This window comes from Channa argus, chromosome 8 (assembly GCF_033026475.1).
Source record: "Channa argus isolate prfri chromosome 8, Channa argus male v1.0, whole genome shotgun sequence".
Taxonomy (NCBI): domain Eukaryota; kingdom Metazoa; phylum Chordata; class Actinopteri; order Anabantiformes; family Channidae; genus Channa; species Channa argus.
The window spans coordinates 22388387-22532565 of NC_090204.1; the positions used below are offsets into that span (position 1 = coordinate 22388387).

General features: G+C 41.5%; 1 protein-coding gene across 4 annotated transcripts; it reads left to right on the forward strand.

Annotated features, from left to right (window-relative positions):
• Positions 1–30284: 30284 nt before the first annotated feature.
• LOC137131884 (BMP/retinoic acid-inducible neural-specific protein 3-like) lies at positions 30285–81458 on the forward strand. 4 transcript variants are annotated; one of them, XM_067513721.1, is made up of 8 exons: positions 30285–30888; positions 31168–31478; positions 48910–49100; positions 52129–52313; positions 68589–68694; positions 69106–69342; positions 75024–75207; positions 79553–81458. In XM_067513721.1, exons 2-8 carry the CDS (start codon positions 31225–31227, stop codon positions 80667–80669), a joined length of 2274 nt encoding a protein of 757 aa, XP_067369822.1. In that variant the 5' UTR covers positions 30285–30888; positions 31168–31224; the 3' UTR covers positions 80670–81458. The 4 variants fall into 4 exon arrangements, with proteins under 4 accessions (XP_067369822.1, XP_067369821.1, XP_067369823.1 ...); XM_067513720.1 differs by having other exon boundaries at positions 30286–30888; positions 75024–75246; positions 79553–81453; XM_067513722.1 differs by lacking the exon at positions 31168–31478 and having other exon boundaries at positions 30287–30888; positions 75024–75246; positions 79553–81451.
• The last annotated feature ends 62721 nt before the right edge of the window (positions 81459–144179 follow it).

Here is a 144179-nt window from a genome sequence, read left to right on the forward strand (position 1 = left end):
CTTCTCCTCCAGTCCTCAGCATCCTCTCACTCTCCAAATCTTGTTAAACAAACTAGTCAGAAACTCTATTGCTACCTCTCCTAGACACTTCCATACCTCCACAGGTTTGTCATCAGGACCAACTGCCTTTCCACTCTTCATCTTCTACAACGTCCTCCTCACTTCACTCTTACTAATCTCTGTGCTACATCTCCATGATCCTGAGCAAACGCTATCTTCGGAAACCTACTAATTAGGTCAAAAGCTAGGCCACTTTCCACTTAATTTAGACTGCTATGTCCAATGTGGTCTAGTTCTTTCTCTTTTGACACAATTCCAGTCCATCCTCTCCTCTGTATACTCTCAAATTGAAAATATTCACAAGCTACTATATTTAAAAAAAGGGTACTGTATATTGCAAATCACAACTGATCAAACCAACCTTGGGATGGGGCTATAATAGCACTGATAGCTATCCCTTTATAGTAGTATTGTCCATCTCTTTGACACTCGATCCTTCTATCTGTCCTGGACATCTGCAAAGACACTGTTTGCTACTAGAACCCAGCCATGCTCTCACATGTGTGAAGCCCTCTGTGCTTTAGAGACTTCACAGGCTAAGCCAAAGTCAATTACTTTTACCTTCAATGGCTCCGTAAATGGTCGGCAATCATTATATTCTCAGCTTTCAGATCTGCATGCATGGTTCCATTGCTCTTCAGAAATCACTGAGTCCCACCTTAATCTGAAATCCTGACAACAACATCCCAAAGTCACCTATGTGGTGCAGTCAACATTTTTTGCTGGGTTTTACCAGAGGCAATGCCTTAACCCAACTTATTGACTTTCAGGTAAAAAAAGAAATAAAAACCTAAAGTTGTAGACAGGTTGCCTTGTCTCTTTCAGCTTAAATAGCTCTAAGAAAATAAATAACAATGGCACCGGTAAAGCTCAGTGCATGTCTTCTTTTGATATGTCTACAAATTTGCATGGGTGATGGATTAATACTGATACTTCTTTTTTTTATTTGGCATTTAGTTCGCTTGTGGATCCTGTTGATCAAACCTATTCCCATTTCTTGTTTATGTATTAAAATAAAGAAATCCAACTTTCCTTTCCTGTCTATGATGTCACGCAATATTTATTCAGTAAATCGTTCGACAAATGGCAGTTTTTGTGCTGTCTCACTGCTGCTGCTGGCTGGAGACACAAGGCACTTCCTTCCACCAGTGCACAGGCTAATGACATTAATCATAAACAGCTGCCTGCGTGTGCCACGTCCTCAATGAGTGTCAAAGAGTTTGCCCTGAATACGGTACAGTAAGTAATATTTCCATCTGCTGACAAAAACTGTGCAAATTTGTGCTTAATCCCAAAGCCTTGGATGCACAATTGGATGTAATGCATCTCTGTATATCTAATGTTATAGCCTACGTTGCACATGCAAATTCAGAGGCATTTTGTAAAGTGGGCAGATGCATTAATCTAAACGCCACATCCAACCTCCCTCATTCTCTCTCTGCACACAAAACAATCTACAATCTGTTTCCCCCATGGTGGCGCCTCTTGACTTATGCAGAACTCAAATCTTGCCAGAGTAATTTATTACTTTCCTTCGCGCGTGTTGGGCAAATCTCCGCTCTGCAGAGATGCTCACACATCATTATGCAGTACAGAGATAGTGTAACCTGGGTGACAAGTCCTGTTAGGAGTTTTATTCATGCAGTTAAGAAACTAATTCAGGAGGAATCTAAACAGATCTTTCAGCGTGTGAGCATTATAGCTCTCACCAGTGTATGGGTCAGTGGATTCACAGACATTCAGTACATCCAGAGGACTGGAAAGTCATCACCCGCTGAATCACAAGGACACAGTGAATCATGATGTGGTGTGATATTCACAGTTGTGCCTGTAGGTGCAGTAAAAAATGTACAGTGAGTTGGAAACTGGCAGTTATATATGTGCCAGTGAGTAACAAAACAAGTATGAATTTAAATGTGAATAGTATTTGCATATCGTTGAATGCATTGGAGGACACTGGCTCCCTTATTTCGCCGGTGTGCAAATTCTGTTTGTGCACGATGAGCTATTGTCTCGCATCATCTGAACAAAGATTTGGGAGCGTGCAGCTTGAATGCAGTTTTGAAATGATTGTGGGGTTGTTTTGTCTGCACTGTTCTGCAGCATAACTGGCATGAGGGGCACTAATGGCCAAAAGTTTGAATTTGCATCATTTTCCAAGTCAATTGCTGTGGCTTCTGTGCTCAAGGCTCAAGGCTCAAATATGAGCTAACAGTTTTTGTTTTACTGGGTGGATACCTTGTTGCAAGTGTGTGTGTGTGTGTGTGTGTGTGTGTTTAGGAAGGGAGGGGGGACATTTAGACTTCTTTTAAAAAGTGGTCCTTTTATCATGTGTTATTTCTTTTTACTGAATGGTCACGAAAGATGACAAACTATTCCGCCACCTTCAGAAATGAACAGAAACAGCCCAGTTGGCTGAATTTCGCTTCAGAAAACTGCCCTACTTACGGTACTTTGATAAAGTTTAGGGCCCACAGCATGTCGTTTTCTACATTTTTCAAAAGGGAAACCAATACCAGTGTGATTGCAATAAGGACTGTTGTCTATTTGATTGATTATCAGCCCAAGTTCAATGCCTCACCAGAGGTCTGGAGGTGAAACACATTTCCGGTGTGTAGTCATTTTGAAATCCTTATCCATCATACTTGTTGGCATAGTCACAAAAACATCTGCCCCACACAGTGTTCATTCAGAGGAAGAAAAAAATTGTGAAATTCACAGTCTTTGCATGAGGTAAAATTGACATTTTCTCTAGATAAGCCCACCCTGCCGCTAAGAGCTGCACTACATTTTCTGTTAGATCATGTGAAAGAGGTTTGTTGCTGCCAGCAAGTGTCATGCTGCAAATGGAGGCACCTGGATTAAGAGGTCATTCTGTCCCATTGCAATTTCGCCATTCCCTGCTGAGAGACAAGAGAGGACCTTAAGGTTTGTCTTCAGGTGTTTCGAACAAAGACGCTGAGAAAAAGGGGACAGCCATATTTGTTGTTGTTGTTGTTGCGATCACTGATTGATTTCAGAGACTAAAAGAGAGAAAATTCAGTAGAACAGATCAGCTTTTTAATAATAGCTGCAAAGCAATATGGATCCTCTTGGCTGAAGTATTATTGTTAATATCAGGCACAAAGGATTTGGAGAATGGGGAGTAAGGATGATAAAATGTGAGCGAACATGGGGGGAAATGCCTCCTGCCCATTCTCCTCGAAGGAGTTTACTCAAATTACATTTCTTTTTGCACAATAAGCAAGTTTTGCCACGTCGATAAAAGACGCCACTACAGTGAATTGTTTACTTACCCTTGCAGGTAAATCATTTCCAAATTGGTGTGGTACTAAGGCATATCCCTAGGAGCACGTACACTCTTGATCTGGCTGATTACAAAGCAAACCTTTCTGGACTGGACACGAGGTAAGAAATTTGAAGGTGGATAATTTAAAATTTGTTTTGTTGGTTTTTGCCCCGGGTATATGTCGGATGCTGTACGTGTTAAAAAAGCTTTGGAGTCAAGTGGGAGTTAGTCGACTCATTAAAGCAGAATCGCGATAGGGTCCCATTGGCTCTGAGGGCCGAGAGAAATGCGCCCGTCACTATTCCATTGCAGTTAGTAATTCTATTATAGTTATATAGTTAATACACTGCACTGTTTTGAGCCGGGTTTGCACTTTTAACTACTGCTTTGTCGGGAATTTTTACGGCATTCACATTTGTTGTATCCTCATAACGACGACTACCTGAAGCTCGGAGTGTAGCAGAGCAAGGAGAGGCAGGGTTGGGCGTAGCAGGGAGGGGTGATTGGTGCTAGCTGACTTTGCACGTCGTAGCTCTAAGTATTAAATATTTGGGAATTTGATTTTTCTTTTTTTTTTTCCTGCTCTATACCTTTTTCTGTCCAACATCTTTTTTACCAAAGGTTACAGTATCTGACTCCTTCTGTGCAGCTGTTTAAATATTACTTCCACGAGAACTTAGTGTCATGGTGACCCTGCTCATTCTCGCTCCACAGCCTCGGACGCAGACACACTCGGCCTCAGGCTGTCTACACATGATTACCAGCAGAATCACTTTGCTCCGGCATGAACCGCTGCTTTCCCACAGAGAGAGTAATAATACTCAGCCTCACTGCAGCGCTACCTTGAGTGTTGAATACTGTTTCCATTTTACATTTTTAGTGATTCTAAATTTAACCCTGTTCCGATTACAAAGATGGAGAATATCTGCGGATCTCAGGAGATCTTAGATTTGCACAGTTTCAAGGATGTTTTTTCATGGGAGTGAATCCAACACTTTAATTATATGAGTGTAAATCATTGATCTCCACACAAAAAACATGGTTAGTGTTGTGTTGCCATCTGAGCATCAGTCTTTTTCATTCTTGCGGCTGAAAACTTTTAGCATCTGTGTTGCCCTCACTGCTACGTGTCGATCACAGCCCACCTGCAGTCAAACGTGGGCATATTTTCAGCAGTTTTTTTAGCGTTTTGAACCGCAAATGACTCCCAGACGGTTCAGTCATTTCAGGATTTATTTATTTCAGTCACTTTAAGGCTGGGGCCACACTACAGAATAATCGGGCCAGATATCGAGGCTGGTCAAAACTGAGAGGGGGGCTTACAAGACCTTAACATTCCTGTCTTCCCGACTCTGAATCCTGTGGTGTGAAAGAAACAAAGGTCTGAATTATCTAGTGTTTGTTCCTAACATTAAAATTTAAATTATCTGATACCTTATGCTTGCGGTCTCCCGCTGTTTTACTTTTGGTTAAGCCTGGAAAATCAACCTACCCAGCTGCATCTCATCAGTAATGCAAAGATACAGTGTTAGGTTGCTGATGTCTTGGCTGTACATATATAGAGGCTGTTGCCATGTAATGAGTGTTTGAGAAAATCAGTCTGCAGCAGCTTACTGTGTCTGCCTAGATTTGCTTGGCCGCTGTTGGATTTCGAGAGGCTTTCCATTCACACTACCTGCATCGTACACTTGAAATGTATATTTTACAGCAGGCTGGGCTAACCGTGAGAGGATGTTTCCAAAAATGTTTAATTATTGTCCATCAGAAGGCTTAAGGGATTCTTCCAAAGCATTCTCCAATAAATCAGCGGTTACAGGAACAGCCAAAGAATGAGCCGTTTTATCACACGAGGTTGCTGCCACACATTGCTGCTCTATTTACTTCCTTACAAAAGAATTCGTCTCCCACAACACATTCTGTATTTCTTGGTAGCCCTCTGCATAACACCGCCGCTGTACTGAAGCCTTTCGGAGATCATTCTTACTTAAGGATTGGTCTTGCTAAAGGATGTTTTTCACAATAAAGCATGGTGCATTACCATGGCTGGCCTCGGTTTACAGCCCGCAGAATAAATACTTCCCACTGTCAATAAACTACCAGGTGAATGAGGAACCCCGGGAAGATTTAGAGAGAGTGGAGGGAAGTCCTGGATTATTGAGGTGTACATTTTCACTCGTACTGTGCATTTGTCTTGTTAGCCGTTCATTAATAACAAACAGGGCTTGGGAAGTAGTTTGTCAGCCCTATTGTGCTGGTCTTTTTTCATACGCCATCATTCCAACCCTTGGTGAAGTATGAGCTCTCCTCGATGACCCATAACTTCCGACTGAATCAACCTTGTGTGGGCAACACGACGAGTGCACGAATCGTAGCAATACATCAGCAGGGCTCACGTAGATATACACAGTAAACAAACACCACAGCACGACAACATATTAATTTTGTGAATTATTCATTTCCAAGCACAAACATGCAGGCTCACACATATGAAAAAGTGCAATATGTATTATGGCTTTACAACACTCTAATGGATAAAGCACAGGCTCTGCCAGAATTATTGCTTCAGTGTGTTCAACACTGCAGGGACCTCTAAAAATAAATGAGCAGGCAGACTGTAGGAAGTGTTGTTGTGTGGTTATTTAATCAGCATGCCTGTATAATACTGTAGGTTTCAGTGTTTGTCAGTGTCTGTGTTTTTTGCTATGTAAACGTGATTGGCACTTTAATGTTGTTTGAAGTAAATGCATTTGGTAGCTGCTGGCATTTATTGCATGCTTTTGTCACATTTAATTGTTAGGCTACGCATGGAGATATGAGTGGAAGCCGACGATCGTTGATATTCTGGGCCAATATTCAATCTGCCGCTTTTTGACCATCGAATTAGTATTTGCTTGCCAAAAACGAAGGGAAAAGAAAAAAAGCGAGACATGTTTTTGTACCCATTTGATACCTAATACACATAATGAAGTAAAATAAATATTGTTAAGAAAAAAAAGAAAATGTAGGAATCAAAAACGGAACGAGGGAAAAGGAGAAAGGAAACATAAGAGGAAGTGGATGAAAGAAAAGATAAAGGAAGAGAAAGAGATTAGGAGAAGCAAAAAGAGAAAAAGGAGGAGAACACGATACAGAGGAAATAACATAATTGGGAGGAAAGGAACTGAAATAGGAATAAGAGGGAACAGGAGGCAAAAGGTGACAGCAGAGGCGATATAGTGGAAAGAAAAGGAAATGAATAAAAAGACAGATAAGAAGGAAAAAGAGAAACTGACAAATGAAATAAGGAAAAGAAAATAGAATAGGGGCAGAAAAAAAAGGAGAGAGACAAAGCATAAAGGATGGGGAAGCATAGAAGAAGAAAACAAAGAAGAAGAGAGGAGGGTTACAAGGCAAGAAGGAGAAAGGACAGAGGGAAAAAAACGAAGAGAGAAGGGAAGAAGACACATAGACGCAGAGATGTGAGACAAAAACAAATCCCAGCAAATGTTGTAGATATTGACTGATTATACTTTTAATTAAACCTTAGATCTAAAATCTAAATCTATTATTATATTTTGCAGATTACAAGACAAGTCCAGACAAAGTTTTTATGTGTGCGTGCGTGCGTGTGCACGTGTGTGTGTGTGTGTGTGTGTGTGTGTGTGTGTGTGTGTGTGTGTGTGTGTGTGTGTGTGTGTGTGTGTGTGTGTGTGTGTGTGTGTGTGTGTGTGTGTGTGTGTGTGTGTGTGCGCCTGCCTGTGTGAAAGGATACATTAATAGTCTTTTTTCCCAAATCCTTTCATCTGCAGTAATAGTCTAAGCCTGGAAGTGTGGATTATATTTATGTCAGGCTGGTCTCCTAAACGTTAGCTTCACATGCAACTAAACTACAAACAGGATTCAGTTTCTGAGTAAAACATAATGGACTGGATGCTTGTTATTTATTTATTTAATAGATAACCACTATTAACCACTGCAAACCACTGAGAATTGATTTGAGTTCATTTGTATTTTCAGAAATCTGACTTTTAAATCAGAATTCTGAAAACTAAATCTAGGAATATGTTGCTTTTATGTCAAATCTGTTGTTTTAATTGCGGCCTTACACTTTTCCCAACAGTGTGTAGAGTAGAAACATATTTCAGGCTTTTACATTAACAGTCATCGTTTTTCAGGAAACGAACAATAATCCAAGCTATTACAGCTTTTTCAAAGCATATTTGCATTTGCATTTTAGTTGCAACTGTCGTTTCTTGAAGGCGGTATTGTCCGCGTACAGTGGACCGGAGTCTTCATCTATACAGAAAGACGATAATCCTTCACTTTCACCTTTATAATCACCCAGCAACAAAACTCGGGGCAGCCTGCTGTGAAGATGAGAATGTTTATCTTGGTTTGTCGCAAGCAGACAGACGGTGTCATTACATATGCTGCTGCCATCACTGCCAGCAGCTTGCCAGCACAGCCAGGCAACACTGTTGTTTTCCGTGGAAGTAATCCTCGATGGCAGAGGAAGGCAAGATTATGGAAAAGGAGATGAGGCTGTGGGCCGGCCGCGGGCACCCCCCCGAGCTTTTGTGTACCACACTGTTTTAAGTGAAGCACAGGGCTCCTCTTTAGGGGATGAAAGAATCAGTGTGTCTGTTCCTGAGCTCGCACAGAGGATGAAATGGATTTGGCTGGTTATATGGGATGGGCTGAGATGGGGACGCATTAAAAACATCTCGAATCAATGCGAGTCGAAAAGCAGATACACAGAGCATTGCCACTTGACTCCTAACAGGTACCCAAAGCAATCATCTAATGAAAGGCCCTTGAGCTCTGACAGAGGAACCTTTGCATACACAAAAACCACATGGAATAATGTTCTACAGTCATTGTCAACCCTCGCCGCCTCCCACAATGGAGTAAAAGTTGTGTCTAGCGTAGAAAAGAAAATTGTTTTCGGACAGAAAAACATAATTGACCTCCTCCACCGATTTAACGTTGCCTCACCAAAGCACGATTCGAATTTCTACTTCAAATGTATTTCTGTCCTTAAATAATTTCACTTTCTTGAGTCAATCTTAGTGGTTTCACAGACCTTGAAATGATGAAGCCACTTACAAGCAGTAGGAAATACAGTATATGTGAGCGACGGCAAGGGCATGAATCCAAGAGAGCTGCTAGTGGAAATGAAAAGAAAAGAAAAAAAAGAAAATATGAGAGGTATAAATGCTGCTGAGAGATACTTTATTTACTTTGGAAGTCCAAAAGTTTACAAAGTAATGACTGCGGCAAAAGGCATGACATTTTAATTTAATAGGAAGAGAAAAGACAGTGAAGGGAAGTACTGGAGGAACCCAAATAAAATGTATTGTCTGAAGGCACAGAGCAGTGCAATAAAAAATACTGGAAAAAAACAAAACACAAAAACTACCATGCTCCATCTACAACAATATAATTTCATTGAATGTTCAGGAAAGAGGATTACAGTTTCATCAAGCTGCGTTTCATGAGGTGTATATAATGAAAAACAGTATCAGCGTTTCATAAACCCAACGTCTTATGCAGCACTGAAGACTGTCCGAGCCGAGACAGAGGACAAAGTCTTTATCTTACATGGGTCCAGTATGGAAGACGTCGAACCACTGGAGGATAGAGTGTCAGAGGTGGGATGCATTAGGCAGGATCTCGCCCTTGGTGGAAGCAAACAAGGTCAGGAAAAGCATTTGAGTTGGAGAAACTCGTGAACGGATTGTGTTGATGTCCCTAACCCAACAAACCAAACTGCATCGCAGTCAAGGATGTGGAAACACAATCTCCACGGGGCCTAAACATGGGGATATTTTTTAATAAATTGCAGCCATGGACTCTAAGATTGTCGTCTGACTTAACGGAGAAAACCCCTGATTTCAGACATAACATTTGTCTTTAGCGGAGAAGATTGACATGGATCATCTGTCGATCAGCATAATAATTCTTTCCCAACTGTGGATGAAACAACATAGATGAACGACAAAATATTGATGGTACAAACCCCAATTCTGACAAATGTGAGACTCGAAATAATTTGAAGCTGCATTATGATTCTAAATGGTGCAGAGACAACATATTCTACCCAGTCTCCTAAAAATAATTTTCTTACAAAACTAAGCTGCAAAAACCATTATGTTTGCCGAGGGCAATTACAACCACATTACGTTTCCTGTGAACATAATGAGATTATGTTTACATGTAACGTAAATGGCGAGTTGAAACAGGCGAGGCGTCAAAAAGTGCCGCTTCGTCCGGTGCCTTTGCGTTACGTGCGGACGCTGAAGGGACACGTTCCCGTCGGTGACTGACGCTCGGAGCTTTCGGTGAAGTCAATAATTCGACGCATAAATAAATGTTGTGGAACATAAAGTGAAAAGGTCTCAAAGGACAGGACACAGGACTTTTCCACGGGAGACCGAGGTTTGACTCTAGGGCAACATGTTGTTGGCTTTATTGATGATTGTCTCTCAACGTAGCGCACGTGGTTGCTATAGTAAGGAAGTACACGTGTGCCATTGTCACTGTTTTTTGTTTGGATGTAATTTGTCCTCTAACTGAACCTTGTCCTTAAGTTAACACTCAGCGCTGTTATTTCTTAACGTAACGTAATCCCGAAGCTGTTTTCTGGAACCGTAATGTAGGTTTTTTTGTGTATATACAGTTTTTCCTGTAGAGTCAAAAGGTGACGCTGAAAACCTGACGCCCACCACCCTCCCCCAACCACCTGTAACTCCCTTTTCATTAAGAAAAGTACCATTTCATTCATTCACAAAATACGTTGCAATGAAACATAAGGTTTAACTCATTACACTTACACTACTGAAATGTTGAAATGTTTTATGTAAAGCTCCTAATGTTTGATGGCTCCTTCCCAGAACTCGGCCCTTTCAACAAGTCAGATAGTCTCTCTCCTTTTTAGTGTGATGAAAGCCATCATTTCCAAACAAATATATAGAACTTTGATTTTATTAAAACCACAGGAGATGTTTTTAAATGAGACCGGGTTCAGAACAGGTGGTGAAGTTTGTGGGTCTTCTTTGCATTTGGTTGTTTCTTTGCATCGTGAAGTTTTAACTTGAACTTGTGGATACAGAGACAAACTGCCTAAAGTGATTTTCATTACAGATTCACGTCAGTTTTTAGTGCAGCGCTGCTTGAAAGCCCAAAGATCACAAACATTCAGGTGTTTTCTTTTTGTCTCGCCCCTCAAACAACCTTATGGGGGCCTGGTGGATCAAGCATCAGGTTGGGATGCAGAAGGCAGCAGGTTCGAGTCTCACCCCACCAGGTGTGGCCCCGCCCAGCCACCATGCGCAACCTTGGGCAACCCGTCCTGAGCCCGGACAAAGTGGGACGCTTGCAGCATGGAGGGCATCTGCTTTAAAAAAACAAAACAAAATCGATGTTCGAAGCACATTTGTCCCCTGAAGGGACAATGTGACAGCTGTTGTCAATCAACCTCTTTAGATATTAAATGATCCACCTGGTGTTTTTTTAGTTTTTTCTGAAACATATTGCGAGCATAAAATTAAAAAAGGAAAGCAATCAAGTTCCCAATTTAAACTTATTTTGTCTTTTTATTACTTAAAATCAAATGATTTGCTAATGATTGCTCACTTTTTATTTGCACTTTACACACACAATGTCCCATCTTTTCTGGAAAATGGGGTTTGTTTTTTATTATTATTCAAACCCCATCACTTAAATTAAATGAGAACTGGGTCTTAAAGGAAAAAACAAACAAACAATTCCTGGATAAAAGAACTAATCTTTGCTCATACTTGTGGTATTTTTGTCCTGTGATGATTATAATTTACCCATAATTATTTACCACTACACCACCGGTATCAAGCGATAAGAGCGTAGAACAAATAAACAACAGAATAAATAATGAGTAAGGGCTCTTCCGAAAACAAACACAGCTCATTGTCCTGGGGGGATTGTGCAGTATTTATTTGATTATTTGTAGAAATAGGAAGCAAAAAAGCAGAACTACTTCACAGTACAACAAATAGGAAACTTGGAGGCGAAAAAAAAGGTCCATATATAAGTCTTGAAAATTGAGTAAGACAAAGAATTCATTCCCTTGAGCTTTTAAGCCACTTCCCTCCACGGCTGTTTCTCCGATGCACAGTGTAGAAACTAATGGTAAAACTACCTGGACAAAACACATATCAAGGTGACAAGAACAGGAAGCTATTTATTTATTGTCACAGCAAAGGACTCTTTCCTCTTTCCGTGTCTCTCTAGGGTGCTTTACTGTTGCCTTATGAATTACAGCGAGGGGAGGCATTGGTACACAGTCAGAATTGCCAGATGAAACTTGGCTCAGGTCTCAAATCATCAGCGAGACACTGAATTTGTAGCTTTTTCACGGCTTGTGAAACAAATAAGGGGGCGACAGCATCTAGAGGTGCGTCGCCCGCCATTCTTCTCACCGTGCAACTGGCATTTTGTGCTGTTCTACAGACATTATGCAGAGACTTTAGCTCTGTCCCTCACTACGAGAGGTGCACAGCTTCCCCTCCCTCGCTCTCCAGGAGCCTTCGAAGGTGATGGAAGTGTTGGCACGTGGCTCTTCTGCCGGGCCAAGGAGGCGTCTTCTGATGGGAAATGGTGATAGAAACCTTGTGGTGGTGTTGCCTGTTAGCCTGTTGTGCTCTGCTGGACAGTCATTTTCTGAGCAATTTGACATGCATGGCATTTTGTTATCTAGCAAGGACACCCTGTTCAGGAAGAGTAGATTATTCACTGAATGTCAAGGAGGGATATTGTCCTACCTCCTTTCCTTAAGGGATCCAAAAATCTCAGTGACAATGATTTATTTCTGAACCCCTATGGTTTTTAGCAAATTAACACTTGAAGGTAATGACATTACAGTTATATCCACATGTCTCCATGCAGGCAAAGCTGGATTACCGATGAATTAGAGACGTGAAGTGAAGAAGTTGAGACGGATTTAAAAGGAACTAGTAGAGACAATTCGTGAAATATAGGAAAAATGATTTCACTAATTTTCCTGAGCGAATAACAAAAACATTTTTAGGGCCCTGAGATTTATTTTGTTCTTAAATAAAGATGCCGCTTGTTCAGAAAAAGTTCTTTTCCCAAACGTTTAAACTGTCTGTACAGGACCTTAAAAATGCTAAAATATGGGCCAAAGCAAAACAAAGAAGGAAAGAAATCTGGCTAACTGTGTCTGTAAGGCTGGGACCCACATGGGAGGCCTGCCCTGAAGGTTGGAAACCTTTTGGCTTTGTATGTTAGCACTGACAACTTTGGAACAGATCCAGGGAAGCAGAAACCTTTGCAGTCACTAAGCTGCTGCTGTGCGCTAACAAATGCTCGTGTAATGGCACCAGCCAGAGCTCAGGCATTCAGCACCGAAGGCAGTGACATTTCAGAGACCTCGTGGAAACTGAAGCCACAGCTTGAGTTTGGACAGGAAGCAGAATTTACTCATTTTGCCACAAATCTAACTAATATCAGACGGATGTTAAGTGGCTTTGGTTCACGATTGTGTCAAACACTGATTTCAGTGTTATCATAATATAAAAATCTTCTACTTTTTAATAATTGATAACGTAGAATATAATACATTTTTGAGAAAAATCTGATTCATTACGTCTTTCTTACTGGACCTTCTGAAGAGGAAATAGCATTACATTTTGTTAGGGCTGCAAAAGGTTCATGGTGACATTTTTTTTTTTTTTAATGTCTTTGTAGCTGCACGGTATCTAAGAGTTATGCCAGTTTTGCACCTTAACATATTTCCACTTTGACAGTGGTACAACATCATGAGCATTTTGGGAGAATTTAGAAAAATTTGATGTGTCTTATTCGGTGTAACTTGCGTAGAAACTAAACTGTAATATCCAGGAAAACCTGTGCTGGGAGAAAATAGCTGTGCCAGTATTGATGCTAAAAGAAGACACCTCTGGGTTGGAAGCATTGTGCACACAAAACAGGTTCCATTAATGGCTTCATTGTGGCACAATCTGCAGCAAAATGCAAAGCCTTTTTCCTCCCTGTCCATTTTCTATCTTAGAGAAAAATCTAGCTGTGATGTTTGTTTGGTGGCTCTTCCTGCCAAGTCCATAAAAGGTGCACGTGTCTGGGATAGAAAACAAGATTCATTAGTACCTTTTCTGGAACAGAACCAGCAGCTATATGGAACCAGAAAAAAAAAAAAATGTTAATGAGGCTCACAGTGCCACAAGCTCTAATAATGTAGGGAGAGAAATTAAATTAGCTAATAGTGTTTCCTTTGTAAACGCAATCACAATAAAACACACTTATGGAATCACAACTGCACAGATGAACATAATGTCCTCATAATGCTCAAAAACTACAACCCATGTAAACATGTTTGCTGCTATGACTAATACAGGAAAGTAAATTAAATAAATGCATCATCTCCATCCAACATCTGCCACCCGCCAGATTATTGCTCTACTGTTCTTACAGTTACTTGATTTGCTTTAGTTCAAACTGATTAACAAAAATCTTGACAACTCTGTTGATTATGGTATTTCTGACTCCCTGAGTGTTCAACAGTTTTAGGCACCATATTGGAAATACACTGGACTGGTGTGTGTGTGTGTGTGTGTGTGTGTGTGTGTGTGTGTGTGTGTGTCAGCTAACTTTGCAGTCTGCTCACACCCGCACAGCTCTCTCCTTTGGACAAACACAGCAGTCTCCTCTGTGATGGATGTGGATTAAGTGCCACCACTGTTTTTAGCCTTCTAAATATTTCTGCTCTTGCACAAATGCCTCCATGTGCTTGACTCTGGCTCTTCTGTTTGGGCCCTTTGTGTGCAATATTTGCACCTGTTCCGTCTGTCTCTTCGCCCAGCGTGTCTCTTTCCTTTCTCCGTTTTTTCGCCACAGCGATTTGTTTCTTTTCTCTGAGAGAAAACCCACTGGATACGTTCTGTGGGTGCTATGCAAATTTCCCCGACAATAGTGTGGGTGAGGGAAACATATTGCCTGTTATAGAGAAGCTGTGTATGCACACTTGTGTGGGCATCCATACGTGAGTGCAAGTTTCCCCAACTTTCCTCTTTGTAAATCTGATCTGCATGCTACATCAAAATCAGCTGCGTTTGACTTGATTATGGCTCATATAAGACGGCATTGTAGCAAGCCCATCGCACCGGGGATGCCAGAAACAATGTTCTTGGCATTTGTTTTTTTTTTTTTTCCTTTAGATTTGTTGGAATAAAGACTGGGATCTACTGCAGAGAGCAGGCTGGCCGACATCTCGCAGACAATAAGAGAAAAAGGTGGGTTGAAGTAATAAAACAAGGTTTTATGAAGATTTTTATTTTCAACCGAAGAAAATGTACATTTTTGAGCCAAAGCTTTAGTTATGGTATTTGCAACACAATTTGAAGGTGCTCTGTAAAACCGATGACATTTATACTGAATGTAGAATTTCACACAGTAGTGAAGCTAATTTTGTTGCATTAATAAAAAGTTATGGAACCTGCATAAAACTGATCTGTGGTAATCTGTAGCAACACTCTGTCCGGCACAATGAATCCAATCTAATAACTAGTGAATATGCACAGAAACACTTAGTAGTAGTACTTAGTACACATAGTAGCACCTTACAGTATTTAGAAAAATGTTTTAGTAACAGGTAGATTAAGAAGTTAAAATGTGTACATCAGTAATGACATCGGTCCAGTCAGTCTCATTCCTTTTTTTTAATCTTGTTTAATCATATACTGCTGTAGATACATTTTATATGTTTGGGATTAAAAGTAATGTTTCTTTACAACCCAATAAATCATGTTGTGCTTCTCACACCAGCTACTATCCAAAAAACACACAAAATGGCTGAACTAGCCCTTACAGCAATGTGGTGGTCACGGGACCGTGTGTCCTAACCAGAAGTCTGCATATGGATTTCCATGGTAGTTCTACAGTAAATCATTCTCCCCCAGGAAGCATATTGGAAAACATCAGGAAAGTCACAGAAATGTCCTGTAGCAAGTGACCAATACACAGCTTCAGCCGGGACGTGGCTGATGTTGACACTTTTACCGGCTCTGTTCCTTTAAGGAATACTGGATTCAGGACAGAAGCTTGGAGAATCGGCCTCCAGCCTCAGACTGCAGCAGTTACAAGCCGACCATGAAGGGAAGACATCAGTGCTGAGCTGTTTCCTGCCTCTTTAGGGAGGGGAGAGTAATGCTGGGAGACAGGCTAAGAGTCAGAGATGCACTGAAGGGTGTCAATATAGTACAAAATTGAATTAAAGTGTAATTAGGGAAATCATTACCTGACACTTCTGCAGTGGGGGATTTGGTTAATTTACTGAACAATCCTTCAGCGAATGGACTGTGTCTTAGAAGATTTCTATGTCAAGGGTGACTGAGCGCCTGCAAGTGGTAGAGGATGAATTCATAATGCACCCCTTAATAATGGAACGCAGATTCAATCAAACCTGCTTTAAAAGTGTTTATGCAGTGTAAAAGATGGAAAAGTTAGTGCTGACGGAGGTATATCTTATCCTGCATTGAGGCGTAAGCAATAACTGTGAGGGGCAATCCTTGGCTCTCCGTATGCTTTAAAAAGTACTATAAGCCACCCCAGTTCACACTTCATCACATTCAAATTTCCTGAGAGCTTATGACTTGATGCATTGAATGACACAAAATCTTATTCCCCCTCTCATTTTCTTTTCATTTCCTTCATGTCTTGTTGGGGTTAAAATCTTTTTCGACATAGATCACGACAAGAGGTGGCATGAAAACCATAGAACACTAAGAAATGTGACAAGCATTCAATTGACACACTGACAAACCATGAGTGGTGGTATCTGGCCACCCCCCACAATCTGATTGGCCAGCCCCGCACTTTTCTCCATCATTGTTCACAGTAGCATTGAAGTCCCCCAGCAGATCTATAGAGTCCCCAGGTGGTAACCTTGCAACAACCCCACCCAAGGTCTCCCAGAAGGCTGTATACTCTGAACCACTGTTTGGCAGTGCAAACCGTTAGAGCCGTCGTCTTAGAGACGACCTTCTTGTTCCCCGGGGGAGAACTCCAACTCAGCTAGAGACTTGTAAGTATCCCCACCATTGACACCACACTCGACACTTCTCACTCTGGGAAACTGCAGTAAAGAAAGTCCAACACCTCTTTCGGAGTTTGGTTCCAGAACCAGTGATATGCATAGAGCTCGGCCATATCTAGTTGGTACCTCTCAATCTCTTGCACTAGCTTTCGCTCCTTCCATGACAGGTGAGAGGTGACAGTCCACATTACTAAAACAAGCTTATGAAGTCTGGGATCAGCACGCCTAGGTCCCAGATATTGCCCGCAGCTCAACCCAACCCTGATTCCTGTCCGTTCAGGTAGTAGACCCACATGGTGGCATATAAATGTTATTTTTTATGGGCTGTACACAACTGAGCCCCATTGATGAATGTGTAGCTACCAGATTCTCTATGATGAGCTCCCCTTCCAGGTCTGGCTCCAGTAGGGTGCTCTAGTCTCCCTGCTCCTGGCGAGGTAACGCATTCCCGAATTGCCATATTCATCGAGCCCCCCCCCCCTCCGGGACCACTTTACTCTGGGAGACTGTACCAGGCAGACAGCTCCCAGGATCACGGGGACACACATACCTCTCTGCAACTTTAGCATGGCGAGTCTCAGAGGGGACTTGAAGGAATCCAGTGGTGTCATCTGCAAAACGATGGTTCATGGACACTTTGGGCCTTAGCTGACACAGGGCTGAAAAAAAGTGATTTGCACCTTTCCTAAATGAGTTTCTGGGGAGTATATTAACCAAGGTGAATTAATCAAGGAAGGTGAAATTTTGAAATTAATAAAAACAAACCTTGGCCCTTAAACTAGCATGTAAGTTTTGAAAGTACAGTACCGTAGTTGATGCCTTTGGAAATAAATCTGCAAGCCGAGCTGGTGACATTGCTGTTCACTCCACACTGATCATTTTCAGGCTAAACAACATAGCTACACACAAGTTACATGACCGCAATTAGCTACAGTCGTCCCTCTGGGAGAGAGATTTATGAGCAGGTGCATGTTTCCGTGTGTGTGTGTGTGTGTGTGTGTGTGTGTGTGTGTGTGTGTGATCTTGAAAGTGCTGCACTGGGGCAACACAGTATGGTGTGTAATGCTATTATTTTCACAGAGGAGCTTCATTTGTTGCTCCTTCTCAAGTAATTAATTTATTCATGCTAGTTAAAAATAAAACCAGGAGAGGACCCTTGTGAGAATATTAAGGCAGGGGAAGGAGTTGGAAGGGTGTCAACACATCTGCCGGTCGCGCCGCATAGCCGCATTGCCTAACAAACAAAACCGCAGGAAATGCTGCTTTAAGATGCTCATACTGTTGTGATTTTGTACTGTTTTATCCTTTACACGTTATTTGGCAACATTTACTTGCTAGGAGGAAAAAAAAACAAACAAAAAAAAACACGGGGGGCATGAATCCTGAATCTTGATGCTTGGGTGAAACCGTCAGGATTTTCAAGCCCAGCTCTGCAGACATTCCCATGAAGGCCAAAGTGAAAAAAAGCAATAAAGCGAGGGAGAGAAGTGGGCACTTTCAATCTCCAGAAAGAACATTTTCTTCTTCTTTCTTTTTACCCTTCTCCCCTAAATCTTAGTAAATAAAGCCTAATGCAGGGAAAGGTGAGTGTGGTTAAAAAAACAAAACTGTTTTAAGTGCAATTTGTTATGCATTTTTAAACATGGCTAATCACCCAGTGCAAGGATACAGCCAGAGCTCTGTGGGTAATGATGCAGCGTAAAATAAAAAGGTGGTGAAAATATGACCTTCAGTCACTGCATGTTGTTAGATAAACAAGCACCTTAAGGGGAAGAAAAATCTATATTTAAAAAAAAAACTATTTCCCTCCTTAAATTGCCTTTGTTTTTACACTATGCATTCAACTGATTCATATTTTAAAAATCACCTAATTCCTGACCTAATTAGATTCACTTTTTTCTAATGGCTTCCATGGTTTTCCTCATTTCTGATGGCTCTCTGGCCCGAGTTGTGGTGTGTGTCAGTCATTTTTCAGCGACACCCTAAGATCACAACATTCCATTTCTGTGTTGTCTGTGGTCACATATAATTTGGTTTTCTCGCCACTGTCCCAGTATTGATGGCACCTGATGAGGTCTCAGAGAGCCAAGCTTTTTATTCTCTCGAGAGCATGTCCCAAAACAGCATCTGGCCATAGCTCACAGCCAATCACAGACACAGACGCACACATGCCGAATTTACTATATTTAACCAGTTCGGTCACTGCTGCATTAGCTCTAACCATTCATCCATCTGCAGTTATTCCATTAAATCTCACTGCAGTCTGTTGTCTGCTGTTTAAAATCTCACTGCTGTGTAATTTCAATATTGTGGGGACATATGGTCTCTTATAAAATTACGTTATTATGTCGAGCCATATGAAAAGCAGAAGTCAAATCATTTCATAAATCTCACACTGAGTGGAATTAGTCTTTTTGTTTTATTTGTCTGCTGCACGCGACATGAAAACGGCAAAGCACACAATGCTCCCAATGATAAGAAAATGTTTTTTTGAATTATGCACAGCTTTAGGATGTACAGTAGTGCTATAAGAAAAACCCAGTCCGTCCCCGTTCTGTTAGCACTGCGATACATTTCCAACATCCTCCGTATTTTTTCACCCATAGCCTGCAGCAAATGTATGAGCAATACCCGTAATTTGTTAAGGTAATAGTCTCTGGACTTTTTAAATGATTATTTCATTTATCTGGGGTGACTACAGAGAAGAGGAGAAGAGAAGAGAAATTAGTTTGCCTAAATAAAATGAAAATACTCCAGTCTGTGCAGATGAACTTTGCATGTCATTATAACACAACGAGTTAGCTGCTGCAGCTCTTTCCCACCCCCCCCCAAAAAAACAGCATTGACCCATAATGAGTTCATTTGAGATCGAATGGGAACAAACAATGACCATAAAATTACTGCAAACATCTTGTGCAGCACAATCCAATGATTCAAAAGTCCAATATTTACCTCATTATCTCCAAGGCTTTCCCCACTCGCGATGCTCTAATGGTCAGGCAGCATGTGGAAACAGGGCGGCTGCCATCTTCATGCTCCGCTCAGATTTTTGAGGCTAAAAATACGACATACTTTGTCAGAAATAAAAACGCTCAGAGAGCTCAGTTGGCATTTATTTATTATAAGCAACTGTGCTGTCTGCTGAACTGGCAGAATTAGAAAGTGGATTTATCATAAGCAATATTGTGAAGTTTTTGTTTGTGTAGTGATTCGTTGGTGTCACAGTTAATTCGCACTAACACATTAATTCATTCATTCACCACCTGGCCTGCAGCGGCTCCATCCCTTCCTGCCATTTCTGTTCACCTGTTCCTCATTCCCTCATTAGCTCCCCACTGCTTCACCTCCAGTTGCACTCTGCCAGATTGGAAAGCTACAGCTGAGACAGCACAATAGACAGTCTTCCTGTGCTCGCGTCGGTCTGTTTATTGACCTCAGGCATTGTTTGCCTGCTGTTTCAACCGGTCACAGGCCACTGGCAGAGCCCTTACCTGCTCTCACCTGTAAATAAAGGTGAATAGTTTGAGCTGTGGTTCCGTCTCCCTGATTACGTTATATGTGTCATGTGTTTCTCCGCCATAATAACATTTATCAGCTGATCTACAGTTACAGACAGATTTGAAGCAGCAAAAGTCCGTCTACAGCCAGGTTTGTGCAGTTTCATAAGCATGGTGATGCTTATCCTGTTGTTATTGTTACGATCTTAAATTGAGGCTGATGGACATGTATTTTTATACGTAAAGCATTGGACAAATAAAAATTTAGAAATGATGATGACGCTAATAAACAAACAAAAACAAAAAAGAAAGAAAACCTACTTTGGAAGTATGAATGTCTGTACAACACCAGTTTCCTCCCACCATCCACAGACATGCTTGATGGGTTAACCGGTGACTCAAAATTGCCCTTAGATGTGCATATGTGTGGGAATTGTTGTCCGTCTGTGTTGGCGCTGAAAGGATGGGCCCCACATCTCGCCCACTGACAGCTGGAATAGGCAGAATAGAATAAGCAGTTGCAGATACTGGATCAATGGATGGAATGTCTGTACAAGTGGAGATATTTTCCTGGGTAACTTTAGACGAACCCTGGCACAGAGTGTGAAAGTCCTGTGGAACCACTAGCATCACTGTGGACTCCTGGTTTAGTCGATGTATTTTGACAGATGATTTAATAAAGTGAATGTCTCTTGCAGCTTTGGTTTCGTGACATGAATCTGCTAGAAACTTGGTTCACCCTTTTTCTTTAATAGAAAAAAAAGCAGTTTGTCTCACATTACAAGGCTTCAAGTCAAAAAAGGCTTAAGCTGCTAAGCCGTGTGGTCCATATGCACACTCTGGTGATGCTGGGTGAGCGCTAGCAATCCACACACCGCATGGTGAGGATGGGAACAGAGCTCTTTGGGTATTTCAGCTGGATACTGCACAAGACTTTGAGGCTGTTGGCTGAGGTCATTTATCAGCAGCCAGTCGCCACAGGCGGAGGCTGGGCACTTTCCATCCCTGACCTATGTTCTCTATAAACCGAAACAATGTCCTACTAAGACTGGGTTTTCTTCTGGAAACAGTCTTTCCATCACTGCCGAATTGTTTGCTGTTCCTTCTCCCGAGGGATCTGGATCGCCGTTGCCCGCCTCCCCTCCCCCTACACACCAGTGCAGACCACCATCAAGGGGGAATAACTGTAGAGGTAAAACCAGTAGAAGGAGGGAAACACAACACTAACAAGGTTTATACAATGGGTAGTGCGAGCCAAGCAATCTGCCCAGTCAGATAAGCACACTTACCATGTTTTATGAGACCCTAAACACATTCGGCTCGGCTGGACAAAAAGGAAACTGGTTGCTAAGCTAAAAAATGAGATGTTGTACTAGTCAAGGAGATAGGAAGCCATTTGTACCTGTCTTTTTGTTCATTTACGTACGTTAAGGGCATCAGTCTGCCACCGATATGTTTATAAATGGGCATCAATCATGTGAATCAGTACATCAGTAAATCGTGGTCATCTGATGATGGACTTCTGCAGATACATAAGTTACTGTAACTTCTAATTCAGTGTCCATGATCAGTGAATAGAGTTTCTGTTTCAGTGCGTCACGATCATTAGCTGCATCACAGCAATGCAATACAGATGCAGCAACGTGCACAATGTTGCGTAAGATACCGGTGTGGAGTCAGCAAACAGGACTGACCCAGCACTAAAGTGCAGCTGCAGACCGTTGCAGGATTACAGTTGTGTAAATGAGGACTGTCAGACTGTTCTACATTCCTGCAAAGCTGCTTTAGTCGCCAGAATCACATTGTAGTTCTCTACAGAGTTCTATGTGTGTATCTGTGTCCATTCTTCTGGCTGATTTTCCGTATGTTACCGTCTCCATTTGCACGATTCCCGTGGGATTTTCTTTTCAATTTCATATCCACAGGGCATTAGAAAAAGCTCACACATTGTTAGTGTGAAGCCCAGTGCCAACAGAAGATGGTGTCCTTACTTACCTCCCTAATAAACTCCGAATCACAGGCAAGAAAGTAAAAAAACATAACTTAATGGCTATAAGTGCAACAATTTTAAAGCCAAGCATGGTGGAGTTTGCCATCTGCTTGTTAGAGCTGTGTTTTCCCACTCAATAAAAATGCAATAATGTTTACTCTTTACTATGCAACACAGTATATATTTCAATCTCTGAAGTTAATGGTTTTTCAACTGGAGTGGCCACATTTGCAAATAACAATTTTGCTCCTGCAAATGAACCCAACTCCCTGATGAGGTGAAAAGTCTACCAGCCTTAACAGCTGGGGAATGATTTCACGCGGCCTTCTTATCATATCGCACACACAGACACACACACACCTACACACACACACACACACACACACCCGTGAGTGTACATAAGTGGGGCGACTGTCAGTGGAATGTGTGAACGCCAGACTTGTTCAATAAGATATAGACAACATCTGGGAGAGGCTGAGTATGTGGAGAGGGAGCCACTTCCTCTGTGGATAGAATGATATATATTTCTAGTATGATTGTTTTTTTCTCTCGCTCCAAATACATTTTATTTACATGAATGGGTAGTGGTAATTATGAAGCAAACATTGGAACAACTCAAAGTGACATAAAAATAAGATCTTACAAACTGGATGGTTAGTGGTGGCTGGTGGTGCTAAATGCAGAACTGTTAAAGCCACATGAAGTGAATCTCAGATCCATGTTGTTGTATTATCCACAACATTAAAAGCATGGACACCACTGAGCCCACACAAATTATTTAAAACCACCAACAACTTATGAAAAATGTGAAAATGTCAATATTTTAGGAGCTAAATTAAATGAAAATAAATCAAATGCCCCCCAGATATTTTTATTATTTTTTAAGTAAATCAGTAAATGTATAATATTTGAAACTAATAGTACACAAACAAATCAAAATTCAATTCACATTAAAATCCTGTCCCGACAATGTCGATATACTGATATTTTGACCTCCGTTCCTTCTGGTCTGCAAATGTCTCTGTGACTTTCTGGTAAAGGCAGTGATTTCACTCATCAGTCTCTGGCCAATGTATTGAGTCTGCTCTGGGGTCCAGGTTTGTCTCAGAACAGTTTTAAGTGTTCCCCGCTAAGACCCAGCCTGGTATCACAGATCAACAGACGGAAGAATCAACATACTATCTCAGGGACAACACAGACAGACAACCAGTCACACTCACATTCGCACCTACAATTAACTCGATATGCGGTGGGAGGAAACCCACCCGAGCATGTGGAAAACATGCAAATTTTAAACAGGAAAGGCTGTAAAATTATAGATAAAGTCATGCTCACTGCTGCTGTTTCATTTGAATAAGGAAGTTAATGCAAACTGTGGGGACAAATGTTAAAAATCAGCTACAAAATGCATTACAGCCTTTTGGGATAATGTTCTACAACATATTACATTGTTCAGATTATCTGCTTCTTGTTCATGTTTTGGTGGAGTTCGGAGTAGTTGAAACACCAAATAGTAAGAATAACAAAAGATGCCTCTAAATGGACTTTATTTTGCAGCCCAGACATGTTTGAATTAGCTTTCATTCATCTTCAGTGTTCAGTGAGTGACAGGTGCTGTTGATTTGGGCTAAATTCATGCAGCCCACAGGGTGAAGGACCGTGGCAGAGCGCTGAGCCCAGAACCTTCTCTTGTGACTGGACAGTTTTCGGCTGGGAGTTTCTCCAAAGTCAGCTGACATTGGCTGGACACTGAGTTAATAAAAACACTTCTGTTGAGCTAAGTGCTGTTGCAAATAGTCTGAGTACTTATGTACATGTGCTATTTCAGTTCTTTTTTTCATTTATTAATACTTTAACAGACCTTTCTAAAGTTTACATTTTTGCCTTGTCATTAAACTGAGTGTAGATTAAAGAGGAAAAAAACTGTAGTATTTACTCTTAACTTTTTCCACATTTTGTTATGTTACAGCCTTTTTTCAAAATGGATCAAATTCTCCTCAGTAAAAGACACATGACAGCCCACCTGAAGGACTCTCAGACCGTGAGAAACAAAAATGTTCTGGTCTGAGATTGAACTCTTTGGCCTGAATGCCAAGCGTTATGTCTGGAGGTAACCAGGCATCGCTCACCACCTGGCCAATACAATCCCTACAGTGAAGCTTGATGGTGGCAGCATTGTGCTGTGGGATCTTTTTCAGCGACAGGAACTGGGAGACTAGTCAGGATCGAGGGAAAGATGAATGCAGCAATGTACAGAGACGTCCTTGATGAAAACCTGTTCCAGAGCACTCTGGACCTCAGACTGGGGGCGACGGTTCATCTTTTCACAAGACAACCACCCTAAGAACACAGCCAAGATAACGAAGGCGCGGCTACAGGACAACTCTGTGGATGTCAGAGCCCAGACTTGAATCTGATTGAACATCTCTGCAGAGATCTAAAAATGGCTGTGCACCAACACTCCCCATCCAACGTGATGGAGTTTAAGAGGTACTGCAAAGTAGAATGGGAGAAACTGGGAGAAAGGTGCTTCAACAAAGTATTAAGCAAAGGTGGTGAATATTAATTATGTACGTATGATCTTTCTTTTTGTTTGTTTTTTGTTTGTAATAAATTTGCGAAGATGTCAAATACTTCTTTCATGTTGTAATTATGGGGTATTGTTTGCAGAACTTTGCGCAAAATAAGGAATTTTACCCATTTTTAAATAATGCATAACAAAATGTGGAAAAAGTTAAGTGCATGAATTCGTGTCAGTCAAATTCCTAAGTCTCAGAAGTTCGCCTGAATTTGTCATCATCCAACAAAAGAAAACGGCATGAATCATTGTAAAGAAAAGAACCCATTGCCAGCATATAGTGTAAAGCCCTGAAACAGTCTGGTGGCACTGATCCATCTCCTTTTCATATGTACAGAACAGTGGCGTGTCTCAAACAGTCAGAGAATAACACAAGACCTCACACTGAACTAGTCAATTAATTGAAAATAGGCTTTTTATTATATTGAAACAAAGAAAAACCTTGAATGCCCATGCAATCGTGCTTGTCTAACTAGAGAGGGGTAAAAAAAAATAAAAGTGTGATGAGGATAGAGCCAGAGGACCAGGCAAGATGCTCAGCATTTTCTTAAGTTGATTAATGGCGAGTGTGGTGACCCAAATGAGCAATAAGTAATGCAGATTCTGATTAAAGCCTCGTCAGGCTATTGGTTCTGCTAATCACCCCATTATGTATGCTTCTGACCCCGATGAGATATGCACTGCAGACAATATTAAGTGAGGATGATTCTCTTTTTCTCTTAATTGACTGGTTGCATTTATCATTTGTAGAGACACTGAAGCAGTTAACTGGCACCCTGCACCATTTAGTACTACTTATAGAAGAAGATGCTCATCAAGGGATTACCTACAGGGGGTCGAGGGTTTCAGGGGGTCCACAGGTCAGAGCCTCTGAAGTTATTGTTTATATTTCCTGCATGAAAGAGCTAAATTACAGAATTATCATAAATATACAGCAAATGACTACAAAGAGGTTCAAAATGACAGAAACTGTCTATAAATAGACATGGAATTAGTCAACATAGACATAACATGAGTACAAAGAGATTCAAAATGACCAAAAATAGATAGAAAGTGCTCCGAATTTTAAACCATATAACCAAAAATAGACAATGACCAAAAGTAGCTGGAAACTGCTCAAAACAAAGACTAAAAACAACCAAAAATAGATGGGAACTGTTGAAAAATAGGCAAAGATTAGACACAAACTGATCAAAATCAGACAGAAATTTCACAAAAATATACGGGAACTGTCCAAAAATAGACACAAAATTACCACAAATAAACAGAAAAAGAGCCAAACATGGCATAAGCACGCAGAAGTACCAAAAAAAAGACAAAATGACCAACACCAACATGCAGGGGGGTCGTCTGTGTCCACGGGCCCATTATCTGTCCATAAAGATGCTACTTTGTGTTTGCCGAATCGGTTCATCGGCAGGGAGTGTATGGCGAGACGTGGGCTTCATCCAGCACCTGGAAGTGTCAAAAAAAAAACAAAATAAAAAACCCACGTGAGTTCCGCCTGTCCTGGAAAGCTCAGGAAGAGAAAACAAGTAAAAGCAGCGCTGCCGTGACAAAGCACCGACAAAGGCTGTCAGATTTTCGGGCTAATTAAAACCTCAGCGTCACTCTGTTCCCTGATCACTCCTCACAAAGACCCTTGAGTGGCATCAATGAGCACGCTCAGGCTTAAGTGAATGTTTACCTCCCCTAATGACTATCTGTCTCAGTGCTGAGTAAATGCGACTGCCTCCGTCCTCTCCGCCACTTGCTGGGGTTACACACACTCACGCAGAGATGAGCCCTCAGCCTGAGGTCTGCGTACCAGCTGTTTGTCGACACAGACCCATTTGCAGGCTGTTATTATTTTGCTTTGCATAATGATTGTGGGATAGCGCGGCAGCTCGGCGGCGCACAGAGCGCCCGTTCATCCTGCTTCTTTTTAAAACATTCAGCTCAGGTGGATGGAGGAGCCAGAACTGTCAGCATGCGTAAATGTGAACGTCTCTTTATCTGTGATGGAGTGATGACCTGCTCAGGGTGTCTTCTCGCCTGCTGCCCTAGTTTGTGCTGGGCTGGGCTCCGCAGCCCCCACATAATAAATTGTTTGGTTACTGCTGATCCTGGGATGATGAGGTTAGAGCTGAACACAATGCAGATTTTATTTAATGTGCCTATTTTTACGTACATTGAATGTAAATTTATTCATAGTGGAAGAAGTATTTACATCATTCACTTAACAAATCGTAGCAGTACAACAATTTAACAACTTAAGATGAGAGACCATATGTATGCAGAACATAAAATTGCCATAATACTGTAGCTGTATGTGGTTAAGCTATTTGCTTGTGGGTAGTTTATTCTTTTACAATGCAGAATTGTTTGCATGCTGCTATGAACCTTTGATTTGCAAAGTGCTGTCACATACTGTACCATCCATCCATCCGTCCATTATCTTCTGTTTATCCAGAGTCAGCAGCCGCGGTGGCAGCAGGTTTACTAAGGTTTTCCAGACGTCTACCTAGCAACGCTTTCCAGCTCCTCCGATGGGATTGCAAAGCATTCCCATACCTGATGAGAGCTATAATCTCTCCAGCATGTTCTGGGTCTAATCTGGGTCTCCTGCCAGCTGGACGTGCCTTAAAGACCCCAAGGGGAGACGCCCGATAGACATTCCTATTATGGCGGCTCTACTCCAAGCTTCCTCTGGATATCGTAACTCCATGAGGCTGAGCCCTGAAACTCAAATACTGCTGCTTGTGTTGAGGATCCTATTCTTTTGGTCGTTACCCAGAGTTCGGGCCTATAGGTGAGGTGTTGGAATGTAGACTGTCTGCTAAATAAAGAGCTGTGTCCTGCAGCTTAGCTCCCTCTTCAAATACTTCAGTTTGATCAAAGGTTGCACAAAATCGCTTGTAACCCCTGAATGTTTTCAGGCCTTTTTTCCTTGCCGAGGCGTCAAAAGCATCGCTTTGTCCAGTCCCTTCTGAGTTACATGCTTAGGGTACCTGTTCACGTTGGTGCTCGATGCTCTGACCTTTCAACGTAGTGTCGTATAGGACGGTGCACAGTACAACAAGACACAGGACTTTTCCACAGGGGACCAGGGTTCAGCTCTAACGAAGACGTTTGACACTTTAGTGATGATCGTAACACAACATGGCGCACATGGTTACTATGTTGTCATGTAACTTATCAACGTAACCTCACCCTGAAGGTGTTTCTCCTGACCCCAACGCAGTTTTTGTGTGTATATAGTCGTTCCACTAACGTCACAAGGTGACAGTAGGGCACTGACGCTGCAGGTAGACTTTGGTGTCGCTATTGGACGCTCCAGGAATGTCACCCAGGGACACTACTGGGACGACGTTATATACACACAAAAACTGTTCCCAGGGCGTCAAATAACGGTGCTCCGGGAGCGTCCGACAGTAACGCCACAGTGTACCTGTGTTACAAAGGATGTAAAACGCAGCACAATTTGACGCCTTACGATGCGTTAATATCTGATGCTGTGGGGTGAGAATGTGTTGATCTGTTTTTTGTTGGGAGGCAGTGCAACAAGCTGTAACACAACTCTGGCATATTAAAAGTGACTCCTCACATTAATACTATATCTATCTTGGGTGAGCTTGACAAACGGTTCTTTTACACACTCAACAGAAATACAAATCCGAATCAATGCCTTTGTTTGCTTAAGTCCAATATTCATGCTCTTTAGGCTCTGGTTTGGCCTCCTCCAGCTAATGTTGAAAATATCCGGCCGTCACATTGGTTAAATGCTCCATTATGTTCCCCAGCTAGTCTTTGGTTGCCATTGTTCCGAATGCCATCGAGTGCTACACACTACCTGTTTGCGTGTAGTTGGTTCATCGGAGCTTCATTTGTATTTTACCTGTGGAGCAAACGGTGAGCTGAAAGACTCAAGTGAAGAAGCTGCAGAGTCGGATTCGAACTCTTTGTGGGTTTTTCAGTAAGCCCTTGCGATTTCCACCTCTGTACAGAATTGCAGAACATAATTGATTCGTTTATGTTGCACGTTTATTCTATTAAATACGCCTCATGTAATTACTGCATTTATTCATGTGTGAATTGTACCTGCATTGAACAGAACATGTTTTCCTCGAGAGACAAAGGAATTACAGCAACCCTGTAGGAGTACGATCGTAAGATTCAATGTATTAAATAGATTTGTAATTAAATCATGCTGCTACCGATGCATACAGCACATATCGCAACATTCCAAGTGCAATTTCTTTCTTATTGTTATTCATTTCGAACATCTCTGCAGGAGGATGTCTGGCTGGGTGCAGTTGCCAAGGCTCCACTTGTGCAATCTTTTGGTTACTGTAGCCTGAAAGAGTGGAAGGATGACTCCTTGTTATAGGTCATTGCTCAGCCACTGTGACCTGCACAGTCCCTGTGTCTTCCTGGAGCTATAATGAGCCCTTTGCTGTGACATTCTCCTTGTTTCTCCCTTGGTTTACATCTGGTTGCACATGGACGTTCTTACGTTCCATCGATTGCCAATCAATTCTGTCCCTGCTAAGAAGAAGTAAACGAGCTCGTGGAGCCATTTTGGCACACATGTAAATGGGTTTTATACCCAAACACACACATCACCATTGATAAATGATTTATGTGACTGGGTAAATGTGAATACTGGCACTCAGCTCGAATGTCTTTTGGGGCTCTGAAACCTGAAAACCGTGTTTTACAACTGTCTAAAAGGAAGTAATGAGCCATGGCACTCTCTCCACTAAATATCATCATTAATTGAAAACTAAAGAAATAAAGTTTAACCTCTGAATGGTCAGCTACAGCTGAAGGGGGAAGTGACATCCAGAAACAACACTGCAAAAGCAAAGGGTGTCTGTTCTTGTTAGGTAGTTGTCCTTCACCAGTGATCATAGCTGCAAGGCAGGGTCGGAGGAAAAGGCACCCAATCCCGACACATGATGATGAAACTGTGACAAATCAACTCATTCTTTCACTCCACATTCTGCAAGTCGCCGTGCCACGGGATTTGAGCTCCTCTTTGAGTTTGGGAGCCAGTGAATCTCGCGACTCAGTGGTGTTCATTTCTCTAATCCGATCCCTGTATAAAACCTCCCTTTGAACGTCCACAGAAAAAGCTGAAAGGCAGCAGCAGCACATATCCCTCCCTCCGTTTTTTTTTTTTTTTTTTTGCTGCTCTCTGCCTCCTGTGATCCGCGCTCAGTGTCCGACGCACAAGCGCTCGGATGGCGCGGGGATGGAGCAGATCTAATTAAGTTTGCTGATGGTGAAAGTGATGATTATTCTGCAGGAAGAGAGGAGAGCGGAGGCAGAGGGGCAGAGAAGATAACGAGAATAACTGCAGGGGGGCTGAATACATTCTCTCCTCCTCCTCATGATCATCATCGCCACGACCGTCATTAAAGCAATTATTCAAAGAATTCAACTACATGTATCTGCACACAGTATAGCAGTTAAACTCTGTGCATTTCATTAAATCAAATTGAATTAATTCATTGTTTCTCGTTTCCATGTATCACTTGAACTCCGAGTGGATTGTACATGTTTTAATGGAGAAACAGAAGGCTGTCGGCTTATTAACTTTTTATCTGGCTCCCCTCCGGGTTCCACCTTTCTCTTTCCTCATCTATCCGGCAGGTGACTCCAATAAATCAAGCATCTGACTCCAGAACACATCCTCTGACCATCGCCTCATCCAGTTTACCCCCCCCCCCCCCCACACACACACACACACACACACACACACACACACACACCCACCCTCAATCAGAACACCTCCTACTCTCCTCACTTCCTCCAGTTACGTCCCAGCCAACCGGGAGTGCGCTTGCTGCTGGAATAAATTAAACCGCGGCGTTATGGTACAGGAGGGAGGGTGAGTGCGCCGCGAATGCCATTCACACATTCCGTGCGCTAGGAGTCCAGACACCGTCAGCACCATCAGTAGCTCCCCGTGCACCCTGCGTGCGCCCCGAGCGCATCTCTCCTGCTTGTCATCGGCTTCCTGCGCATTAGCTGAATCCAAACTGCACTTGTGTGGTATAACAAATGATCTACCTGGAAGATTTGACCCTGTGCGCCCTCGAAGCATCGTGTCCACTGCGACTCATTCCGTTGGGGTTGGACATACAGTACCTACTACTCCTCTCCGGACGCTCTCCGCTGGAAATACAGCTGCCACTGTGTTAGAGCAGAGAGGAGCGCGCTCCGAGGAGGTTGGATGTGGTCTTCTGTTGGCCCTAATTGTGCGTCTGTTTGCGTCTCAAGAAAAGTCGTTTTCTAATGCCGTCCCGTGGAGGCGCAGCGTTAACCCCAACTCCACGGTCCTATCAGGGGATTTTGCGAAGACTGATTGCGACCAGTGAAGGAGCACAGCACTTACAGAATAAGGTATTAACCACTATAATTATAACTAGCAATTACTTTGACAAACATCGTGACTTAAATGTAAAGATAATTGTGTTCGTGTGCTTTATTATGTGCAATATTTCGTTATGCACACAAAATGTGCTGTACATATTTGACCCTCTGAATTTAGGGTCCCACTGACATAATTTCTGAGCCAGCAACACTGGACAAATGCAGCCCTCAGCTCACGCCCAAACCAAAATTACAGCCTTATTGTTCTCTCTCCACCCCTTTAACTCCTCTCAACCTTCCATCTTCCAGAAGGACTCATCCAGAGTGCAGGGAGAATGAGGAGTCACCGGGGCCGGAGGAAGCAGCATGAGTGGCCCGTGCATCTCCATTAGACTGACGGCCCTCATGTTTCTATGGAAGTGGTTAACACTAAGCCTGCTCCAGAGCTGGGTGTCACTAGGGGCTGGGGCTGCCGACCCTGCCGGGGCTGGCTTTGGCGGCTCCACCGGGCCCCTGGGCTGGCTCCTGTCAGACAAGGGTCCTTTTCACCACTCGCAGGAGTTTGTAGATTTCAAAGAGCGCTACCAGCAAGGATTCACCACCAAGTACAAGATATACAGGTGAGAGAAGGAGATGACCTGCAAGAAAATGCTGGCCGAATGCCCACACCCTGAAATGATTAGACTCTGACTTGTCCTATTGCATTGCATGGAGGTAAAGAGACATTTCTGCCGAATCCTTTGAAGAAAGTATAGGCAGGGGATCTCATAATAACTCTTTTTAGGCTCAGATTTCGTAGGTAGCACTCTGTGGGAAGAGCATAGATCACTCCGTAGAGGTTTGCATACAAATGGAGTCTCTGCGTGCAGTCTGCATGGATGCGAGCTTCTTTGGGTTCGACTGCCTGCTCCCTCCTTCTTGTGGGAAGCGCTGACATATGGTTTGAGTACGATACAAACCCACGGAATGCTGCATATCAGTGGAAACTCAAAGTGTAGATACGGCGGGAGGGTTTGGGCAAAGCAGCGGGACGTAACAGACATCTGACTGAGCCAGTTGATGTGTGACAGTGGGTAGACAGGATGGCTTCAGAAGTGTGTGGTGTGAAGAACAGGGGGTGTGTGCTTAAAAGCAGCAGGATATTGTCTGAAAGCTTGCTATGATAACATTTTCTTCAAATCCTTTTGACGACAGGGTGGAATTAAAGGGCTTTTTCAAGATGCAGGCTCCCATGTGTGAATGATATTAGATAGCTGTCTCATTAGGTGTGGATCCGATATGGCATAAAAAAGGCATACTGCACGAACAAATGCTGTTTCAGTGCAGGTTTTGACATCGGCTGACAGTTTGGAATCTTTTTCAGATTTGAAAAAAGCTTCAACAACTTTAGACCTTTAAACTGCGATGTGAGAGCTGTACCATTCAACTGTACTATTGCAGTTTTTTTTGTTTTGTTTTGTTTTTTTGTTTAATAGAAGTCTGTGTGTATATAAATGTGGCCTGGTGTTTTCTTCTCTTTGTATTGAAACACACACTTTTAGGTGGTGGCAGCGCGACTCAGTGTGAACGTGTGGGGCAAAAAATATTGGTGTGTTTCTGGGAGGGAAATATCCATTTTGTTAGTGATGTAAGCTTTTGCATGTCTTCTTGTTTCCACTTCACGGCTTAACAGAAGCTTCTCACGATGCATTGTTTGCACCTGCTGAAACAGAGCTGATGTTCTAGCTTTTGCCAAGTTGACAGTCTTCCTACATAAACTCAGAACAAAATCGACAGCATTATTCCTACGAGGATGCTGATGTTGCTGAGCATGACTTGGTGCGTTTGTATTTTCGGCGCACGCACCAGGTAAGTGTTTGGATACTGGGTGATGGCAATGGTGTTGTCGGAGCATCGGCAAGCGTGCGGTGGAGGAGCTGATGCCAGCTGAATAGAGGTTTGACTGACACTGGCATTTAGCAGCTGACAGGGGCGACAATCCCAGGCAAAGATAGAGAATGTTGCACTGTTGGCTTCCCCACATCCATCACTTCTTCCGTCACTTGCTCTCTGTTGGCCACTTCTTTTTTTTTTGTCTCTCAGAATGTCTCTATACCTCGTCCTTGTGGTTTTTTGTGTCACCGTGCTCGTTCAGCACCCCACCCTTTGTGTGCTATTCTAACATATCTCTGCATACACAAAAACAAATCTGGTGACTTCTCTTGACCTCTATCAGCAAGTATGCAGCTCGACAAGCCTAAAATCCTTTTCCCCTTTAAGCTACGTCTTTTCCCGTTCCCTTCATAGAACGGAGTTAACGTGGTTAATTAGAGCAAAAATTAAATGGAAACAGAAAGTGACAATTTAAAATGTCACCAAGATAAAAAAAAGTGAAAGCGTGTTCCAACATTTTGACAGCCAAGCCTTTTTAGGCTTTAAATATCTTGCACCCATAGCACTGTCATCCATCGCTGAGCAGTCGAGGATGCCAGTTAGCTGCAAAATGAAGAGATCTGAAGTGTCCTCAAAACGGCAATGGGCCTCACAGTCTTATTTTTTTCTTTTTTTCCTAAACAGACTCATGAATTTTGAAAGCCAGACAGAATCCAGCCAAAGCAATCCTTGTGTCGTTTATATTGATCAACAACACTCTCCGGCTTCTTGCAGACACTTTACGATCCTTTATGGGTCAGTAAAGAGGCTTGTTATTGCATCTCGAAGCGTCACCTCTACGCGTCGCAGTCCTCAATCCGAGTCCAATCGTCTGACTCGCCTCACGTGGGACTGAGGAGCAGCCAAAATGTTAGCAATTTGGAGAGCTTTCCTCAATGCCCATGTGGATATTTGGCCTCATAAGTACAAAAAAGCCATTGACACTCACACACACACACACACACACACAAAGAGGGAGAGCAAGGAGTGGCACTGAGAAATGAGTTTTAATTAACCACCAGGTTAAACGAAGGTTAAATAAAAATATTACAATCCAACCTCAGCCTCTCAGCCTCCCGTTTTCTCTATTTTCTCTCCCCATCATTCCCTACTACTTTTTTCCTCCCTTGTCGAATGATCTCAAACCAATTGCTCTCCCTAAGCTCATAAATATTCTCCAGAGCTCCGTTGGCCTTTCCCCATCGAGGGGTGGGGGATGGGGGCAGAGGAGAGGGAGTCAAGGCTGAAGGAAAGGACTGAACAAAAGCAAGGGAGGTGAGAGGATCCAAAGTTTTAGCCCCCCCTGCTGGCGGATCACTGCACCAGAACAGCTTCAAGCTATTTCCAACAATTTATTCAAACACTTAACGGAATGTTATTCATAGTCGAAGATATACAGTGTTTAAAATTTTACACTAACAAACTTTAATCCTGTGTCTAGACTGCACTGAAGGCCAGATGAAAAGGCTGAGAGAATTACAGCTTTAATGTGAAGAGTTGTGAAGAGAGGAAGAAAAAGGTGGTTTTCAAAGTGCAAATCCTCCGAGTGAAAGAGGTTTTCTCTTCTCAAGGTGCGATCAGATGCAATAATCAGAGTGATGAATTAATGGCTTGTGCAGATTCAAAAGCATAGAGGCACTTTGCAATATTACTCTGGCTGTGATTGCAGAAAAATGCACCTCTTGTGTCAGGCATGATAATAGTGTGTGGCTTTTTTTTTTTTTTTTCAAACATCTTTTCATTCATTCTTCTTTCCTTCTCTCTGTTCACCTGGCGCGGGGCGCAAATCTCATAACAGCTTCGTGGCTTTTATTTCATGTTCAAAACAGCCAGTCAGTTCCACTGACCTCCAGCAACAATTTGGCATATTTGAAGAAAAAAAAAAAAAATACTAGAGCAGTTAACAGAATTTTTCTGTTGACTGCACCCGAGTGCACGAGTTTCAGTGAACAATACCTCTGTTCTTTTTGCCATGTTACCTGTGCCTTCAGAGTTGGGAGTGATGTAAAATGAACAAATCCGTCTTGTTTTCAATAATTTAGAGGCTTGTGATGTTGTGAAAAAGTCTCGCAGCGAATGTGAGCACGCCTTGTTCCTCGTTTTCCCCGTGTGGAGTCGAGCCACAGCGACAGACAGTAGCATATTAGTCAAAATGTCAGCTCCTCCTTTCTTCTTCTTCATGGGCCATAACTTTTATATCACGCCTCATCTCCCATGCTTCTTCCTCTTTTCTCCTGTCAGCCCGCTGGCGATTCCATTGACTTCATTTGATGTAGGGAGTCATCTCTTGTAATTATGCAGTGATTAGTGTTTCAAATATATGCAAACATGTTTGTGGAGAGGATGGGGCGCAGAGGCACGATGTTACAATACCTTGTGCCGCACTGTGTAATCATGTCATTTAGATTTGGAAGACGCGGGGCCTATTGTGCTTTATCTGGCTCCTGTTTATGACTGTGCCGTTGTGTTTTGAATGCCTTGGATGGGGGAGCACATTTAAAAGACATTATAAAATGGGATAGAATAAATGGGTATGGAACTGCACAGAGTACATGAAGCAATGAAGAGAAGAAAGGGGGAAAGCGAGAAGAGAATAGAAGAGAGCATTAAGGAATTTACTGCATTGAAACCCAGTACTGCGCTAAACCATATCATGGATACTTGTGTATGTGCACAGACTATGATTTAGTATTCAGTGTACGTACTGTAAGGCTAAACATAGAGTATTTTACTGTATATGCATGTCATGAATCAAATGTAGAGTAGGCTGTTATGTTGGTGCGATCATGAACACTCACTTTTTTTTTTTTTTTTTTTTTGTGCAAGGCCGTGCTGAATGTTGATCGGCCTCCTGTGGTGAGATTCGGCCGGAATTTGTAACAATGCGAGATTAGGAGATAGTACTAAAAATTGATTTGCCAATGTTTTATGAGAAAAGAACGGTATCATAAGTCCCCCCCAATGAAGTCTGTGCGCTGGTGGAATAAAATAATAATAATTCTCCAGTCAACTAGTGTCATCATTTTTTTTTATTTTTTTCGTTTTGTAGTTTAATACGACGTCAGCGCCTTGTTGATCGGTGACGAAGCAAAAGCGCCCCTCCCCCCTAAAAGAAAAGCATCCAACACTTTTGGGAAACCAAAATGAACTGTTGAACTTAAAGGCAGAGTCAAAGTCTGGGTTCAGATATGAGCATCAGTAACACAATGCTTCCTCGTGCTGGATCTGTCACACTCTGATATTTGTCTACAACAATTAAATCTCAGCTTCAGATCCACCACGCGACCACAAATGATGTGCGTTAACGTCAGAAAGGATTTTTATAACAACCCACTATGTCTGATACATGTAGCAAAAAGGGGTAACTTGCCGAAATAGCATCAGCACTGTATCTAATTTTAACTATGTCAAACGTTATGAAAGAATAAAAAGGTTTGAATGAAACAAGATTACGGGACAAAGAAACACATTTCCCTTCTTCCCCTGAGAAGAATAAGTGAGTTTACATTTATTTAGAGCTCCAGCATCCATGCAAACAACAACTGTCCTACAAATTACATATACCACAAAGATGTTCTCCCAGTCATGTTGAGGCGGCAATGTAATCACTGGCTGGATTATGTTATCATGTGCACAACTGTCCCACCAGAGACCGGAGTTTTCTTCCACAGTCTCATCTTAGGTTTAGGCAACAAAGAGATTTTGGGTAAATACAAAAACATGTTTTGTCTAAAGTCACTGTGTCTCCGTTGAGTCAGACCATGATCTTTGCCAAACCCTCGACCAAGTGCTGTGAGGTTTTTTTTTTTTTTTTTTTAAGTAGTCTTGTGGATTTTGTACTGCAAGACTGGATAAATTGGCGGAAAATAAATGTTGCATGTGAGCACTTTAATTATAGATTCAGTGCCAATGTAATTGCAACCTGCCAAAAACACAAATTAACATTTCCTTGTTACATTAAAGGAAAATGCGATATAGCCACCATCATTTCTTCCCATTAACTCATCTCATCTTGCAGATTATTTGCAAAACCTATTTTTTTCAACAACAGGATTTCTCTGATGAAACACGTGATGTTGCTACAGAAAAACCATCAAGTCCGTGGATGACTGGGTCAGCAAAGTACTGGACTTTTACATGCAGGACTGTTACTTTTCAGTTTTGTCGTCCAGTCAACGTTGTTGTCTTCTTTGGATCAAGCATGAGCTTTGGATGTTCTCACAACATTCGAAAGTCATTATCAGTTATCACAATCATAGCGATGGACCAGTAGGTGGACATGCTGGCATGCTCATCATCTTATTACCATGTGACATTATGCTATATTGTTTGGTTTAGGCACAAAAATACATGTTTGTTATTTACATGCATCCCTTTAAAAGTTTATTGACTTTAAAATACACAAGGAATGTGGTTTTTACCACAGCTGTGAGATGTTGCCAATTTCCTGCTCATACGGGCTGAGAGGGACTGGTAACCTGCCACTGAGGGGCATGATGAAAACACATTTTTCCAGTTTAAGCAAATTATTCATAGAATTTTTCAACAGTTTTGGAAGCCGCTAATGTTGTTTGGTTTTGTCTGGATGATTTGTGTGACTGGCTAGTTTGTGTTGAGAGGGACTGGTACATGGAATTCAGTCCAACTCGGGTACAACCTAATCATACATTTGAATACCAAACAGTCCGCACAGAATTTCTTTGGAAGAAAGAGTGTGGTGTGAAATAACTCGTCAGAGTAGTGAAAAACTAGACAAGGGGATGAATATTCGTTTTCCACTTTAACTATTTATTGTTAGTATTATTATGTGTGTTGTGTGACCAATCCAGCACTTTCCCCTTAAGTTTCCACTCTCTTGACACATGAGTAAATCGAATTTGACCTTGTGTTGCAAAGTGTTGGGTGTATTTGCAAGCAGGGGCCTGTTCCAGTGATCTCAGTTGTTTATTATCAATTTAATAGTGTCTGGAAATGATGATGGTAATGTTTTGGGGGTATTGGGTTTTTTTTACAAAGGTGCTGCACAGTCCCTGTGAGAGCAGACACTTTCCATTAAACTACAGTTTTCTCATACGTGCAAATGCCTGAGCAGCTTCTTCAACGAGAGAGCTGTGGTAGGGAAACACATCGGTCTATCGTCCTCTATTCAGAGGTTGGATGTGTCTTCAGGACATAGGCAGAGCAACCGCCTCCTCCTAATCACCAGCAGCAGTGGCAGTGACGAGGACTTCATCCAGCGCAGAGCTTATGGCTCCTGACAAGTGTGTGATGTGGAAGTTATCGGGGCCAGAGGTCCACGGAAGCAGCTTTTATGAAAGAGAAACTCTACATGGCTATTTTTGTAAGAATAGCCTGAGTTATGATCATTGTGGTGGAGCTGGCACTGCAGTTTCGGAATGTATTGTTCTGTCCCCCAAGGGACGGCTCCTAGTGCACCAAGATTTCTACATCAAAATGCATCCACAATGTTATCTTGTCCTGTAGACTCAGCCTGATCCCCCCCTCGAACTGAAATAGTAAGAATTCAATCTGCTGGTGTCGCGAGTGGTCAATGGCAGGACATCAAAGTAATACAGAGCCTTATTGAAACCATAAGCACACATCACACTCAGCAACACAACATATCTCAGGCCTTTGTGAAAAAGTCAAAAGCAAAACCCCAAAGGTCCATTAAACTTTATATTCAAACAAGTATTTAAACCTGCTGATTTGACAAGTGTGAAATTGTCTCTTGTAGTTCCGACCTCTAAGTTATTTTCATGGATTTCAACCTGCATCGGTTTGTCTGCTGTGCTGATGTTGCTGCAAACTGAAATACTGGTGTGAAAAATCTCGACAGGAAGAAAAAACAAACAAACACGTTAATCAGCCATTTAAACATTAACTACTGGGTCACGGGGTTTGTGTGGATGAGGGTCTGTGTATACGTGATCATACATTGTGAGCAATCGCAGGCATTTCATTAGCAGGGAGCCACTCTCTTATATGAAGAGCAGGATGGCTGATGGCTCCTTTGTCTTTCGCTTCCATTTGTTTGTGTCTTTGCACAGCACGTATTAAGAGCATGTGCACGCCTCATTATGTACACAATGTGATTCCAGGCATTCCCTGGTTTGTCTGGGAAGAAAAGTCTCTTGTCAACAGTGTTGTGACAAATTGCAGCACAAAGAGGATCAACGGTCTTCGTGTCAGTAAAACCCTCCTGCAAATCATGCTGTCTCCGTCCTCCTGACTCTCCTTTCCTGTCTATTATCAGAGATGTAGGGATATTCATGGCAGTTGCGAAATCAATAACGCATTTTTAAAAAAACAAAAAAACTAAACTCACCCTCCTACACCGTTTTTGTTGTTGTTTTCAGTATTTCACAGTGTCACAAAATGGGGATGGGTCTGATTTGCCTCCACAGGATAAAATAAGGTAAAATGGTAAAAATACATGTTTTCCCTTTGGACAGCGGAAACGGTAATAAGTGTTAAAGCTTTGCTAAAAGAAAAAAGACAAAAAGAAACGGCGCTATGTGTCTCATATAAAAGATTTGTCTAAAATGTTATGGAAAGGGTTTAGATGGAAATTAAATACAAGTGATTTTTGAAGTCGTCCCCCGAAAATGATGTTCTTCTGCAGCTAAACTGTAAACACTTTTGCTTTTGTTGTTTTTGCAGTGAACCTGATCATATTTCGACCATGTTTTATGCAACATAACAATTAAATGAGAAACGCAATGGGTTGGATTTTAAGGATTTTCAGCCGCCGTTGGTGGTTGAGTTTATGCCGCTATGACGCAAGCGGCACTACAGGAATCCGAAGCCAGGCTGTGCGGAGGGCCTAACAGCAGGGCTAAAAGCTGACCCATGCAGAACCCCCCTAACGTCTATTCTGGTTGCCAATGTTCGCTCCTAGAAAACAAGCTGAAATTATTTCCACCCGAATCAACAAGAACAAGGAGGTCAGAGACTGCTGCGTCATAACTCTGACAGTCTTGGTTGGACTCTTCCATACCCAGTGCTGCTATTAGCTTGGGCTAATCAGTGGGGGTCTGTGTGTGTTTTTTTGGGGTTTTTTTTGTCCTTTCAGCTTATCTTGTGGGTTCAGTGTCGCCACGGCGGATCATTGTCCGGATGTTGATTTTGCACAGTTTTTACGCCGGATGCCCTTCCTGACGCAACCCTCGCCAATTTCTACCGGGCTTGGACCAGCACTGCACAGCTAGGGAGGGGAATGGGCTGTTAGGGGTTCTGTGTCTTGCCCAGAGACACTTCGACATATAGCCAGGACCGGGGATTGACCCTGTGGTCCGTGGACGACTGCCTTTACCAACTGAGCTACAGCCGCCCCCTTTGCTGCAGGTCTGTGTATTTACACAAATAACAGCTGGTGTCCAGTCACTGCTCTCCTGATGTGGAGTTTCTGACTGTAGAATGCCGACCGTCCTACCTGCCCAGGGAATTCACCAGTTTCTGCATCACAGCTGTTTACATCGCCCCCGGTGCTGAAACAATGGAGGCTCTGAGCGCTCTACACGCTCCATCAGTGAATGCACACCCAGAGGGAGTTTTTATTCTTGCTGGGGACTTTAATCAGGCCAACATGAAAACTGTCCTCGTTCACTTCCATCAGTATGTGGATTTTGCAATCAGGGGAGAAAACACACTGGACCTGACCCACAGTAACATCGAGGAAGCATACAAAGAAGTGTGACGCCCGCAACTCGGATCATCTATTCATCATGCTCATTCCAGCTTACAGGCCACTGTTAATCAGGGAGAAGACCTCAGTGCTCCAGCACCGCCTGGAGCATGTTCAGAGCAGCAGCCAACATACAATCAGCACATCAATGTGGATTAGTATGCTACATCTGTTTCAGAGTATATACAGAAATGCATGGGGGACGTCAGTGTCCTCAAGAACGTCACCACCTGGCCCAACCACGACTGCTGAAAACATAAAACACGGCTTATAAATCTGGTAACATAGTGGCTCTTTGAACAGCCGGAGCCAGCGAAACACATCGACAGAAAATCTACAGTTTTCCCATGATTCCACCAACACCAGGAACATGTGGCAGGGCATCCAGGCCATTACAAACTACACGGCCTGTAAGGATGACACTGACTTCCTCAGCGAATGGAAAAACATGTCGGCAGGTTCAAGGCACTAAACAGGGCACCAGAAAAGAAAGCAGTGCCTCATCTGGATTAGAAGGCACTGAGTTTTAAAACGAGAGCAATCCGCAGAACCCGGACCCAATTGTGTCATCCTGTTTCTAGACAGCCACCGTCACACCAGTGCCAAAGACATCAACAATAACTTTTCTGGATGGCTATCGCCCCATCGCACTCACTCCCATCACGAGGAAATGCTTCGAGGGGCTCGTGAAGCAGAATGGTGTCTCCAAAATCCCCTTCACATTCAAGCCGTGTCAGTTTGCTTACTGCCCCAACCACTCCACAGGGGACCTCATCTCCTCTCCACTACACCTGAGCCGCCAACACCTGGATGAGAAAAACACCCATGTAAGAACGCTGTTCGTGGACTTCAGTTCAGCACATAACACAATCGTCCCCCAGCACATTGTAACAAAACTGAAACCACTAGGCCTCAACACCCGCTGTGTAACCTCCTCACCGATCGGACCCAGTCTGTGCGGGGGGGAATGAACAGCTCCTCGGTCATCGCCCTGAGCACCGATTTCCCTCAGGCCTGCATCCTGAGCCCACTGCTCTTCACCCACCACGGCATTGCCAGGTTCACTTCCAACCATATCATTAAATACACTGATGATTCTACAGGATTTGCAACCGTTTCATTCCACGGGCCTTCAGAATCCTGAGTTCACTATAGATAATCCAACGAGAATCTCAATACTCCTTGAATACGGTGGTCACTTCCACCTTGTATAGTGTTATTTTAAATTTTGTGGTATTTTCTTGTTGCTTCCTTCATCCTATGCTCTTATTTGTACTGTTTATTTTCATATTGTATAGTAATCATTGTCTCTTTAGAGGTTATTGTAGCACATGTTCAGTATTTACTTGAGACATTTTTACAAAGCTACTTACAGCACATGTGCAATGTTTATTTTATTTTACTTTATTATCTTATTTTTAGTCAATGTCCTCTGATGTTTCTTCGCAAGCAAATGCATCTAAACCTCGTTCCCACACGTTCACACGTGGATATTTAAAGCCAAGGATGGCAAATATGTGAACTCAGTATTTATAACTGAGTGGTTTAATGTCCATTAATCTGGAGTCCACTTCAAATCCACATTGTTTGCCTACAGGTTGCTTTCTTTTGCAATATTTTTGCATCCAAACCTTCTAAGGGAATTTTACGTCTGTTGCAGCGGCCAAAGCCTTTTCTGGTAATCAAGTGTTTGAAACGTGCACTTGAAAAGCAACTCAGTGGCATCAAAGGCATGAAAAAGCAAAATAAGCCGGAAACAGTATGTTGCCTTGTTTATAAGACCTCTCTAGAGGTTTAATAGGATTTTCACAAATTAATGGTCTGATGTTTGTTTGATGTTGTTGGAAAGACTGTCGGTGGCAATTTCATGAAGCGCTCACAATCAGCAGCTATTAACGACATCATTACGCTCACTTTCTCTGCCTTGATCTCGCATTCTTTGCTTGTTTGTCTCCACGGTGTGCTGCATGACTAAAAGACAGAAGCCATCTCCATCTTTTTGTCCCCTCGTCATACTCGGGTCTCCAGCTCTCCTCTCGCTGAGACTCGATCATCAGTTGCTCAATTAACGGAGTTGATGTCTGCGACTATGAAGGTGCCTTTCAGGAAAACGCTCGTAATGCAGCTGGCATGTGGAGAATTTCTTTTAATGTCAACTCAAATGGAAAAAAAAAGCCTCTTTGTTTGTAGTTCTTAATTTTTAAAATCGTTTCTCAGTCGCTAATGGTGTGTGTACTGTATATAAATAGGGACCAATGTCACATCAGATTAAACCAAGGGGAGAAATTCAGCTAACGGCAGCAAATACTAAATCTGTCACATTGAAAACAGCCGAGCGCTTGTGGTTTTCTTCCAAATAAATGTAATTTGGTTTATCTTACTGAATGAAGCATGAAGGACCTTTTTCCAATTTTGCACAACTCTCTTTGGGGAGGTCCTTGAAATAACTTTGAGTCTGCATCAACCAACTGTTTTGCACAGTGGGTTATTTTGGTATCTGGGGTAACCGGGCTACAAAACACAACAATGTGTTCTCAGGCAGGCCTTACTGACGATAAGCAAATGTGTGTTTGTCATGGCAAGGTAAATTGTCGCTTTGCTTTTGTCCTTTTCTGCTGGCTTTGCTGTGAAAAAGCCTTAGCAATAAATATAACGTGTTTGTCTTCCAGTTTTACCCAAATGAATGAAGAGCTTTGATTATTTAAACTGCATATTGACTGAAAATGAAGACCTAATAGCACATAAAGTCAATTAAAGGATGCAATGTAATTCTTTTCTCCAATTTAAATCTCTGATATGGCTTAAAGTGTGCATTTATTACATTACAATAAAAAGAAAAAAAAGGAAAAAAGGGGGAAAAAAATCTAATTTGATTGATTCCACAGTTTTTCCAGAGTGTAAATACGTGTGCAATTACTTTGTAAATCACAGTTTGAATCCCAAGTTTAGATATGTAGAGCAATTATCTGGACCTAACCGCTGTTATTAAACCAGATATGCATCAAACAGCAGGGAAATAAGAGATGGAAGAACCATCGACTCATGTTGGAATGTGTGTATGAATGCAAACATTCTGCACACCTGCAAAAACAAGTTAAATTATTTTCATTTCTTTGTGTATCACATCCAGATTTTCTTATGATGAGTTAAGGAGACCTTCACTTTGCTTCTTTTGGATATAGCTCCATTAAACATCCCTTTGACACCTCTATTGAAATATCTCTCTACTAGTATCTGAAAATTGCCTCCAGATTACATCGCTTGGAGGAACCTCAGTTCAGATTGTTCAGTCATCTTGTCACTCACACTATGGAGTTTGCTTTTCTAAAACTCCTCCAGATTACATCATCTGAACCCCTAATGATGCAAAACACTTTTTGAGCCAGAAACTGACAAATATATGTAGGGATATAGGGTCAGAGGGACGTTTAGGACCATTAATGCAGATTTACACCACCAACTAAAGCCATAGAAAGCAAGTTGGGGAAGTCGCCCTTTAAAACATCTAATCCAGTTTGTTCATCACATTAATATGGGCATGATTGACACATGATGAACATGAATTGAGTTTTTACAAATGAGTGATTTTAGCTGTTAGTTTTAGTTTAATAAAACAAAAACTAGGTTAATATTTTTCTGACAATCTGGCGAGATTAGTACGTAGTATGTACTTCAAACGTCCTTCAAACATCCGTCAAACTTTTTAATTCATCAGGTCAGTCCGTGCTTTAGAGAAGGCAATTAAAATGCAGGATGCAACAGCACAATCAAACAAGTTTCTGCAAGGATTTTGAAACCCTGTTTTCTTAAAAATGATGTTCCCATGCATATAACTGCAGATGCAATTACATTTTTCTAGGGAATGTAATCGATGGATGGTTACGTTCTCACATTGTGACATAGTTTTTGAATGAATGAAGTGCTACATGTACAGAAAGTGAGCCAGACCAACCCGTATCATTCTTTAACCTTAACCAACTGCTGTAGTTCCCTAAACCCCACCGTAAAAAAGTGACAAGAAGACAAACTGGGGGTTTTACTGCCAGATCAGGCTGCAAAGAAGTCTGGCTGTTGTATTGGGAAGAATATATGCGCTAAATATTTTGGCACAAAAACATTGTATTGATATCTTATGTTTTATGAAGAACTAAAGGCAACACAATCAGGGAATATGTTGACAACAATGTGTTGACAATAAATGAACAGGGAAAGTTGCAAATGTTAATACAGATCTGTGTGCAGTTTTACTTGAATAGAAATCTATTTTTTACCAGACAGGGTTGAATCATTGGGGAAATAACTTGCATAAGCCCCTGTTTCAAATTCTCCATGCATTATTATAATCTAATTTTTTTTGTATTTTTTACTCAGTTTAAATAATGTAGTGTGGTTTCCTGTGCAGTTTCCAACCATTTAAATAAATTACAATGCAATTACAACATAGCTTATGTTTATTTAGGTCAGAATTTCCGTCTCCAGGAGGCATCGTATACTAGTACATACTTCTCATAATGACAGTGTGGGGTGATTTAAACAATAGTGGATGTTAAGCCAGTTCCACTGCAGTTGTTCTTGTGAAAATACACAGGTTAAGGTGGGCTGGTACTTCTGGTAGTGTTACTTTGAATTCTTGCTTCAAATGTCTTTCTTTACAGTTTTTACTAAGAAGGTTTCTAGGGATGTTTTTTTTTTATTTATTTTTTTTCAAATGTAATATTAATAATAACAGTTGGCCTTAGTTACATGGGAACAGTGAAGTCTTATAAATGCATTTTCAATCAAAATTGAGAAAGAATACTGATTTATTGTCACGTGGAATTTGGCTTGTTCATTTTTTTTTTCTTTAGTTTGTGTCATTTATTAAAATCGTTTATTGTCCAGAACACTGAAAAAATTAATAAATAAATCCAAATAAGGTTTTTTTGGCCATATTGCCCACTGACATTCCAATTATGTTATACAGTTGTGGTAAAACTCTGAGGGCTGCTACAGAACATTGTACATAAAAGTATAAATATATATATATATAATAAAGCATTGTTGCTACATTGTTAGAATATGTTCTTTGAAGCAAAAGTATGTATCAAATGTGTACTAGTGCATTTCGCCTGCATCAGTTTTTAGTGCTCTCGGATCGCTGTGATGGATTTGAGATATCAGGGCTGTACAGGTTGGACGGGTGAAGTAGTGGGGTAACACCTCTCCTCCTTTGATTGCAGACCCCATGGCTCCTGCAGCTCCTGGTTTCCTTTATGCACAAGGCACCGGCTTAGTCTGAGGAATGAGTGAGGTTTGTCACAGTAGAGATGCCGGTGATGTTGGCCAGCCATCTGTGTGAATGTGTTTGTTTCTGTGATTAGGGAGTCTAAGAAAAGTTAAGGGGAACTGAAATAAACCTGCCGTCTCTCCATGAAATTCCAGATCTCGTTGTGCACGTGCGTGGTGTCTAAAAGGGGAAGCTGAAGACATATGTGAACAGATCTGTGTAGTGTACGTGTGCTGTGTTCTCCACGCTCGCTGTGGCGCCATTCATAAATGTCCATCAGCGAGCAGCAGACCAAGGCAGCGTCTACTCAGCGTTTCTCCCTCCACTGCTTCCTTTTTCAGCCAGGCCTCTGCGGAGAGAGAGAGAGAAACACTAATGGCCCCTCGTTATAGAGGAACACTGACATGAAACAGGCCTTAATGAGCTGTTTTCAGTTTTGTATTTTTCTCGGGGGGGTCATTGTTATTGGTGGGAAATTGATTGGCAGCAGGCCTGCACCCAAAGGGGCTCTGCGATATTCCGGGCGATAGCAAAGTTGTTGTAGCGAGGGCAGCTTTGTTAAGATATTTGCAGCTGCAGGCTGTGTGAAAGCATGTGTGCGGGCTTGTGTCTTTGCAAGAGGGAGTGGGTTTGCAATGGCGTGGTGTTGGGGCCTGGATGTATGTCGAGGGTAGTAAGACACAGGCCTTTTAGAAAACACAAGTACTTCATTTGCTCCTTTGTGAAGACAAAGTTTAAATGGCGTGTGTCATTTTTTGTAAAGTTTCAGTGATTTTACTTCAGTTTTGTACTGTTTGCATGAGTTACTGCGATGGGTCGATGATAAACTCTTAAATTCCCTAAGAATCAATTGAGACTCCTGATGGGAATGTCTTATTTCGGCTAATCCAGTTAGGAGAACAGCTGTAGACCAAAGCAGACCTAACAAAGAAGGCACGAAAAAAAAACGGTTTTACTTTTCTGTGTATGTGTGACAGTTACTGAGCTATTGCCTTGTTGTCCAGAAGCAGCTGGATACAGAGTAGAGATGTCTCGTCAGTCTCATTTAGCTCAAGGCAAGTCAAGTTGAAAGTTAGAGATCCAGCCGATTCAGTCAATTATGCCATTAAATGATGAGTTATCAGTCATTGTCAGCCCATAGTTATAGGTGGGTAGGTCACCTGCTACACACCATTTTATTGCTTTGTGCTTAAAGGCGGCACACACTTAACAACTGTACGGCTGATTATGTATGTGACAACTGGTTGAACCTAGTTGGTCCTGGTCAGTGCCAGTCGAGCCTAGTTTATGAGCAGTATCAGCAACTGATGGCATCACAGCCGAGGCCGACCAACAGAAACTACTGCTTTACCTGAACACGGCATTGTTTTATAGTTAATTTTGATTTGGGGGTTTTCCTATCTCCAGAACGCCCAGACGTTTTCGACCGGTCTTTCAGCGTGTTGCCCCCAGCTTACTCTGTTGCTGCTTCCAGACGTTCAGAGACTGGAAATCTTTGCTAGTTGGTGGAAACGGGCTCCATCTATGAGCTGTGCGGTCTTTGACGGTCTCTGCCAGTCCTGAGGTGTGTCCCCAGCTTTAGTCAATCAGAGATAATTCTTTGTGCCTAAATCATTTTACATTGTGACGCATGTGCAGCAGGGACCTACGGCTCATAGTTATGGTCCTAGGTAATGACAACTAAATGGAGTGTGATATTCTAAGCAGGTGACAGGAAAGAAAGGGGACAAAGAAGGACCATGCTACTGTTACATGTCAAAGTCCTCAACTGGACCCAAATTAAAGATGTGTGTTCTGATAAAGAAGTGTAATAATTCACCAGTGTGCACTGTTTTCCACTCCAAACACCTTTTAACCAAACTTTAGTGCAAGATGTTGAATAGAAAGATGAAATCAGACACACTCTGTCTCTCTGTCTCTCTCACTCTCTCTCTCTCTCTCTCTCTCTTTGTATATATATATATATATATATATATATATATATGATCATAGAATGTTTATCTCTCTAATCTCATCAAGTCCAAACTGAGTAATGCATTGTTTTTCTCACCAATGTGTCATCTGAGTGATGGCTAGTTATTTGTAGATGGCTTTAAACATATTTGTCTTCGTGGCAGCGAGGGTGGATGCAGTGAGGGAGCCATCAGCCAAAATTATGTTTTCACTTTTATTTATACCTCAACAGCCTTTAAGCACAACTGCCCGAACTTCATCTGTTCGAGGTAGGTATAGCAGCTTATTGCAGAGAGATGTGGATATAAGAGTAGGCATATTTTATCCTGCAGCCGTTCTTAGAAAAATCAAGGTGTGTCTCTGCTTGTAAATCTCGGTTATTGCAGCCTTACGAAGCAAAAACACACTCAAACACAAACTAATGTTACATTTTATTTAGACAAGTTAACCACCTTACCTACAATAATTGAAAGGTTTTCCCCTGCTAGGTTGGGATAGAATCATGTTTATTACCAGCTGTAGGTGAATAGTGCTAATCTATGCATCAAGCAGCAGCACTCAGGCTGCACTTGGTAGATAAAGGCAGCTGGCATGCTCCAAGGCCAGTCTGAATATCAAACGACTTCAGATTAACTCCTTTTCCCTTCCAAAAGAGGCCCTGAAAGCAGCAAGACTCCATCCGTGATTACAGCCCGTCCAACAGCAGCGCCTCAAAAAAAGTGACTCGAGATGAGAAAAGATTGCCCCATTATTTAAAATCGGCGGAGAAACACAATGTTTTTCACTATGGTGCAAAGCAATTCTCCGAGCCAGAGGTAGAAACAGCATGACACTATTCATCTCTTAAGGAGCGGTACACAAGATTCACTTAGAGGTCGTGCAGACATCGTATTTCGTGCCTGGCATGGAACAGATCTAAATTTGAGCCTCCTTATGAGGGTCAAGCTGTTTCCTGTCCATTTTAAAATCACCACAATAGGCCCCATTTTCCTCCCCTTTAAGATGCAGCAAACAACTGTTCAGATCGACTTTGATGGATTTAGTCTTTTCATTGTGTTTCTAATGCAAATGTTTCAAAACAGCCCCGAGATCCATCCGATTCTGACAATGATGGAAAGACTCTCGGAATGGGGACCTTATTGTGTGCACGTTGGTATAAAGTGTCCTTGCATGCAGCATCCATGTGTTGTGTGTCCTTTGCTTACGCCACACGTGTGTTTGTGTAACATCGCAGGGAGTTTGGCCGCTGGAAGGTGAACAGCTTGGCCCTGGAGAGACAGGAGAACAATGGCTTCTCTTTGCCGCTGGACCCAGAGTTCCTCCAGACCATTAGGCAGCTGGGCAGGCGGCCCAGTCTCGGCGCCATCACTGACAACATTATCAGGAAATACGGAACCCACTTCCTGCTCTCTGCTACACTGGGAGGTAAATAAAGGTTATTGACTGTGTATCGACTCTTTTGCTTTTATTGATTTCCCTTACCGTGAGAAATGGTTTTAGGCATTCAGTTGCCCCACACCCAGGTAGAACATGTAGTCCACAACACATACCGTTGTCTTTCAGAAACTTTTTTTTGACTTGAATAACTTGGAGGTTCATCTCAAGGAACTAGTCTCTTAATTTAATGGGGCGTGAAACAAATTGGAACTATATTTCCTAATCGAGTCCAAAGCTCAGTAGGTATTTACTACTTTGGAGATCAAGCAGCAGTTTCAATTTCCCTTTATAGCTCTGAATGCCTCCTATCCAACATCCATCCTAACATTAGAGTCATGGAGTGGTCAATTACAAGGAACAATGCGGTATATTCTATGAGAAGTGCTGGAAATTCCAAAAAACACAAGGCTAGAGAGACTTTTCCTGATTCAGTTTTGGAATTTCTCCAGCTCCACTTCCTGAAACCATTTGGTTGCAAAGGGCCAATGCATGTACAGGCTACATAACAACACTGCCCTAACGTTGGGCCTTGTTATCCCCTTGTTGTCTATTCTTGTTGCTGAATAGCTTTCAAATGAAGGTGCGTTGTCCTAGAGAGAGAGAGAAGATCTACAAGTTAAACACCCTCAAAGCTGCAAAGCTTCTTGCATTGTGCTCAAACAAGTGAATATTGGCTCAGCTGTGAATATGGAATGCGTTGTGGTTGTTTAAGCTCATGTTCTCTAGTTCAAAATCTGTGTTTGGTGTTGTTTGACAAAAATGCCATTGGATCTGCTGTTTCCATAACAATGGATGTAAGTTAGCCAGAGAACAATAATTGGCAGGAAAGCTCCCATGGCTATCTGCTGCACAATCTCCTCCCCACTCTGCTTCTGCTGCTTTCTTTCTCCTCATCATTTGTCTCATGTGCATAAAGTCTCAAAGCACTGATGAATACAAATGGTATGTAAAAAAGATAAGACAATACTGTACAATGTGTGCTGAAAATGACACCGAATGAGTTTCAGAAATATGGCCCGGTATGACTTTAGCCTTTGTGCAGCAGCTTTTGAGCCAGCTGTTCGACCATATCAGTAACACTCTAAGAAAAAATGAACTCTGTTTTGATCCAGCTTTGTTTTAACATCAATATATCCTCATTAAATAAAGGGAAACAGCTTTTACTGCAAAGTAAGTAAACCGTGGTGCTGCAGACATGATGTTAGTTTAGCGTAGCAGTGTCGCTAAACTAAGCTTCATATTTAGTGTAGCGAAAAACGGGTGCAAAACTTTGCACTGTCTCACTTATTTTTTCATACACTTTTTTAACCATTTTTTTAACACTAGCAGAACTGTATTAGCTAAAGGTGTATTACTATTATGATTATTAATATGTTCACTTTAGGGCAAAGTTTGCATTCCCTTACAATAAAATTGCATGTAAGGGGGTACAAACTTGCAGATTTATTTTAAATGTTTGCTATGTAAACCTCATTTTTTAAATGCATTTATTAGTTTAATTTATTCTTAGTATTTCTCTAAACACAAACGTCCATAAAATGGTGTCATTCCATTTGAATAGTTAATTTTTCAAAATAAAATAATGAATCACAGTTCTGCAGCCAACCTGATGAACTTGCTCCATTTGGAGTCGCATTGTGCTAGAGTCAGTCCAAAGCCCATCGTGTTTAGTTGGTGACGTGGGTACGGACTGAATCCAATCACCATCATGGTTCACGTTTTTTTTATTATTGTACAAAAATAAAATAAAAAATCAAGACCTAATGTAACATCTATTATAGACAGAGATCAAGTTCCCACAGTAAAAATGTCTTCAAACAAAAAAAAAAAAAAGGACATTTGGACATGTTGCCAACAATGCATGCTGGGAAGTTTACCAATATGCTAGTTTTGTTTTTTTAGCAACTTGACATAATGAGTTTAATGAACTCTCAGTATTTCATTCATATAACTATTTTTGTGTGTGTGAGTCTAAAGTGCAGATCTCAAACTCTATGGCAATTCTTGAATGGTATCGATAGGCCAACTGAAACCAGAGTTATGATAAATGGTTTGTGTGTGTTCAGTTGCTCAAATTAGGATGCATCCAATATTCTGACTGCCAATATTCTCATTTTTTAAATTTTTTTTATTTTTCTTGACCGCAAAGTCCAGTGCAGTAAATCTGCAAAAAACACTTGTGTGGTTTTAGATTTAAAGAAATATATAAAGTAAAGATGGGGTTGTGCATGAAAAATGACACTAACCACTCGCATGTTAACAGTTTTGAGGTAAAAAGTACGAAAAGTATTCAAAAATGACTCCAGTGGGCTAAGCCAAAGGATAATATGTCAGAACCACTCTTATTTTGAAATTTTGAAACTGCAGTTATTTTAGGATTCATTGAAATAATAAGACTTGATTTTTTTTTTTTTTTTTTTTAGCAATGTGATCTGTTCCAACCAGATTTATGACTGACAATTCACAGTGTGGAATGTTTCTTAAAAAATTGACAGATTCTTGGAAGAAGTTCCGACCTTTTCCTAAAAGGTTTTAGCAAAAGTAGGTAAAGGAAAAAAAAACAAAAAAAAACCCCCAGAAAGGATATTTTGGTGATATGGTGTATATGAGACAAGTGTTAACCTTTTATCATCCCCACTGGAAATGAACAGTGTGTTAGATCGAGAGTTTCTCCAAATTAAAACCACATTCCCTGTAAAACCTAATGCCGTTAGAAAAGATTTTCTTTTATTGATTTTTCACTCCTTCCGACATCTGTCAATACACTGTCCTCTGAAAGCCCTGGTGCTGTGTGTATCGAGAGACATTTGAATATAGGGTAAAACTAATAGAGACTCAGTGTCTTTCACCTTCACGAGTACTGTTTTTCTGCCTTTGCCACTGTATAATGAGTGCTGGCAGGTGTTGATGAGTTAATATTTACCACTGAGGACACTGTGTGTGTGTGTGTGTGTGTGTGTGCTCACGGGGGGATGAGTCATTAATGGAGTTTGTGTCTCTTTGCGTGTATTCACAGGGGAAGAGTCATTAATGATCTTTGTGGACAAGCGGAAGTTGAGTCGGACGAGTGAGGTGAGCGAATCCAATGGCACAGCTGTGACTCTGGAAGCTCTGCACCAGCTGGCTGCCTCCTACTTTATCGACAGGGAGAGCACCTTGCACAAGCTGCACCACATCCAGATCGCCTCCACTGCCATCAAGGTAAAAATCCGCTTCCCTCTGGATTTCAAAGAGCGAGAAAATAAAATCACATATTCATTTCTTCAAATTGGCAACGTTGTTGTCGTTTTTAGATATTGATAGATATTGTTCCAATTTTCTGTAGATAAACGCATTTATTGCATTTCTCAAGTACACGGCAAGTGGTCTTGATTACCCCACCGCACTAAACACTGTTTTTGAATAGAGAACCTAAAGTCAGAAGTTCAGGCTCATTTATGGACTGTTGTTTCTGTGGATGCCGTGTTTAATTGCGTATTTTCTCTATTTGTTTGCTCCAAAACATTATTAGTACTGAGTTACTGTGTACATGACAGGGTGGTACGCTGGCGAGACCCTGTCGGCAAAATACCACGCTCTCTTTAGCAAGAAAAAAATGGTTTGTATTGGTTTACTGTCCATGTGTAGTCCTCTACATTGTGCCATGTTAAAAGCTTCGTAATCATTCGAGGGGAAGATATTGAAGTTTTTAGTTGTGGCAAAATAAGCTTCTGCACATAAACTACGCAAACCTGCTCTGAAATTTCACTTTCTGACTAATGTACTGTGAGTCAAGCTGAAACAACTGTTAGTGCACTTGTGTTTTTGAGATAATGATGCTTGTGCTCCCCTCTGAGCACAACCATAGGAACAAATTAAGGAAGTTACACTGAACAGCGGTCAGTACTGTATGTGCCAAGTACTTACAACTTGCTAGCAATTACTGTGTGCCATTTATGACCCATCAATAGGCCTTCAGTGGGTGACTCTGGCCTTTCCAAATGCAGAATATCGCCATGCTGCAGATTATTAAAACATATTTTAAAGGACATGAGGCAATCTTCAGCCACTTTCCTTAGGCTGCTGTTTTTAATTGATGGACTCTTCATAGCGAATGCACTTTAAGCCATCACTTAATGTTCTAGCCAAACTTCAAGTGGCCAGTGACCTCCAGTTAAGCAAATAAATGTTTCCACAGGGCCTTATGGGAAAATTGTGTGTGAGTGTCTTTGGTGAAGAAATGGTCTCCATATAATAAACATTTTCTCCATATAATATACATGCATTTAGTTTATACAAACAAAAAGCAAACATTTTATAATAGGTCACGGATCCTCGACCCATGGCTACAATACGCAGAGAAAGGTGATCTGTTCAGTGAAATATATGAACTTGTGCAGATGAGGCGAGAAAGCAGGGTGGCACGTGGCACAGGCAGTAGGCAGTTACCACTGGGTGCAAAATGCTAAAAGGGTGGGGTTACACAAACTTTTGCTTTTTCCAGTTTAGTCTCTGTAAGCAGTCTGCAATGAAATCATGCTCAGGATCATACTGATAAATAATAGGCAACATTATTATTAAAGTAGTCAGTATTTCAGTTTGGCTTTATAAATGCAAGAATGACCATCTCTAGGTTTGAGGATGTTCCTGCAGCTATGCACGATATCTTTGCAGTGATTTTTGCTTCCATTGGCATCTGTTAACATGGATGATGTGACAAAGTGATCTTTGAAGGAAACGGTAAAATGAAACCTATTATTGAGGCAGCATTAGCCTGAAGCAGCCCATGATGCCGAACTGCTCTCTGTACTACTTGGCAGCACCGATGAGCCATAAATGCTGGCAACTTGGTGAAACGGACACCACTATTGTGATATTCTTTGTTGCTGGTTGAGTCTAATAGACAATTTTACAAACATTCAGGCTCAGTGAACATGAGAGAGTTTTTCCAAGAGAAGAGATGAAGCGAGCAGTATTGTTTACTTCCCTCCTTCGCTTTTTCATGTGTGCATTCAAAGGCTTGTATATTGAACAGTATACTATCAAGATATGCTTATAATGTAAATATCGCTCTGCATATATTAGCGCTTAATACCTTTGTGGGTTGTTCATTCATCACTCTGTCAGTTGTTATCAAGCAGAATGGATTGAACTGGCTGAGTTTGCCCTTCGCTCTGCAGACTGAATTTTCGGTGCTTTCTGAAGAGTCTGTTCCCTCGTGCGGCTTTAATGTGTTTGCATTTGCTCGTGGTAAACAACAGATTAACGCCACTAAATGTAGCTAATATCTGCAACCTGGAAGGGAAAAAAACTATCTGAGACGCTGCCAGCATCTTTAGTCTGTTTGTCATGTGCTGGACTCCATTACACCTGTCTCTGCAGTGTTTCTGACTGGATGCCCCACATCCAAAACCCAGCTAAACTGAATAATGGATGCACACTTGCTGCGTTAGTATGAACTGTTCTTTAGGTCTGTGGTCTCTTTCTGCAACAATGTCACATAGGAAAAACTGGCACTGAATATGAAAGAGCATTTCACATTTTGGAAAAAGCTGTAGAACAAACAGTGCGGCGATCATCCTAAACAATACAAAGGAAAATAGATTAAAATGAAATGAAATAAAGACACATCGGACAGTACAGAGAGAAGTCACAATTACATTAAGCTATTAGGGCAATGAAATTAGTTTTCGACCTCGGGACAAATATGTGTCACAAATAATGAAGTGAATTTAAAAAAAGCATCGTTGCATTCTTGTAGCTATTATTGTCACATAGAGCTGTGTTAATGACCCAGTGAAGGTCAGACACCTCAGCTAAAGGCATTTTAATGTGCTATATTTCCAAAATGCATAAACAAAAATTGTCCTGTGGTTATTTCTTATTATATATCTCTGTAAATATAGAGAGAGATATATTAGGTTAATGAATAGATAGATGAATAATAATGATAGATTTTTTTAATTTATTAGATGTTTTTAAAGACTTACACACATTCTTAAACCAACATTTAATAGTGTCTACTCACATTTTGTGTCTGTCGACTTGCATTAGCTCTTTATCAGTGCTCTGGACCGGCATTGTCAGCCAAACACATCTCTCCACTGGATGACATGTTTGTTCATTCCCAAATGTTTGGTCTGGAAATGAAATGTGAAAAAATGGAAACAAAAATGGAAAAGAAAAAAAAAAACACAGTTTGTCAAAATGTTCTGAGTCGGCTTTACATTTTCATAGCAGTCTGAAATAAGCAGGAGGCAGCTGGACATGAATGTAGCATGTGAATGTAACTAATCCAGGTTGCAGGCACAATAGAACATTCACAATAGCCTATTCCAGCTGTCATTGGGTGAGAGGTGGGGTTTTTGAAGGGGTCACACATAGACACAGACAACAATTCATGCTCCCAATACAATCATTCTGGCAATGACCAGTTAACCTAACGTGCATGTCTTTGGGACTGTGGGAGAGAACCCGAGTACCTGGAGGAAACCCACACAAGCACAGGGAGAACATGCTAACTCAGCTTTATCTCATTGGTTCGACTGTGGGGGCATCTTACAGGGCACTTTTGCTGTATTTGGAGCTTAAATCCTCCTATATGTAAGTGTCTGTATGGGGATTGTTGAAAATGCTTGGGGTGGCTATAGCTCACTTGGTAGAGCCGGCGTCATTGTAACCCAGGGTTAGTTTTTCAGTTCACATGTTGAAGTGTCCTTGGATAAGACAGTGAAATCACATCAGTGGCAGCATGAAAACGTGTGGAGCTGCACAATTCATTTACAAAATACCGTGTTGAAGTCATCCTTCAAAATCTTGTGTTGTCAAATTCCCAAACTGGAACTAGCTCCTGTTCATTCAGTTATTCTTTCCAATCAAAGATCATGATCAAAGTCTTTGGACTAATCAAAAAGTGAATCAAATTTAAGAGAAAAATGGCTGTCCACTCCATTTTCACATCGGTGATGATTTGTGGCGCTGTATTTTGTCGAGTGGGTGTCACTTTATATACTGGGTAGAAAACAAAAGCAGTCGTTAGTGAGCATCCAACAGGACCGAACTCCATAGGAACAGCACAAACATCAGTGTCGATTTCCCTCATTTCGACTGCGCAGCTGGAGCTAAGAAGCTAAATTGCTTGCCTCTTTCTGAGTCGCAGCCCATTTTTCATTGACTTGTCCTTAGCGATGCCCCATTATACAGTGCATCGGAGATAAAATTGTACATTTTCTAAAGTGAATTGGCAAGAGGACGTTGAACTGATTTGGCAGCCAGCGCTGAACCAAAGTGCTGCTAAAAACCCCTCTGATTGAGATGAATAGAGAAAAAGCCCTCTGGGCTACATTTGTTTGTGAGGGATTTTCAGGTGACTGATGTAAAATATTCACAGCATCAGCGGCCTTTAATTCTGTACATGCCCCAACCCCAGTGAAGACAGATGCCAAAACAAAGCTGCCTTCAAGAAGAGCACCGGCCCCCTGGTTTTAAGAGATAACATATTATAAATGGTAGAAATGCCTGTCCTGAGGGCCGATGGAAACTAATCAAAGACGGGGGAAATGAGATAGGAGTGCGAGTGCTCCCACATTGTGTAATGTATCAACTCTTCCATTTCAGTAATCTCCTTTTGGAAATTACTGAAATGGAAGATGCTGAAATTTGTCAAACATTTTGCGATATGATTGGAGGTGTCACCGAGCAGAAGAGATGAGATGAGGACAGACAGGCTCGATGTAGCAAGGCCCCTCAGCCCAGGCTCGAGGAACAGCAGGTAACACAGGAAATTCAGCATCAATCAATATTCGTAGCTTTGATTTGCAGCGCGGGCTCTGCCATATTGAAGAATCATTAAAGTGAAGCTGTGAGGAGAATGTCATTGACGAGGAGGAGAAGTGATAAGGAAAGTTTGACCCAATTTGATGCTTTGAGTCACTCGCGCTGCGTTATGCTTCGTCTGTCCGAGTGTTGTGGGGGAATCGAGTAAATTTAGTCATGTGGTTAGATAATTAGCAAACAGGCCATCAAGATTATTGACGAGGTCACTGAGAAGACAAGAAGTCACAGGATGTGTCATGTTTTAGAGGACTGCTTAAGATCACTGTGGGCACTGTGGGTTGTTATGAGGCCCAAAACGATGCAGTACATAGTGGGTCCTGGGGTCACAAGGTCTACAGCAAGGTGCAATGAAGGGTGGTTATTGCTTCTCGAACAGATAACTTTAAAAGGGCAAAGAATGGTTAGCGTCAACTGCGTGCACCTGGTTCATGTTCATGTTTTGTGAGGGGTGAGGTCTCCTTTGTTGAGTTTCGTTGTAAATAGAAAGGGTTTGAGAGATGCAGGGGAGGAGACGCCAAGATCCATTCTTCTCCCTGCTGGCATGTATTAAACTCAGAGTTCTGTCTTCAAACATCTAGTAACGCTTTTCTACAAATTTCCACAGTTTAAAAATCGAGCTCCCGAAATCAGATACAAGCTGCAGAAATTAGTTTGAGGATGAGGGGATTAAAAAAAAAAAAAAGAAAGAAAAAAGAATTAAAAAAGCAGCAATCATTATCCAGCATCCTGAGCTTTCAATATATCTTTAACCTTTAACGAGATCTATAGGTTATTTGTATGGTAGAAACAGAAAGGGAAGAGCTGACTTCTCGTGTAAAGATTCTAGCTATTTCTTTTTCTTCTGCAGCTGGTTAAAAGAAATGAAGCCTGGAGAGAAGAAAAGAAAATCCCACATACGCAGAATCAAATTTGCTCTCTTGGCCCCTTCTACAAGTGACTGTTACTTCCTGTAAAATAGCATAGCTTTGCTTTCTTTAAACGGAATCAGTGAACATAACAGCACATCCAGTATTAAATTCCACTTTCTTCTACCAAAGATTCCCCTCTGCTCTCTTGTGGCTTTGAGTTGTTTTTTTGTTTTTTTTTTCCAGGGCACACAATAATCTCATTCTGATGCTATTTCCTCTCAAACTCTCTCCCCTCTCTTTTTCCTCTATGAGCTTATTCCTCGCTGGTTGACATTAGAGCGTAAGCCAGTGCAACATAAGTGGTCTTTAAACACGCACCGAAATCCTCAAAGACTGAATAAACAGGCGAAAACGTATCTCAGATGCAAATGTGGCTTTGCACATCTACTCTGCCGTGGTGATTAAGCAAATGACAATTCTTGAAGGTGCGGCGAATGAGGCAATTTTGAAATGAGCGATGATTTTCATGAAACATTAATGCTACGGTGTCTTGTAATTTTTTTTTCTTCTTCCCAGTGAGCAGAAAGTGCATCCATTTAAAGTCCATTGTTGCTCAGACAACTGACAACACAAGCTCACTAAGTGACATTTTATGCAGTTTTGTGGAATTATTCATATGAGGGATTTGCAGCAGTGATGAATCTTTATTTAAAAAATGCTCCCTTCTCACTGGTTTTATAATAATATTAGAGCTGTGCGTTTTTTAATAATGGATGTGCCTCAAGGCCATCTGTATCGGTGGCCCATGTTAACGGGCTAAGCGTTGCCCTGCTGAGACCCCACACCAAGCTACAGCCTATCATCCATCTATAAACTGGGCAAGATAAGACATAATCTGACTTAGTAGATAATACAGTTAATTCATTATTTTAATAGCCAACTTGTATCATTCGTTCTCTTTTATCGTGTTCATTTTATTTAATTTATTAATCGAACTGTAAGTGGTAATGTCTTCCTGCCAGAGAGGAGAGAGAGAGAGAGCACTGAGGGGAGGTGGATGGAATGGATGGATGGACGTTCAAGTGGGAGACAGCGGTTCGTTCCCCGTTCGTACTTCAGTGCTTTAAGCCAAATTATGATCTTTCTCGTGAGGAATCGCTCGTGGTTTCGTACCTTAGCACAACCACATAGAGTCTGTTCTGTGCATGAAACTAAGCAGGGTGGAGATGCATGTTCATTTTGTAATTTGACTTTTATTTTTGGGTAAAATAATCCTCTTTCAGCTGCACATTATAGAGCCTAATTCAAGGTCCCTGTTTTAAAATATCTCTCTACTTCACGCTGAAAAATGCCTCCAGATGATATCAACCTGCATTTCCGATTATGTCATCTCGTTGCTCACACTATGGAGTTTGGAATCATAGTCAAATTGCTTTTCCAGAGCTCCTCCGGATGACATCATCTGAACTCCTAATGATGAAAAACCCCAGGAGGAGGAGTTTTGCAGCCAGAAGCAGAGAAAGATTTTAATACGGGGAAGTCAGAGGAACATTTAAAAGCATTCATGTACTTTGTACATTTGCACGAGGGATGGACGTATCTATCCTCTGGTATCAATACTTAGTTACCCACCGATCGATTTTGGTTTTGGTCCGATCGATTTTGGTTTTGGTGTCGATACTTTTTCAAATATTGTGACAATACTGTGTTAATACGTGCAACCTGTTGTCAATTGCAGTTAAGTTATTAATGAACACCGTGCAATCATGTGACTTTTCTTTAAGGGACATTGGTGTCGTATTAGTATCGATGAAAAAGGACCGTAAACGACTGGTATTGTATCGAAAGGAAAAGTGTTAGTATCGCCCGCCTCAATACGCCCTAAACTACAGCCATAGGAAGAAAGTTGAAAGTTGATGAAGTCGCCCTTTAACCTTCTCAAAGTAGAAAACGTCACCTATTGCACCATAATTATGGGCTGATGGGTTTATTTTTTCTTGTGGCAATTCTACAAAGTAAGAGGAGTGTGTTTGCATAAACTCTCTAGTGGGAACACTGGGCCAGTCAATACCTCGCCCTCCACTGCACAGTCTAAGTAAAACAGTGTTCGCTTGAGTCGCGGTGCCAAACACAGACAGGCTCTGCTCCTCACCGGCCCCAGAAGTTGCCACTGCACTTTGTGCTCTGGGCCTCTGTGTTTTCTGGAAACACTGGAAGTCTGTGAGTGTCAGTGTTTGCCTGAACAACACGTGTGGCAAAAGGTCGCATTGCATATTCACTAAGGTGGGAGCTACTGTAGAAAGGCTGTCTTGGCACTGTTTACGATCGGGCCTAACCTCACGCACGAGGGACACATCAAGGGGAAGTTCTGAATGAATGAGCTGAGAAACATGACGAATGCAGATGCTTCCATACATAACGCGAAGGGAAATTTTAAATGCATGTCTTTGTAGATTAGTGCAATATCTTAAGGGAGACTGGTATTAAAGCCATTTTGAAGCCGCGAACACACATGAGGCACATCTGTAGTCGACTCGCTAGCTGTTGCTCATCTTACTGTGGCACAATATTTGTTAGGCCTGTGCATAACTTGCAAAGCAAAGCACTGATCTGATGGTAACTAAGCGTGTTTGTTTTTTTCTTTCTTCACTTTCCAGCTTTTCACAAAAGTGTCTGGTTCAAGGATCTTGAGCAACAATAGCGAAGACAGACAGATACAGACAGATTATTTAAAACAAACACAAACAGTTAAACGGTTTGATGGAAGAGTGAACACTTTTTTCACCATTTTGTGAAAATGGAGAAGTAAAAAATGTGTTGCCGTGGCAACAGGGACTCTCGCAGTAATTTTGTATTTTTATTTTACACACATGATGCACAGCAGTAGAAAACATAGGTGCTTTGCCCAAAATGATTTGTATTACTGCAACAAGAAACTGCCTCCAAGTGACCCACACATTGTAAAAAGTAAAAGATACTGAAACGTTATTTTCAGCATAAATCCATTTTGAAGGAGCATCTACATAGTGAGGAGACATCAGAAGGTTTTGTCTGGAGGGCAAAGTGAAATTCCCTGTGATAAGATAAACAAGTCACGTCCACAGCATGTGTGAGCATCTCAAACTGCTTATTCAACAAAAGCCTTTAAGTGCAATTAAATGTTCCATTAAATACAGCTGTTAGTTATTCCAGCACAGTCAGCACAATTATCTTGTACTCAATTATGGCACATTAATATTTCCCCCACCGACTGATCCATGTCAATTACATATCACATGTTTAGAGTAACGTGCGTGTTTACGGCCTTCACAGCGTAAACGCCCCAAGCGGTCTCAAAGGAAATGAATCTAGCAAAAGATATTTTTTTCTTGGGAGGTTGATTTCTAGTAGAGAAGCCCTGCTGCGCACACATGCTCTGCTCCATTGGGTTCTTTTTTTTTTTTTTTTTTTTGCAGATGGCCTCATTGCTATGCATAGAAAAGTCATCTTTAGATTTGCATTTGGTCAATTTTCCCCTTTAAGTTGGACATCTGTCTGCGTTAGAAATTAATCTGTGGATCCCTACGGAGGCAGCTCGTATTTTAATTAATTGTGTTACCACATCAGTAATGAAAAAATGCAAAAAAAAAAAAAAAAAAAAAAAGGGAACTCAACTCTCCCTCTCCCACACTCCTTCTAGCTCTGTCTGCGTGCCCTGCTGAAAATTTGGATTATGATTGACTAAATGTGAATTGAAAAAAAAAAGTAGATCGCTTAAGTATTTTTAGCAGGAGACTCAAAGAGGCATTACAGTGGATGCAGACCATATAAATACTGAGCTGCCAGCTTTTTCTCCTCCTTATGTCTCACTGTACTTTGTTGCCATATTGACCTTGTAGTTGTCAAAAGCGCACGTCAAAACTAAGACAACTTTTCTGCCCGCAGCAGCAAAATTCTCCCCTTTTCTTCCTGGCTGGATACCGTGGGTGCTGTCATTAATCCAGCAAGGAGATGTGGTTACTTTTATTGGACCTTTGGGAAAATATTAAAAGAAGACACCGTCATGGTGTTTGGCAATAATTCGCATGTGACAGGGGAAGGAGATGGATTTTCCTTCAGGTTGGCAGTTTATCTTTGCTGCCCAGGGAGCCAGGATATATGCATGCTCTAAATCAGGCTTTTGTCAAGGATGATTGAATTGAGATTGTGAACAATCTAACCATGAGCTCAAAGAAGACGAGGCAGTCTACAGTGTGTGTGTGCGCGTGTGTGTGTGTATTTTTATCAGCACAAATCTGGTGTTATGTCTTTGAGAATTGAATATAGTTACATCTTTGAAGACTTGCAGAAAAAGTTGGAGATCTTTTTATGCTGGTCTCAGAAGGTTTTCTGTTTCACTAACTTTATTCAGTTTTTGCCCAACTTCTGTGGTGGATTCAGAATGCGCTCAACAAACCTATTTGGAAAAAAAAATGTTTTATTGATATAAATATGCAATTATCACATTACTCCAATGGCTTAACCTTGAAATCTCATTGACCTTTGTCTTTTTTTCTAATTAAAACCTGCAGATTTTCCACACTTGCTCTTAATAAATAGATTCCATTTGAATTGTTTAACCCTTCACACTCACCAGCGTAGATCCATTAGAGATCATGCTCACCAGGCACAGGCCATGCGACCTGTGTGGTCAGGGCGCTCATGAACCACAGCCTCTGAAGTTTCTGGTTCTGTGGTCAAGGGCTCGATTGGGAGACACAAAGTCATCACTAAAAGATGCAAAGTGACTCAAAAATGATAAACAATGTCTAAAACTTTTAAAAAAGGGGGGTGCAACATAACCAAAAACAGGCACAATGGCCAGAATCAGACACACAATCGCCAAAACTGGGACAAGATGAGTGAAAACAGCCTCAAAATGTCTAAAAGTAGACAAAAAATGACCCCAAGCAAACAAAGCATCCAAAACTAGACATCGAATTACAAACAACTGACATAAGCATGTGAAAAGAGAGACACCGTGGCTTAGCTGGTTGAAGTGTCTGCCTGGGAAACAGGAGATCCTGTGTTCAACTCCCAACTCCCCGGCTGTTCTTCTATTTGTTTAAATGGTGTTGGATTAGCCTCACAGTCTGTTCACATGCATGTTTATGAGTCCTAACAAATCACAAATGATATGTTTAAGAAGGAGTAGGCGTTTAGCGCCCAGCTTGGCTCCATTGAAGTGAACAATGGCGTGAGCGTGGGCGGTAAGGCTAATGTATGTAGCTGTAGCTTCACCTATGTTATCTTTAGTTAGCTCATGGAAAGTAAAAAGAAATGGTGCAGACTGAGCTTTTGCTGAATTCCAAATCTGTGACTTTGGTAAGATGATGCGAGCACAAATAAAACAAGCACTTTGTGCTACAGAAGGCAATGTGAACAGTATTTACTGGAATATCCATCATTTGCAGTGAGAACACAACTCACCTGCAATGTTACAGCATGTTATTGTGGGAAATGTGTTCAACTACTGTAATTATTTTGAAACCCATGATGCATTAAAAGTATACTTTTTCAAATCGTAGAACAAGAATTTATTGTAAAATTATACTGTAGAAATGGCAATAATTTGTTACAGTGTTGCACTTTTTTGGCTCCTCCTGCCCACATTTAGAAGAAGTGTTCTCAAAGAAGACACAGGAACCGCTGTAAGAGTGTCATCATTTGTGTGCAGCTATAACAACTATTTCATGGGGATCAAAGAAATGTGTTGAAATATAAAAAAAACAAAAAAAAACCCCAAAATTATTACAAGACCACAAGTTATAAAAGTGCGAGGGGCCCACGTTTTTCCTACTGTATGATGGTGAAAGGTGGACTTTTGACAGTGGCCCTTCTCTGTTTGAAAAATCACCTTCTTACTCTACTTGATAAATAATATTTTACTGTACTCACTACTTTGAAAAAGTTGCGGCGGAATTCAAAGTGAATTTAACTCTGGAGTGAGGTCTGAGTTCAATGATGCTGAAACAAGATTTTAAGCACAAACCTTCTTTAATGCCAGCACACACCCCACACGGAGTCGGTTTAAAAATCCCCATCAGGGATGTCCCCCGATGCTGATACCAGTGTGAGACATCAGGCCCAATGCTGCCTTTGTGAACTTGTACTCGTACTTCTCCGATACCGTGTCAACCTCCACGAGTAGGCAGAGGGGGAAAAAGGTCTGTAGGTTAGAGAACTGATCAGGACAAAAGCAAAGCAGCTCTGTTATCTTAAGATCTAGTTACTAGCAGTCATTTTCATGAGTGTTTTAAAAACCTTAAATTTTTGCGACTGACATCAACAACAACCAGGGTTCTATACAGTAACTAGAACGTTACCTGTTCGCTTTGTTTTCCCAAGTTATTTTACCTTCATTGTGGACTCAACAGTCTGTGATGTCCACGCTTCTCCTTCCAGGATCTCACTCTAAATCTTTGCTTTGTTCACGCAAGGTTTTCTGTTCTCACGAGATTTGCTTAACTGCAGAGTACAGTTTAGTACTTGTATCTGTTCGCGGTATCGGTGAGTACTCAAATGTAAGTACTTGTACGTAGTCTGGGGAAAAGTGTTATCAGGACATCTCTAATCATGATAATGCAATTTTTAAAATTAATACTATATGAATGATTGATGATGGTGATGTCTCCTGTCTGAGGACCCCTATAAAATCTAAACGTCCCTCACTTCATCACACTTTAACAACAGAGTATGGCCTTGGAAAATGAAAGTAGTCCCCCCCCCAAAAAAAAAGAATTATTATTGAATCACATTTAATTTAAAATGCACGTAAATATAAAAAGCTTGTTTTGAAGTTAAGCCGGCAGAAAATGACAAGTGGCTTTTAATAGATCACCAAAGTGGTAGTAGAAATAAACACACTGGGCTCGAGTGGAGCTGCAGATCAGTTATCTGCTTCAACAGCTTTAAAATCTTCATTTGTCGCTGAAAACCATGTCCTCCACACACTCGGGAGGAGTTAATATTAAAATCAGGGAGAGGACAGGTTAAGTTTGATCATTAAGTCCTTGTTTTCCACTTTTACATTAGCATCGGCTACTTTTCATAAATTCCACATTTGTTCCTGAAACATTTTCCCGCGCTGGTGTTAAGCATTAGGAAGATTTGGGACTAATCACGAGTGCTGTTTTCATGTTAGAACCAAGTAGACTTCGGTTATTTTCACGTGGTTCTCCAGCCCAGACACAAGGACACGGTGCTGTTTGCTGCACAGACGGTCGATTTGCACAGACAAACGGCATCTTTTCCTTTTGACAATCCAGAGAATCCTTGCACACACAGCTCACTGCTCAACTGTCCACACTCCTCTGTGTGCAAATCCTTCCAATAAACATTTGCTTCTCGTGATAGGGGATGGACACACTTCTTTTCATGAGCCCCCTTTTGATAAAAACCTTTTCAGTAGTTTCACTGGCCCTAAAATATCCAGATTTCCCTGGAAAACATTTCTCTCACTTTGTAGACGTTGGCAGATATTTAGCTGTTAATTAGCCATAATTTTACGATGAAAATGAATCTCTAACAACCTCACCAAGTCAACACTTATGAACAGTTACCAATTATCCGGTCTCTTTGCTGGAATCCCTAATAAATGCAGATGCATAATTATTTCCATTTACCTACTTCGTATATTTTTTCAGACTCAAATACAATGAAAGTAGGTAATAGCTGCGGCAATTTACTGTACACTTTTAGAAAGCCCCCTACATGTCGTCCATGCCTTCTGTGAGACGTGTATAATAAGTTTCTGTGGAACATTGTCCAGGAAATTATCTGGAAAATTCAGCACCTGGAAAATAAAGCATCCCTGATTCTTCTTCTTTTACTCCCACATGGATGAAGCTGTTCTGTTAATTAAGCAGATACCGCATGCTAAGTGTAGCCCAAATCTGATGTTCCTGACTCCAAGTGATTCGAAGTGTGGCTCTTCCTCGTATCGGAGGAGGGCTCCCCTCATACTGTATACGGTCAGATCATAGTGTGCTTTGTCTTTTCTTTGTCTGTTTCAAGGTTTGGCTGTGGTTGTCTGTGCACTAGTGACTTTATTGTTACTGTAGACATGTGGCCCACATTTAAGTTCAACGCAGAAAAGCAGAAAAACAACCGCGTCTCTTTAAACGGTGAAGACAATTCGATTTTTTTCGATAAGGGAACAAAAAAGAGCCGGGCTTCCATGTCCCAACAGCAAATAAACACTGAGTGTAGTGATTTAACCTTAAAGAGTCGTATAGTGACGAAAGCCATAGGAATTAACGAGCACTTGAAAAGACTGGATGTTGTTGTGCGAGAAAAAGTTAGAAATAAATCGGTAAATAGAAATGTTGTCGTGAAACATTTTATTTTGAACCTTATATTAAACATTGATGTGTTCTATATAAACTGATGAGATGCCCTGTTCAGCTGATGCTTTAATCATTTCCTCTCACGATGAGCAGTGAAATGTTACTTTCATGAGTCGGCCCTTTATCTCCACTTCCTGTTCGGGACTTTTGTTTTGTAGCTCTTTCCCCCACTTCCTGTTTGCAGTTCATTCCTCCAGCTTCGACACTCATCACCGGCCATTATTGTTTACACCTGTTCCGCTGCCCATTTAGACTCAGCTCTCCCCTCACTTCCTACCTGATCCTCATCTTTTCTCCATTATGAAACAGCCTGTTTTCCGGTTTGCTTGACTCCTGTTATGCGGAATTCTAACTCTCGTTATTGGACCCTTGTATCTCTTGTTTTGAGGTTCAATTGGGGCCCGTCCTATGTTACTGTTTTAACCCGCCGTGCATCTTTTCCCTGCTTCCTCGTATTTGTTATTCTAGTTCCGCCTTGTGTTTTACTTTCTCCCCGATTCATGTTTTTGGAGGCATTTTGGATCATTATTGTTTCTCTAAGGCCAAGTCAGCCTCTGTCCTTCCATCTGGAGGGAGTTTTAGTTTGCCTTTTCATATCCCGTGTTCTTTAATAAATCTTTTATAATCCCACGTTCAAATTCTGACTCTCAGCTTCACTCACAGGAGTCCGGTTGTGTGTTTATGTTTGAATACTGTGGTCTCGATGTCCTCGTTCCGTGTTAATCTTCATTGGACTGTAGAATTAGGAATGACACAATTCATGACTGTCAGCTTCACCCTTAAGTTCCCTCTTACCCTCCTCCAGGTATTAGTTTACATGCCTGATTGCAACCCTTCTGTCGGACTGGATTTTGTTATTTGATTTGTTCCCTCCCTTCTCAAAATAAAGTTCCCTCATATCACACTGTGTTAACACTCCATTCTCCTGCACAAATCCCGACAGGTACTTTTTATTAAGGGAAAGGGAGAAGTACAGCACTGTCAAGCCAAAGACCTGAGACCCTTCTGGTTGGGTTCAGGCAAGAAAACCACTGATGTTAGAGCTAGAGAAACATTGTGGATGCTATTAAAAGCAATGAGACACGTTTTGTGTGAAATGACACCGGCCCTCGATCTTCCTCTGAGCCTAACCAGCTCCTGTAACGGCCTAAACACAACCGTAAAATGCTTTAATAACGCCGCAGTCAAACTAGACATTGCATAGGAACGTAATTTCTACAAGGGGCTTGAACTGTCTTATTTAATTTATAAATGAATGTCCGATGGTTAATAGGGAAAAATGTGTTGTGACAAGTTGTCAGATATACAGAAGTGGCATAGTGATCCAGGGCTAAATAAAAGACGTGGGCATATCCTCTATAAAGAGGCTGCTGGATGACCTTTTGTCACAGCAAAACCGACTACATGTGCCAGCTCGCTCGGAGTTTACTTTATGCCACTGAACCATTTGCTAGGTTTGTTCAACAGTTCTCGAGGGACCGGAGAAACTTGTGCTAACTAAATGTGTTTTCCTCCCCTCAAGCTGCTAGGATTTAATATCCAACGACCCTCAGTGGCTCACTTGGGGTGCAATTTGGTCTTTTCATGGAGACTTTGCACCTCCACCACAGCTCAGTTTGATCCCAGAAACGGTTGGTTTTTTTTTTGGGTTTTTTTGTGGTGAAACGTGTTCCATACTGTTCTCAGTGCAATTGTGCAAACAGAGGTGGTTTGATTGGTCATGATTGAAGTAATCGCACCTCGTATTTCGGTTTTTAACGGCACCACAGGTTCACCCGAACTGGCCAAAAATCAACAGTCAAAATGGCATTAAAAAGAAAATATATCCTTTAAAAAAAAAACAGTGGAAGTCTGTGAGCCAAAGGTAACACTGAAAATTCGAGATGCGAGTTTGTTGCATTTTTTGGTTACAACCTTGAACGTACAGCAGCTCTGAAAGCATGTAATGATAAATAGCAACAATATTGCATAACTCATTTAAAAGTTCGTGTACATGAATCCTCAGGTGCGTGTATAATTTAATAGGCCGTGCTTACACCCGCAACACAGTGGATTTTAGCATGTTACCAGTGTCAGTGGGCATTAAAATGGGTAAACGCAATGTAGGGAATTTGACAGATGACACCACAACTTACTCATTACGCCGTCCTCCAGGGATCCTTATCACAACTCAATTACCCACACACTAGCTCACAAAGTCATTATCTTAAATATGATTTCCACAATGCAGAGGTCTACATAATGCGTCACATACTTTTTTTCTGGGAAAATAAGAGTGAAGGCAAAGGGTGTTGTTAATCTTATTCTGTGTGACATTTAGTCATGTTCTCCCTCCTTTCACCCTCCTCTCTTTCTCCTTTATCTCTCTGTCTCTATATTTAATGCCATTAGTGGGTTCCTTTCTCAGTATGGATTATTGTTATGTGCCTCTGTTTTCCTCCCTTTAGGTGACCGAAACAAGGACGGGCCCTCTTGGATGCAGTAACTATGACAACCTCGACTCTGTCAGCTCCGTTTTGGTTCAGAGCCCTGAAAACAAGATTCATTTGCAAGGTTGGCCATCCATAATTGAACTCCCCCAATTTCAGATGGAATTGTCACAGTGTCTGTTCTCTGGCAAGCTTATAACTGCAGTACGAGAGCGTCAGAACAAATTTAGCTTCAATCACTCTTCTACTTTTTTCTTTTTTCTTTCTTTTTTTTTTTTTCTTTTTGGTCATGCACGCCTGCAGAGTTCTGACGTGAATCGCGGATAATGATTTAGAAACAAAAGCGGCACAACTCTGCAGTCAAAACACAATTTTAAGAGCATCTCAGGATACTACGCGCGACGCCAAGCACATGTTAAGCATGGCTCACGAAAAATAAATAAAGGAGAGAAAATGTATGCCAGGCTGTGGTGATTTACAGATCCAGTGTACAGCGACAATTCAGCTTTTTGTTCTGTTTGTGCCATTGCCTCAGGCCTCCAGGCCATACTGCCAGAGTATCTGAGAGCCCGGTTCGTGCAGGCAGCCCTCAGCTACATCGGCTGTAATGAGGAGGGCCAATTTGTGTGCCGGGACAATGACTGCTGGTGCCAGTGCACCGTGGACTACCCACAGTGTAATTGCCCCGAGGTGGATCTGAGGGCTATGGAAGCCAGTTTGCTGCAAATCCGACTTTCCTGGAACACAGCCAACCAAGACTTTGAGGAGTCAGGTCAGTGTTTTCCTTTTGTGCACTTGTTGGATGCCTGGGAGCCTTTCCATTACAACCCTTTGTTAGAAGAGTCGATGAATGGGGGGGGGGGCGTCTATGAAAACATGGGTAATTATGTCAAATTCGTGTGAACTGACTTCATCGCTACGGCTACGCCAGACAGCAATTTTTAAAGCTGCATCCTGCAAAAGCACACGAAAAAAGCTCAGAAATGCATTTTATTCTGTGAAGGGGAAAGACTTTGATGGATTTTACAGCGCAGGGTGCAGCCGTTACACAAACCTGACATGTCAGACAACCACTACACACGTTATAGATTTTTCAGGGTGGTATGTTATGGTGTAAGCTCAGGGCGGGGGTCAGGGGCTCTGAACAAATCTAGGTTTTTATTTTATTAAAATACTTTACTTTTATTTTACAAGACGGCAGCTAAAACCAGCTTGAAATCAACCTTTACATGTTACAAACCAACGATGTCACAGAAGTTTCCTTGCATGTTTTGGTGGATGGGGGGCTATAAAGTCATATAAAAGGCAGTCGTCCACGGACCACAGGGTCAGTGGTTCGATCCCGGCCACATGTCAAAGTGTCCCTGGGCAACAGCCCATTCTCATCCCCAGCTCCGCAGAATTTGGGAGGGTTGCATCAGGAAGGGGCATCCGGCATCGAAACTGTGCCAACTCATCATGCGGACAGTGATCCGCTGAACTCACGACTTACGCCGAAAGGACGGAAAAAAAAAAAAAAAAGCTTTAAGAACCGAAAAATACAGGGTTTAGCTGGTCCCCCTCCCTCCTGCAGATCTGCTTGTGGTAAATAAAATGAAAAAAAAAAAAACTACAAACGAATTTGCATCAAGCTTTTCAAATTATTAATATTTCTGCTGAAATTAAGTGGCAGCAACAAACTACATTGCGGAGAGTGAATTAGCATTTCTGCTTGACACAAATGCATTTTTATTTGCCCTCCACTTAATTACTGGCATTATAAAAAAATGTTTTTACGCTGACTGCTAAAAAAATACTGAGCTGCGTCAAAACATTTTTCCAATTAGTTTCTCCATAGAAGGAACGACTCTAACACACTTTCCCTCACCCTGGTCCAATACAAAGCCCTCTCTAGCTTTGCAAATTTCACATAGGTCACCGTAATGATCCACTGACACAAGGCAAAGATGGCTGGTTTAAATGACTAAATAAAACTGGCACTGTGTGTAGTCGGGCAACATCAAGTTTGCTTGCAGGTGTTTTCCTTTATCCATCAGTTCAGTGGAGCTATAGACTATACGACAGTCAATAATAGAATTTCTTTGAAAAGCAAATTTGTTCTCACCTTGAAAATGCCTTTTACGTCTCTGTGCCATGTACAGCCGCTCCTGTAACACTCAGTCTCTACTTTTTCTGTGTAAGTGGACGGAGGAATCTTATTAAGTTACCATAACTTACATTTTATTTTAATCAATGAATGCAAAACTTTCAGTGTACATGACACGCAGACATAGGTTGCTGTAATTACCAACAATAGTATTTCCACACAACTCGGGAAAGTACGTTTTCAAATTAAAAAGTATTTAAAACCAGTAACTTTGGATTTTTATCTTTAAGTGGTGTTAACAGGTCCCTTGAATGACTTTTTTTAGAAGTTATCGCTTCCAAATTCACGAAATTGTTATTGGTGTGTGATGTCATTATAAAGTGTTTGCCAGATAAAAATCAAAAAAGGCCAAAAAGGGTTGTGTACCGTTTCCCTCGGTGGCTTCCCACAGCCAGATTTACAGTGGATGGAGTAGAAACTGTACAGAAACACCTCAGCAGCTGACAAATTTGTCATGTCGCACATGTCGCTTTGCTGAAACAACTGACCCTCTTCTCTGACATTCAAACGGCCCTTTTCTGCCGTTGGAGCCTGTCTGTGTAGGGAAACGAAAACGGGAGGTCAGCGTTTAGTTTAATGTGACTGGGTCAGTCAAACGAGGGTTTTCAGAAACCGTAGGAAGAGCTGTCACACACCAGGAACAAGCATTGCTGTCAAGTCTTAGCAACGTGTGACGTTACTCCGTGCAGCACTTGCATTTGTTTTAATGATTTTTTTTACTATCTGGCCTGATGTAATGTGGTAGCATGTACATCAGCTCACCCTACTGACCACAGTATGAGCTTATGTTGCACAACAATATGATATGTTGCACATATCATATTGTTGTGCATAACCTTGTTAAGTACATCTGTTTTTTTTGGGGGGTGGGGGGTTGTCCCCCTGCCATTACACGGATCTGCCTCCACAGGCTCTGAGGGCATCTCGCTGTTTCACTCATTTCCAGCTCCTGCCTTAAGCTGTTCTTTGGGCACCGTGCTGGCTGTGAGTGTTATTACTGGCTACATGCTTCTGTACTTAGGGCAACTTGATTAGCGGACAGCTGGCAATAACTTGGGCAGCAAGGTGCCCCCCGAGAGCCGCGCTTGCAGAGCTGCATCAAATAAAGAAAAATAAGACGGTTCCTTTCGAACACCCCTCGGGATTCACTTTATACGTTTGATCAAACGGAAATCAAATCAGTAGCACAGTAAATAATAATCACGACTCTTGAGTGTTAAAAGAGGCTTTTTCACAGCCAGCTGATTGCAGAGATGATTTTCTTCAGCCGTTCTGAGGGTGATGTGCAACCATCTGCAGTATCTTGATTCTGCAAGGTTGCACATATACAGTAGGTACTGATCCATTTCCTTAAAATACACACAACTACTAAGACACAACGTTTAATAATTGTAAAGACAGATGTGTGTGTGTGTATATATATAGCAATTTAGGAGGAATCTGCTCAACAAGCCTCTGCATAGATCCACATCATTACGCCAACCCACGTTTCTTATTTTTAATTATGCCCACACAGTGTCTGTGAATATGCTCCTCCAAATCTGACAGTGCTGGGGTTTTTTTTGTTTTGTTTTATTAATTATTTTGAGTCATACAAAAGAAAAGCACTGGTACCTTCCTGGCTTCAGTGGCTGACAAGATAATAATGGTGGGTAGTGAGTGGGTTTCTAGGGATGAAACACTGTTTTCGTGGCGCTTGCAATTTCCACCTTTCCCAAGAAACTTTACACATCAGATTTAGTTAAATTTATTGCTGCAGACAAAACATTATCATTGTTATATTTTATTCCATTTTACCTTATTTTAATTAGGAAGTTTCCAGTGATGTTGTACTTTTGTATTCAGGAGAGAAGTGACCAGGTAACAGCACGAAATAAATTAGGCTGAAGTCTAATATTTTATAAAGCAGATATAAGCTGCTGCATTAAAGATGAATTTAATTGATGATGTACAGTGTTATGTTGCAATGCACTTGCATGAAACTTTTAGTTTTCCTTTATGAGGATTTAGCAGACTGACTCTGGTTTTATGTGGATAACGATGACGCGGATGTTTTGTGATTGAATGCCCTAATTCATGCCCTAATGATTAATACCATGCAGCTGTGACAAGATGGCGGGTGGGGTCAGTCATATAAATACACTTGGCTGAAATGCCATCACAGGTTCGCTGCCCAAAATTGTTTTTTTATTTGCAAAATTAGCTTTTGTTGCAACTTTTCAGAAAGTGTGCTTTGAGCTTTCAGGCCCACTGTAGATTTCACCGTAAATGACAAACCCTGCTGCACTCTGCACCTGTAGCTTCTTTGAGGCGACCTGGTGAAAAACAGCTGTCTCTGATGTGCAAGACCTACAGGGAGCATCTAGATTAACATGGCACAGCATTTGTTGTGTGTTGTTTATTCAGAGAAAATAAAAAAATAGAAATTTCCTTTCATGTCATGTTTACTCCATTGCATCTGATTTATTCATTTTTTTCTATATTGTTCAAACATGGAAAAGCTGAACACTGTAAATACATATAACGAAAACAAATGAAACTTATGAGTGGAAATGTCCCCAAAATACTAAAAACTTAAATACTAAGAACTTTATATTTTGTCCATTTGCTCGTGGCCACAAGGTTCTCATCAATTGTGTGAAACCAATGGAAAACACATTTGCATTTGCTAACACATTTGCAGGAGAAGATTTTTGCTGTGCTAAGGAGGTGATGATGAAGATCTAGTAGACCCCAATTACATTACACATATCTTAGCAAATGAGAAAAAACTGTAATATGTTTCTTTTGCTTATCATCCTTTAACAACTAAAGCTTTGCATTTCCATAATATTCGTCTTTTGACAGCTTTTGTTACTTTTGTTTGCTTTGTCTGGCCACATTTTTAGAACGACTCCTGATAAATTCTTCTCCCATGGAGAGGGATTTTATAAGAGGCCACTACAAATGAAACACGGGGGTGGGTGGCTCAATGGCTAGAGCATCGGGATGGGATGCAGAAGGCCGAGGAATTGAATCCCGCCAAAGGGCCACCTTATTGGGGTCGGTCCCGAGCCCAGATAAAACGGGAGGGTCGTGGCAGGAAGGGCATCCGGTGTAAAAACACGTGCCAGTTCAAAGTGTGGAACATGATATGTTATATAAAAAAATATATTTTGTTGAAAAAACAACAAAAGACTGGAAGATGTACAAAGCAAGAAGACACTGAAAGTGTCAAAGAGGGAGGAAAAATTGTCTGGGGACAATCTATATTTTTCCTTTTGTCAAAGTTCAGTAAACGGATCCTGTTAGTAGATATGATCTGTGCATCCAAAGCCGGACAGATTTTATTCCTCTGTGCCGCAGAGCTCTGACGCTGTCCAAAAACGATTAAAAAAACATCAGCCCACCACAGTGCTGCTCTGGAAGACATGTCCCTTCCTTAATGAACATGGGCACAGTAGCTTCGATTCGATCACGCCGTGTTCGGTTGCTGGCTTTTTCTTTAGAACACAGATGGCAAAAAAAAACAACACTATCTATAGTGTTAAAAACTACATTTAGGGTAGCGAATGAGAATCCGCACGAATGACCCAATTTAAAAAGTTTACGGCGTCAGTGGGGAGATGATTAGTTTTGATTTATTTTCATTGGATTTTCCGATGAGTTAAAATACAGAATAAGAGCAGACTCAGCCTTTGAACTGCTCGTATTACTTAATACAAAGGGAATTAGCCTGAAGGCAACAATCTTTGCTTAACACGAGGAATTAAACGAACAAACACTGAAGCTGCACCGTGTTTTCTCATTTTAAAATGTAGGCCAAGGCAAGCACCCCCAACTACCCTTTAATACACTGTATTTTATTACAAGCTGTTTAATCAACTTATTAGTTTCAAAGGAACCAAGCATAATGGTTTTCTAATCAGATGCTGTATTATCAAGATGACAACATCTAATTACAAACATCAGTGCGGTCATTTTCTCATCAGTGGTGCACGTGCTTCGATTTCCCATACAACCATGGTTATTATAAAGATGATGGCTTGTAAATGTAATCGTATGTGCAGCAGACAGGACGTTACCCTGTACAGAGCCACAGTGTTGGGCCTGTTTGTTTATTAATTCAAGGAAAGATGAACAAATCTTAGCCCAGCCCCATATTTAGCTCTGCCTTTTATCATTAGCGCATGCATCAAACACTATCTGTGTGCAAAGGCCACATGGACTCATAAGCTGCAGGGCAAAGTGAATTCGCTCATTTTGTTGTGGTGGAGAAATACAAAAACAAAACTCTCATCTTGCATCTCTGTCTGTGTCTTTTTCAGATGAGTTTCAGAACTTTGTTCGAAGGCTGCCCACGTTCTACGCTCTGAACACATCTGCCATCCAGTACTTCTGGAAGATGGATCCGACTGTTCACCAGCGCTACAGACAGCTGGAGCTCAGCGCCCAGCAGCTCCTGAGCAAAGCGCGGCGCATCGTCAACAAGCTCTTCACCCTCAGCAAGAGGTGTCGAACGCAGCCTAAAATTATAATGCTGCGGGAGAGGTGGGAAACTGATGAGTATTCCTGCTGACCTTTCTGTTAACATGCATGGGCAAGTGTGTGTGTGTGTGTGTGTGTGTGTGAAAATAAGCAAACCTTTCGACGCCCGCAGCCACATCACAGGCCTTTCCAAGCAAGCTGCGATCAGCAGTGCTCATTTATTTTCTTCAGCCCACTCACAGAGCGGCGCTTTGTATCCCCTGAACTAGGCATTATGCTAATAATGCAAACCATATATTAGCACTTTGATATTCAACTGAGGTCCTACTGAAGGCAGCTATAGTGTCACACCTGATCACTTGGCTGCGCTCCCAGCCCAGGCCTCCTTTACATCCAGGAAATCGGCGCCATCCTCCTGGAAAATGAAAGCGCTCAGAGACTGTTCTGCTAGTTAACTAGGCGGTGATGGAATGGTGGACACAAAAAATGCCGATCAATCTATTTTTGTGTTTCTCCCAATAATCATGCAGTCTTCAGACTCCAAGCTTATGAAAAAGAAATGCGTATGTGCCAGTAGACCTGATGGAGCTGGATTCATTTTAGGAGCTATTTCAAGTGGAAAAAACCAAATATTCGTCCTCTGCAGTGTGATTTTTAGCTGCAGCTACAGTCTCTTGTCACCCACCACAATTGCCTCCTATCTAATAAGAGAATGTAATTCGTTTTTATTCCGACAGAATATTTTTTTTTTATTCCAGCATTTTGGAAAACATTTACATGTGCATGGAGGCACAAGCTGTCTGGCTGATTTGCTACAGTTTTTGCTTTTACTGAGCTTTATTGTCTGATTGGCATAAAGAATGAGGAATATGCTAAAACGTATAGTGATGAAATAATGAAATGTATCCGTGCAAAAGTTTGCCTCCCCCTTGATAAATTAATCTCAAACACTGAAATGGCAAAGAGTCGTGCGGTATACAATCTGCCACGCTGTCTAAATATGCACATATGGAGGAGGTGAGGTCGTAGCCAGCCGTGCTAAAGCGGTACATTTTGACACTTCAGGAAGCGTCAGTGTCTGAGGCTGCGGGATGAGAACGTGTTGTTTAAGCAAAGCTCCACGGACTTCAATGCAGCACGACGTCTAACGCTTTACACCTGTCATTTCAGTAAATTCCGAGCCTAATAAAATCTACTCTAGTTAGACCCAAATGGGGATATTCACAAAGTTCCTGCTTGGGACGTTATCACACCATTCAGTAGGCTCAGAGGGTCATTACCATTCGATGTTATGCTCCAAAAGGTTCCATTTAATTCTGTCTCTCATTTATCCACCCTGACCTCACCTATGAGGACTTTTAGGTTACGTCAGCGACTGCCACTGTTGCTCCTGCCGAATTTTTATGGCCACTAGATGCCCCTGTTTCACCAATGCTCACCGATGATAACAGTACTAGTGGGTAGTAGGCGACCTATTTAACTATAACGATGGGTCTGATAATGACCCAGCATTCAAACAGTTAAGGCAGCTCCACATGTGAAGCCTGTGTGCACTTAACTCTAATTTGCAGTGATCCTCAAATGTTCAGCGGGACAGTGTTTGGGATGAATTCAGAGAGGGCAGCATGTTATGCGGAGCAGTGGAAGGGATTAAAGTAAATACTTAAACTGGATGTTTAGCATCCTGCTGTGATATAACCTCTTGCTGTCAATATGTCTAACGAAGAGCTCGTATTAGGAGGGTTGAAAGCCAAGCAGCTGGAAAAAAAAAAAGACGCTAAAACGACGTGTTGCCCTCTCACCTAAGTCAGAATATTTTAATTGTAGGATTTTTCTTCATTTTATCACATGATCTGTCCAACGTTTGATTTAATTGTCGAATCACAAAGCTGAGTAAAATGCATTGTTCTGCAGCTTCTTCTTCTGTTCCACAGCATCCCTCCATGTTACCATGTTTGTGTAATAGAGTTTCTTTTTTTCTTCCTCTTTACAAAAGAGAATATTCATGCATCTCTGCTACTGCTATTATTCATGTGCTGAAGCATTGTGGTCTTTGTCAGCTGAAGGAAAAAAAAAACATACGCTCGGTAATTTAATCCTGCAAATCCATTTGGGAGTTTCTTTTGTAACTTCTCAGTACAGTCATTGGAGATAAGGACACTGTGGTTTTTCATGTGTTTTCAGCTGCGATGTCTGAGAATACACAAGGTGTCATAATAGCGGTGATGAATTCAGAACAACAGATGTGCTTTTTTTTTTTTCCCGGCCTTTTTGAGTAAATAAGTGTCACTCTTAATGGATAAAATGCAGTGCATCTTCAGTGTAGAACAAAGTTGGGCTCACTGAGTGGAAATTGAATCCGTGGCAGGAGGAGAAAGTTGGTGTGTGGCATTGATCTGTGTGAAATGAGCTGACAGACTCGAACAGATTGCAGAGTGAACACCCAGCTTCTCTTTGGCCTGCGCTGCACACTGCGTCTCCATGACAGTTTACATGTCCTGCTGACACAATGCGCTTTACGATGGCGGAACAGCTTCCTCTCTCACGCTGCGCACAGCCTCCACTCTGGAGGTGAGATGCGCACAACCGACTCTAACTGATGAGTTTCAGACAGGCTGGCTACTGTTAACACATTACATCGACTGTCTTTTTAAATTTGATGATTTGAGAAAATGTCTCTTGCTCCCTGCCCCATTACCCCCCCCCCCCCCCCCCCCCCAACGTCACACTTTACCACACACTGACTGTGATGTTTGCTTCCTGGTTCAAAGCACTTTGAAAGAACCGAATTTGAAAACTGACAAATGCTACAGCTGAAGTTGACTAGAGACGTGTTTCTATAGGCTGTGAGTGGAGACTGTGGGGAATAAAAAGTAAAACAAGGAAAGCGAAAAAAATCTCACCCGTTCACAGATTTTTCAGGAAATAGTGGGCACATTATAAATAGCCTTGCACATGTTTAGAGGATTAAAGTGTAATGGAAAGTATTTGGAGCATGGCTGTTATTTTCACACTGCTTAAAAATGCAGCACAACCTGCCAAATTCATTTTATGTTGTCACATTCCACAGTATGTAATTTCCGACAACACAAATGTGTTAAATGCTTATGTGGAATTGCTGTGAAAATGCGTATGTGTGTACAAACTGTTACACAACTACAGCTTCTGTATGATAATGGTGGCTTCCAAAAGCCCAGTTAGAGTCTAAAGTGTCTCTTTATGATGTAGAATCAAACCGTCATTTAAATATGCTGCATCAGATCCAAACTTATTTTGTTTGATGGGTTTTTATAGGATCCTGTATCCTTTCCTGCTCCGAGTAGCAGTTCTTTTTTTTTTTCATTGTTTTATATCGAATCAGAAAACCTTTAATCCAGATTATCAAAGTTGGCATTAATTGTGTTGGCAGTTTTGTTTCAAATGTGTTTTCTGGTTACTCTAATTTGCACTCTTTTGGTTTTGACAGTGCTGTGTGCAATTATGCAACACTGATCAATGTGTCATCATTTAAAAAAAAAAAATGTAAGGAACAGTCAGCAGCAATCACGGATGTAGTGGCCTAATCCTTTTTCGTTAAATAAAAGTGGCCACCACTTATTTTGAAATATGTCTTGCGTATTCGTGAAGTTGTGGAAAGAAACTTGGCCGGCTTTGATCTAATATTCATCATTAAAGTGGAAATTTCCAATGCTGCACATATTGTGTGGCCCAGCTATTTATTTGAGCAAACAACTCTTTGGACAAATGCTGCTTTTTTTTTTCCCCGCTCGCCTTCAGCTTACTTGTAGCTGTGCCACTGTTTCTCCTAAATTAATTTAGTAGCTGCACAGCACAATAACAAAAGTGCTAACTCTGCTAGAGAACAAAAGGATGTAACAGATGTGGAACAAAGGGAGTGAAATACTGATTTATAATATTGCATGCTTGTCATGCAGTCTGCCTGCTCATTTCTTCACAAACAGTCCCAGGAATTTGGATTTACCATTACAGCTTGTGTTTCACAATGATGGAGACGTTTTGTAGATGTAGCTTTGAACAAATTGCTTAAATCTGGGCCTCGTTTCGCAGACTTTCAGACGTCTCTGAGGGATATGAAGTGATGGTCGGCGACTGCTGTGGACCATTACCTACAGTTCCCGTCACCCACACAATACTAGCTCACGTACACATACCGTACATTTACACACCTCGACACTATGGAGCCCATGACATGATGAAAACATGATCACTTATTTAGTGTCGTTGGTCTTAAAACAATGCCCACGGTTCTGTTTCTGAGCAAAATACATATATATTTGTACCGTTATTTCGTAGATGGATGTATTTATTTCTGCAGTGAATTGAACATACTGCTCTGTCTTTGTTACAGGCCCTTCAGCTACTGGCTGAACTACATCCTCTCCATCATGTACTGCAGCGAGAACAACCACATCGGCTCCTACCTGGAGGAGACCCGAAGCTGCTCCTGCCCCTACGAGCACCCCCCCTGCCAGGGCGTAATCCCCTGCACCGTGGGCGAGGGCACCTCCTGTGCCTCCTGCTCCTACGAGAACCGCTCCCGCTGCGCCACCTGCAACCAGGGTTACATGCTGAGCCAGGGCGTGTGTCGCAACGAAGTGCCCGACTCCACCGACCACTACATTGGCTTCGAGACAGACCTGCAGGACCTGGAGCTGCGTTACCTCTTGCAGAAGCGTGACAACCGCATCAGCATTCACGGAATATTTGTGAGCAACGACGTGAGGCTGAATAACTGGTTCGACCCGTCGTGGAGGAAGAGGATGCTGTTGACGCTGAAAAGTAATAAATACAAATCAAACCATGTGCACATGCTCCTGGGGATGTCTCTACAGATCTGCCTTACTAAGAACACCACTCTGGACCCCATGCTGTCGGTCTACATCAATCCATTTGGGGGAAGCCATTCAGAGAGCTGGATCATGCCCATCGACCAGAATAACTACCCAGACTGGGAGAGGACTAAATTAGACCTTCCCTATGACTGTTTTAACTGGACTTTGACTTTGGGCAACAAGTGGAAAACATTTTTTGAGACCGTCCACTTTTACCTACGGAGCCGGATCAGAGGGCCCTCGAGTAATGGGAATGAAACTGTATATTATGAACCCTTGGAGTACCTGGAACCGGGGCGGAATCTAGGCTACATGAAGATCAATAGCATCCAGGTATATGGCTATAGTATGCACTTTGACCCGGAAGCCATCCAGGACCTGATTTTACAGTTGGACTATCCATATACTCAGGGATCGCAGGACTCAGCCCTACTGCAGCTGCTGGAGATCCGGGATCGGGTCAACAGGCTTTCCCCACCCGGAGCTCAGCCTCTGGACCTCTTCTCCTGCCTGCTGCGGCACCGGCTCAAACTGTCCACTACAGACGTTGCCAGGATCCAGGCAGCGCTGCAGACTTTCAGTGCCAAGCAGCCCAACTCGATGGAGTACGAAACAACCAAATTGTGTAGCTAATAACTGGGCAGGCGGCCAGACGCACAGACGGCACAGCAGTTATCAAACAGGCCTGATGACGGCTAAGAGCAATTCTGGAGTCGTGCGAGGGACATTTGGGGGACATTTTTGTTGTCGTCACGGATCTCGAGAGTGCACTGGAGATTCTTATGTCAGCTTTTGGTATAAATTTTACAACATTGTATTGTATGAATTGAGGTGGAATTCACCAAACTTGCCTCATCCATTGTTTTTTCCTCTCCGGATTAAAAATAACTTTGACAGTCAGTAATAGAAATTTAAAACTCTGCCATAACTGATATGTTGCCAATGTGCTGATGTTTGTAGATTGCACAAATTTCAATCACTCACATAAGTAAACACAAGCTTTTGCTGATAATGTATTACCCAAGCAATGTTATCATCTCGCAGATATAAACATTTCAGTGCCAGCATGGTTTATTTTTCGGTTTGTATTTTTCCTATCACATTTATTTTCTGGGTGTAAACATACACATACATTTGTATTTTAATCTCTCAGCCCTCCCATTTTAACCAAGTAAATGATGGGCACCTCATTGTTTGTAGCTCCTCCCCATACAACTCACTTCTTTTTTTCTTTTTTTTTAACACTACTACACATTTTTTGTAAGAAAAGAATAAATCCAATATAAAAAAAAAAAGGTGATTAAACAGATTCTGTACTACTCCAGAAAAATGACACCATGATCACAATATGTTACATGTGCTTTTATTTTTATAATGCTGTTGTTTGTGAAACAAAAGTTACAAAAACAGTCTATAAAATGTATAATACAATTTGTTAATACACTAAATAAAATACATTTTTATGTGTGGTCTATAGATGGTGTATGTTTGGTGTACATGAAATCAAAGCATAACAACAGAGGCCTCACTAATGTCAAATCAGGTCGTTTATTTTAGTAAAAGCATCTTTTGTACCACTGTACAAAAGTATTCGCTCAAATACCTAAACTACGCTGCAGAACGACTCGTTTCCCTTCAAACTTTACATACTGAATATTTTTTTACAAAACTTGTATTTTGTAAAAGTAACTATAAAGTTCTCAAGTAAAACTAGTGGAGTAAAAGTACAATATTTGCTTCTAAAATGTTCTAATGTCAAAGTAGAAGAAAATGCAAATATTCAAAGTAGAAAAACCTCAAATTGTACCGGACTGCAGTTACTTTGGATCACTGATTTGTCAATGAATCAATAGGTTGAACAACAGAAAACTAATTAGAAACTACCTGGAAGGTATTTGTTCATCCAGCGAAACAGCATTTACATGCTGGACTTTCTGGTCAAACAGAACAAAAGCTCTGAAGATGTCAGATCTTCAAAGGTGGCTTAAAAGATCCAGTATCTGGAGCTGTTGTCATCGAGACATGTTCATATTATAATGACATGTCTGTGTAATAGTCATTTGTATTATCATGTAAATTAGGATCTAGTTCTAAAAACTATAAGTCATGATGGGAAGAGATCTTTTGTACAGGGGACATTTTGACATTTCACAGCGCAGGTGTAAAGAAATAGAATATTTATGAGTAAAATCCATCGAGTTCCTTCAGTTTCAGGGTCCCGGGTTTGTGCAGACTGGCCGGCTGTAACAAAATCATGGCTCGGTTTACTTAACAAACCAACTGAACAGAGCTTTTGTTGGAGTCTGTGGTGGAAAAAAAAAAAAACCTGGTGCTCAATAATTGCACCATACTACATAAGTACAGATCTGTAAACAGCAATGTAATTGTCATTAAATCTTGAAAAATACCCTCATCCAAATATGCTGGAAGACGTTTTGGACTCGGAATGTAAATGTTCTGTACTTTGCAAACTGTACACACCAACCTCCTCATTACTGCTTTTGTGCAGTACAGAAATGTAGCACGTCCTCGACAAGTGCAAATGAGAATAATTCAGGCTGCAGTTGCATTACCCTTAACACACTTGGCAAAACTAATTAGCACTATATGAACTTCATTTCCAGGAGACAGGGTTGCTGAGCGTTTGACACATCAGATGGCTGTTTCACGAATTCAGCCAGTGAGTTTAGCATCTCCTGTTGTTTATTATATATTTGATATAAATACACACATGTATATATATGTGAAAAGCGGCTATTTTAGGAAAACGGCACAAAGATAAGTGACAAATCAAAGAGGTGCACAGTGCATTTTTTGAAAAAAAAAATGCAAATTCAGTGAGGTGTGAATATCATTTGGATTAATTTCACTCATTTGCAAAACAGCATCTCTGAACGGCACCTTTAACGTACTTTCTGAAAGCACATTATGTAGGAAAAAGTCATTTGTTGAATGAAAATGTGCAGTCATTTTCTTTAATGGCTTGGCAGGGGGTCAGGTAGCCCAAGCAAAACTTAATTGACTCACAAGAAAAGGTTGCTGGTATTGTACATGTAATATCCGCTTCATGCGGCTCATTTCATTTCTTTGTCAGATGGAAAGTGTTCGTCTTGTGTGAGAACTGTTTACTATTTATTGCAATGACAACACTGTTTTAGTACCTGGTTGAATCTCCTCAAGCAAGCGCTTCCTATAGCACACACAGAACTGCCTCAGGTCAGCAGTATTCTTAGGAGGGTTGAGGTTTCGGCTCTGACTGGGCCTCTGCAAAAGGTGGATTTGGCGTCTGTGAAGCCACTGTGCAATAGATTTACTTCTGTGTCAGGGTCACCGACGAGCTTCTACTGAGATTCAGCTTGCAGACAGCCGCCCTAAAATTATACTGTAGGAGGCCTTGATGAAGTTGGGAATTCAATTTCCACTCCACAATGGCGGGCAGTCCACATCCAGAGGCAGCAAGGCAGCCCCAAATCAGGATGCTCCTTCCACTCGGCCCGTGGTCCCCCCGCCTTTGATGCTGACAGTTAGGGTACCCGTGTGCCGGGGATAGACGTTCGGAGCCTTCAGTGTAACACAATATTTGATGCCTAAAGGACTGATGTAGAATACAAGTAAAAAAACTGTTGTAGGGCGGTGGGCAGGGTGGTGGATGGTACGACAAGAAACAGGACTTTTCCACAAGAGACCCGGGTTCGAATCTAGTGCAAGATATTGTGCGCTTTAATAATGATCGTATGGAAGAATCTATTGGGATATAAGTGATATTTTTTAACATTCTATAGAACTGCATGTTCCTCCCAAACGATTCCACCTCCATTTCATCTGTCCACAAGAGCAATGGCTTTTTCTGTGGCGTCCTGCCATGGAGACTATGCCTGTTCAATGATTTGAGTACGGTTAACTTATGAAGAGAGATGGTAACCAACTCCAGAAGGTCTTTCAAGTCTTTAGTTGTTACTCTAGGGTTCTTGACCTCATTGAGGATTCTCTGTTGTGCCTTTGAGGGGATCTTGGAGAATAGCAACAGTACCAAATAATTTATTTATAGACAACACGTCCAACTGTGGACTGATGAATATCTAACGTCTTTGAGGTTACTCTGCGACCCTCTCCAGCTCCATGCAAATCAACAGTTTTTTAGGCCTTCTAAGATTTCTAGTGTTCCCAGCCAACGCTTTGTATATTTAATGGGTGTGTTCAATAAAAAAACATGTGGGATCATGACTCTGTTTTATCAGCTTAGACATATTGTTTTTGCTGATATTTGTGACTTTGGTGATGATCCGATCAGACTTCATGACCAACTTATGCAGAAAAGCAGGAAATTGCAAACAGTGCCATTAGTTGTTCTTGCGACTGTAGTGCTCTCTAATAACAGGAAAGAGAATTTCTGGGCTTTAGATTTCGTTTGAAATTGTGCTGATGGATGGCTGCTTTAGGCAGAGGGGAAAGACACAGCATCAAAGCCCATTATCTCAGGTGGTTCTCCCACCGGTTTGTAGTCCGCTGTAATTTGCAGGGTTTTATATCTTACTCCAAGCCGTGAAATAAAAGTATCACACTCCAAGTCCCCCCAGTGCTTTGCGTTTCATACTCGTAGTATGAAGTCCCGATTGCACCATGTGCGTAGCCGTTCACTTACTCTTTTCTGACATTTATATGATGAAAGTAGTCAACATGGAAATGGAGGTTCAGAGACTCAAATCGCCCAGAGTATTCCCCATCACACATTAAGACAGCAAAGATGCCTTCTGCCAGCCATGTCAGAAAAAATGCAAATGGCTTCTTCCCAGCAGAACAGTGCAATGAAAGGTTGGATGAAGTGGAAATTACAAGCAGAGTTTGGATGATTTTTCAACCACAAGTTTGCTTCTTTTGTCGCCTTTTATTCTTTACAACACACAAATTGAATTAACTGACTTTACAGCAGCATAAATACAGCTAAATAAAAAAGGCTTTATCATCCTAAAAAGTTTTTTTTTTTTATGTTTGTTTATCTTTTTTAGTCCTGTCAACCACTAAAAATTAAATCCAAACTGTGATAAATTGCTGGAATTTATAGAGATGGTGCCCTGTCTGATAGAACAAAGATAAATAATGGATGTAGGGATGATATAAATGATCTATTTAGCATCAGCCCCACCATGCTGAAACATTACTGGTTGTGAGAAACACATGGATTTTTCCTGGTTGAAAGACATCCGCTCTCTTTTCTCTTATCTGAGCTCAACCCTGGTAACATACTAATGCTATAATTTTAAGCTACCAGCAGGGAATTTCTCCTTTCCAACATTTAATGGAACCAAGCGTAAGCCCCATCATGCACCAGAGTGTCGGGTGTTTTGGTTTTGTCATTATTTTCCCGCATAGTGATTTAGTTTGAAAATGTCTGTGAATTACAGGAATCAAAAACACTGTTTTTGTGGAATGTTTTACTCCGTCTACGCTGCTTTGATTTGGAGTCAACCAAAAAAATGTATATTTTCATTAAGTCACAAGTCCAAGTGGGAACAGGGAGGTAGGAATGAATCAAATTCTCTCATGCTTTCACAGTCAGGCAGCCGACATTGTACATCCATCAAACAAGAAAAATGCTGTTAAAGGTGTCAAATTGCAAGAGACTTTAATGTACAGGTATTATTGCATGTGTTAATGGAACGACAGTGGTGACAAAAGCAAAGAAACTCACATCAGTGTGTCTGTAGAGTCCTAATGGAAGCAAGTGTGTTTTGTGCCACAAAGAAGTTTGAAAAGATAAGATTTTCTCTGAAGTTAGTGATGTCGCCTCCATCTCCAAACACTTATTAGATGCTCAGACAGGAGCTCGCACATGGAAGCTCTGTGATAGCTGAGACTGACTGATGGTCGTGGTGATGATCAAATGTTGGCCTTGAGATGAAAACAGAACAGCCAACGCACAGTCCTGCCTTTTATTCCATTTTACTGAAATTCAAAGTGCAGAAAGCAACTGCAGTGCGTTAAACAGGCTGAATGCCGAGCACCGTGTGTCCTGCAAATTTCATGAATGAATTTAATCTCCGCTGTGTTTTGAGAGTTGCCCGACAAAATTAATTTTAACACCTCTCTCTCTTTTATTAAAGACCAGTCGAGTTTTTTGCTTATTTCTCTCATACAAATTACAATCACCGTCTGCCTTGAACTGGGAATACACACCATATGAGGCAAAACAGAACCATCTAAACTGAAGGGACAACCATCCAAGGATTGCATAAAATTCCTTTCAACCCTGTTTCCCAAATATTACAGCGCGTTAAGAGTCAGGATTGCCACTCAGAGCCAAGCAGCTGTCAGAGCTCATGGCCGGCAGCTGCAGCGCAGAGAGGCTAACAGAGCTGTGGTAGCATTTAATGAGAAAAGTTTAAGTGTTCGGGCTGCGGTTTAAAGAATGCTTTATGTTCCGACACTTTGGCTCTAAAGGATTTGTCAGCCTCCATCAGCTCACTCGCCCAACAGTGCAGAAAGGGACTTTTAAAAATGTCGAAAGAAAAGTGGTAACTAAAGCGCTTTACTTTACGGCTCTGTAATAGTACGCTAATATTCTGGAAAAACCAGGGTAACCTAAGGAGTAATCGTTCTGTAATAATAATAATAATAATAATAATGTAATGTTTTCTTGATAATAAAATAATCATGTAACTACTAAGTAGTAACCAGGATCTGTTTTAGGTAATGGGGTAATAATTTGCAAACTAAACACCAAAGGCTACAGTAATCGCCTGTAAAAGCTCATTGTAGTTTCTGTGTAATAACCATGAAAGCGAACTCCCTGCTTCTACTTAATTTATTCCTAATTTGTCCTTAATATATAATATCTGTAGTGGTAAAGATGGACCACGTGACAGCTCTCCAGACCTAAAACCATCTTTAGCAATGCGGGCAATGTGTGGGTTACAAAACCTCAGCCCCCCATGTTTAAAACCCGTGTAGACAGATATTATCATTCAAGTTAATTAATATACTGGATAAATATAAAGATAATTCTAATGTTGACACGTACAGTAGTCAAACCATTTTTTCACAATCAAATTTTCCATGTTTAAATTAGAGCTGCTCGGTTGTGTAAGAAAATATTTGTGTCTATATATTATTACAGCTCAAAGGTCAATTTAGTTCTTTACGTGATGAGCTGCAACTTTCCAGCAGCCGCATTTTCCTCCTCGAGAGACACATTTTGTGTGATTTGAGAGTGGCAGTGTTTTCCTGCAATCAGCATGCGCTGCTTTGCTTTTATTGTTCACCATTCTGTTGTTTCTCCTCAGCCTGGTCCTGGCTGCACTTCCCCACAGAGCAATCTGTGCAGCTCTTTCAAAGTGTACTTCATAGTTCACCACACAAGCTGCAATCAGACACAATTCCCAAAGTGACCCCGGGAAGTCGCAGCCTTTATTTTTTCTCCGACAGAAAGAAAACATTCACGCAAACTCATAATGCCTTAATAGTGCTGCTAAAACATAATGTTAGAAGATGAAGGGGAAAGAGCACCGTCTGCAAAGAATATGGTGGGTGAAGGTGACAATATTATCATCATCATCATCATCATCATCTCACTGGCAGATCCTCTGAGAAAACATATCCCTCACAAAGTAGGTGGTGAGACATGGTGTCCTACCGCGGCGGAGGCAGCCTGTGACCTTTTGGAAGAAGTCAAATAAAAAGATGAGAAAGTAATTCAGTTTATATTAGAATGCGCACGAAGGAGTTTTGAAGGGTATTGACATTCATGTGGCCTACCTACAGCACAGTCTACTTCAGCCGAATATTTTCAGAACAAATGTTTAGGGGTATAAGTTATTTTTATGCACATTATGCTTCCTTGCCAGAGGGGGTAAGTGAATCTAATTTAGCGGCAATAAAACTAAATTAATGGACTACAAGCATTGGAGCACATAAAGAGCTAATTCCATCGCAAAGTAACATTAACACGAAGAGAATATGTAATTGCAAAAGAGCTCAATAAAAATAGTGATTTGGTCGGCCAAATGCAAATGTGTCTCTCGATCAACTCTGCCAGGTTGCGCTCGGGCGTGACAGGCAAACTGGGTCTGAGGCAAGTCGATCCGATTTGAGGATGGCCCTAAAGGGAATCAAGTATTTGGTGTGCTGGAGGAGTTCAACTTTGAACTGTACAAACAGATCCAGCTCTTGCTAACTAGTTACTGATGTGCAGTGTTTATCCTGCTAGTTCCTGACAGGAAGGCGCCTTCACTTATATTGAAGTTGCTTCTTTTGGTTCTAGTTTGGGACGTACGTGCACATAAATGCCATTAAACCTCCCTCTGATTTCACTACATTAGATTATTTCTCTACTTCTACTTGAAAAACGCCTCCAGATGACATCGCTTGGAGGAACCTCCAGTTCAGATTATGTCGTCTCGTTGCTCGTACTATGGACTTTGTAATCGTGGTCAACCTGCTTTTCCAGAGCTCCTCCAGATGACATCATCTGAACTGCTAATGATGAAAAACTCTTCTTGGTGACGTCACCTGGAGGAGCTTTTCAGGTAGAAGCTGCAAGAAGGGCTGATCTGTAGCTCAGTTGGTAAGGCAGTTGATCATGGACCACAGGGTCAGTGGTTCAATCCCAGCACCCGGCTACAAGTCGAAGTGTCCTTGGGCAAGACACTGAACCCCAAGTTGCTCCCGGTGGGTCAGGTGAGCACCTTGCATGGCAGCCACCGCCATCGCCGTGTGTGTGAATGGGTGAATGGGAAGCTACATTGTAAAGCGCTTTGGATAAAAGCGATATAGAAGCGACTATTTACCATTTACTATTTAGAAGCAGAGAGATGTTTTAGTATAGTGAAGTCAGAGGGAAGTTTAAACCCATTAATCTACCTTTACACCCTAAACTAAAGCCTTAGAGAGCAAGTTGGAAATTGCTCCTGATGGTTCATTTTGTTTTAACATAATTATATAATTTTTCTTCACCAAGCTTGACACCTACAGTACCATGCAGCACACAGCAGGTTAGCTGGTGACAAAGTGACACAGATGTATACAGAAATTCAGGTTTCACACGTTTGCTGCTGCTGTAACATGAAAATTTCTCCACTTTGGGACAAATAAAGCTTTATCTTGTCTCATGTTCCGGTTTGTGTGTTAATTTATCCAACATATTTGCTAATTAACTATACATATTATCTCATTTTATTCTTTCCAGGAGCTGCCATCTAAAGTTTGGGCAAAAAAGTTGGCAAAAACTTTATTTTCCATTTCTAACTTTGTCATTTCACTCACCTCCTTATTCCTTGCAGATGAGTTTCCTCGAAATACTTCGTACCTACTGCAACACATCCCCTTTATGATAAATAAATCAAATCTTTCAAAGCATTCTGATCTGATCCATTGTGAAATAATACTCACACTTTGTGCGATGCAAACTGAAAACGGCAGCTCCACCTTTCCTGCGTTTTTAAGTACTAAGACACAAAGCAGCAAACTGTGTGCAACTGAAAAAACAATGTGGGCCCTTGTGTTAATAATGCTGCAGTGGATTAAAGAGAGATGATAACACAGTTGTCTGGAGTAACATTTATCAAACATTTAAAAAAAAAAAAAAAGGTTTAGAACCACTGATGTGAAGATGGAGCTATTTTTGCTCCGGCCTTTGAAAGCTCTGTCAGTGGCAGAGGGACGAGTCGCGCGGTTCTTACAGTTCTTATTACAACTCAAAGCCCATTTTTCCGATCTCTCTTCATTCTTTAAAGCACAGGAAAAGGAAATGGGAGGTTTAAAAGACAAACCACCGTAACAAAAATATGCTAACCTCGTTTCTTTTTGTTTCCTCTCTCTTAACCGCCACTCTTTGAACATCACGTCTTGCCCTCTTGCCCAACCTACTTATGCAAGAGTGAAAAATAGTGTTTTGGCTCCATTTCTATTACAATTGCTTATGATGGCGGGTGCACCGTGGTTTCCTCTGGGGGCCGAGAAATGCTCATTTGAAAGATTGCCCAGACGTGCATGGAGGTTGCCAACCTCAATTTTTGATGCAGCAGCTCATTTTTGTGTGTCTTCCACAGGAGTCACAGCCCAGCCCCACCAGAGGCCTGACCACACCAGCCAGCCAATTACCAGGGCCTCTTCCTGCACCTGCCCACTGCCACCCTGTGTGTGGCTCTGCAGCTCCACTCCAGGCCAGGGAGCAATCAAAGCTGATGCCCTGCTGCAGCTCAACTCTGAGAGCTTAACAGTGCTGTGCTGGCATTTAATGAGAAAAGTTCAAGTGTTGTAGGCTGTTGTGAAAGCGTGCATTGTGTTCCAATGCAGAACCCACTAGTTCCAGAACACTGAACCCGCTGCTTTGTAAATTTGCTTAAGGGAAAGAATTTCAGTTGATCCACGGTGTTGGACGGATGGAATATTAGAGGAAGCAAGGAGGATACGTTAAATGCAAGATTCACATTTTACCTTCATATAAATTTTATTGGCTGGGGCCAGATGCATAAACCTGGGTCAATTCGACATCAGAATTGTTGCATGCAAACAGATATTTCTAATGACACGCATACGCCTGCTTCTACTTAATACTGAAAATCCGCATTCTGCGAATGCACATGGTCACAATATGCCTTGAATGAATGAAGAACCGGCTTTTAACGTCGGATTGTATCTGGAGGTTTGGCCTGTTCTGCCACATACTGGAGTAAAAGAGCATTTCTGTTTTAAGTGTGTTGAATCACCACGATTTACCAACAGCATCGCAAACGTTGTTATCACATATTCTCACTGCAAAACCAAACAAAAAATGACCTTGAATGCTAAACTGCAGCTTCATTTTTTGAAAGCATTATGTCTCTGTTAATGGCAACACTTCCCAAAAACCCTAATTATAAGCGCTGTCTTTTTTAACGGCGCAGTAAAGGGTGTAGTGGCATATAATTGTAGATTGCAACCACCTAGATATCCCCCCGCCCCGTCTTTTCCAAGCATGAGGGAGCCTGCGGTGTCCATCAGGTCACATGTCTTTGTCTACCACAACACTGACTAGCAATTCCAAGTGATGAGGTTATTTAGCAGGGTTTTCCGTTAGCCAGTAATTACTGGCTTTTGCCTGGGAAAATGCATCAATCAATCAAATGACTCAATCAGCAGCCACACATCTCACTGAGGCTCAGCACACACAATGAGCTGTGGAGTAATAATGGCACAGCTTCACTCTGCTACACCTTCAAAATGCACCGCTTTATTCTGCAAATCACGGCAGAGCAAATGTCATTGAGGAGAGATTCCATGTCCCCCCTCCAGCCACCGTAAATGTCTTTAGTGTAAAGCAGCACCAACAGGTAAAGGGTGGTTACCATTATCAGCTTACTAACAGACTGACCACTACACCATAAAGGGATGAGAGAGGATTTTTTATTTATTTTTTACTGCAGCCTAGACGCTTTGTCGTCTGTCTACTTTCACAAGTCTCAGGTGTCTGACTTTGCGTCCTCTGTATGTTAACAGCCAGATGTTCAAAGTTAGACCATTACTGCAACTTTTCTGCGACCTGGGGGACGGGAAACTGCACAGGTCCATAAACAACAACTGACTTTTCAGATGCAGTGAGTTGTAAAACACCGGACACATAAACTGTAAAGCGCAGCACTAGTCTTCAGTATCAGGACCAGGCAGGTGGAATTGAATTGTTTCTTCTTCCGCCTCCTTATTGTTCTTCTGTTTTCTGCCAAGCAGGGCTACAGCATCGCAAAACTCAAGCTGCTAAGGACGAAGTGGGTGCGTTCGTTCTTTCTTCTTTCCTTATTCTCATGTGTAAGTGTAATTTTGAATACTACACCACATTTAGGCTCCTTTACATTTTACATACTGCTTCTCCTTTTGATCGTTCCATCTGCAACAACCAGAACATGAAAACAGTGTGGAAGCAATTTCTGCTTTCATCCAGCTCTTATCAGTAATTACCACTGTCCAAAAGCCCAGGCTTCCTGTTTCCTGCTGTTCTTCGTCTGAACTTTCTCCTTCACCATCTCTGTCATTTATTGTTCTTTAATACAGTACTTTTGTTTGTGTTGTTAAAAATTAGACACTTCTGTGTTTCCTTCCGTCTGACTGCAGCTAATGGAGTGACCATTTTTACGGATGCTGCCTGACTTGCAATTGCATTATGGGGCATCTGTTTGTAGGATGCAGCAATCTAGGAAAGAGAGAGAGACACTTTGACTTTCCAAAAGGCTTCTCATTGCTCCAGATGAAGCCAAAAAAAAGTGTTCATATACAACACACAGACTCACACAAGAGGGTCTTCAGTTAATATTGATGTACGTGAGTACATATCTCTAAAAATTGAATCTGGCTGAAGTACTTCTCACATGTACTAGAAGGCACTTTTCAGGGATGCAATTCTTCTGGAAATAATATTCCAACACGGCGATGAAAACAAACTCACCGATAAGCACTGTCTTGGGCGTAAATTAGCGCTTTTCTTTTGCTCCGGCCATATGAGACACGGGAGATTGAATGTCGAGGAGATGAGAGGAACACGTTGTATGCAGAGCAGCTGGGGGATAAACTGATTGGAGTCTAGACGGGATGCAAAAACAAAACACACACACACACACACAAAAAAAAAAAACAGTCTGCATAAGTAGTTCCTGTCATTCACAATCAGGTCGACTGCATGAAGACAAACCCAGACGTACTTAGTGTGGACACATTTGAGTCTCCTTATCATTTCCTTGTGTATGATGTGACATTGTTCGACCAAGTCTCCCAGATTGAAGCCATTTACCATCACATGCATTCATACAGTATACAGCATCAACAGAGGACCACTGGTTCAACAAAGCATACGAGAGGTCATCAGCATTCATTTTGGCCAGGAGATTTAAAATTCAAAGCTTGCTTTGGCTGTTTTGAGTCAGATTCACAAGCAATAGAGAGGCCATGAAATTGTGCATGCACAGAGAGGCTGAGGTAATAATGAATGCACATCAGTTATGGTCTTTTCTTCTTTTTATATCACAGTTTTGGTAATAATCAATCAATTCTTTCTTCAGACAAGCAAGTAAAAATGTATTAATTCAAGTTCTAAAAGACTGTGCTACCGTAGCTACAGACAGTTCTGCTTGGTCATTCAAGATGCAAGGTGACAGAAACCGCTTCACTTTGTTGCAGAAGGCGATAAGTCTCTGGATGGACTGTGGCCATTTGGCTTCCGTATTTATCAAAAGATGAGCAGCATGGCATATTCTTTCGACAGTGGAGAGGTGTAATGAGATGCAATGTGCAGCTTTAATGCTCTGAAATGGAAAACAATATTTAGTCAATACCTGCGCAGTAAGGCTTTGGCAAGATTTCATATCGATATAATCTCGCCTGTTGATGGATGGTTCTGTAATCATAATCAGTCTGTGCAGCTGACGGCACTTTGAAATTCTGAAATGATTATTCGTGATGAAAAGTTGTTAAATGCCTTCACATAGATTTGTAGTAAAACTAGCTCTCCAGTAATTATGTGTTATCATCAATTAAAGCGCACTCATTTATCCAGGAGATAATAGTTTGGAAGATTTACATTTTTGGAGTCCACCTGTAAAAATACGCAAAAGATGACCCAAGATAAACGTGTTACTGTGGGGCGACATAATATATAGACACAGAAAGGTTTGACAGGAGGTGGTTGAAGTCAACATAGCTGTTGGTTTGTTGCTTTGTTGGAACAAATCATTGGATTGAGTCTCTAATTTAACTGTGATACGTATGTTTGTGCCAAACTGGCTGCCATTTCAGCTCCATTATCCACCATTTTAATCCCTGGGCGCAGTTTCAAAACACACAATGTCTCACAGCCCTGTCCTCTGTCTTGCTGTACCATCCACCATCCCTGTCCATCTCCCTATGGGACTTTACCAGGTACTTTAAGTGTCAGCATTTAACGCTGGGACCGTGCAAAGAACGGGCTGATGTGGCACATACCCTTTGTTACATTTGTCCTATTTCACAGGAGGAAGTCTCTCCAAATATTATGTGAATATACTTTGAAAACATCCTAACTTTTTTTGTTTCCTCCGTTACAAAAATTCACGATTAAGATGATAATAATCCATTTTGGCTTTAAGCAAAAACCTACTACCCACAGTGTTCCAATAAAAAACAATATTAAACTGCCTTAAGACCATGCATGGTACACAGTAGCGTAGTGTATTTGTGTGCTGGATTGTGGCACAAATGTATTGAGTAGCTTTGGACATATGTAAATGTTCTATCAGCAGCATCTCTATTTACGATACAGTATGTGATTCAACACTTCTGTATTACGATATGCAGCACTTACCTCAATCTTGCATCGGAACATGCACAAAAACAATGTAAAAGGTGCAATTGCCTTTTTGTAGAACAACTGCATGATCTGTTGGAACGTCAGTGGCAGAATGTGCACACCGTTCTTCACAAACACTTGCTTTGTGTAAAAGGAGTCTTTATTGTGCAATTTGTTAGACTTTACATGAGTTTTACATTCTTATGAGTTGTGTTTCTGGCACTAGAAGAAGAGGCTGTCACACTTCCCAAACAATATGAGCGCATGCTGTTTGTCATCCGAGCCTGGGCCATACCTCCAGGGTATTTTCCCATTTATGACAGGATGTATTTTCTCTCTCTCTCTCTCTCTCTCTCTCTCTCTCTCTCTCTCTCTCTCTCTCTCTTTCTTGGTCTTTCTATTTCTTTAATATATGTCCTGACTTGCGGGCACTTCCTCATTATTCCTATCTTGATATCTGCCACTGTTAATGAGTGGAGGGACTCCAGTTGCCGAGTTTGAGCATTTGGATTAATGTGGGCACTGCAGTGGGGAAGTTTGGGAATAGTACGTGCTCTCACAGTTCATTACTGTGAATATATGACATTTTAAGGCTGTGAGGCACCAGCCTAATGATGCTACCCGGTAAACACTGGAGACTGCCAGCCACCGCACCTGAGAATGTTCCTCTAATAGCAGGGATGTCTACACAGTGACAGGTCCACTTCCTCTTTTTTCTTTTTTTTTTTTTTGTACAGCAAGTCGTGCTTGTTCTAATTGATAAAGCACAGATCTTATCATCAGGTTAGCGACCAAACATGCAGGAATCCCTTTGCAGCACAATAATAATAATAATAATTCTTATAAACCTACAAGTTTGCATTTGCCTGAGAGGATTTTTGAGATTAGAAAGAAGTTGGCATTTACCTTAAAGACATGCTAGCCAGTGATTATAGACAATGATTATCAGCATTAGGTGTTTTTCTTTGTAATACATGATAGATGCTTCTATATATATAAGTATTTGGTATTTAATAATGACTTCAGAGGGGTGGTCATGTCAAATAATATTCATTTTTTTACCACCTTTTTTTTTCTCAGGGTACTATACGTACAACTTAACTTATCCCCTAAGTTCAGCGTCGCCACAGTGGATTGTTAGTTCGCATGTTGATTTGATACAGTTTTTACGTCGGATGCCCTTTACTGACGCAACCCTCCCCAATGCTGGGGATGGGGATGGGCTGTTGGGGGATTCAGTGTCTTGCCAAGATAAACTTTGATGTGTTGTTGGGAAGAGCGGTGCACAAACCTGTGGTCGGTGGACAGCCATTGTACCAACTGAGCCACTGCCGCCCCCCAAAGACAACAAAATAGTGCAAAGTGCAGCGAGGCACCTGGACTTTTTTACTACTGAGCCATGCTATTGGAGCATGCGCAGAATGTGCTTTTTGTGCATTGTGCTGTTGAAATAACAGCACATGTTCTCAGATTGCACTTATGCAGCCCCATGCTGTTGGCACTAAGAACAACCTGGATCCTCCGATTCCTCTGTAGCTCAGGGAGGATGTAATGTGCATGATTTGAAAGAGACAAAAGACATAATACACGAAAGTCATTCAGTCCAAAGTGATCAGTCTGATATCAGGTTTACCTTTGCGTTGGGAGCCCCAGTGGGTGGATTCAAAGGCATTAAGGGACTAAAGGTAGTGTTCTTTAATTTTGTAAAAGGTACAAAGTCTCCCTTAGCAGCTTTTCATATACCTCAGTCCAGGTGCTACATGCTTGGATGCAATGGATCTATAACCAGCGAGACCAAAGGTTGTACAGTAGTTTGGACCATGTCTTTTTGGATATGTACTATTGTCTTTCCCTTTTTAGTTTCATTTGCCTGTTAGCTATGAATTTTTTTCTCCTCACTAGTATTGATTTGGTCATGCAAACACAAAATGGGCAATGAGGGATTTGTTGAAAGGCATTGATCACCTCAGAGGCCTGACAGCAACCTTTGTTTTATTTATATATATATATATATATATATATATATATATATATATTTTTTTTTTTTTTTTGAAGTAATGCCATTGTGCAAATGGAGGTCATATTTCAACTTTATTGAGTCCTGGCCCATCGGCGCGCCAGCAATATGAAGTCAGCATAAAAAACGCCTTCGGGTAGCAAACCCAACCTCTCTTTTGGGAATAAAATAAACCATCCAAACACAGGAAGTATTTATCACGGCTCAAATTGATAATGTCAACAACCCGGCCTCAGCATAGCCAGCAGCACAACCCAGCCACTTCACATTTGTAACTAACCCAATAAAACTCCAGCCTGTCTCACACAAAGCCTTTACTTGAGCAGGAGACAAATTATCTTTTGATTTGAAATGGACCATTTCCTTAAATACCTGTATTCCTAATGAGTCCACCCCACCCCCCTTGCTGCTCTCGCTCTCTGCTTGTCTTGCTATTAGTGTCCAGGGAGCTAGCGGCGAGCTGCCCGACTGCCTGGCTGCCTGAGTGATTAACTAAGGCTTGGGGCTGACAGGCTAGCTACCCTTGATAGAAGCAGGAGGGGGATAATGTGGGGTTCTGTTTAGCAAGGCGGAGAGGATAGGAGAAAATCGAGGATGGGTTAGAAAAGGAGCCAAAAGGTGGAGGGAAACAGCGCAGGCAAAGATGATAGAGAGGGGAACAAATGGACAAAGTGAATGCAAGGTGAGAGGTGGAGAGAAAAGTTGGTAGAGAATTGAGGAGCAGGAAATACAGGACACTGAGGAGTCAGTTTCTCCAAAGAGAAAGAAGATGGAGATGATGAGAATAGCTGCAGCGGTGAAGCAAAGTATGATGGGGCATCATAGGGAAAAGAAATGTGAAAAGCGGAGGAGGCACAGGGAGGAGGAAGCGATGAACACGACTGCAGGTGGCAGTCCCTCGTGAGATAGCAGTTAAGCCTGTGTAGTGATAGGGGCCCAAGCAAAACTAATGATCTCGTCCAATTGAGAATAGGCCACACGAGACCAGCTTATATCTAATGGATGGTGCACTAGGCTGTGCAGGTGTTTCAAATAGCCTTTAGAGAAGTTCCCCCTTAAGTCCTTCTATGTATAGCATCTCTGCCGGTGTCGGCTCCCTCTGAATCGAGCTTTTACGGGCGGAGAGTTTGTGTTTTGTGCGAGACGCCGGTGACTGTTGCGAATCAAACTGACAGCTGCAAGTTGAAGTCCATGAAGCACTGATGAGAGCAGTTTTAGTAATGATCCTCCTGTGGATGCGGGTGCTGCGAGTGAAAGCAGGTTCATTAGCACAATGGAGCAGTTTGTGACGAGAGACAAAAAAAAGCATTTGCAGTTTCTATCGGTCGCTTTCCGTTTGGTTCCGATGAACATGTTTCCAAACAACGCGGTCCCTCGAGGCTTCCTAATTGACATTTACTATCAAGACACAGCAATTAAAAATTTCCATTTATAACTCCAGCTTTAACATAGAGTTGGAGAATTTAGACTTTGAAGTGTTTTTCTTTTTATGTTTAAGTCAGTGACATAAATTTCACATTTAATCGAAATGAGTGTATTTACCATTTCGGAGGAGTGGGTTTCTTGAGTATTCTCCATAACTTTGCTGAAAAGTACAAAAAAAAAAAAAAAGAAAAGATAAAGCCATTGGTCAAAAAAAAACGCATGAATATTACTGTGCCAGCATTTTCTCAATCATTATGCATTAGCTTCAAATAGGGAGCATATCACACCAACCTTTTTTTCCTCCTTCTGAAAAGCCTGGAGAAATTCAACAATTTTGGTGGCAATAACTATTGAATAATTCTGAGGGGACAGATAAGATTCAGGATTGGAGCAGCATTCATTTTCTTTCCCAACGTGAAGTCACGGTGGCAGCATTTTCCCCCTAGAAAATGCTGGGCTCTGTATTTTGTCACCTTATTAGTGTCTCCCTGTCTTTGCCACTACTGTGGGTACTTTCCATATATGACAACATGACAAGCTGTGGGAAGCCACTGGGCGCTTTTAGGTGAGAGAGTGTCACCGAGGAGCGACGCACACCGTGTTGAAAAATGATCAATTCCGCACGTAGTGAAGCCTATGGGGCTATATCTTCATTTATGCCTCGATGCCGCTGGCTACTCTAATTTGTGTTATTAATGTGTAGGTGGATATTAGAGAAGATGTCCACTGACAATTTGCTGGAAAGAGGGCTGGAAACATTCACATTTCACAAGTTGAAAAGTTTTTGAAAATGAATATGTGCTCTACAGTCTCTGTGTTAAAGCACAATGTAGCTTATATGTCCACATTCACACACACACACACACACACACACATATGCATTGCCTGTTCTGCTTTTATATCCAAAAAGGAAAAAAAAAATGTTATCAGCTATTCTCCTTATTTTCTCCCCTACAGTGAGAACCACCACGGAGGTGTGAGACAACTTCAGAAGAAGCGAGGACAACTATGCAAAGGCTTGATTCACTAGCCGGGATTAAAAAAAAACTGCAACCCATCATTTCCCATCTCAGCTGCTCTTCTGGCATCGTTCTTTGAAGCCCTCTCAGAGGCATTAAACCCCAGTTAATTATCATAATAGAAATGTTAACGGCAGCAGCGAAACGCCCAAGCAACAATTAGCAGGTAAACATACAATCAAGGACGAGCATTGATTAAAAAGGGACAAGCTGTTGAGATTGTAGCGCGACAACAAACGGTCCAAAGGAAAAGCACTTTGATCGAGTGTTTTCACGAAGGGATGCTTGTTGCACATACACCTACGTACAAACAGAGGCAGCGTCGAACGATGAACAATTCATAGGCGTTATCACATCCGTGGCTGCACCGAGGAAGACTGACATATATGCCTTTGCAGAGTGCAGCCAATTACTTCCCTTTCCAAGCGAGTACTGCTGTGCTGACTCTCAATCACAGGCACATTCAGCAACAGCGTTTGAAGAATACCCCCCCCCCCCCACACACACACACACACACACACACACACACACACACCCCACCTTCACACTCTAAGAAAAAAAAAAGAGAGAAACACTTCCTCTTCAACTTATTTCAATCAGACTTGCGCTCAGTTCTCTCGAGGTTTTATTAGAAACACGGTAAAAGCTGCAATTATTATATTTATCCTTTCACCCGTGTCGTTGCTGCAAAAAGCCCCAAGGATAAACACACACACACACACACACACACACACACACACACACACACACACACACACACACACACACACACACACACACACACACACACACACACACACACACAAAAGGTAGAGGCTGCACAGATGCTGACTTGAAAGACGAGATATAGCAGACATGACAAAAGGAAATCAACCTCAGGGCCTGATCCTGCTTCCTTCTCTTTCCCTCCATCACATGCACAAACGGAGGTTCGCCTAAACTTCACTGAAGCACCAAATTCCTCCCCGCGTCGGCGTCCTCGAATCAACCTTCAGCACTTCTCATTGTAAACAGTTTCTAAACGCCGCCTGATGGGACGAGGCACAGAGGCATCTGTTACCACGGCATTTGGCTCCCTCTCATGCCTGACTAATCATTAGAAAGATGACAGGTTCTCGAAAAGCAGTGATCGTACGCTGTTTTCGCCTCACTTTTATTCCATTTTGCCTGAGAGCTCACAATTCCAAACCTCTCCACATTTTCAAATCTTTTTTTTTTTGTTCCCTATTAATAATAATAACAACAACAACAATAAACAGCCCATGTTGCAAACTGTCATGTCAGAGCCCACACACTGTGGACACCTTTAGTGCTTTTCATGTTTGATGGCCATGTTAAGAATAGACTGGTGCAATTTTCCATGTAGCTCTCAACACCAACACCTTTTTCACCCCCCTCACCCCCTTTGTCACATTAAGAAACACTGAGCAGCTTTTCACTGAAGTCAGTTGATTTATACGACTACATTCACAGCTTTGCTTCCCAACGTTGAACAACAGAAGCGAGGCCCGTAAGCAAGACATTGTACACATTAGTCAGCAAATCACAATTAGGAGGCAACAAAAAAACAATGACAAGCTGTCACTGCGCTGCCGACCCCCCCCCCCCACCACCACCACAACCACAATGCACAGCATGATCTGCTGGCTGTCTGCGTTCATTTGACTGAACGCGGAATTTATGGCTTTTTAAATTAGTACTTCAGGTACAGAGGATTTACCTCCTGCTGTGGAGGCTGAAAGTGTTTTTGTTTGGAGTTTGTTCCGTAGCTCGATTGGCAGAAAGCCGTGCAAATTTGCTTTCATATTTGAGGATTTTGCTAATTTCTTTAATGTCCTGCTTTAGTTACCTAAATCATCATGTTAAATGCCATGTTCTCACACATTTATATTGTTATGGCAAGACAATTGATGGTGCTTATTGACATTCAACAGGGATGACAGACTGCTACCTTTCACTTTAGCGTCACTGGACCCTGAGCTTCACACCTGAATTAACTCATGGACCAGTTTGACCAGATTCTTTGGTTTTAAAAGTTAAGTGGAGCTTGTCATCAGTGCATCCACAATCCTCAAACGTGCCGATAGTAACGCGAGTTAATAGTACATGTGTCTAAATAACTAACTTAACAACTCATTCCCCTGGCAACTTCACCAGTTTTGCAATTTGATTTCTATGGCTTTGGTTTAGGGTGTAAATGTACATCAATGCTTTTAAACTTCCCTAAACTTTGCTAAACTGTTTCTGAAAACCGAGGTGATGTCAACTGGAGGAGTTTTTAGTCACTAGGAGTTAAGATGAGCTTTGGAAAAGCAGATTAATTATTATTACAAACTGTATAGCATAGGCAACAAGATCTCATAATCTGAACTGAAGGTTTCTCCCAGTGATGTCATCTGGAGGCGTTTTTCAGCTAGAAGAAGTGAAATATTTTATTGTAGGGAAGTCAGAGGGAAGTTTAATGGCATTGATGTACATATACTACTTAAACTGGAACCATAAGAAGCAGGTTCATTATGAGTGAAGGCGTCCTTTAAGTTCATTTACCCACAATAAACTATGTACAATTAGTAGCCATTAGCTATATGGGCACCAGTTTTAATAATAATAATAATAATAATAATAATAATAATAATAATAATAATAATAATAATAATAACTTACTTTACCTGTTCCCAGGTACTCAGTGCCTATTATATAGTATTATATGCAGAAATTAAACAAATCATGATGCCTGAAAAAAAAAAAAAATTCTAAAGCATTATTTGCCACCTAATGACCCTGAAACTCCTCACAGCCTTCGGCTAAACCTCTGCATTGTGACAGGGTGAAAAGTGTCCTCCTCCCCTCACCCCTGTTAATATGTTTTTGTGTGTCGATACATAAAGTGTGGTCTTGTCAACAACCAAGTGAGTGGACAGTCATGCCAGATAATTAGATCCAGCTTGCCTAATCCAATCTCCCTAAAAAAACAGCTTAACACATGTTTTCATTGTAAATAAGCTTCACCATGGAAATGAAAAAAAAAGTGGTGTTCATGTAAAGGAAGGACACCTGAAGAGAAGACCATTTTTTTATATATATGAATAAAGACTATGAGTGACTCCATGTGCCCTCCACTGTCTTTTCATGGTGACTAACTGACCCGGGAGCATATTCACAATTAAAACTTTGCGAGATCTCACAAAGGTTAATCTGTTATGTTTAGTATTTTTTTTTCCCAACCGTGATTTTTCTTTTCTCTGACATGTCCCGTCCTGGGCTCCATAACTTCCTAATTGGGTTTATGGAAAAAACGTAACCAGAGAATCGTACTCAGGTTATAACATCTAATCATACTGATCCGATCTATATATATGAAGAACAGTGTCCTGGCCTCCACCCACTACTGGTCTCTTTAAACTGATTTTTTTATAAATTGGACAAGTACCATTATAGATCTTTGGCATATCTTTCTAGGAGAGTCCACAGTATGCAACAATATGTCAAATTTCAGATTAGCACCAGATAAAACTAAGAGAAAACTGCAGAATGCTGACAGCAAACACAAAAGATTTTTTATGGCAGTGTGATTCTGCACTAAAACTGGAATTTTGTTTATTTTAATCTCACGGTAAAGTTTCTTCCCGCACCAACAAGCTTAAGGTCGAGGCCTGCTGCAAACTGCAAACTGTTTCTGCACTGATGTGATGTGGGATCCTAAATAGCTTTGGACAGCTAGAATGTACAGAGCTTTCAAACAACGGATCATCAGCGTTTGGGTGAAGACTGCGTCTGGTACAGTCCAAAACACATCTAAACTAACATTCCCTGGCCCAAAGTGTCCCATGAGTTGAAAGACCTATTTAAAAGGAATTCAACTTGATTTTGAATTTTTCTTTCTTAATTTGTTGATGTCTCACATAAAGCTTTTATTATTAGATTTATAAAGTGAGCTGCACAAATAAATCTCGTCTCGCCATAGTTCAGTGGTGTAATTGACCCTTGGGATTCAGGATTTCACACAAACTATCCAATCATGTGACCTCAAGGTGCTTCAGCATAACTGAATACAAGTGACAAGAGGAGCATGCAATCAAAAGAAATGGTTCTGATTCTACGATTCAGCCTTTGAGAGTTGCAGTCACCTTGTATTATACACTCAACATTTTGAGTGTTTCACTGCGGTTCATCAGCAGCACACCTCTACTTACTGTCACACAGCAATAACCAACTACAGCACAGGGTCGATGGGGTTCGAGTGGCACTCGTTTGGTGATTATCAGACCTGTGAACCTGGCGGACAATGAGCCTTATGGGAATTAAAGTCTCAAGGACACAACAACAGAACATTATAGTACATATATAGTAATATGCACGTCAAGTTTCAGAGCTTTTAGAGATTTCTGCAGAGATACGGGCTACTTTAGTTTATGGGCAGGTTAAATAAATCTTATCCAATCACTGTTTGTTAAAAAAATATATATATATATATCAACTTGTCATAAAATGTAAAGATAAAGGAGGCAGAACTGGAATGAAGATGTCGAAGTTCATGCTTTTGTCTTTTAAGTGTCAGAAAAGTTGATGAAAGGTTGCTGAGGCCGAGACGGTGATTGTTTCTGATTTCGCTGTTGTACAGACACAACACATGTCTCCGGCATCAAAGAACTTCGAAAGCATCACACAGAATTTTCAAATGACATGTAATAAAATGGGCTTCAGGTTAGCACGCGTTTGAACATCAGTATCAATAATGCAAGAGCGACAAGGGAGGAAACAATGATGTGCTCCACAGCACTGCAGGGGAGGGCACTGAACATAAAACAGACCCCCACCACCACCACCCTCCATCACGTCAAGACTCACTTCCCCTCATGCAATGTGTGTCAAACCATAAAAGCTGGCTTGAGGATGTAAGTCTTTCTACTTTTTGACCTAATCTACTCTAGGTAGCTTTTAAACGCTGGCAATGAAACACTCCTCTGGGTTCAGTGCCAAGTGCCTGCATTCGATTTTGTAACGTTGAGAAACAATAAGCACAAAGAAAGTTACCAATGCACCAAAATACAGGTTCGCACAGGCTTTTTTATCACTACCGAAAGAATGATGGCGAAACATTTTTTAAATATATTTTAAAAGCAACCAGCCCTGAACCTGGGATCAAAAATTTATAATTTAGTTATAAATCATATTTTCTAATAAACAGGCTGAAGACTAATCTGCACTTAAATTCATTTATATTCCACTAAATGTAAACAGCCTCTCCGTAAGTGACCTATTCTAGAGCTTTTTCGCTCCTTTTGCTGCTGCTACAATACAAGTGCTGCCTCTCTTCCCCATTCATACTAATTCATATTAGGGCACAGTCGTCATGCGAGGCAATCACTCACAACTCTGCTGCAGTGACCCATTCCCTGGCAAGGAGAACGACTTGAAGAGTAGCACAGATGATTTCATGAGACTGCACAGTCCACCCACCTTTAACTAATGACTTGGAAATAATGGCCTCCAACAATTTTATATTTTTCATTGACAGTCCACATTACAGCCACCAGCATTTTAGAGAAACTAGGCTGTGATAAAGGACGAGGCCGATAGAGAGGCAGAGGAAGGAGAGGTCAAGTATAAAATAAGTTCCTGACACTGTCAGTTAGTCAATTAGAATAATTATAATACACTGTGTGTGTGTCTCCTTTCAAACTGGCCCTACTGAAAATTACATTATAACTGCTATTTTACAATATAGATTACTCGAAATTAGAATTCGTTTTTAAGGAAACATTTTTTTTTTTTAAGTAATTCTCTATCAGCCCGTTTTCCTGGTTTCCTCTCTAATATCTGCTACTGTCAGCTAAAGCTCGGGCGGTTTTTAAGGTTGTGTTTAAACAACTTAAGCACCTGGTTAATGTTCGACAAAGTCCGTGAAGGTGCTGGCCGTGGCCACAAAAACGAACAGATGGCCTAAGGCTCTACATTATTTCACCCTTTCCACCACAGCTGGTCTTCTTCAGGGCAAGTAACAAACTTGCGTCAATCCGGCTTCTGTGCACTCCCATCTCACACCTGACGTTAATGCACAGTGACAATGAAAGTTAGTGTGAGGCCATCTGTTGGAGAAAAATCAAGGATGTAATTTTTCTTTAATATATAACCAAAAGACACCCACTAGGAAAATGGCCTCACTTTCACCCTACATCCATTTCCCCACTGAGCTGTGTGTGTATTGGCTGTCTGGCCTGCAAACACACAATAAATCCTCACTAAACCATTCCAATCATTCTCTGCATGCATTTGCAATATTTCCTCCGTCTTGCCATCTTCAGACTCTGCCACTCCCACTTCTCCCGCATTAACCTCAGTGCTCTCCATCTTTCCACTCACCTGGTTCCTCCCCGCCCACCTCTTCAGGCTTCACAGTGTTTGCCTTTGTGTCTGACCGTTCGCGCCCTCCTGTAGCCTGCTTTAATCCATTGGAGGGTCAGTTTTGCACTGACAAGTATCAAACAGTCTTAGAAGCAGCTTTGAGTTACCACAGTAGAAGTAGTCGCAGGAGAAAACCTTCAGCTTGCTCACAACCACCCTTATTTACTGTTTTACCATTGATGCTGTCGTTGCTGTTTTCTCCACCCTAATCCTAACATCAACCTCTTCCCCTGCTGCCATGGCTTTTGTTTGCGTTGTGGAGAAGCAAATGTTCGCGATGAAGAAATGCCGCTGCACGTCAGGAGTGATTTGGCCATTCACATCCTACCGTGGACGGACTCAAGGAAGTGTGTGAACATCCAGCCATCCTTTATCTATAACCAGTTATCAAGCTCGGCATTACCGGGGGGCTTGACTGGGATTGATTGGGTCGTTTTTACGTGAGCAATCCCCTGAAATCGGAGTTACAATAACAGCCAGCAGTTAAGAGCAGTGTGTGTTCAAGCAATAGCCTCTGCAGAGCTGAGAGTGTAATGCACAGGCATCAGTTTGCAGGTCTTTCTTCTTACTACCTTTACCTGTTGCACGTGTACTTATACACATGATTCAAAAATGTGTGGTCTCCTTCCTTCTCACTTTGCCCATTATGTCTTTCTCAGGTCAATATACTGTATAAGGACAACAACCAGGAGACAATGCACATTTTTGAGTTCAGCCTTTCTAAATACTTTCTCCAAGTGGCTTTGAAGAACCAACATAACTGGATAACCTTATCCGGGATTACAACATCCAGCAGTTGATCCTGGATCTGTTTAGGGACGTAGGAAAAACTCTAAATATACATCGCAAACATATTCTAACTAGTTTCTTACACACATTAAAATGCAGATGGAGTGATGCCTTCAGGTGATGGCCAGCCACTGAGGTTAAACATAATTATAGAATAATAAAAAAAAAATAATAAACTTACCTCGGTGGAGAGGATCTCTTGCCAGTAAATTACCAGAGCTGACACAGTCATCAGGCTTGAGGCTATGAAGTTAATTTGTCTTCAGTACTTTGTCTTTAGCATTGCATTGACAAAGTGTGGGATAGTGTATGAATAAAACATGCTCACGATTCCTTTACATACTCATGCACAGCCACAATTACGTACAGTGCTCTGCTACCTCTGCCTCAGGAACGCAAACTTACTATTTTAGAATTATTTCTCACAGAAATTCTGCTCAGACTCCTGCTCTCATTTATGGTTCAGGGTGTTTTTTTTAAAAAAAAAAAACAAACACAATATATGAGTGGAAATACGCTTTCAAGGTTAGAAACGGTTCCATTAGAAAGAGAATATGTTCTCACACATTTTACACAAAACATTTCTGTAAGCTGCATTAATTTTTGTTTAAATCAGCGGCTTCTTATTTATCCTTTGTGGCCAAAAAATAATTCACCCCACAGATGACAATTTTGAAAGAGATGTTATCTTGCAGCGCGCTTCTCAGAAAGAACCGCACTTCAAAACTCCTCACCGCTATGAGGTTCAGTTGATCTGGCTCAAAGAGGCCTTCACATTACTTTTTGGTGCTTTAAAATAAATCGGCGGCTCCGAGAGCTCAAGGCACTGCAAATGGAAAAAACCTACAAAAAACTTCTTCCCTTTGGCAGCACAGCATTGAGAAACGCACTGCAAAAGCCACAAAACAACCGAATGTTGAAATATGCTGCAAAATGCGACAACTCCAGGAGCAAATGTCCACAAATTTTTTGTCTCCCCTGGATATCACTGCGAAAACTGTCTACAACTGTTCTGATTTGTAAACGTATTTTATGTTGATCCCAGAGCCATTTGTCGTTGTTTTGTGGCTTTTTTGCATCACATTTCTTAATGCTGCACCTGTGTTGTCAAGTTGATGGAGATGGTTTTTAATTTGCTGGTGTTTCGTCTATTTGCAGCGCCGTGAGCTCTCAGGGCCACCGTAGTTATCGGATTTAATAAGCAACAAAATTGGGTGCAGCATCTTAATCTGGAAACTTTCAAAGAACTATGGTAAACTGAAATCAAAGTATAGTACTTAAAAAACACCCCCATTATTTTACCATGCTGTTGCCTTTTAATAAGAAAAAAGGTAGAAGTGTTAAAAAAAACAAATATACAAAATGTAAAACCTAATTATTCACTCTTACAAGCAGGCTCCGAACACCGTTTACCTTATGTGAGAAGATTAAGAAGCCCTCACAGTAACCTCACAATTGGGCCTTTGGGGTCTAATTATTGCAAAAGATGTACTGTTCAGAAACATGTGATTCTACCTTCCTCTGGATCTCTGTTCAGGGAATGTTTAGTGGACGGCTCACATTTCTTTTCATTTTCTAATTTCTCATTCTTGCATTATTTAGAGAATCTATACGAATCCCCATCTGAATATTTCTTTTATTTATGAGCTGTAGTAGAATATCTGTTAAGTAATGTAATGAGAGGACTCACTTCTAAAAGCACTGCTCCATCCTCTGCATTTTATTAGTTTAATGCTGAGTAGGACATAGAGGAGTGAGCTGAAAGTAAGAGCATTTTGAGACGTGTTTGCAAACAGCAAATCAATTTATCATTTTAGATGCAAAAAAAGTGGGAGGATCATTATTCAGACCGTTGATTAATGGTTGCGAAGCCAACAACAACAAAAAAAAATAAAAGCAATTTTACATATTTCTCGAGTATTGATCCGATGTTTTCAGCGTTTAACTGTTGGTCTGTAATTGATTTTTTTTTTTGTAGTATTTTATATTATTTTATTTAAAAATGTTCTAACACATTGTGGATGTTTTAAAGCCTTGATGGATGGTTTGAGTTTGTTGAGCACTTCCTTGCACGTTTTTTGATTTAGCTTGACTCCCTCCGTGTTAATTACCCAAATTAAAAACAGCTGTGACATATTAGAGATGGGTTCTCAGCCAATGGTAAGACTGGAGAGGTGGGTCTACAGGTAGAAGAAGCTGGTGGCAGGAAAAAGAAAAAAAAAAAATAACGTTGAGTGACAAAGGGAGACAAGGAAACAGAAAAGAGGGAAGAATAGGTGTGTCCTGTTGGGGACATCTGGGACAATAAGCACATCGAGCAGGGTCAGAGATACGGGATGTGAAGAAAGATGCCATAATGAGAAGCTGAGGTAGCAGCAGGCGAACTCAGAGATCGCCAGCATCAATAAGCTTTAAGACGCTGGAGCACTGTGGATAGGGCAGAGTCAGCGGGCGGAGCGGGGAACTGTGTCCATAAAGCTGGGACTAAGCAACTCCCCTGCCCTGGCTCTAGTGCATCTCGGTGAGCCTTCGGCCTGGTGGCATATAACAGTAACTTGTTATGGCCAAGGTCGCCTTGGGGTCCTGCGAGACGTAAGGAGACGGCAGGCTGAGGTTACAGGATCAGATATACTGTGGGACACCTGGGAGCTGCAGCTTCCTGTCTCCTCCCCATTAGACTTTTATTTTATTGGTTTATTTTTTTGTTCTCTATTTGTTTTTTTCCCCTTTAAACTGTATTTTATTAAATGTTCTACTTGATTCATTGTTATTTTCTTGAATATCCACGCTGATAACAAAAATTGTTATGTCTAACAGAATGAACAAAATAATTTTGGCTCTCATGTTAAACTCACATTAATGATACTACATCAACAATGGATCGATCAACTACAGAGCATCCAGAAAGTATCCCAGCGCTTAACTTTTCCACATTTTGTTGTGTTACAGCCTCATTTCAAAAGGAATTACATTTTATATTTTTTCTCAAAGTTCTACAAACAAGACCCCCACCAATTACAGCCTCAAGTCGTTATGAGTATGATGCTACAAGCTTGTCACACCTATTTTTGGGCAGTTCCTCCCATTCTTCTTTGCAGTACCTCTCAAGCTCCATCAGGTTGGATGGGGAGCACAGCCATTTTCAGATCTCTCCAGAGATGTTTAATCGGGTTCAAGTCTGGGCTCTGGCTGAGCCACTCAAGGACATTTTCAGTCAAGGACAGAGTTTTTTCTCCTTTGGTATCTTGGCTGTGTGCTTAGGATTGTTGTCCTGTTGAAAGATGAACAGTCGCCCCAGTCTGAGGTCCAGAGCTCTGGAACAGGTTTTCACTGCTGCATTCATCTTTCCTTCGATTCATCAAAGGAAAGATGAAAGTAGATGAATTCAGATGAATGTCTCCCAGTTCCTGCCACTGAAAAATATCCCCACAGCACAGTGCTGCCACCACCATGCTTCACTGTAGGGATGGTATTGGCCAGGTGGTGAGTGTTGCCTGGTTTCCTCCAGACGTAACGCTTGGCATTCAGGCCGAGTTCACTTTTTGTTTCATCATACCAGAGAATTTTGTTTCTCATGGTCTTAGTCCTTGTGTTGGCCACAGCCTCGGACACACCCTAAGTTTGTTTGGTAATGTTTTCACTTACCTTTTTCCTTAAGTTTGGTTTCTTGTTATTAAGTTTAAGCTGTATTAATTTAATTTCTCTTTTTCTTGAGTTATCATTTTGCTGGTCCGGGGGTGTTGGACATCCAAATAAAAGATTGGATTGAAGCTTTTGTCGACTTTAAATATTTCCTACTGGGCCTGGATTGTACCAAGTACCCCGTTTGACGCAGGAAGGGGAAAATATGGGGAATACGTTTCTTTAGATGTTATAGGTTATTAAATGTTGTTTGGTTCATTATTTTGTTATTGCTTTTTCATATTTGAGTAATGGGATGATGTTGGTAAACTGTTTGTCTACAGTTTGTTTATAATTTGTCCAGTTATAGTTATGTCTACCCCTTGTGTGTCATATTGGTTTGGCCAGCCAGTATATATGTTGCCCCTTGTGTGTCACTCAGGTTAGGTCTCTTGTCTCTGTTGTGATTAGAACTTATGTTGTAATTTCAGTCTGATAGTTTAAGTTCAGCTATCTTTTGTTGACCTCTTTTAGGGCACACATTTTCTTAATAAATCGAAATTTCTTTGTATATGTTACATTTGGGTAAATAAAACCCATTTTCTTTTGTGACTTTACTCCTGTGTCCCGTGTCTACCTGCTCGGTCCCTGACAGTCCTTCAGGTGGACTGTCATGTGCCTTTTACTGAGGAGGGTTTTCCTTCCGGCCACTCTACCACACAGGCCTGATTAGTGGAGTGCTGCAGAGATTGTTGTTCTTCTGGAAGGTTCTCCTCTCTCCACATAGAAATGCTTGAGCTTTGAGAGTGATCATTGGGTTCTTGGTCATCTCCTTGACTAAGGCGCTGCTCAGTTTAGCCGGGCAGCTTGCTCTAGTAAAAGGTCTGTGCCTCAATAAAATCCTGTCTCTAAGGTCTACAGACAATTCAATTAAATTCAACTTTATTTATATAGCGCCAATTCACAACAAAGTCATCTCAAGGCACTTTACAGAGTAAAGATTATAAAGATGTATAGAAAAAACCCAACAATTCCCCCTTGAACAAGCCATAGGCAACAGTGGAGAGGAAAAACTCCCTTTAACGGAAGAAACCTCCAGCAGAACCAGGCTCAGGGTGAGCGGCCATCTGCCTCGACCGGTATTAATGTATTAATACTATGTCTGCAGAATGTTTGCAGAAACTTATTCAGGAGGCATAATGCTGGATGTGTCTGTTTGCTGACTCTGCAGTGTATTGATGTTTAATATGATAAGAATATGCTTTAGAATGTAATAAGCATATGGGTAAAAGTTTTGTCCAGTCTTTTTACGTAATGTACTGATGTTTAAGGTGCCTGTTTGCATCGATGATCAATGCTTGGAGCTTTCAGTGTAGTACGATGGAAACCCAGACGCTTACGTTTTTGACAGCCAAAGCAACGACGTGTCATAGGAAGAGAAAAAGTGTGTGTGGAGAGTTGGACGGTACAGCAAGACAAAGGACTTTTCCACAGGAGACCAAGGTTCGACTCTAGTGCGAGAAGTTGTGCGCTTTAACGATGGTGCTTGTGGTTAGTATAGTTCAGATGCACGTGTGTGCCGTTGTCGCTGTTTGTAGCATTTTGGTTTTAATGTAGTTTATCTTGTAATTTAACCCTGAGCGTTTTGGTGCCTAACCCTAAATGCAGTCCTTCCTGTGGTGTCGCATCATGGGGCTCCTGAAGCATCCTGCGCCGATGCCAACGTGTAAGTGTAGCGTCGATGTGAGACACTGGTGTTCCCAGGGCGTCAATTAGTGGCGCTGCTGGAGCGCCCAATAGTAACACCAAACGGTACCTGTCACGGCAAGACTATACACGAAGAGGACTTTTTACACCTTAGGAAGCATCAATAGTTGATGCTGTGGGATGGAGATGAGTCGGAATAACAATAAAATACATCTTAGTGTTAGAATAATCTGAAGTAAACACTCAAGTACCGCAACCTTACACTTGGAGGACTTGACTAAATTTTCTTCTGACAGCCGTGACTGCCACCTGCATCAGAACTGTAAAAAAAAAAAAAAATTCCAGTTACACAACACTCTCTGTAAGCAGCTGCCCATCATGCTGCCAAGTTCAAACTGACTGTGACATATAATTCTGGGCTCTGCCGTCACGTTGTTATTGCTCTTTATTTTTCTCCTCACATCACAAGTAAGAGGCTAAAGCAAGTAAGGCACGTGGAGACACACTTGTCTGCTCGCTGAGCAACACAAATTTAAGTGTGTGCTCGTCTAAATGACCACAAAAGTCATTAATTGCTGCGCCTCCTCCTGAGCTCCCTGCAGGGGATCAGAAATGACAAGAAAATGAAAGCCCTGACAGTGTGTCTGCACTTGTTTGCCGTGCTGTTGTGCATCATATGATGGGGGGGGGGGGGAATAAAGTCCTAGGAAAGGCATAAATTGAATAAAAGTAATTCATTTCGCTCCTGTAGTTGATGAAGCCTCATACTTCATCAAGGTCACCCGCTTCAGCACTGATGGAACCGATCTGAAGGCAGCAACGTTTGACTCTACTGACAAGACAGAAGTCACTCAAAAATCAAGCTCATACAATATGCAAATGGAAGCTAGTAGCCGGATGGTAATTTGAATCTATCAGGGAGCTCAGCCAGAGAATGTCAACAGCTACATTAAAGTGAAAATGACATCTTCGTTGTAAAGCATGTTCGCTACTGTTGTGTTTACACTACGACTGGATTCATCTCAGCCATGCAGACATTCAGAATAGGTCTACTTTGCATAATTAGCAACCAGGGTGAAAGTTGTGAAATATCAAGCAGAACAAAAAGACCAGCGGTGCATTTATGCATGAAATGGCCACTTCTGACCACACGCTCCATTCACAGTAAATTAGTCAAGATGCTTTCACAGATCATGTATCCACTGCATTCCAGGGAAATTAAGAACAGGTAAAAGTTAGAAGCCAACTAGAGAACAAATGCAGTTGAAGGCTATTAAATTTTTTTTTTTCCCAGCATGCAAATCTTATAACTCTTCTCTTAATAAAATGCGGTGTGTTCAAGCGTAAGCTAGAGTGTCAACGCTTAAGCCGTGATGTGGTTGGTTGTGGTGCCTCTTCAGGGTATAACTGAGGTAAGAATGTAGTATCTTAAGTGCTGTTGTTGTGGAAAATGAAAAGCTTCGGGCTGGGTTAGGGTGTCGACATGGGTCCTGCTGAACTTGGTGTTTTTGAGCACAGGGAGTGTTGAAAGTGCTTCCACTGTAATGTCAAACCCAATAATGAAACCTGAAATCAAAGATAAGGCGAAGCCGCCCAGCTGCCACACTGAAGCCATGCAGTGCGGAACAATCATAACCTTACGTAACTGCAGATGCAGGCGCAGTTCCAGAAATGTTTTATTGGGGTGGCCAGACTGGGTCACAAGGCCAAAATAGGGTGGCACATCCGAAAGGTTTTAAACTAACATGTGTATAATAGTAGGCTTTTGTTTAGTGTCAGAAAATACACATTATATCCCATTTTAATTCCAAATAGTCAAAAACAAATAATAATGAACGGTTGGCGAATTGTTGGAATTGTTCTGTTAACACTAACCAGTCCCTTCAAGAGTTAATTAATTAAACCAATCCCTAAGAAGTCTTGGCCCAAATCCGGCGTTTTAGACAATCACAAAAAGCTCAGTGACTGAAACCTGATGAACTTTCACACAAGCCGTAGGAACGTTATCTGTGCTAAAGCTACACTAGCTGCCTGTAGCCAATTTGAAAAAATGACTGCTGGAGAACTTAATAGTCAGAGCTTGGACACATTATGAAAATAGAGCCTAAGACCCAAAACGGACCTATGAGTTGTCTCACGGAAACGGTTTGGAAGATCACTTGTGTAAACACATGTTAAACACGATGTAACACATTTACTTTTACATTACATCTATTCATATCATCTGATGTCTGACACTTAAAACAGAAGAAGAAAACCTGTAAATGAGATAAACTACCTCAATTCAACCACTTTGCTATTTCTTCCTTGTTCAGTGGGGGAGAATTATGCAACTTTAAGCTATATAGTACATTTGGCTTCATACAGAGCAGACACAAGGTTGGTGCGAAATGCTGGCATTTAAAATTCCTGGATTCAAATGCATTTTCAGCTTGTCCTTCAGAGATGTAATGGTAAAAATTGATTGATTAAACACGTTTTACTTTGTTCCACAAATGGGATGTTTGATTAACTAAAGCAGTAAGAGACAGTTATTGGTATTTTTCTCCAGTGGTTTTCAAAGATAGAACTGTAAAAAACTTTGCTAAGAGAGCACCACAAACACTCATCTCATCTCCTCAGCTTAGCTCAAAGCTAAGGGGTATGTCCACAGGTGTTAGCATCTTAGCTCAGCAGGTAAAAGAAGTGTGAGTGGTGAGGTGCTGGATGACTGACAAATGTGCTGTACAAACCAAAAAAAGGACAAAAAGGATACATATTATCTAAAATGGTGCATCAGAGGTTCTTCTTTTGCTTTTCATTTTGAATCATCCTGCTAAAAACACTAACTGTACTGTAATAATTAGTTTTTGCTCACTAAGATTTTTTCAAAATGTTCATACAATTTTTTCTTTGAATCCAAGGATCCCAGACTGGGCTTTGACACTGGCAGCCGACCTAAACACCACACAGAGACAAAACTAGATAAAGAGTGATTGCTCTCACTCTAGATTGCTCTCACCATGAGAAGATGGTTTTTCTGTTTACAAGTGAGCTTGAATTATAGCAAATGTAATATTTTTTGAATGGTTTCGACAGTCCAGTACACTTCGAAGTTGAAGCTCAGTCGGGAAGTGAGTGGTGATAAAAATAAAATAAAATAATAAAAAAAAAAACCCCACCAGTGGAATAAGCAAGCTTTTAGCACGTAAAGAGCACTCAGCGGTGTATTCAGCCCCAGTCACAGCTTGGGTTCTTTCCATTAATCCCTCTCTTGCCCGTTGAAACCATGACAAGGATTTCCACATTACTGCTGCGGCTGCACTGATGTGATCAAGATGTATTTTGTGCTGGATTTGCAGTATTGGAATTGGAAGTCGCCGCATGACACAAAAAACTCAACTAATGCAAACCTAAGGGAGCTGAAAACTGTGCAAATGCAGCATTTCATGTTCAAGCGATATCTAATTTGTGTAATTGAAAGTGAATGAGAATTTCCAGTCGCAGTAGAATCTGTACATTTAATCTTATTTTGAGTTATGTGTGATTCTTAAATTCATTACTTGTTATTGGAATCTAGGATGTTATATGCAGCCTTGGCCATTTCTTCAGATGTCTATATCCTGTGGGGGGGGAAGAGACATGTCAAAGTGATTTGTGTCTGTTCAAAAGCCCCTGGAGGTTAGAGCTGCTCTGTTCTAAAGCCTGTAAAACACCTCTCAGCTCTGAGATCTGTCTCCAGAGGATACACATGCAAAAACCCTGTCAGCATGTGAGCTAGAAGCAAGGAAAAGCCCAAGCTTACAGTAAACTTCTTCTTTTTTTTTTTTCTTTCTTTTTTTTTAAAGGAGAAGAAAATGGTTGAACTTATTAAGAACAAAGGAAAACGCTGACAAAGGTGAAGCGCTAGAACGTGTTTGCTGGATATTATAAAGCCTTGTGCAGACATTGATTCCGTGTTCTTTTCCTCACTCTTGTGTTTTTGTTGTAGGCCCATCATAATGAAAACTGAAGCATGAAAATAATATTCATTATGTTCCCTCATGTGTTTGAGCATTCTTGATGCAAATCAGTATTAATGATACACAGAGGGCTATCTCAAGACCATTATCAGGGATGAGTGTTTTTCCAAAGTATGATTTAATAGCCTTACAAACAAATCCAGGACTTAAAACTGCATAGTTGATTTGATTATTGCAACTTTTCTCACACTCAAATGAAGTGTTGTCGATAAATGGCTTTTTTTTAATTTTTTTTTTTTGAAGAGAACTTCAGAAAATACTTGCTGCATTGTAGACAGTTTTTTTTTGTTGTTGTTGTTGTTTTATGAAGTTTTCATCGCAGCAACATTTCTGTGTCTTTGCGCAGTATCACAAATGCATTTCAACTAACAAACCTTGTAGTGGGACACGTATGCTATGTTGAGGCTGGGGGACCCTGTCACCCTTCAGCTGAGTTCACGATCGATTCATGAGGATCCTGCCAACAACGGCAAAAGTTATGTTGTGGCAGTCTGCTAGCAAGATGCATAGGAGAGATGTTATCCTGGATTTGTTTTATACACTTACAACTGATGTTTCTGGCTGAGAGCAACCTTTTTTTTTTCTTTTCTTTTTGGTCTCTACTTATGCTTGAGAAGCATCAAGGCCAGCAGAGTAGCTGTTGCCACACAGATACCAGTGGATATGTACCAGTGGATTTAATCTAGTTTTGAGGTGCTTGTATAGCATTAAGAACCAAGTGCACCAATCAGCCGATCCAGAGTCAGGTCACGGTGGCAGCAAGTTTAGAGAGGCTTTCCATCCTTCTCCTCAGCAATGATGTCCTGCTCCTCCGGCAGGATTCTGAGGTGTTTCCAGGCCAGATGAGATATTTTATCCCTCCAGCGTGTTCTGGGTCTCGTACCAGTTGGGCGTGCCTTAAACACCTCCAACAGGAGGCAGCCAGAAGCCAAGTCTCTAAAGCTGAGACCAACATTTGCAGGAAACTTATTTCGGCCGCTTGTGGATTTTATTCTTTTGAGCATAACCCAAAGTTGATGACCATAGGTGAGGGTTGGGACATAGATTGACTGACTGACTGGTAAATTTAGACCTTCGCCTTGCGGCTTAGTTCCCTCTTCACCACGACCGTTTGATACAAGGTTCATATTACTGCTGACACTGTGCCAATCTACCCGGCAATCTCACGATCCATTTTATCCTCAATCGTGAACAAGACCCCAAGATACTTAAACTCCTTCACTTGGGGTGGTGAATCATTCCCAACCTGAAGGGGGAAATCCACCATTTTGCGCCAGTATTCCACAGTATTCTGACTGCTATTACCCCCCATGCAGCACCGCATCACGCTGCTTTGCAGAGAACATTGAGCCAGATCCAACTTCAACAACTGCAGATACGATGATCATTATTGTTATTATTTTTGCATAGGAAGTTGCAAAAGAGTTCTGTTTTCAGCAGTTTTGTCATGAGTGTTTTCTGACTGGTGTCCTTAGGATTAGTCAAGCACTTTGGCTAATTTGCATCGTATCTTAAAAGGAAATATTTGAAATTCTTTTCTCCTAAAATTGCACGGTTTACTACAACTTTTAAAAAAATGCACATCATTTTGCATGATTCACCACCAATCAATGATGAAGCTTTTCAATGAGCATATATTTCACTGACTTTCATTTGATTGACAACAATAGAATGAGTAGGTTTTTGAGGGGACATCTTTTAGAGGAAGCTGGAATCAGCAGCACAAATAGGTGCAACAGAAGATATTTTTAACACAAAGCAGGGAAAAGATAAAACTAAATGAATGAAAAATATAAAATCGTTAAAGTCAACGTAACAAAGAAACAACAAGTTCTGAGATGTGCAGGAAATTGTGTGACCCAGCATTGACATCCGTTGAGCCTTGACCAAATTGAAATCCTGGATAAAGAACAATGTTAAATCCTTTTTCTGGATAGTTATTAGCTCAGTTACATTTTGAATGGGTTGAATGAAAGTTCCGGGTAGTGAGTTCATCATTCAGCCCCTCCCAAAAAAAAAACTGCATTGTGGAGTAGGACCTTTTCCCATCTTTTTCTGACAGATAAAATCAGCGATTTTGCTTTACACAGACTTTGCAGTGGTTCCAGTGCCTTGGATATGGGTTTGGGCCACTGCTTAGTTTGGATTCACTATATAAATGACCTAGAAAAACTTGTGCTATGCCTACTGTAACTCCCAAAGCCTTACAAGTTAGGACTGTGAGGTCACAGGTTGTTAGCAGCTCATGAGCATGAGCAACATCTGTAACAGAAACTGAAGCAAAACTCACAACATCTCAATTTACAGGATCTGCCGCACCTTTTCAGCAACCTTTTCAGAAACCTCTATAAGAACCTGTGCTTCCCCGTGTAAGGTCAATGAGCTGTCAGCCACATGTAGCAAGCACATGCCAAATCATCTCAGCATGATGGATTGTAGACTTCAGGGGAACGAGCTGATGGTGCCTCTAACAGGATGATAGAATTGTATATATTTCATTCACTCGGTCAGCCACAGTAATTACCGAGCATTTGAGAATCATTAAGGAAAAGGTCAGAGTATCATCAGATTGGTGCAGGCAATCATCACAGTTGAACCCTGTAATTTAAATAGTTTGTTTGAAAGGAGCAGATACTTCTTTTACAATATTTCCACAATAAAAATATAATCCAGACAACATGCTCGGTGGGTTCATCTAAGGTGTAATGCATGAGGCAGAGTTTGTTATTTTATTTTTCAAAATGTTGTCAATCTTCTGCGAGTAACCAAGAACTTATTACCTATAGGTACTAATTCTTCACCTAAAGTATGTTTTATCGGGTAATAAACATGGACAAACAAATGAATATGTAACAAAGTTTGCACGTTGTGAAGCTGAAAATGGTTATTTGATTCTAAATCATAAGGTGCTGACATTTAAAGATTCTTGTGATTATTGATCTGTTGAACGGCCGCAGAGATCTAACATTCAAGGGTAATGAATAAAGTCATCAGTCATTCTTCTCTCCGGTTGGACCGCAGACAGTGGTGGTTCCCTGGAAACGTAAAGCACAGGATAAAACATACAGCACAAGATAAATGGATGATTTGCTGCGATAAATAATGTTTAATGTTCATAAAATGCATTTAAAAATTATTGTTACTACATACAGTACTGTACAGTACAGTACATCTACCCTTGCATAGTTTTTTAATTATGATTTTTTACATCAGGCATCACTAATTTGTCAGACTGACGGACAAACTTACTGGCATGTGCCTGAATGAACTTGGTTGTGAGTTCACAAGACTGAACGCCGATGGTAATAATGGTGTTCTACTCTCAAAACTGAATTAGGTAACACCGCTAGCTTTGGTGCTGCACACTGGAGCATGATTGATGATAACAATAGCACTAATGATGAAAAAAATATATATTTGCTGTAGGTAAAAATTAATATCGCACAGAGTAAGGGCAGTAAAACCAGCCATGCGAAAAACAATAAGACTCCGACTCCTCAGCAATTACCACTGCTCGAATTTATAGCTGTTACAGCTTGCAGCGGCACAAAGCATTTACTTGACAGCGTGATGAATAGTTTTCTAAGTCTGGAAATGTAGCACAGGTTTCTCTGCCAGAGATATCTCATCATCAACTGACATTCTTAATGAGCTGTTCATCAAGTGATGTCAACACTGATGTTTTTTCCTTTTGTCAATCTAACACGGCTGAAGTCAACACATCGTCCTCTGCAAATAATGAGAATGGCAGCAGCCAATAAAGGTATGTGAAGTATGAACAAAAACAGTTTGGTTTTGTTTAAATTGTTGAAACCTGATGGAAATGGGACCAAGGTACGGCACACTGCAGCAATGTATTTTAGAATCCGGATAGAAAGTCCAAACTCAGACTCCCAATCAACCAAAAGGAGAGGATCCACAAATTTAGCATTGCACCGGTCTGTGATTGAAAGTCCCCAATTCTTTTAGTTTCAGTGTGGACATCAAGAGACCTCCTTGACAGTGCTCTGGTCTTCAGACCAGCAAACCAACCTACCGGTGCTCTTAATTCCTCTGATGCAATCGTAGATGACATTAGATGTTAGATGTGATGGCACTTGATGTTTGGTTTTGTGCTTCCTGGATGCAGTGAACCTCAACAAATGAGAAACAAATATCTATCTTGGACGTATTTCGGCCAGGTCACCAGATATAAGTGACTCTAAATAAGGATGAGAGTATTTTTGTCACTTCTTACTTACTGTAATTTGTCTTAGAAACCGAAAGTTACAGAAACTAGCTTATACATTTCTGGATTTTTTTTCTTCAGTACAGAATTAACAAAATTATAAAGGTATATAGTTAAGTTTGTAACATGTAATAAATATGACATATGTATATATAAAAATTCCCTACTCGCCCCTTCTTTGTTTTTGGGGCGGTCCTCTACCAGAGGCCTGGGAGCTTGAGGGTCCTGCGCAGTATCTTAGCTGTTTTTTAGGACTGCACACTTCTGGACAGGGATCTCAGATGTTGTTCCTGGAATCTGCTCAAGCCACTCTACCAGTTTAGGGGTCACAGCCCCCAGTGTTCCTATTACCACAGGTACCACTTGTGCCTTCAACTTTGCACATCTTTTCCAACTCCTCTTTCAGCCCTTGATATTTTTCGAGCTTCTCATGTTACTTCTTACCATAGTCCGCAACTACTATGTCGGGTTGTTTGGCCAATACCAGTTTGTCAGTCTGTATCTGGAAGTCCCACAGGAGCTTTGTCATTCTCAACCACCTTTGGAGTTGTGTCCCATTTTGAATTTTGGACTTCCAGCCCGTACTCGGCATAGATGTTTCAGGACACTATGCCAACCACTTGGGTAAAGTGGTCCATGCATGCCCTGCTTTTTAGCATCTTGCACCCTGCTGTTATATGCTGAATTGTCTCAGAGGCATCTTTGCACAGCCTGCACCTAGAGTCCTGCCTGACACGGTAGATCCCAGCCTGTATTGATCTTGTACTTAGAGCCTGCTCCTGTACAGCTAGGTTTCGTGCCTCGGTCCTGTCTTTCAGTCCAGCTTTGTCCAGCCACAGGTAGGAGTTTGTGATGTCAGCTACTTCTTCTATCTGACGTTGGTACATACTGTGCAGGGGTTTGTCGTTCCATGGGGATTCCAGCCTCCTTTCCTCCGCTTAGTGTAGAGTCTCAGGATGCTGGTTTTGGGGTGAAACCATCCATGCATTGTAAGTAGCTTACTTGTCTTGATGTCAGTGGCCTATATCTCCCCTTTTGGTCAGCTTATTATGCCAGTGGGGTAACTAATGGCTGGTGTTTAATCGCCCGGACTTTGTTCTTCCCATTCAGCTGAGTTCTCAGGACTTTCTTTACTCTTTGTAGGTACTTGATAGTATTTTCCTTGTGGCCTTTTCATGGTTACCCTTTGTCTGTGGGATTTCAAGGTAATTGTAACTATCCTCAACATCTGCTTTCTGGTAGTACAATCCCCTTTTGTTCCTTCTGTTTTTTGTTTTTTTTCCTGAGAAACCTGCTTCCTGTATTTTCTTCAGAGGAACCTTTGAATTATCGGTCAAGACAACAGTCTAAATGACAGTTGTCTTTTACCACCTCTGTAAAGGTTCTGTTTTCTCACCTTCTCCATTCCTATCTAATATTTCACATTAAATCATAAGATTCAAGATTCAAAGAACTTTATTGATCCCATAGGGAAATCGTGTCCATTAATACCATGTTATATCACTTTTAGCAGCTTAGTTAGCAAGAACTTTATAGCAGGACTTCATTTTGTCGGAATATTACCTGTGGGCATAAATGTGAGGGATTTGTGTTTAGCAGTTTGATAGACACATCCAGTAGTAACCTCTATTTTGCCTCATATATTTATATTATTGTGAGCCACTGTTTAAGATTGTTGATTTCTAATTTGCATTGCATTTTTTTTTTTTTTTGCATTAGTTGTATTCTAGCAGTTTTATATACTGCATATAGTATAACTAATACAAAATCGTGTAAATAATGCATGAGTCCAAGACACACTAAGTGGGAAATTCAACAATATGAATCATAATCCTCATAAAACATTAAAGTGCATGCTATTGTAAAACTATTACAGTAACAGGTACAAGAAATAACCTGCAGACTATAAAAGTAGTCACATCAAAATACAAAACTTGTAACTTAACCAAATAGCAGCAGTTTCTCCAGGCAGTGATAATCAGGTAAAACATCCACAGGCAGACAAGGCACCAAGTCTACTGTCTGACAGGAACATGGACAAATCTGGAGCTCCCCGAAGCTGTAAAAGCGGTGGTTAGTTTGTGTGAAGTCTAACATTAGTTAAGGCTTTAATGATCTCATTTATATTGCTGGCAGTTGGAGTGTTTATTTTGGGCCAGCAACATTGTGTGTAGGCCTTGTCACCTTCGGGTAGAGTCAGGTATGATTCAAACAGCCGACTCTGCGGCGGCTTCATTAAATTTGGCCCATAGCATCAGAAACCAGGCAGCATTCTCATGTTAAAATATTTCTACCCACAGGTTAGCAGTAGTATAAACAAATGGTTCAGTTTAGTTTGCTCCTACGTGGTTAACTTTCCAAATAAAGTGACAACATCCCTCTATAGGACAGGTCCTTACTTTACAAATCACACACAGTAAATAATGAGGGTTTGTTGGTCAATGGGAGCTGCTCACTTTCCTTAGTTGACAATCCATCCTCAAGTCAGGTGTAAAAGCTACACAATGAAAATATTGGCCATTTTAGCATCATGCCACGTTATTTAAATTATAATGTTCTGTAATGCATTAATGTATCGCTCTTCTAGTCCGAATGTTTGAATATGCAAAGTTGATGGCAAAGTAGGAGAACTTGCTATGAAGGCTGCACAGCTACGGTATTTGATCCTTGATGACACAAGGGCGCAGCCGCTCCAGCTGCTGCACTCCAGCTGTGAGAACCGCTGATTGAACACCACAATCCACCAACACAAGCCACACGTGCACAAAATAACAAATATATATATATGCAGCTCCGGAGGCCCGTTAAATAATAAATAACCTGCACAGAGCCTGATCACACGAGATCAAACAACTTACAAGCATTATTGCACTGACGGGACCAACCTGCGCGTACACATCCACCCAGCTGCTGCAGCATGACACAGCTCTGTTCATTGTCAATCACATTTAGTTTTCCTCCTCAACATTGAACATAAAATGAAAATACATTTTACAGTGTAGTCTAGATTAAAAAGAGCACTATTGTTCTCAAGAGCCTCAGAAGAGAGTCACTTTATCAAGCTGTTAAGTTGTTTAGACCAGCTGAAAATTAACTATTTGGTGACGAATTTAGTTTTATTTTTTTGATTTATATAAATAATTTGCTTTTTCTAATTGGTTTGTCCTTGTGTAGAAAAGTTGGCACTGGCTGCTGTTGATGAGATAAGGCAGCCGCTCCAGCTGTTGTGCTCCAGCTGTGAGAAATGCTGATTGAACATCAAATCCACGCATAATAATCACTCATATATGAACAAAATGACAAATATATGCATCTCCTATGTCAGGATGCATCGTCAATAACCGGCACAGGCTCCAATCGAACAGAATGTCAAAAACCAAAGTGTGCACATGACAAGCTGCTGGCTACTGTTAATGATTTCTATCAACCTCCACAACTTTCAAAATGCAAGTATCAAAATAGATGTTTCATATGGAGACCACCCTATATTATGATGTTTACCAATTTCAGGGGGTCCTTGCTGGTGATTAGGCTTTTTTGCACGCTGCTGCCATAGTACGGAGAGGAGCTATTCGTAATGTGCAGATGAAAAACATCGTGATGCCGGTTGCATATGGCTTTACCAAAGGGAATCTTAAGATTTTTATCAGAACACTAAGAGTCTGACAGAGGATGATTTAAAAACGAGATGTGAACAGAAGAACTGCGCAGAATGACAAATTAAGGATATGAGCAACTGTCAACACGTCATCTGTCGTCAACAGATGCACGAGAGGGTGGATGTTGCTAATTAATTATCTGACACATCTGAGGTGATATTTGGTCCCATTCTCGCAGAACTTTTGGCCAGTCGACTGCAAAACACTGTGATCCATCAGTTTAAAGATGCTCAGTTAATTATCACATCCGTCAGCCTCCACCAGCGTAACACTCATTACTTGAGACGCAGCATCTGGAGGTGATGAAGCTAACGGCACAACATCTTCATATGATGTTTCACCATAAGATTTCACAGGATCACTTATTTCCTGTTGCATTTGTACCACGAGAGCAGCCACTCTTTTTCAGTTAACGAGTGTTTTCTAGGCCAGGCTGTTTTCATACAGGACATGTGACTAAGTCACTGGATAAAATAGAATTAATATGTTTCATTATTTCTACTTTATTGAGTGAAAACACAGGTGTAGGGTCAGAAATCTAATCAGGGAAACAGAGCGTTTGTCAAGTACTGCTGAGTGGTGGATAGAAAAGCTAAAAAACAATGAGAGAAAAGGTTTTTGGGGCCCAACAAATGAAGGTAAACTGATCCAAAATCCAAGTAATTTCATATCAAATATCTCACAATATTCGACCGAAGCTAAAAAGACTCCAAAAGTCATATTCTTCACACCGGTTATCCTGCTTTACTCCCCAAACTTCCAAACCCCTGTCATGTCTTTGTTTGAAGAGACTTAACTGCTGGACTCCCCAGGCCTGCAGGGGCTGCCCGTAAGAATTAAGGGAACTTTATGGCTGCAGAACAAATGGGGAACTCAACCTGCGACATCGATGAAAGATGATCCGAACAGCAGCATATTTCTTCCAGACGTTATGAGGGCAATGATGAATGAGAGGGGACGTTGGACAGGGAGCACTTTTAAGGTATGGAAGCCTGAACCTGATAGCCTTCAGGACTAACGGGGACACGGGGGAGTTCATTCTTTTATCCACTCGGAGATAGAGAGACACTCACCACTCGCTAACCTCTGGTGTCAAGGCTCCGTGAAGAGGTGAGGGGCTCACCCTGAGGGGAACAGTTTATGATTTTGATGAAACGCCTCCAAAAAAGCTGCCCTTTTCCAATATGGCTGCCATTATTATGGTTTGGGGGCACAAGTGGCTGCATGGTTGTTTGAGATTCCCTGGAATTAACAAACTTGAAATTGACTTTTTTTTTTTCCCCCATCAAAATAAAACGCTGAATCACCCGCATCCTCATTTGACATTACATTTTGACAGGACTTTGAATCTGCTGTGACCTCTCGTCTCTGAACGGCCGCGTACTAGACTGCAAGGCCAAAAACTGGCTGACACGGCAATGACTGACTCATTTTCCCAACATTAAAGTTTTACGAGTAATTGCTAAATTTAAAGGCTTCCTTTTACGGTTTCATTAAAAAGCCATTAAAGCGGATATAGGAAGCAAAACATTGGCATTGAGGTTAATTTCCACGGGGATTTAAAGACAATTTCTCTCCAGAAGTCATTCGCTCACGCTGTAATGCCAATTGCTAAAGGTCGATGTAGAAAAGACCCAGAGACCCAAGAGTGCAGAGTAAAAAAGATTAAGATCCAAGGTATTGATAAACCATCACTGACAAGCCAAACAACCCGCTGGGAGACTGTGACATGTTCTCACAGGCCGAAGTCTTTTTGAATGTCCACCAGGGACGGCAGAGTTTAATTATAGCAAACAATGTGATAGTTTTGTGGCATGGATTTATCTACATACACTATCTTTTCTCTTTTTACTCTGTGGCGACATGGGAGGGCAAGAAAGTCATCCTTGTTTTCATTTTCTGCTCCTAATCAGTGTGTAACAGATATACTATATAGTCAATTGTACTTGATCTTTCTAATCCCTGAAGGGTGAAGTGTCTAAACAAACCAGTGTGTTTCGCACGATCACGTTTCCTTTAAACCCTGATTCCTGACACCAAATTAGGCTCTTTACTCCAACAAAGCCAGGAAGATTCGGGGATGTAATAATACATTCAGACAGCACGATTCACTGATTCTTTAACACACGATTCATGTCCACAGTGACTCGGGTTAATTAGTAAAGACTTAAATGTGCACACAAAGGCCAGTTTACCACGGCCACAGTGAGCTGTGTGCAGCTCCGACTAAAAGAGCTGTTTACTGTCCTCTCTGACTTTGGACGATGTCATTAGAGGGGTTCTCTCTCTCTACACCTTGGAGACTACACATCCTAACACGAACCCTGTGTTACAAATAGTGAGCGCAGGGTTTGAAAAATGATAGTATTTCCCAGAAGGGGTAGTATAATAAACAGAGGGAGCCTCATGGAAAGGTGATTTTTTTTCCATCCCTGTCTTCTAAAAACTTACGTACACCTCCTATAACTTTCCTGTGAACGTAATATGTTGACATTCAACACAAATGGTGAGTTGCAAATATGTTGGTACCGCTGGTACCTCTGGTAACTCTGGGCTTTACACACACTTTATACAGCCGCCACCTTCCCCAACAACCTCCTCACAACTCACTTTCCCTTAATAAAACAGTTTGTGTCATTCATAAAATACGTCCCATTGCAACATGATGAATGACGTATTACGCTCGCTACAAGTATAATAGCACTTGCACTTAAGTTGTGTGGGAACATGTTTTTTTTTTAGTAGACAAGGGCTGAAGTTTTTCACTGTTGGATTAACAGTATACTCGTTAATACTTTTTAAAGTACAGGCACCGCACCTGACGCCTTCAGTGCGGTATCTTTTCACTAGGTTGCAGTTATCAACTGGTGGTTTGAGAACCAAACAGCAGTAAAATTTATTGTCGGGTGTGTCGATGAGGAGAAGCAACAAAGAGTGGGAAGACATGGAGCAGTAAAACAGACACACACACACACACACACACACACACACACACGGACGGACGGAAAACTCAAGGAAACTATTCACACAGAGACAAGAGATGAAAGGTGAGGCAGAGTGTCCTGGAGGATGAAGATCCACATCTAAGAAGCCTGAAATGAGGCGCAGTCAAGGAGTGAGAGGTCCCAGAACAACTGACGAGACGATCCAGCAGAGAGAAGAGGGTAACAAAAACAGAGAAAAAAATTCAAGGAGAGAGCAGGAGAAACAGACTCGTCACAAAATGTTAAATTATTATCAGACAATGTTAACTAGTTTAATATTGATCCAGCTCTATTATGTTTTCAAGCTTAAGCATTATCACCTGTGGTTTGTGCTTTGTGATGCTAAATGTTGAGGATGGGACTTTTTCTGCCACCATCATGATCACGAGCCGCAGTTTGTGTTTGTTTTAATTGGCTAATTTGTTTTTTAATTGCATTCGCACTTGCTTTCATCAAAATGCCACATTTTCCACTTTCCGGCAAGTAGGAATAATTTTTTTTTTTGAGACCTTTTTCATTTGTTTTTTTTTCTGCCATCGCTCTGCATTTGGGCAGTCTGCATTATTTAAATAAATCAAATAACAGGATTTAGGTTTAATACTGTACAAAATCACTTCTTTTTTTTTTTTTTTTGTATAACATGCAAAGTAAAAATGTAAAAACTCATGCATGGAAACATACATTACATTGCATTGATTTGACACTGAAAAACATTTTGCAAATACAAACACATTACTGAGTGCAACCATTAAACATATTATCTCCACAAAAAAGGACTCAGTTGGTTTTGTTTTGTTTTGTTTTGTTTATGGTTATCACATAAAGGTTGATGCTCCTCTTTGGTTATGCATGCATTCTTCTCTCTCGTGTCATTGTGTTGGCCCCCTCGAAGCCCAAACATGTGTTTGCACAAAGAACTTCATTACACTCCAGTTAGTGAGACAACACATAAATCACTGTGAAGAGGCGGCCGTCTACCGCGCACACACACTCAAAAACACACACTGTACCATTATCATACAACGGCCGTGATGGCGGGGAAAAGCTTTGCTGCTAAAGCCGGCTAGGCTCTAATAGAAAGGTAAAAAAGCATATTGCTGCAGACTCACTGCTCATCCGGTCCTGGGCATGGGCTCCTCATTACCTGACTGAAGTAGGCCCTTCCCACGAGGCCTCAGGCCTCATTGAACAGGAGAGGTGGGGCAGTAATTATGTCTTGGGCCGACCCCCGAATCACTTCCCATTAGCTGCACTATCCTTGATATGTCGCTTGAAGCCCCAATCCTGAGCCACGTTGACATGCTGTTGCTGTTAACTGTGTCCTAATTTATTAGGGCCATTATTGTGTGTTGCCGTGTTGGTTTTGGCCAGTGCTCAGTCAAACATCAGCCTGTCCCATTGTGCACCGAAATAGAAAGATGGTGCTTGGAGGGACTCTTATCTCCATGCTATTTGTGTCTCACCAACTGTGTCGCAAACAAACAAACAAACAAACAAAAAGGATTCGCAGCTAAATCCAGCCATGGAAACAATGATGCCTAAAATAATTAAAGCCATAGATGAGTTGCTTGATTGTAAAGTACACGCTGACCATGCAGGGGAAGCTGAGCAATCAGAGGCTGCATTGCAAATGAGGTCGAGCAAGCCTGGTTCCAGGTGTCAGAGAAAATCCTGGGTTGTGTTCCTAATGCCCTCCTGAGGGTGTTAACATGCACATGCACAGACACACGCATATGCATGTGCGCACACAGACCTGACGTTCACAGCGTTGCTCCCCGCTGACAGAGAGACACCTGCTTTCCCAGGGCACTTGACCCGAAGGAGAATAAGGGGTCTGACATTCATCAGCTCAGCCAACCAGAAGCAGCGTTCTCTCAGGCAACGGTGCATGATGCCGGTGCACGGACTTCTGCACCTTTGGCGGATTGGCTTTCTTCATTTAATCCGTTTGTTACCTCGTAGCCTCAGCATGGGGTGGAATTGAATGCAGAGAACGCTTGTGATTGGCGTGAGAGCTGACTGCGATGGGCCTGCTCTCAGGTGCTATGAATTATGTGTTTGTTTTCTTCAAATTGAACAGAGTTAGGGCGGCATGGCGGCGGCGGTGATGGGGTTTGCAACCCGAGGCGGTTTGGGTGTGTTTGAACCCACTGGCCTCTGTGTGGAGTTTGCATGTTCTCCCCTTTCCCGCGTGGGATCCCTCGCACAATCCAAGCGCAGGTGGTCAGCGGTAACCGGTGACTCCGACTTGCCTGCGAGAGTGAGCATGAACGTGAATGCCGATGTGAATTGAGTCTCTATTTGTCAGCCCCGTTGTGACTCCCCCCTCCCCCTCCCCCCTCCCCCCAGCAGGATAAACAATATAGATAAGGGATGAATAGGTGCTGCTCCCACAGACTTTCACACTTTGTGCACATCCCTTCCATTTACATACGGCATTAGAAATTACAATTACACAGTGAGAACGAGCATCACAAGAGGCTCCACCAAGCGGGACTTGCAGAAAATAAGGGGTGTGTGGTTCAAAGCTCCTCTGCAGCATAACATGACCTCATCTGTCAGCATCCTGCATTGGCCAGTCACATATGAGCACACACTCCCGCTCCATTATTTTCATGCGAACACTGTATTCAAACTAAAAAATACAAAAAAATCATGATAAAAAATAATTTAAAAAAAACCTGGCGGAATGATAACTATCCGGGGTTGTGCACTCCTGTCAATGAGTATTTCAAACCACCGTGCTGTGCTTTTTCCTCCAACTGAACTTCCTGGTCAACACAGAGACAGACACACAGACAGACAAACATTCACACTCACACCTAGCAGTAAGTCAGAGTCACCAGTTCACCTACCCTGCAGGTCTTTGGACTGTGGGAGGAAACCGGAGGAAATCCACACAGCATGGAAGGAACATGGAAAGTCCAGGCCACAGTCAGCAGGTGGATTCGAACCGGGGACATTTCCAGCTCTGAGGTGGAAGCACACAGCATTTCTCATCTCACAGTTCACTGCAAGTTTTATTACACTTGTCAACGTAGAGTGGACACATGTTACTGATGAGCCTGATACACTGAATGAAAATGTAATAATTAATTTCTACTACAGCAGAGTCACATCTGTCTAATTTTAAATATAAAATCCACGTAAAGTAAATAAACAAGCTTTGGTATTGTGTTAATATCAATAACCTTATGACGGATATTAGAAATGAAATTCAGGATTTGGCTGATGCTTTTATACAAAGTCACCCTAAGCAAATAGTTACTAATACTTAATTTTGTCTTCATGTTCGTATAATTGTACCCGTGTCAACAGTCAAACCTGTAGACAAACCTTTCTATTTGAAGAAGGTCTGAGGTCAGTTCTCCTGCGCAGTACACCTCACATCTCACGTCCAATTAGACCGAGGGCTGTCGAGTTGATGGCATAACAGACAAGGAACACTTTGCTAACTGCATCACTTGTGTTTCACTGTCGGCGGCATGTGCATGTTGGAGCTGTGACTGACAGCTCCCACACTGTGGACAGATAGAACTCATCCAGTATTGATGAGTCAGGCTCCGGCACAGAATGTGAAGAAATATGCACATTCTCCATCAACTTTCTGCACTCCCCCCCCCCCCCCCCCCCCCCCCCTCCTCACTGACTTTTTCTAACCTTGAAGTATCATAAGTATCCTCCTAAGAAACATACATTAGCAAGCAGCTTTTTCACCTCCCCCTTCAGCCAGTGCGTCAAGCTTCCACTCATGTGCTTGCTCTCAAATGGTCTGCGCAGAATGTATGAAACATCCTCCCAACCTTTTGCTTGGAGCCTGACAAACATCGGATGACTCATCAGCAAAAGCTATCAATAATTGAAGCTGTGATTGCTTTGGGGATGTTGTTTGTTGAAATTGAGATGACATGATTTTAGTTTATTTCTCTCTTTTTTTTATTTTTACTGTTCCACTTTCATCACAAAGAGACGACATGTGTTGCTTGAAATATTGCAGACCTGCCAAGTATCGAGGTTGTGTTCTGATGAAATAAACTCTGCTCGCTCCGCGTTTCAGCTTCCTCTCGGGAGAATGACGGGCACATTTCTTTTTTTTTTTCCCCCCCCCCAACTGTGCAAGTTCAACATGAATCCTCAGTGAAAGATCTTGCTAATCCACAGAAACGGAGCTGGAGAGGAGCGACGAAGATTCTCTTCCCATCTGTGTATGACAGATGTTTCGCCTCCCTTTTTCAATTAGGAGCATTTATTTTGACTCAGCGGGTCAACTGTATGTGTGCATTTGCACGCCCCAGCCTCCGTGTGCATCTGTGTACTTTTTAAGTTTAGTTTTGGTGTATGACTGAAAATGTATTTTCACACATGCGACGAGTGTGTGTGTGTGTGATGCTGCAGATGCATGGGCTTCAGCAGGTGTCCTTGTGGTCTGAGTGCATTATTCAGGCCGCAGGCAGGTGCAGCCTGTGACGCCGTGTGTCAGGACTCTCATTTTTCACCCCCAGCTGCACTTTAACACCACAGATGCTCTTAAGTTGAAGAAATCAAAACCTGGCTATTCAGTGCAGTGCACAACAATGGAATTCGGTTTTCTTTTTGGGTTTTTTTGTCCTTCGTGGGCTCTCAAGAAGCACTCTGCCAGCGCTGGGGAAAATTTTCAAAACACTCCCAGAGAAATAGGTCCCACAAGTGAGGGAGAGAAGGTGAGCTGTATAAATGATTAGTTTGGATTTGTAGGGAACACAAATGACTAGCAAATGAAATGAAACAACACCATCAATTCTTCGAAGTCTGTGCGACGTGTTGCTAAGATACAGGCGTTTGTGTTAGTCCTTGCTCCATCAATAACACGATCAAGGAAGGTACCACACAATAATATCTCTTAAGTGTTTCATATTTCTCAGTATGGCAGCTATGGAGCACGTGACTGACAGGAAGCAAGCGCACCGACCGCACTTGTGTGTGTGTGTCTGCAGGTGTGATAGTGTTTTGCAAAAACAGAGGAAAGCTTTTACCAAGCCGGTCTCAGTGGAAGGAAGATTTGCACACGCACTCCATAAGTTTTAAAACCACGGTAAATGAAAGTCATTTAATCATTTCCCCTGACAGAACTTGTAATTGTGTTGGGCTCAGCTACAGCATAGCAGCTTTTGTCAAAAATCTCTCAGTGTGAATTCTATGAATTCTTATACCTCCTGAGATGAGAGTCGATACGGTGTGTTCTTGGCTAAGATGGGTGCACGGGGGCTCAACAGGCTTTTTAAATGATAATATTGTCATGCATCAGTGCCATACGATTGCAGTGCTTTTGAGTCATTACAGGGTTGTTAAGGTGCAGTGGTGCCCCAATCACTCTACGTATGAGGAGATATGCAATCAAAGAGTGAATACTTTATTTCATGCTAGATTTAAGCAGTCTGTTCGGCTCATTTTACCACGTCGGGCACAAATGCATCTTTTTTTTGTGCCTTTTAATTTGGAAGATTCATCATTGCTCAGTCAATCAGAAAGCAACACACAGGCCTTAGCAGGGGGACATCAGTAGACCAAATTACTTTCAATGTAGCTTTTTATTTCCCATAACACGCAGGGGTATATTATGGGAAGCTGCTTTGACATCGATGCTCACAGATATCCTCTGAAGCAGATTTTTCTCAAAGCCACTTCCAGAAATAACCCCGCTATGCAATGCAGTGAATGCATAGCGGTGACTGTCAGAGACTGTTACCTTCAGAGAAGTACATTAAAGGAAAAGTACCCGGGAGGTGACGCTGACAGAGAATTAATGTTCATTATCATAATGACGTTCTACACAAAATGTCACCTTTCTGTGACAACCTGAACCTCCTGCTTTTTGATAAAATGTCGTCGCATGCCTTTCTGCTCAGTTCTGACACGAACTGTGGAGAACAGCAGTGCAGCGAGCACATTTCCGACGTGAAAAATCTTCATCTCATTTGTCACTCGAGGAAGGAAAAGACACGTTGAAATTGAGTGTAGCACACGCGCGAGATAAACTCAGCTCGCAAGATAAATATGCTCATTTGATGCCACACGAGGTGTCAGCAGTTGCAGGTGTTTTTGAGAGTCTACATCTCAGTTCGATCCCTACAGTGCAGTGCAGTGAGGGGAAGCGAGGGAAGGGAGACATTATGTTTAGGGGTCCTGCGGTGCTTTGGGCCGCAGCGGTTGGCATGAGGAGTCCAGTCTACTAGAGCGATAAAATTGAGGCGTGTAGCTGAATGTGACCTAGAGTCAGGCGAGCTTTAAAGCTGTCCAGGGGGGGGTCGGAGAGCGAGGACTTGGTGCTGACACATTATCCTCCACCACAAGGTGGTTGACAGCAAATTTTCTCACATCAGAAACTTGCAGATTCCTTACAAGGCACATTCGCAGTATGGGGACAAATGGGACAGATAGCGTCAAAACACTGAATTAAAGAGTGTTTGTGCAGTGACATATGCAGCAGGCCTGGATGATGTGGGCTAAAAAGTTTTTTTGGGGGGGGGGGTTTCTGTCTACAGAACCTCAAAACAAAACATGATTCTTAAATCTGTTGATTAAAACTATACGATGTTCCCTGTTAACTAGTCATATGTGCAGTATCAACAAAGAAACAACACTGTTAGTGTTAAAGCTGCAAAATATCTCACCAGGAGCAGCTGGGCAACACTAACAAAAAAAAGCCAAATCCCACCCATAGTAACTGCATGCTGGGCTCTGAACACCCACACAGACAGTCTGTTGTGGCCCGAGGCAAAAATGTATGCATCATAAAACTGCTATGATTAAGATATGGGAAATACAATAAAATACACACCACACCGCACTGCACACAGCACAGTCACGTACAGTAACACACCGCAGTGATCTATAGGGCACTTGCCTGAGTTTCTTTGCATCTAAATTTCATAACTTTCCATTCATAGCTTGACAGTAGACACATCAGTTAACTACAGTCTGCTCGCTTACAAGTTGACTGCTGGTGACTCCAGCAAAGCCGGACACATCAGGCTGCTCTGCTAACTTAGTTAGCAAAATTAGCTCGTGGTAAATGTCAAAGTGAACAAAAGAAACTATGTGATACCAGTGGAAGTTCTTTTATTCAACTGGTTCTTCGCCGCAATTACAGCTACACTAGCAGCATTTCGTTGCATATAAAATTGTTCTCGTAGTGTCAAATGAGTCAAATGTCCATTAGTGTCCATGAGTGTGCAATACTGTCAAAATGAGAGCGTCACTGTGTTGTCACCACAGCACCAAAACCAAAGGATGCAGAAGCGGTGATGCTGAGATGGTGTTTTTTGGTACGATAATGGACATCCTCACCTTTCACATGCATTTCTATTAGAGTCAAATTCCACTGAGTTGCTGCTGAGTGACCTTGCTTCAGTTTTTTGTTTCCAAATTGTGTATCGTGGTCTTATTAGTGTCTTTAATGTGCACAACGTGACATCAGCTGAATTATTTTAGAAGGCAAGGCCCAGTGCTTAGTGTGGAGCTGGTAGCAGGTGGGACATTAACCTTCAAGTTATTTCTTTATGAAGGAGGCAAGTGACATGCAACAGTTTAAATAACAAAAAAAAAAACATTTGAAATGAACCTTGCTACAAAACAACGTATATGTACTTCGGAAAGTATTCCAGAAACCGTTAGTTTACCCTAACTCAAGGATATCGAGCATCCACAATACTAACACAATAAAAACACAAAATGAGAATCACTGCAGATACAGTACGACTCATGTATATGAGCATTGGGTTTCGTAGCTCCTACAAAACATAGAAATATTAATTGATTTTTCTCACCGTCTGCAATAGCAGCTATTCCCCAGTCAGTGAGCACCTAATGTTTCCTTCCTGTGTTATCCTGGCAGCCCCTGACCTCACCGGGATACACCGCTCTGTACACAGTAACACTTTGCCGTCTGCTGTTCGAGTCTAGTTGACAGTGTTTTATTCACAAAATCTAGATTCTTGGTTACATTTAGATTTGTCTTTATTTCTGCATTCATTCATTCATTCCCCAGGGGCTGAATGGATGGTTTTTACATGAGCCATGTTTTCATGCATGCTGTGGACAAACCTGTCCTACACGTGTTAGTTTGACACTAGGGTTTGGAGCTTGGTAGAGGAAGCCAGATTTTGCCAAAAGAGAGAGAATTTGCCCTCCAGTGCTTCCACAGTTGTCCTCTTTACATAATATGTTGTTTTCTGACATTGCAACTAAATATTAAATAGTACATGCACAAATCTTAGAGCTTGGTCTGTGTGAGCTTGGTTGCATGGCCATGTTAAACCATTATCATTTTATAATAATACAACTGTTTAACATCGATGCCTTTAATTTAATTTTAAAGGAGGTTTGTTTTACAGTGAAACAAGTTAGAAAAGTGCAATATTTACATTAAAAAGTCAGGAGCAGCTTTCGTGTGGTTGTCAGTCCAATTTGGTGCACTGCCACTTAATCTGAAAGCTTCAAAAATTGTTAAATGATAGGAGAGAACGACACATTCTAGTTTTTAACAAGGCACATTTGGGGATCTTCACTCGATCGGCGCCATCGACTCGGATGGAAAGCGAAAAAAAAAAAAAAACATAAGGTCGTGCTTGCAGACAAATTGTCTCCTTCTATCCACGTAAGAGTACAGCATCCAAATGTGCAGCTGTGCACATGGGGAGCTCCCTAATCCTCCTCTCTTCCACCCACAGGGAGTGCATTCTGGGCTGCTGCGCTCCCACTCCAAGGGATAAAGAGATGAAATTTACCAGGGGGAGGGTGTATATTCCAGACAGTGCAGAGTCAGGATATCATCCTGTTACAGCAGCAAGCACAATAACTTTATGCTGACAAAAACTATCACCTCTTCCACTCATAAACCCCCTCGCAAGGTCAGGAAATGCTCACTCTTGCAATCTCCATGACTGCTTTGGCCCGTGCCTCTGCTCTGGGTCCACATCCTTATGAAATGTTTTTCTGTTGGAGGCTCAAGTCATCATAGCGTTGTCAGCTTAATAAGTATTAGGGCCTGTCAAAGTGACTGGTTTGAAGTGATGGGGAATTTGCCCTTACATTCTGGACTTGAGTGGCTTTTAGGTTTTGTCAGACTGTGCTCGTTCGAATTCACACAAGACACTTGCGGTACTGATAAAAGAAATATCATTAAATTCAGCGAGGAAATAACAAATAAAAGACTGTGGAGAACATATCAAAAGAATTCAGGGGTATGGGCTTGTCGAAAGCAGCCTAGGGCTTGTGAGAGATGCAGCGTAGTCGGTGGCTAAATGCAGTGGAACAACCTTTGCTGTTGCTCGAGTGCACTGTCGACCTTGGGAAGTGTGTGTTGCCAGTGCGTGTTGAAGTTACCGGGGTCAGTGTCTTTCCTCGGGGATATGCCACGGCAGCCTTCTTAGCTGTCAGAGAAGATCGCGGTTCCAAGTCACTCTAGGTTATAATGAATCATACATTAAGATACAATGAGCCAGAAAGCCATGTTAGTTATCTCATTAAGATTCACTTTCTTTACAGACCATTACGGTTATGGGTGTTGTAAGGTTTGCATTTGCATTTGTTAGCATATTTCAGATTGCAGTGAAAGTTCTGATGGGTTCAGTTTACTGATTCAAATGTATTTGTTCTTATCATGCATGAATCTTAGTGCTACAGCTTTCGTATACAAAGGTTGTTCTATTGATCTAACGATCGTGTGGAAGCATTTGTGCAGGGCGATGGTGGTGCTTTAGATACAACTGATCCAGTTTCAGTTTCTAGCAGAAAACGATTGCTGCAAGCTGATTAAAAAGAACAAATCTGTCCTAACTTTGTGGACGAGGTGAGGGACACAAATTTGCTTGAAATGAATTGTTCTCATGGAAAATACGACAGTGTTTATACCACCGGCCACCATGCTATTTGACATCTGACAGCTGTACTGAACAGCATCTCATTGGCTGAACACACCTGATCCAGGTATTCAGCCCTAAGTAGGGCAGGGGTAGTTGGAAAACAAGCAGAGCAGGGGTCCTTAAGGACCACGATTGAGAACTCCTTACTAAGTATTTAGACCCACAATGGTTTGTGGCCAACAAAGCACAGGACTTCCTCACAGGGGACCAACGTTTGAGTCCAGTGTGAAATTGCTATTGCTGTTATTATAACCAGTCACAAGAAGTCTTTAAAACCACAACTTTTTACTAACCATCTTTATTTGACCACGATGTTTGTTTGTACCAAATAATTTTATTATTTATCAGCTGCCATTTTGGTGCAATTATAAGAGTCTGCAACTGCCATGTTGGGGCCTGGTGCCAAAACGGTGCAATTTTAACAGATGCTTCCCTCCCTACACAGTGGTGCTGTGTCGGGAAATGCTCCATGTTGGTTGTAGGAGCTGGTAGGGACAAATGACCTCTATAAACATTAAGGTAGGAGGACATGTTAAACATTTGCCACGATATGTTTTGCACATATTCGATTTATATTGTGGAAAGAATTACTTTTTCAATTACATTGTTCACATCTTCTAAAATGTATACTTTTGAAGATTATTATTTCCCATATGGTTTGTAAAGTGGACAGAATAGAAGTGAAAGGAAGCGGATTCGTAACAGAGCCCTGGGGCATAGAATGCTAAATAGTTGCATCTTAAAAGTTTAGAGATTGACTGTTCCTATTAGCAGATAGGTTGACATCATGTCCAGAAAATCTGAAATTTGGTAAAAGAAGAAGAAAGACTGTCTGAAATTCCCAGCAGAAGAAAGACGGAGGAAAGGCAGTAGGATCCAGGGCTGATTACATATGTTGGTGAACGAGGAGAGCGATGGAGTTAGCAGGGTGTTTCCATCTGCTGGAGGAACCTGGAAAATGATAGCTGCCACCTCATTAATCAAGAAGCTGGCAAAGTCCTGTGCACAGAGAGGGCTGGATGGGGAAATTTGAGCGAGGCAGAGGAGGGATTTGCTTCCTCGTGTCTGTGTTGCTAACCTTGTCATGGTGGTATACAGTCTTAGCCTTGGTGATGCTGTTTGAGAAGGACACGAGCAAGATTTGAATGAGCTGTCCAATCCAACAGTGTGTAATTTATACATGGACCCGAAAGCTAACCCTAGTGCAGGGTATGAAACATTTTTAAAAGTTCAGAGCACTATTTTCTTTTATTCAATTCCCCTCGCAATCATTTATGTGTCAGATCCTTTGTTTTTTTTTTTTTCCTTCCTCCCATCCCTGCATGGTTCCCTCGTTTCTCACAGCTACTCAGAGCAGCACACTAATGGCTTTTTGGAAGAGTGAAAAAGGACATTGGCCCTGCTACAACCCTCTACGGTTTTGTTCAGTACTAATAAATCCCCTGGCAGGGGTTGTTTATAATGTCCCTCTGATGCAACTTTCATAATGGGGCAATTTTACAGTGCGTATGTTCTCGATCTCACAGCTCGCCTGTTCTGCAATTCCTATTCCTCCTCCGTGCTAATTTGCCCGACTAAAATCTAATGGAGTATGCCAGTGAGGTAAATCAAGCAACAGTATTTTTATCCTGCCGCCATTACACTGTGGCAGGTGTATAATGATCCATTATAAAGATAAATTCGGTGTTTTCATTACAGGGAGACGTCGTCATCAGGTCTGCAGGACTCGATTCTGCCATACAGAAAGAACATGCCGCAGGAAAAGACAAAGAACAACTCCCATATACAACGATGGTGGCTTCCCTGCACCGAATTGTTCTCCCAGGGTCTTTGTCCTTCCCCATTTATTGTCGTGTCATTGGAGAGGAAATCAATGATAACAATGTGACCTTGTGAAGCCCTTTCTTTATACAGTGATTGAGCCATTGCTATGACAGCCGTTGGAAGTAATGATCGAAACTAACTTTAAAGTCCTTTCTAGAAATAGCTTCGGGTCAGGTCGCTGCAAACAGAAAGCCTTCTTGCATGCGGTGAACAGCAGCCAAAAGAGGCGACACATTTCAGTGTCTTCATCCATATGCAAAGCGCGGTATGATATCCAGCTGATAGCTCTGTTTTCCATGAGTTATTTCAGTGATGCGTCGCTGTGTCTGATATGATAATTTATGCTTTAATCCTTATGTAAATCAGCGTCACCCGTTCCGAGTGTCAAAAGAAATGCTTTGGAATAAACACACGATCCGTCGGGTAGAGCACATTAATGTGCACCTGGTCAGTTATGTGGTCGTGCAAAATCGGAGGCAACCCTGGAGAGGGTGCAGCGTTATGGCCCAAGGTCAGCCCTCCCACCGCTGGCATTGGTTATTGTGTCGTTTCTGTGAGGCTCTGATAGATGGTAAACTTACAGTAGGATATCTGCAAATCTATCGACGCAATGTTTCAACCAAGACCTTATTGTACCGTGTCTATGTGGAGGCGGTGGTGGGGGAGGGGTGGCGGGGTTTAATGGGGTGCAGGTTGGAAAAGATTCTGTTGTCATTCTACGAGATGCTCCCATAATTTCTACCCTTTGGCAATGTGACAGATTTATTAAAATGGCACTGGCTGCCTTTATGACTTCCATTATCAAAGTTAATCCAATCATGTCCCTGTCTCAAATCTTCAATATTTTACAGCCACCTATTGAAAGACAGATCATCATGTTATCAATAGCTCGCCCCACCACACAGCAACGCTGGCATTCATATATTTTAAGTTGGATTTATCCATATTGTCCGCCTCTAAATATAGCAGACACTGTGTTGGAGAGACGTTCAAGGGCATCTGATTGTCATTACGGCGTCATCAAACTCTGAATCATAGCACAACAGCTAATATCTTATTACAGGAGCGTATGCTAAATTAAACATTACTGCATCAATAAATGTTGCATGACATTAACCTGACAGTGCTTCATAAATATTTTGCATTTCACTCTAACCCTCCATCCCATTCACCCTCGACTTCCCCTCGGTTACCTTCACTCTTACATGCACAAAAGCATTCGATAATAGCACCGAGCAGTGTTCTCGCTCTGTTTTTCCTAATGCGCTGGAATTACATAAATGAACATTAAATAATTTTCAATTCCCCAAATTATCTTTCAAGTATTTTAATTAGCAAGCACTTTACAGCATTGCACACCTTCAGCAGATGGGTGCTCATGTCAGCCAATTTAAGCAACTAGTAATTAGACATTGCACATTAGCATTTCTATTTTCATCACCCAAAAGCCTTCATTCCTCCACTCGACCTAGTCTTACATTTATTCCACAGAGGGTTTGACTTACAGGTGGTGAAGGGCTTACTGAGGATGTGGAGCCAATTTCTGAGCTAAAGTGGCTCTCCTTGAAAGGTTAAAACATCAAAGGGATATTCCCCAAACGCATTTAATGGTTTTGCGGCCCACAGAATAAAATGACACCATCTCAATGGCTGCAATATATTACATAATGACAGTGCAGCCTACAACAACAATCAGCGGTAATTAGAGCACAACGTGAAATAATATTTACAACATGATTAACTATGTAAATTACCTGTGAGAATACGGTCAACACTAATTAGATTGTGACACGCCATGTCATTATTTTGGTGATAAAATATAGAAGGCTTCCCTTTGTCAACTCATTTATGTTTCGCCAGAAAGCGACGTAGGCAAATATTTTTCTTACTTCTGCCGCTTTTGCATGATGTCCATTATGCGCTATGATCAATCCTGATACATGTTACATTGCTCCTTTAAATAATACAGTAAAATCCTTCACATAGACCTTTCAGCAAACTTTATGTGCCCAGTAGAAAGGCAGCAAGGTGGAACGTAACAGGTGATAATGGTAATGTATGGGTTGTTGTGCCTTGGACTTGAAGTTACAATGTGCAATATGCTACATGGATTTTTGAACAGCAACACACCCCAAAACTTATCTTAATGTGGAGGCGCAGTGGATGCCTCCAGTGACGCAGACTCATTAAACACCTCCGGCAGCACGTGACGGCCCCAGCCACATTCTAAATGCGTTTGGTAATGTTTTAACTTACCTTTAATTTTACCTTGCGCCTAATAAATGAAAAGAAAATAAGTCTGAGTTTTCGTAATCAAAGGAAACCCGCACTTTGTAATTTCAATATTGAGTTTATTCGTTTGGCGTAAACAACACATTGGATCAATTTTGGACTGTTTAACTTCTGCTGTATTAATTGAAGTTCTCTTTGTTCCTCGAGTTACCGTTCTGCTTGGTGACCATCCAAACAACGCTCTGGGTTGGAGCCCCAACAACATTAAATACTTTCTACCGGGCCCGGACTGTACCAAGTGCCTGGTTGGATGCAGGGAGGGGAAAAGATTTGGAAAGTGTTTCTCGAGATGTTATAGGTTATTTAAAACTTCATTTGTTATATTATTTTGTACAGTACACATCTAAGAGTGTTTGTAATCTGTCTGTCTAGTGTGTATAATTAATAATAATTAGTATAATTAATTTAGCTGCAGTAATGTTTATCCCTTCTGGATCATATTGGTTTGGCTTTTGTTTTACTTATCACTGTTACATCTTTGACATAGATGAGAGTGGGGGGGTCCATCTCAGGGACAATACAGAGAGACAGTAATCAGTTTGCAGTTAGATTTTTTTTTTTAAGGAAAGCCGAATTCTTAAGAGTGAAATTAACTGGAAAAGCCAGTTTCTGAAATCTGGGTAGAGGATTAAGGGAACCTGGTTTCCCCAGGTACGTTTCTATCAGAGAACGCTGATTTCTTTGCCTCGTATGTGTGTAAACCGGTTTTTAATCAGCTTTCTGCAACCGCAGATGTACGAGACAAAAGGCTGCAGTGCAGGAACTTGCAGCCGAGTGAGAGAATGAATGAAAGGACAGATCATCGGCAGTGCAATGCCGCTTCATTTAAACAGAAAAAAAATAATCTCTGCCTAAAGTCCGACAGAAAATTTAACACAAAGTGCCTCTTAGAAGTCAAAATAAGTTGCTTTCCCCCATGGATTTTTTTAAATACCAGACAGTTCCTTTAGTGGATCTGCTATGTGTGTGTGTCTTTCCCCCCACCCCCCTTTTTTTAAACTCTATTTCTACCCCTGCACTGTCACTCTGCTGTGAAACAAACACACACGCACAAAAGAAAAGTCACTATACAGTAAGAACTCTGGGCGCCTGTCTTTCAATAATAAGTCAGAGGTGGAGGAGAAATCTGGTTACTTTGCTGCTGAATGCATACGCAGATTTCCACTAACCCGGGTTTCTGAAGTGCACGTAAACGCAGTCACAGACAGACAGACAACCAATCACAGTCCAACCTAACGCGCATGTCTTTGGACTGTGGGACTAAACCACAGTACCCGGATGAAAACCCACACGAGCACAAGGCGAGCATGCAAACTCTGCTGCAGCCATTCGGGGATTCAAACCAGGGACCCTCTAGCTGTGAGACAGCAGCAGTAACCGCTCCACCGCTGTGCAGTGATATTAACCTCTGAACGCGTTTTGAGCGAGGCTCGCTCTACTGACCAATAAGAGAAGAGCAATGATTTCTGCTTGACTTCAATCGACGACTTCCTGAAGGGTGGTGCTGCGGAGCATAATGAGTGAAGCAAAGGTGTTTTAGAGCCAGGACAGGGAGAGCTGGGCTAAGCCGAGAGAACTGATTCCAACGCTCTCATTAGCACCAGGTCAAGTTGCACACTGTATCTTTAATGCAGTTATATTTGCTATAGCCACATGTAGAAAGAAGTTCTTATTTAATGATCTATAAATGCTAATGTTAAATTGAGTTTATCTATTGTTTGTGCCAACATGTTATCGCGTCCACTATTGTAGCTACGCACCTATTGGCCGCAATAATTATGACCTGAGCAAAGGACACAGTTGGGAGACAAGGTCCTTCATTTTATATGGTGTATTTCAAATGTTCTTTTGTCTTTGCTGTTCTCACTAGTTGGATGTGCTTGAGGCTCAGCTGCTAAAGTGATGTATTTACTTGCTTCAGTCAAAATTTGGCAAAATCAGATAAAAGCGGTGTGGATGCTTTCCCACGTTGCCAGGTCACCGTCTATCAAATATGTTCAAACCACCCACGCACATTCCGTTGAAGCAGGTTAACTCGATTATTGTGTTTAAAAAAAAATCACAGTCGTGCTTGTATGACCATGTGATGTTGTGGAGAAAAAAAATCATTTTTTTTTTTTGGAAATTAATGTAATAATCCATTAATTTAATCATTGTGATTCAATCATCTGAACACACAGATTGCCACGGTTGTCTCGCTTTATGATGCAGCCTCATCTCTGATGCACGTTGACTCCTCTGTTACACCACTAGATGCACGTCAAGCCTGAAAAAACACCAACAAATGTATTTTCCTTATCTGCATTTGTGTGGTGAGTCTGCTTTTGGCATAAACATGAACACAAGACAATGATGTTCTCTGATAAAAGTATTGCATCATGAAGAATTTCATTTAGTTGTGCTGTGTCCTATTTTTTATTTTATTTTTTTTTATTCAAGGCGAAACTCACAAAATCCAACTGGCTCGAATAAAGTCAAAAATGCCAACGTCCAGCTTCACATGGGCTCGTTTTCCACAGCGGAAGAAAATATGTCAAAGGCGTGGGGGTCGTGACAGCAGCTCAGGCATTCATCCAATATCCACAAACCCTGTCACCACTCTGACTTTTGAACCCAGGCCAGAAACCTTCACCAGTTTGGAGACAAGCAGTCTACAGTACCAGCGCTCATTATGTGGATGTACAGTACTGTATGGTTAGGTGGCCACGACAGTCCAGCTCCGATGGTCTGTGTGTGCTCAGGTCATGACTATGAATTAGGTGGCAATGCTGGTGCTGCAAGCTATAAGTCCAGTGCAGTCATCAGTGTCAACAGACTGTCCACTCAAATCTGTAACAGACCCTTGTTCAGCAGCTGGCTCGGATACGAAAGGCATTTCTTCACATAATTGCTCCATCGAGCAAAGCATAAAAAGGCAACCTGACAGAGATATGGTCTCTTCTTCTCGAAGCCGTGTGTGGAGGAAAAAAAACAAAAAAAAAACAAAAAAAAACGAAAACAAGGTCTGAAAGCATGGGATAATTATAGAGCTCTGAATTATAGTTTCCCTAAGTTTTATTTCTTGCTCTAACATCACTGAAATGGTGTTTTTATCAAATGTGTAACACAACAATTGCACCCGAGATGCAGTTCACTCACAAGATGACGGGCATTGTCAGCATCACAGCAGCGAACATTCAAGTGTGTTGCTGCTTTCATACGAGAGCTATAAATACGGAGGACGTGGACTAACAAAGACGTGTGCTGCAGTTTACATTCCCAGCGATGACTTGCTAATGAGAAAATGAAAATAGTCCTAACTAGCCCCCAGTTACTGTTGCAACTCATAAAGCATGACGAGCTTCTCGTGAGTGAAATCAATACTTTTGCAACTAGAGCCTGGCTGACAGGTTGGAGGATGGGAGGTGGGAGTGAGGGTGGGGGTGGGGATGTCCTGCATGTCTTTGGCAGCTCAGTGTAACCAGTCAGTGGTTTTTCTTTTTATGTTCAGGTGGCCATCTTGGCTCCTGCAAAATACTGCACAGGTCACGGGAGTCTACTTAAAATGTTCACAGGCAGAATTTTCTTATTTTCCCTGTGGCAACTACAGAATGATAAAGATGTTGATCTTTATGTTTTGAGGTTTTGGTTTTGGTTAAATATTAAAAGTCGATTGACATTTTTTTTTATTTTGAATTCAAAACTCTTTTTTTCCCCCCCCCTCAATCAACTGTTCTGATTTTTTCCACATCATCATGCTGCAAATGTTTTCAGCGGTTTTGCACCTTGGCTTTTTTTATTTCCCGAGCCACGCTGTTGTAATCCTGTTGCATCTCCTCAGCCTGAAGGACAGTTTTTCACCTCACCTACTACTCATTGTCAAAGTGTGCAGTAACATGAACACTAGTGTTATTGTTTGTTTGATGATTGTATACTTAATTGTTGATTTTCTTTTTATTCATAGAGATGACATAACATGGAAATTTCCATGTGGGACCATCTTAAAT

Excerpts from the sequence above, each read along its gene's own strand:
- LOC137131884 (XM_067513720.1), top strand. The coding sequence starts at position 31,225 with ATGAGTGGCCCGTGCATCTCCATTAGACTGACGGCCCTCATGTTTCTA. Across the intron at positions 31,479-48,909 it reads ACCAAGTACAAGATATACAG|GGAGTTTGGCCGCTGGAAGG; the intron begins GTGAGAGAAGGA and ends GTAACATCGCAG. Across the intron at positions 69,343-75,023 it reads CCAAGACTTTGAGGAGTCAG|ATGAGTTTCAGAACTTTGTT; the intron begins GTCAGTGTTTTC and ends TGTCTTTTTCAG.